The sequence below is a fragment of the Dendronephthya gigantea genome, unplaced genomic scaffold, assembly GCF_004324835.1.
Source record: "Dendronephthya gigantea isolate DGI-Jeju-01 unplaced genomic scaffold, DenGig_1.0 000151F, whole genome shotgun sequence".
Taxonomy (NCBI): Eukaryota; Metazoa; Cnidaria; class Anthozoa; order Malacalcyonacea; family Nephtheidae; genus Dendronephthya; species Dendronephthya gigantea.
Genome location: NW_021163161.1, coordinates 105060 through 249238, shown reverse-complemented (window position 1 = coordinate 249238; position 144179 = coordinate 105060). Strand labels below are relative to the sequence as shown.

The following is a 144179-nucleotide window of genomic DNA, read 5'->3' as shown; positions in this document are numbered from 1 at the left end:
AAAGCACTTTTTAATAATTCTCCTTATGATATATATTTTGATAGAAAAAAAATACCGATTGAAGAAAGATTTTTAAGAAGGCCATTATTCATTATTTTTTAAAAAAAGGACAAAAGGTTACAATAGCACATGCAAAAAATTCAGTGTTTGAAAAATCCAGTTTGCAAAGACGGACAGGGGAAATTTTTAAAATAAGTAAACTTTCTTGCTGATCCTATAAAATATGAAATTACCGACTTAAGTAAGGTAATAAAGGGGAAGATTTATAGAGAAGAATTGCAAGTTGTGTAGAAAATTGAAAATGACAAGAAATTTTTTTATTCCTAGTAATTGTCCGGGGGAAAATAATTTTGCAAATGATTTTTTGTTGTCTCTTTTATCACCAATCGATGGTGTAAATGATGTGCGAATGGAGGTTGTGAATGTATTGTATCCTGAGTCTATAACTAATATCATGATGAATTTTATTTTACTTTTTCTTTTTGCTACAAACATCTTTCACCATTTGAAATTAAATATTTTAAAACTCTTGCTGACTATACTGTCTATTTTGTTTCATATTTGATATTAGGACACACTTTTCGACAAACATGACAAACAAACAGACGACAAATCAAACAATGGAAGTAGTGGGGAGTTAACAAACAAGTAAAAAACAGACAAAGAATAACAGTAGACAAAAACGTTAACTAACGAATGAAATACCTCGCAAATTAGTCATGCGCTATCGTAGAGTTAGCAACATGATTTTGTTGACGAGATAGTTGATGAACAAGTTGTATGACATTTCATACATACAGGCCATTAAAGTCCTCGTATCTTCAGGATTGTAGATACTGTTCGAATGAAGTAGAAGATTTGGTGGCGTCTTTAACGGTACAAAGAAGCATGTTCCATGTACGTTGGAAGCTTTGATATAATAGCTGTTTATCACACTAACCGTTCGTCGAGTTTGACACTTATAGTTAAATTCAGTGTGGTAGCATTGATCGCATTACCATCACTTGTTTCTTGTACTGATACATTAATGGACGTGTTACAGTCGGTGTTGTTTATGATCCACTTAAAAAGATACACCATATCTAACTGCATGTTCAGATATTTAAAGTCTTTGTACGATATATTCATTCATGTGCATGGCAATAATATAAGTTTGTAATCATGGAAACTGTCTGCGAAGAACTTGTATTTTTTTTTGGTGAACTGTCTTTTTATCTCAAGAATTGGAACCCACATTTTTTCTATACTCTGATTGTAAAGAGATAAGAGTATTCTCTGCGATAATCATTCCCAATGTGTTCTTCTTGAAATAAAACCCAGATGATACTTGTCTGTACAAGCCCATGGTTTTCGAAGGATCGTTTGGGATCTGCTTTTTGAGTCTTTCTTTAAAATCGTCAGATAAGTCTCCAAGTACGATATCTATTGCTTTAACGTTGACCTTTTCATTTGAAGATTTCTGAAAAACGTCATGGTTATGTTGATCAACTGTCTTTCTCTTTAACTTTCTCATTCCTCTTTGACCTTTAGTAATATATATATATGAAACGATATAAACAGCGCAAGCGTAAGGATCTAACACATATTGAATATCCATATTCGCTTTCCATGCTCTGAGTAAGTTTGGATTGTAACAGTTAATTTGTATCTCAGCAGGTGATCGTTTCAATAATAAAGTGTTATGTTTAAGAGAAACTCTTATACCTTTTAAGTATTGCTGTTCCGATAAATTTAACTTTTCGAGAAACTCGTCAAAGGTCATGGTTTCATCAGCTTTAATAGAGTTTAATAAAGAACGTATTCGTTCTAAAGCTTTCTTTAGTATATCCAAGATATTTTCGTCTAGATCAGTTTTAGACAAAGGCTCTAAAATCATAGTTCTTGGCATTGGTGGTAATGGAAAATTAAATCTGCAAACAGTATTTCCTCTTTTCTTGCACGTTTTGGAGTGCTTATGTCTTTGTAAATTTATTAGTTCAGTTAAGCCATCTGAGTCAGTTTTACACAAAATGTAGGTGTCTACAAATTTAGTAATAACTTCATCGGAATCTTTACCATACTCGGGTGCGTTTTTTATCCAGAATAATCCATGGATATGTGGAGAACCCCTTTGCTGGAATTCAACACGATAGAAAAAGTCAGTGTAATCTTTTTTTGTCAATAAGACGACCAAGAATTTTAATCAAACGAGTCCAGCACGTTTCAGCAGCTGAAAATGAACAGAACCATGTAGGTAGGTGTCCCAAGCCGAAGAATCATTGCAAATAAATCTTTCTTACATCTTTCAAAGTATGGAGGGGAACCGCGTAAATTTCTTAAAACTCTGAATCCTTCATCTAAATTGATTAACTTATTACCCGAACTTTCAGACTTCAAATCTTCTGCCGTGTAAGTCTTCCCTTAGTTTTACATTTACGCAACGATAAACTTGCACTTCCTTGAATTTGTTTGATATGAATTTTTTTTAATTTGTAAAAAATGTTTGGTACAGACTGAGCAACTCTTCGATCCTGACTTACTAATTCCCACTTACAAATCGTACGGTAGTGAACAGGCACCAGTCTTTCACTGTTATCAGCTTGACGTTTGCCACAATAAATGGTAGGGAAAGACAGAAATTCAGCATCTTTATCTAAAAATATACCAAGTGGTCTGTTTCCTTCTCCTGGTGCAAAACTGATTATTTTATCACCATGTTGAGTAACATCAGGTTCTTGTAATAATGTATCCATAACACCTGAGGGTCGTTCAGTTACTTCACACCACTCATCGTCAGTGTCATTATCAACGGGATTGTTACTTGTTCCTGTGTCTCACGCTGGTCCAACTTAGCTAAGTTTCTCCCACTCGTGCGGGCTCATGTTGTCAGCGGACAACTTACGCAAAATTGAGAGCAGAGCGTAAAACGAAAAGCTTTTAATTTTTTATGCGAAGACCGCTGGAAAACTGAGCCCTCTTTACCGGGAGAAAATTTGCCGAATATGACCAACGTGTCTGCTGTTTCTTGATTTTGAGTGTTTACATCGTTTGATGGATTATCTGAAGTTTCGTTGTTATTCTTAGTAATGAATTCTGACCATTCATCGTCATTATTGCCTGGATTTGACACATAATTAATCATTACTTGTATTCCTTCGTTTTTTAATATTTCACTAGTCCGAACCAAGTATTAAGCTGCTTTTACCACTTTCGTAGGTCTAACATTCTGAGATTGGTAATGGTGTTTATAACTGAGACGATGTTTCAATTTTATTGGAATAGTTTGTGACTCATTCAATGGTCTTGGTAAAACACTAACGGTTGTGTTAACATCTGCAGGAACATTAACTACATTCCATGAGTACTTAATTGACCCTCCACTAGGCAATTCCCATACCTGCATGAAAGGTATTCTTGGAGAAATTAGTCTTTCTTCAAGAGGTGTTAAGTTTTTTAAAACCTTGGGCTTTTCTGGGAAGGTCATTTTGTTTGCTTTTGCACAACTTGGAATTTTACCAACTTTAAAGTTTGAGTGACATGTACCACATATCCATTGAGTGTTATCAATACTCCTCACACCAGTTAGACATAAATTAAGGATATTTTTTGAACAAGATTTATATAAAGAAACATTACATTCACTGACAGATGATCTATACCATAATTGATCACAACAGGTACAAATATATTCTGGTCCCACACTTATGTTCTTATAAAAAAACTCAATTGCCTTTGTAAGGTAAATTTGTTGTCTCAAATCATCAGAGTTACTAGGTATCTCTGTAGTCTCAGCTATACTGTCATTCAAATTATTTTCTACTTTCTTGTATTTATTAATCATTGAACCATTTTCACTACAATCTAACTTTCTTTTAGCATATTGTCTTTTCTGGGTATCTTTAACTCTTTCTGGATACTTTTGCTTGTACATAATATTTGACAATTTTGATGATTCTGCAACCTTTTCAGGATTTAATTTTCTATATGTTGCAGTAGTTGTTTTATTTATTTCTTTATCCTTTTCGGGATTTAATTGTCTGTATGTTGCAATGGATGTCTTGAAACTCTGTTTTACTTTTTCAGGATTTAATTGCCTGTATGTTGCAGTGGATGTCTTAAAACTCTTCTTTGCTTTTTCAGGATTTGATTGTCTGTTGATACAACAATCCCGTTGATAATGACACTGACGATGAGTGGTGTGAAGTAACTGAACGACCCTCAGGTGTTATGGATACATTATTACAAGAACCTGATGTTACTCAACATGGTGATAAAATAATCAGTTTTGCACCAGGAGAAGGAAACAGACCACTTGGTATATTTTTAAATAAAGATGCTGAATTTCTGTCTTTCCCTACCATTTATTGTGGCAAACGTCAAGCTGATAACAGTGAAAGACTGGTGCCTGTTCACTACCGTACGATTTGTAAGTGGGAATTAATAAGTCAGGATCGAAGAGTTGCTCAGTCTGTACCAAACATTTTTTACAAATTAAAAAAATTTCAGATCAAACAAATTCAAGGAAGTGCAAGTTTATCGTTGCGTAAATGTAAAACTAAGGGAAGACTTACACGGCAGAAGATTTGAAATCTGAAAGTTAGGTTAATAAGTTAATCAATTTAGATGAAGGATTCAGAGTTTTAAGAAATTTACGCGGTTCCCCTCCATACTTTGAAAGATGTAAGAAAGATTTATTTGCAATGATTCTTCGACTTGGGACACCTACCTACATGGTTCTGTTCATTTTCAGCTGCTGAAACGTGCTGGACTCATTTGATTAAAATTCTTGGTCGTCTTATTGACAAAAAAGATTACACTGACTTTTTCTATCGTGTTGAATTCCAGCAAAGGGGTTCTCCACATATCCATGGATTATTCTGGATAAAAAACGCACCCGAGTATGGTAAAGATTCCGATGAAGTTATTACTAAATTTGTAGACACCTACATTTTGTGTAAAACTGACTCAGATGGCTTAACTGAACTAATAAATTTACAAAGACATAAGCACTCCAAAACGTGCAAGAAAAGAGGAAATGCTGTTTGCAGATTTAATTTTCCATTACCACCAATGCCAAGAACTATGATTTTAGAGCCTTTGTCTAAAACTGATCTAGACGAAAATATCTTGGATATACTAAAGAAAGCTTTAGAACGAATATGTTCTTTATTAAACTCTATTAAAGCTGATGAAACCATGACCTTTGACGAGTTTCTTGAAAAGTTAAATTTATCGGAACAGCAATACTTAAAAGGTATAAGAGTTTCTCTTAAACATAACACTTTATTATTGAAACGATCACCTGCTGAGATACAAATTAACTGTTACAATCCAAACTTACTCAGAGCATGGAAAGCGAATATGGATATTCAATATGTGTTAGATCCTTACGCTTGCGCTGTTTATATCGTTTCATATATAATATATTACTAAAGGTCAAAGAGGAATGAGAAAGTTAAAGAGAAAGACAGTTGATCAACATAACCATGACGTTTTTCAGAAATCTTCAAATGAAAAGGTCAACGTTAAAGCAATAGATATCGTACTTGGAGACTTATCTGACGATTTTAAAGAAAGACTCAAAAAGCAGATCCCAAACGATCCTTCGAAAACCATGGGCTTGTACAGACAAGTATCATCTGGGTTTTATTTCAAGAAGAACACATTGGGAATGATTATCGCAGAGAATACTCGTATCTCTTTACAATCAGAGTATAGAAAAAATGTGGGTTCCAATTCTTGAGATAAAAAGACAGTTCACCAAAAAAAAAATACAAGTTCTTCGCAGACAGTTTCCATGATTACAAACTTATATTATTGCCATGCACATGAATGAATATATCGTACAAAGACTTTAAATATCTGAACATGCAGTTAGATATGGTGTATCTTTTTAAGTGGATCATAAACAACACCGACTGTAACACGTCCATTAATGTATCAGTACAAGAAACAAGTGATGGTAATGCGATCAATGCTACCACACTGAATTTACTATAAGTGTCAAACTCGACGAACGGTTAGTGTGATAAACAGCTATTATATCAAAGCTTCCAACGTACATGGAACATGCTTCTTTGTACCGTTAAAGACGCCACCAAATCTTCTACTTCATTCGAACAGTATCTACAATCCTGAAGATACGAGGACTTTAATGGCCTGTATGTATGAAATGTCATACAACTTGTTCATCAACTATCTCGTCAACAAAATCATGTTGCTAACTCTACGATAGCGCATGACTAATTTGCGAGGTATTTCATTCGTTAGTTAACGTTTTTGTCTACTGTTATTCTTTGTCTGTTTTTTACTTGTTTGTTAACTCCCCACTACTTCCATTGTTTGATTTGTCGTCTGTTTGTTTGTCATGTTTGTCGAAAAGTGTGTCCTAATATCAAATATGAAACAAAATAGACAGTATAGTCAGCAAGAGTTTTAAAATATTTAATTTCAAATGGTGAAAGATGTTTGTAGCAAAAAGAAAAAGTAAAATAAAATTCATCATGATATTAGTTATAGACTCAGGATACAATACATTCACAACCTCCATTCGCACATCATTTACACCATCGATTGGTGATAAAAGAGACACAACAAAATCATTTGCAAAATTATTTTCCCCCGGACAATTACTAGGAATAAAAAAATTTCTTGTCATTTTCAATTTTCTACACAACTTGCAATTCTTCTCTATAAATCTTCCCCTTTATTACCTTACTTAAGTCGGTAATTTCATATTTTATAGGATCAGCAAGAAAGTTTACTTATTTTAAAAATTTCCCCTGTCCGTCTTTGCAAACTGGATTTTTCAAACACTGAATTTTTTGCATGTGCTATTGTAACCTTTTGTCCTTTTTTTAAAAAATAATGAATAATGGAAGGAATTTTTAAAAATCTTTTTTCAATCGGTATTTTTTTTCTATCAAAATATATATCATAAGGAGAATTATTAAAAAGTGCTTTATGAGGTGCTGTTATTTGAAGTCCAAACAGTTAAACACCTAATGAAGAAAGCAAAGAAAGATAAAACAGATGTATATCTAGCGGTGCTGGATTATCGAAATACACTGATGCAGGGAACCGAAAGTTTCCCGGCACAAAGATTAATGCCACTGCAGACAAAAACTTTGCTCCCAACAACAGTGAAGTTATTGACACCAAGAGTGGTAGAAAACCATCATCAAGAAATTGTTAAGAGCCAAGAATGCCAAGCAAAGTATTATAACAGAGGAGCAAAAGATTTACCTAGTTTAAAAAGAGAAGACAAAAGTAAATTCAAGATCACCAAGAAGGTCTTAAGAAAAGTCCGTCAGTGAAAGCTACTGTAAATGCAAAAGTGGCTAGATTATACAATACCCGTCCACTTTTGTAACTGTCTCATTTTCATGATACGATGATACTAAGTGAAAATAATGATGTAATGTTAATGTGAGTGAGAAATTTTAATAAGACCTTACAAATTGATAATCCACCGTGATTATATTTCGCTAATGTAGGTACATCTCAAGAGTCTCTGATGCTCCTCAAAACAACCCTTTAAATTCATAATAACTATTATAATAGCGGAAATTGATAACTATAAAACGAAGCAAACTTCAAATAACAACATCTTGCGAACTCAAAATTTCAGTTATTTGGGCACACAACACGTAGAATTGATTCTGTTCATGTCTTCACTTTTCTAAAGTCGCGATTATTGTCATATCAAGTCACAACTACAGGTTTAATGGCTATAGCGCGATTATATTTTTCTCAATCTACCTGGGAATTTGACAAACCTACGTTTGTTTATCTCTTTGTTATGAAAACTTCCCGCAAAGCCAAAGTTTATAAATTTGAAATGTAATACGGCCGTTGTATTAACCTTCGCAAATTCATAAGTTACATAACTTCATAGACCGTAATCCGTTTAAATTTTCTAGTATTATAAATATATTTGTCAATCACTCAATGCACTTATTATAAAAACAGTAATATACTAACTACCCTATCCATAATAAAATTTGCAAATTTAAATTGTGCTTAGTAATCTACCCACCAAATTTATATTTATAAAAGCTACAAAGGCCTGCGATGTTAAAAGATATACAAATGTTAAATAATCAATATATAATGCCAGTGTATTATGCTTGTATCGTTTTCACCCTATGAAAATGTCCCGTAAATTTTCTTGCAATCCTCAAGAAACACTTCAAATAGGTCTTCGTTCTTATGTTCGTATCTCCAGAGGAACTCGGCGAGATACGAAGAAAAGGTGTATTTCCAGATGCCGAATGGAGGAAATTTTGCTTTCGTTTGACGCCAATGTCCTTCAATCTTGTTTGTATGGTCTCCTTTGTTTACAAACTTCTAAATTACTATACGCCTTCCAACAATCAGATATGATGGTTGTGCCCTTTTCAATAAATGTTTCGATAATCGGAAGCAGCGTTGCTTCACTCCTGTCTTCAACAGCCATCATAAAACTTTTCCAACTGCCCTCTTCAATCCCGCCAAACACCCATTGGCCTTCCACCCTATGACCTCTGTGATATTTTCGCTTCCCAAATTTGCTTTCATCTATTTGCACACACTTACCAGGACCGCCAATTTTTTCTTCACACTCTAAGTAATTTACCTTGCATATTTCCCTACAAAAACTGTCCCAATCTACAACCGTATTACCACTAACATCAGTCTCAAACCTCATTGTCTCCCATAGGCGTACGGGCATAGTTTTTTTAGGGGGGCTGCGCTCAATTTGCCCGAATGACATGACGTCATAGATTTTGTGACGTCATCATAAAATTATATAATCTGAGGAGACTACAATGGCAGGATTTTCTTTGAAGATTGACAGACGTAATATAAAAAGAAATATCATCCCTAGCCATTTAAATTCTAAACTAAATATATTCATTATGATTTACAACGAAAGAAAAAGTGACTAACATAATAACATTTTATTTGATATATGAAACTCCGTCATGTTTTGCACTAGACATGCAAGGAATTTAGTTTTGTAAAACTATAACCTAGACTAGAAGAAATATGATTTACGATTACGTCGCTGTCCAAAAATGTCAATTATCTTTTCCATATCGTTCTTTAAAGTACTATTTGCATAAGCTCTCTCAATATTGATAAGGGCAATGCTGTTTAAGCGTTTTTGCCCCATTGTACTTTGAAGATAGGTTTTCAGGCGGCGAAGAGCGCTAAAAGATCTCTCAGCAGAGCAGGATGTTGCAGGGATCGTGGCCAGAATCGAAAATACTTTGTAAGCAACAGGAAGAACTTCATGAACACCATTTTCAAACATTTTCCTCACAATTTCAGCGGCGTTTTTTCTTTCAGGATCAGGGTTATCAGCATCGATATTCTCATAGACGTTTTTCTCACTGCCAAGAGCTCACTGTCGATACTATAGAAGTCTGATACCAACTCAATATTCTTCATGGTCGGAGAGCTGCTGAAGACTATGTCTGCAAGTGCCACTAGCACCTCTTGATCATTACCTTCAAATCTATATTTCATCTCCGCGACAATCCTGTCAATGCTTAGGTAGTAACATGTGATACGATAGTGGTCTTCCACTGTTCGGTACTCCACTTCTGCATTCACTTCAGGCATTTCGCCGACGAGTGTCTGCAGCCGGCTTGATAGCTGTTTGAGTCTTGGTACCTTTGCATCTTTGAAATTGAAATCGGTACCCTCAATTTGTTCCTTGATTTTGTCTGCCATGATTTCAGCGCGCGACCACAAGAGATCAAAATTTTCCTGGGTACGACATCCATTTAGTGTTTTGATCACGCCATCAACACTCTTCTTTGCCGTTACGACATCCATCTGCTTCCCTTGTAGGTATCTGCTCAAACCATTGGTGTTGGACAAAACAACCTTTAATACCATCAAACCAAAAACGAATTGAAAGTCACAAATCGAGTTAAGTAGGGAATTGCTGTCATTGTACGTCTTTGGATCACGATCTTTCGAGAGTGAGAGAAGAGCCTCGATGATCTTAGGCATTTGGTTTACCACTGCCTTTACAGCTGCCTTTACAGCTGCCCAGCGACACAACCATCTAGTAGCGCTCTGCGATTTAATTGTCAGTTTCAAATCTTCGCCCTCATCTTTGACTTTGATATCCTTGATGATAGCGTGGCGTTTGGGACTTCCTTCCAAAAAATTATGCAGACTCTGGATCACGCCTAAAGCTTTCTGAAGTGGCTCAATTGTGGTCATAGTATCTTGTAGCGCTAAGTTAAGCCGATGTCCATGGCAATGAACGTAGATACTAAGAGGTGAACACTCCTTCATATGTGCGGCAAACCCTTTACGAGCGCCACTCATATTTGCAACGCCATCAAAGCATTCTGCAACTATGTCTTCCAACTTCAACTCCAGCTTGCTAATGGCTGTCTTCACTAGCTCATATAATACTTCCCCTTCCGTGGATTTAGTTGAATAGAAACCAATAAATGTCTCTTTAGTTTCGCCATTGAAAATATATCTAAGGAAAATAGATACCTGCTCTGTTCGACTGATATCTGCTGTTTCGTCTACAACTATTCCGTAACAGTCGCTACTTCTCGCTTCAGCTGCTATCCTCTCAAGCATGACGTTTGCTACTATTTCTAGTAGTTCATTTTGAACAACAGGCGATGTCCACTGAGCATGTAACTGGAACTAGCTTTGCAGTTTAGACCTCAGTCAAGGCAAATCGTTGCATCTTATGCAAAGTAACTCGAGAACGTTCCCTCGATTTATGTCAGATACCTCCCATATATCATTCCGGGTCTCTTCATGACCTCTAATCGCAACATTCTGTTGCGCAGTATACATCAAGGATTGTATGATTACTTTTAAGTATTGTCTGTTACTGGCAACCTGGTCCTTGTGTGCAGTACTCAGCTGCTGTAGGACGGAAGTTTTGTTTCTCTGCATTGCTTTGAACTGAAGCCATCTTGCCATCCATGGACTTGACATGGTTCTCGCTCTTGCCGTGTTTTGCTACCTTTGCTGACTTCTTCCAATTCCTAAACACAAATGAAGTATCTTTCCCAAATTCCACGCAGGCAAAACACACGCAGGCAAAACACAGGCATGCATCCACGGATACTTCTTGTACCATTCAGATTGAAATCTTCGCACAAATGTCTCATTGCCGAATTTTCTTGCAGGATACTCCGCTAATATAGGCTGTTTTGGGGCGTGGGGGGACGAAATCTGTTCTGTATTTTCACTGGGAATGGAAACCTTTTCAGGCTGTTCGTCTAGAATATGTGTTGGTGAACTAAGATCATCCATTGGTGTAGCTGCTAGAATACTAGACATCGTCACTGATTCTGGTGTAACATTTTGGCTATCTGTCACTGTATTCTGTTCACTATTTTCTCTGATCTGTGACAATGCATTTAATTCAAAATGAAATTCAATGAACGCCGTTATTGGTTCGGTTTGGACTTTGCTCACAAGTTCCTTCACATCTTCGTCTGGCAGATCTTCATCAAAAGACACTGTGGCTGCAAAGTCTTTACTACCACTCGATTCAGTTCCAGGTTGGGTTATGTCATGTGTACGCTTCCTTTATTATCTAGAATGCTATATTTACTATCAACTGCTATATTTATATATTAATCTCGGACGCACTTGCAATGGTGCATCTGCGGCAGCTTACTTTTCCTTATTCTATTAGTATTAGCCTATATTTACATTTAATCCATTATCCGATATCCGCTACACTAGTCTAAACTGTGTGGTATAAAATTACTTATCCGATTGTGATCAAAACCAAATCCGGTTAATTTATAGCACTTAACCTTTAATAAAGGTTAATTTGACGCACATGCTTGAACCAGTTATGTGATCTATGCTAATATACACAACAGTTTCAGTTTAGCGTTATGGGTGAATAGATTCCCCGTCTAATCACCAGACCGTTGTAACGTCTTTGCCCGAATGACAAGACTCTTTTTGCCCAAATAAATTAATTCCCCAAAAAATTGGGGGGGCTACAGCCCCCCAGCCCCACCCCCCGTACGCCTATGTTGTCTCCTGCGCAACATCTCTACACCGCCAGTATGTCAACTTCAGAATCTCTTCCAAAGTTATATTGCTGCCTTAAAACCAACTTCCCTTACGAATTGACAATTCGACCTTATGGCTTTTTCCCTCACTCTGCCTTCTACATTCCCACTTACAACCGTCCGACCTATCACTACAATCAACTAACTTCATCTCACCGTCGCACAAAGGGCACAAACAAGCGAATTTTAGCAATTAGCTTCCTTTCCATTAGCCAATCGATAATACGCCATTTGCTCACAAGGACTTCATCTTTCAGCCTGTCGTATGTCCACCTTCCATTCGAGTCTTTATTCTTGCGGTTGTAGCTTCCATCGCTTTCTCCGCATTGAGTTCCAGTACTTACATTTTGAAACAAGGACAACTGCGTTTGGACTTCTACACTCTTGCTTTTTTTCTTCGATACTTGAACAGTGACATCGCATTGTTTTGCTCGACTGTTCATTTCGCTGCTTAAAGATGCAATTTGCTTACTTGTTCTGCTCGCTTTCTACGGCCTAATGAATAACACTGTTTCCTCTTGTCATAAACCATAACTAGTTTAGCTCCTCCCAATAGTGCTTATAATCGACTCTCATATTACGTGTCTTTAAATTCCTTTTTAAAATTATATTACAAGTTCAATTTTCTATTTATCATTACCGTCGCATATCATCTTTTACCCATGCACATAGCTTGATTTTAAGGATATTACATTTTACGCATATTACATTCACAAAAATACAACGTTTCACATTATTTTTATTCATGTCATACAGGGATTACGCGCTGTCTCATTTTTCCGTTAATACTGCATATCATGATTAGTTAACTTTTTTCTATTTTGTCAAATTTTCTAAGCAACTATAAATAAAAGTTAATTGAAAAGCGAACTGATTCTTTTGTTATCAATGCACAGAATTACTCTCAATACAAAAGTTTTGTGACCTAAATAATCACCTCATGATTGCATGTCACTTCTCGCTTAACTGTCAATCAATCCCTTGTGAGTTTCTTACACCTAACTTTGCAAGCCAATGATTTCTAAACAGACTAATTATAAACTAATAAATAACACCATAAACTAAAAGCTATCTTTTATTTTGATAATAAATTCATATCATTTCTCTCAGTACAAAGTTCATTTTTCATTCATGGTATTACTCAAGTATTCATGCTATCTCAGTTTACAATGAATACAGCACCTCATGACTGCCACTTCCTCTATAACTGTCAATCAGTCTTGCGATGACAACCATTTCCATATAGCTTACGTAGGTCTTGTAATAACAGAACCGTGCATCATTAATAATATATATGACACAAATATATGCCTCGCTCTTAAAAAATCCGCATTATATATAACCTAAATACCACATGTATATATGCCTCGTTCTTAAAAAATCCGCATTATATATAACCTAAATACCACATGTATACATGCCTCGTTTCTAAAAAATACCCCATTATAAATAAATAGTTCTTTATCCCTCCTGCTGACTCATTATCATTAAGATATGGCTGTTACCCTGACGAGCATGCTCGAAAGGTGAGTTAAGTGAGTCAGCAGGAAGGGTGGGTCGGGTTGGGTGACTGTTCTCTCCATGTACTTCGCGGTGACTGATCCTAATTTATTCTCTGCATTGTCTTTTATAATACTAATGACGTCAGCGGATGGGTCATGAATATTAATTAGTTTGAATAGTTCTTTATCCCTCCTGCTGACTCATTATCATTAAGATATGGCTGTTACCCTGACTCCGCAATATTTCTGTGAATCTCAAGCCCCCCCCCTCCCTGGGCTACCTTTCCAACCACCCAACCTTATCTTTCCCATAACTTAGATTCTTTCCCCAAACTAATGTCTAAAACCAGAAGACACGAGAGTTTAATATTGCATTTAATAGATAATTATTCGTTATTGACGTGATTCATTCTATTCTTATACGATGACGATTAGGTCTTAAGTCACGCATGGAGGTCTTTACAGTATGATTGTTCGAGGGGACTCCCACTCAGTCGAACATACGTGATCCCCCAAGGAGATGTACAATCATTTTCAAAAGTAGTTGGGACACCTACTATCTTTAGCTAAAATCTACTATATAGGATGATTTCTATACACCCCCCCCCCTCCCCCCAATCAATGTTGGTTTTCAAATCCAAACACGTTTCGGAACAAAATGTCCGTCTATTTGGGACACAACATTGAAAAGAGGGCGCGGGGGATCTGGGTTTGTCTTATAAATCGGTAATTTGGCTACCTGTCCCAACTCTTTTGAAAATGATTGTCTGAATCCTACAGCCTAAAATGAATTTTGTTAATGTTAATGTATTAGGAATATTTTCAGATGGTAATGATACATTTAGGTCGGGCTTATTAAGTTCAATTTTCCGCACATTCAAAAAGCGAGTTCGAGCGAAAATTGAAAAAGTTAATAATTAACAGAGTATTGGGCCTCTCCGAGTCAATCTTTTCTGAATATCAAGTTCAACTTCGCGTTTTGACTTCTGTTATGAACGTTTATCTATCTCTGGGTTGTTTAATATTATGTAGCAAGACTTGGCTTACATTGGCTTGTACTGGCGCACCAGGAGTTTTTTCCCTTAGGTTAAGTAACTTCCGGTTATTCTAGCCACCTCATTTAGTCGAAGGCAATGGCTGAGACAACTGCTAACTCGAGTATTCCAAAGCAAAGGAGCGTTTATTTGATCATGTTTAGTCAATGCGACAGTTCACAACTGTCCAGAGTAGAATTTGGGAACCTAATTGTTAATTCATGGCATTCCTGTTCCCGGTCGAGGATAATCCAGTGGGTAGTCAGTTTGGAGGCGCATCAAAACGGTGGTAGTCACTTCCATATGGCTATAAAATTGAGCAACACGGCTAGATGGCGAGCTGTTAGAAATTTCATCGATAATAGATACGGCATAAAACTGAACTTTTCCGACAACCACGCAAATTACTATACAGCATATGAATACGTTGTCAAGGAAGATACAGAATTTGTGCTGTCTCAAGGCCATCCAGACCTCGCAAATTCAGGACCACCGCCATCTACAAATGGGTCACGGCAACGAAAGAAGGCAGGAAAGATTTGCAAGGGAAAAAAAGAAAGCGACTGGCCGTGTTTAACGTTGTACGGATAATACAAACCAAAAAAATTAAGACACGTCTGGAACTGATGGCATTGGCGGCTAAATGGCAAGAAGAGGGTAAGACAGACCTTGCAGAGTTCGTTTCGAACCGGGGGCCTAAGATAGTGAACGAGGCCATCGATACGGCTAAAGAGCTGAGCGAGGCGCAAGCAAAGCTGGAACGCGCAAATAAATCACGTCTTCAACTGCTGGAAGAGAGTGCGGCTAGTTCATGTGTCGATGGTTGCCAGGGTGCGTGGATTTCAGCTGCGAATGAAATTTTAGATACCAACGGAATCGCCAAAGAGTGTTTCGCGTCTGCTATCTATGACGCATTGAAACGTGGTCGGGGGAAATATCGCAACATATATATCTATGGGCCGGCAAATTGTGGCAAATCGTTCATTCTTCGCCCCCTGACAAAGATTTTCCGATGTTTTATGAACCCAGCGTCTGGAAGCTTCGCTTGGCTTGGAATTGAAGATGCTGAGGTGGTTTGGCTAAACGATTTTCGCTGGAAGCCTTCGCTTATACCCTGGTGTGAGTTCCTGCAAGTGTTAGAGGGTGATACTGTTCATTTTCCTGCTCCCAAAAATGTGATGAGCAAAGATATCGTGTTGGATAAAGACACGCCATTCTTTGCAACCAGCGATGCTCCGTTAGCACTTGTAAAAGGTGGTACTATCGACAGAGTCAACACGGAGATGATGGACGTAAGATGGTGTACATTTAATTTTCATAGGCAAATACCAAAACACCAACAAAAAGAGATGAAAACTTGCATTTCATGTTTTGCAAAACTTATTATTAGCAGTGTATAATTACATAATATAGTCAAACGCATTAAAGCTTCCGGGACAGACGAATTAAAATTAAATGAGAGTGGTTCACACCTTGGTTCACACACTGATTCACACACACAAAATCTTAAATAACAAAAAAATAAAACGGTTTAAAATCAAGTTGAGGCCTGGAATAGTATCTTGGAAGTGTCCAATATTGTTTTCCCTAAAGTTCAGACAATAATAAATGACCAAACTGAGAGTTAGCACGATTCACACTTTGGTTTATATAAATCAGATAAGACCTTTCAAGTATTAATAGATTTGGGTGTGAATCATTTCATTTTATAAAATTTGGTTTATTTTGGCGTTAAATTAAAAGCAAAGTATGCCAATAGAAATAGGTCTGATGCCACTGCTTGCTCAACGTAAAGACAAATGTAAATACCGCGTAAAATTCAAGCAGACAATCAATAAACGTTTGTGTGAATCAAAGTGTGAACCACCTATACGCGCGTGCATCGTTTTGAGATCTCATGTTTCACTTGCTCAATACTTCGTTCTAAATCCTTTACATTTGATAACAGCTTCAATGCGCTTAGGCATGCTTAATAATAGATTGTTAATATAACTAACTGGTGTTTCGAATATAGTTTTCTGAACTCTTGTTTTAAATTCCTGCCACGTTTCTTGCTGTATGCTCCTGGCGATGACTTGCCTCTCAAGCTCTCGTTTCACTACATGAAATAAGTTCTCGATTGGATTAAGATCTGGTGAACGTGGTGGAATAGCAAATAAAGTAGCACGTGCTTTCATTATTGCTTTTCTGGCAGCCTTGCTTCTCTGGGAAGGATCGTTATCCATAACGAACCACTTTTCTTCTGTTTCTCCAGTGAAAAGCTTTGACAAATTCGTCTCAACGAAATCTCTGAAGTATTCCCCACTCATATGCTCATACTCCTTGGCCAGAACTACGCCTCTGTTATAGGCAATAGCCACAAGGAGATGTAATCGTTTCCCTCCTGCTAAATTTTTCGAGCCCTTGCTTGTTACTCGTAGCCCTTCAGACTTTTTTCTCCATATCTTACCCTTTGGGGCAGTAGCATCATGTATTGGTTGGCGCTTAAATACAAACGAAACTCCATCCAAGTAAAACGAAATGTTAGAGTGGAATAAACTTGGTTTCATTTTCAAAATTTTTTCACATTTCTTTGCAAATTTGTACCGTTTGGCATAATCACGACGATTCAGAACTCCCTTTTTTCTAGCGTTCAAAAACTTGAATCCTGCGCCCTTAATCTCTCTGTAGAACGTTGAATAAGATGCTCCCGAAGATTCAAGTCCGCTGAAGCGAATAAGCTCTTTCAATGTGAAATTCGGATTAACATCACGCAACTTTCTTATACTACGCTCTAAATGCCTGCGATCACGAACAGATAGCTTTTTAGGTCGCCCCGTACTTGCAGATGACCTTTTCTTCTGCTTTAGCCTCGGTGTTTTCAAATATCGCGCGACAGTTGACTTAGAGATTTTAGCTTTTTTAGCAATTTCACGAATCGAATACTTATTTTCCATACTTAAGAATCGAACAAGCGCCCGCGTCTCATCAGAAATCTTTTGTACGAAGACCATTTTGGCAATTATATATAAAGGATATCGAGGAAACGGTTTATCCTATATAATATACTGACATGTATGGCTGACCCACTATTGTATAGCATGACATATTAAACCACATACGCACGTCACAGTCGACTATTTGCGTCAAATATGCACAGTTTGTACGTGCTGTTTATCAGCTCACCTTTGCATCCTACTCACTTAGAATACAAGTTGCTAGTTTAGCAGATAAATGCGCATTTATCTCTTGCAAATGCAGCAATAATGTCTCAACACAAACACTTTCCCTAATATACATTGTATGATACATTTCATTTAGTAAATTTTACTTTTATAGCACAATTATAGCTCTGATTTGCCGAGAAATAAACCGCAAATTGAGAATACATAAATATTAATGAAAACTATATACAATTTACAAAGCATAGGGTGATGATAGCTCTTTTAGGTTGGTTTAATCATGAGTAAATACCTTAATTTAATCAATATAGTTAACTAAGCTTTCAGACAATCATTTTCAAAAGTAGTTGGGACACCTACTATCTTTAGCTAAAATCTACTATATAGGATGATTTCTATACACCCCCCCCCCTCCCCCAATCAATGTTGGTTTTCAAATCCAAACACGTTTCGGAACAAAATGTCCGTCTATTTGGGACACAACATTGAAAAGAGGGCGCGGGGGATCTGGGTTTGTCTTATAAATCGGTAATTTGGCTACCTGTCCCAACTCTTTTGAAAATGATTGTAGGAAGGACGCCGTCGTATCAGAGAATCGAGGCTTCAGAAAGCTTGTGTGCATGCGGAGAGGTCGTTTCGTCGGCGATATACGTCTCCCCAGTCGAGATGCAGATTGGCAAGTATATCACTGGCCCCGCCCGTTGTCATGACTTGTTGAAATTTCAGGTAGTGGTTGGCGGTGGTGGACGTCGTCCAACCCACGTGTTGCATGATGTCGGGTAAGTCTACGCCCGCCAAAGCGAGAGAGATTGCGCAACCGGATCGGAGGCCATGGGGAGTCATGTGGTGTGTCTTGGCCGGATCCGTCAGCCGTGAACTGTAATAACTCAGTCTTTGCTGAGCAGCAGCAGCCGTAAAGGGAGCTGCTAACACTTCTCCCGACCGGTTGGTGGAGCAGAATAATGGTCCTTGTCGTATCGGAACACATAGACTGTCGCAAAGACGGATATAAGTCTCCAAGGCGGCGACTGGGCAAACCCGGGGATCCACATGTCTTTTTAACGCGAAAACATTAGATGTCCCATTCCGGAGTGATTTGGTCAGCGTGTGGTTAAATAAGAAACCGTCTTTTTGCGGAATATATAAGATGTCTCTTGTCTGTACATGGCGCAAATCGGCCGCCCGGTCGCCACAAAAAAACTGCACTTTGAAAAAGGCCTGATCGCGAAATGCAATGTACAGTTGAATAGGCGACAAATTATCTTCTTTGATGTGTTGCAGAATCGTTTGTGAAATGGCGAGTAAATCTTGAATAAATAGTGGCTCGGCTTGAGTTGGCACAATATGAGCCTGTAGTTGTTCCTCTCTAATGGCTGTAATGTAGGCATGGACTTGGACAGAGGCTGCGGGATTACCATAACCGGGCAATCGTGTATCATGGTGGGTTCGTCCCCAACATTTGAACAAAGCCTTGAGCTTGCCCACGATGGAGTTGACCGTGCCGAAAGCCAAACGCCGTGGGCAACCGCTGAGACAGGGTTGCTTGGGGTTTGATTGTGGACACCGAGCGGTATGTAATATTGTTTTTCCAAAAGAATCTTTCCAGATGAGATAGTTTATCACATCTTCGGGAGTTGTGGTGGTAAGATCGCGACTTGTGTGTGTTTGTGCCAGAAAGCCAAGGAATTCCTGTTCTAACGCGGCTTTTTGTTTCTCGTAAGGTTTAGATCTGGTTCGTGTGTTTAAGTCGTGTTTTCGCCTCGCAATGGCTTCTACATCGACTGGGGCCTTAAGGTTGAATGTAGGTCCTTGCCGACGTATTCCGCGCTGATACCCACAATGTTGGCAGAAACGGAAGTCCTTGTCATTAGGATACGAGCAGAGTGGACAGGCAACTGAGGCTACAAACATCCGAGTTACTAGAGGGAGAGGCTAAAAAAGGGACGGAAAACCGTGCGTGAATTAATTTCTTTGCGCTTCTACGCGGAAAGCCCAAAGTTCGAATGCAAGGGGTTTCGGTTTGAAGCCCTGCTTACTAGGGAATAAAACTGCGTCCTCCTGGAACTTACGAGCTATTTGAATTTTGCTCGAGGATACTGCTTGGATAATTGGCCACCAGAAAGGCGTGGGAGAGAATTTGGGTACGACCATGGTTATCACGGCCTTTGCCGCCATAACAAATCGAAGTAAGGGAGCGATCATGGAGAACGGGGGAAAGGCGTAAGCGTTGATAACCGAGCCATCGCACTTTGATAAATCTTGGTTAAAAATATTGACACCTGCGAAGTTTGGGCTCGGATGTGGAGTAAAATGTTTGAGTGGGAGACCTGCTTTGTCACATTGAACGTTAGAATCAAGAGCCATCAAGTCCAGATTGTGTCCCGACGCACCGCCATAGGCAGTTTCGACGATGTGCCAGGCGGATGGAGAGAGTTTTGAATCCGAAGGTGAGAGCTTTCGCGAGAACCAATCTGCGGGGTTTGCTGAGGATGGTACATACGACATGGAAAGGGCGAGATTCTTCTGGGTGACCAATTGGAACAAACGCTTGGGCAATTCTCGTAATGCGACACACTTGGGACCCTTTCCTTCCCAGGTCTGAAGGGTAGTCATGCTGTCGACGTAAACATCAAGGCGTTGGTCACGCAGGTGCGAAGGGAGTGTCTCAATTGCCTTAATAACAGCGGAGAATTCCTTCACGTGGATATGCGCCGTAATGAGGTCGTCGCCCCAGTAATCCCCTATCTCCAGGTCTTCCCCTGGTAGATGAAGGGTTGCCGCCCAGCGGAAACTCGAGGCATCTGTGGAGAGGGCCAGACTGACATGACTCTCGTGTCGCCAAGGAATGTGGTCTACCCATGTATCCAAAAAACGCCAGAACTCCATCTCTGCCCTTAGACATGGATAAAGTTCTATCTTGCCCCCTCGTGCCGCCTGGCCAATGGCTGAGGCCATTTCTCTTATATAAAATTTTGCACCGGGGAAAGCTAATGAAAATGACATACATTTTCCCATAAGCTTCTGTAGGGACTTAATTGGTACGTGAGTCTTCTGATTTAGGATGGTTTCCCGAAGCTGAGAAAATTTTTTCACCTTATCTGTTGGTACCGAAAACGATTGCGTGCGAGAGTCGATTCTCATACCCAAGAAAATAATGGAAGGAGTCGGGTCCAGGATGCACTTATCCAGCCCAACGAAATAACCCACACTGACGAGGAGCCGACATACTACATAAAGCGCTGCCTTGGCCGCAGCATAACTGAATGCGGTTGTGCGAGCTTCGATGAGGCGGGACCAGTGACCTTCTGAAGCAAAGACTTCGCCCGATAGGCGGTCATCAATATAAAGTAGTCCAGTGATGCCGAGGTCTCTATAAAAGCTTGTCACTGTCATTCCTACCGTCTGATAGACGTAGGGAGAATTCTTCCAGCCAAACGGCAGGACAGTGGAAACGAACCACCATCCCTGCCACTGGATCCCAAAATAGGTCTGTGAATTGGGAGAGAGACGCACATGGTCATAGCCTGATTTGTCATCAAGCTTTGTTAAGTGGGAGTTGGTGTAAACCATGGTTGGAACGCTGGACAGAGTGTCGAGTGTGAATGGAGTATCTCTCATCCAAAGATTTAAAAAGCGTGCATCCACACATAGACGTGGTTTGTTTGGTTCAATTAAGATTGGTAGGACTAACCATGGCGGCTTTTCATCAGAGACGGGGCCCCAGACCCGCAGGGCTCCCGTTTTCACACGCTGTAGGATGGTTTTGGTAATAAAAGTGGAAAACCCCGTACAAGAAGGGTGGTTCTTAAAAATCCGGTGAGGTGGCGCAGCGGAATCAAACTGCTTGTGGAGGAATGAACCTTTGAATGGTTGCATGAATGAGTGGATATCCACACCATCTGATAACCACTGTAAAATGCTTGGCTTGGCAGAATCATTCGGTAGGATAGTATCCCACATTGCGATATGTTGATGTAGCTCCCCCGCCTTAAAAGCTCTAGGATCACGAAAGCTCAGGGTATCAAGATGACCTTGTTCGCCGGAGATGACTCTGGTGATATCTGCCATAACCTGGTGCGGATTGCTGTCTGGCTCTGAGCTCGGATGCCCGTTGACCGATACCCATGATATAGGGCGTTTTTTACCCTTACATTCCTCCTCGAGTTGGTTAAAATGTGGGTTGTAATGTCCAACATCGACGGAGGGCTAATGTTCAAGTCGAAACGAATCAAAATTACTGAGGATGAAAATATAGAAGTCCGAGCTCAGAGACAATGACACCGACGCCCGCAATGCGGAGCTCAAGAACCTGGCACAGCCAAAATGCTTGTGGAGTCATTTCTCTTCCTTCAGACGTTAAACACACAAACAAGTTAAGAGGCTTTTTTTTTTTTTTTTTTTGAATTTTATTTTAGATTTCATTTACGTGTATTCATGTTACTGAGTTGGTACATAGTATTTTTTAATTTTCATTCTATATGGTAGGTAGTTGCACACAATGTATTTCATGGTGAAATGTCAAGTAGTTCGTGGGTTTTATAGAATCACAGCTTTTTTTGGGAACAGGCTCGAGCAAAATGCCCAAACTGGCCACATAGCCAGCACTTTATCATAGACCGGGGTCTGCCACTGCTCGCCCCCCGACTGCGACCACGCCATGGCCACGATGTCCCGCGAGGTCTGGAAGATGGTGCAATGGCTTTTGCGATTTCGGCTTCCTCCTTGCTTGCGATTAATTTTATTAGGATGTCGCGGAAAACAATTCGATCATTCTGCAACGGGCGGCATTGTCTGAGGATAGTGTTGAAGCGTTTTAAGCGTTGGTCATTCTTCTCGCGACATTTGTCGACAAGATCTTCTAAGGCAGCCAACGCCGCGAAGGCATCAAAGAGGGCTTCCGGTTTAGTTGCAATCATTTGGAGGGTCGAAATAGCCGATTCCACTGAGCCCAGATCCGTTTTTTGCTGTAAAGCCTTTAACTCCTGCTGAAGTTTTGCAATCTATAATAAAAGCAACATTGGCCCGTTACAGAACGCTTGTAATTCCCAGAGACTCAGGAGCACAAATATGTATTGTCTTCATAGAGTGTGACAATTCCTGTATGGAATATTCTTTACATGCAAAACGGTTCCTCGCAATATTTTGCTTTAACCATAATACTTCTATCGCCATAATACCTTTAATCTACAGGTTTTAATAAGTTGGGATGTCTTGTCACGGCTTAAAATGACAGTCTCGCCCTACATCAAAGGGCACGTACTAATAAATAGCTTCCTTAACAAGTTCGAAAGATAGCCCTTCACGACTAAATATCACAGAATGTCCCTGCGCGGACCTGGTTCACCCGTCCTTGTCCTGACTAGGTGGTACATAAGCGATTTGTCCCTGCGCGGACAAGATCAAGCCCTTCACGGCTCTTAACTTATCTTTGAATGTCCCTACTCGGACAAAAGCCACTCGTCCTTCTCGACTAGGGGTTTCCTTTGCAGAATTTTGCTTTGGCTACTACCTGAGCGTGATAGTAGCGTTCACGTCAAGAAAATTCCCCTGCTCAGAATATGCCTCATTGAACGTTCTTCAAAGTTCGCTTGAAGAGGCCCGCCTAGTCACTTAATCTGTCGCCTGCTCGATAGTACAACTGTTGACTGTTGTACGTCACTGTCACTAACAGGGAGCCTCACGATCATTCGAAGACAAATTCAATAGATAAACTAGATCCCGACCAAACAGTAGGTAGATGCGTTTCACTGGGCCCGCCAACGCAATCTGCCCGAATCTCGAGCTTATCATCCGAACTTGGAGTTGAAGCTTGGTCGGTGGCGGATTGTTCTATATTACTCGACGTGGATGGACCAGCTTGTTCCGTGGTAGTTTGTTGTTGATCCGCTTGTTGTTGGTTCTCAGCTGGCGCTGGTGGTGTGGTAGGCTCTAAAGCAGCGATAGCGGCGACCACCTCTTCTCGGGAAGGAGGAGCCGGCCGGCGGGACATCGTGGAATTTCTAACTGAGACTGTTCTCTCCATGTACTTCGCGGTGACTGATCCTAATTTATTCTCTGCATTGTCTTTTATAATACTAATGACGTCAGCGGATGGGTCATGAATATTAATTAGTTTGAATACAACATGTATATGCTTCGTTCTAAAAAAACACAATTAACACATTATATATAGCCTAAATATCACATATATCTGCTTAGTTATAAAGAAATATTACAGATGAAACCACATATATATTCCTTGTTCTTAAAAAACTGCATTTTACAAATCATGGCATGCAGACACTTGAGGTAAAAGTTGAGCTGAATGTCACTCGGGGCTGGTGGCTGAGCTGTTTCCACAAGTGTGCAGTGTCATATTCTGTGTTTTCTGGCACGTGTGCTTTCAGCGTCGGATATTCAACATGTTAAAGATTTTTGTGCACCAGTGAACATTTCCTCCTCACAGTGGTGCCACTGATGCCATGCAATTAATTAACTGTGGGTTCGAAAATTTCAGGCGCATTCGCATCAACTGTTAAGGCTCTAAACCAAAATAGTGGGCACCCTAACACAATCCGCGACGCAAAATGTTTATTAGGCTTGGGGTTTAGCCTAATAATAACTTTAATAAAGTCAGCTTAATAAAAGGTATTTTGTCGTAAATATTAACTAATTTTTGGACTTGAACATCGGGGACACTATTCGCGGCAAAGTAATTATAAAGGAGACGCTATATCTGTTGTCTGATACATGTAACATGTGCTATATATACAATGACACTTGACATTTTTTTCTCCTTCTAAAAAACTGCGCTTATTGATACGATTACATTAATATTTCGGATCATAAATTTAGCTCACATATCAATGCTATATGACTTGTACTCTTCGTTTTAAAAAAAACTCCGCAGAATATGCATATAGCGATTGTCACCGTTGAAATTGGTAAAATTTAAAAAGGCTTTTTGGCGCAATTCTCCAATCTAGCTTCAAACTTGGTCAAAAAACATTCATAAATAATAAACAAAATATATGTCTTGGACAACATTTTTTTTCACTGTTCAGCGCCGTTTCCTGACATGGATTTCCTGACACTAAAAATTTATAGCTGCGAGAAATGCTAATCACATCATGCACACAGATACATGCACATCGGATACTCACACCTCCGTTTGGATTACACAATTCACAAACTGTCAAACTTGCGTCTGTTTAACGATGCCACGCTCTCGTTTCATATTTCCACACACCGCTCTGAACTGGTCACATCTACAACCGTGCTCTTACAAAATAAATAGTTATGGCAGGCAATCCTTTTAGTGCGGTACGGCATGTCATTAAATCAACTCCCGTAGGATTTACGTGCTAAAACTGATTTTTTGGCGTTTATGTGTTGAGTTTGCATCTTACTATAGGAAAATGATAGGGTTCAAATTTTCCGGCTGTTTGTCCATCCACAGGGGTGTGAGTCTTTTCTGTATGATTTCTGCGCTTGCTCTCCGCTATAATATGAACCAATACTTACAATCTTAAATTTATTTTAGTGTTTTTGATGTTATACCAAAAAATAAAGTAAAGTAAAGTAAAGCACATTTTGATCCATGCGATATGATGTGCAGTGTTTAAGGAATATAAAAAACATAACGAAAATATGGCCCTTTTATTTAACATGAAATCTGAAAAACTGCTTACATTATCTCATGTATATGAATAAAATCTTTCCAACTGTTGATACTAAACTTACATGACGATTTATTCAACGTCGTCATCCTCTTGTCCATCATCGTCATCCTCTTGTCCATCATCGTCATCCTCGTGTCCATCGTCCTTTATTACATTTGTACAATTACCGACATAACATTTACAGAGAGGAGTGCAAGGAAGACCATTCTTGAAACAACTGCATCTTCCTTTGCATTCTGTTTTACACAAACATTTAGTTAATTCAATCACAGCTTTAGGTGCGGGAGGTGTCAGGCACCTCACGGGAACGTAAACTCCACCGTCTAAACTCCACCCATTTTCCTCAATAGGTGGAAGAGATGGACAATTGACAGGGTATGATTTATCACGCATACATATGTAGTTTGCACGTACAATGTGGGGTAATAATGCAACCGAGTTGGTGGTAACATTTCTCCCTCTAAATTTTTGGAACGAAACAGTGCCCACCGTAGCGCTGGTAAAGTTTTGAATGGTCTTCTTCAAAATCTTGCCCTTTGATCTTAGTGCCATACACCACGACTAATTTGCATGCACTGTTGTTGGAAAAGTGTTCTAGCAAGCCCTGAGCAAACATCGATGTCAGGCTACTCTTGGTCTTTGATGAAGACAAAATCTCCTTGAGAGGCATGGTGAGCTTCATCTCTGGATGGATCTGGAATTCTATGGACGTTGCTGCTCTCTTCTGACGGGTCTTGTTTTTCAGCGATTGATCTAGATAACAGTCAAAGACCACTCGACATTCATCATAGCAAACAACCATCCCCTTGATACGCTTGATGAACGCTTCTTGTAGGTTAGAAAGATTCTTCATGGTCGGTGTTTTCTTCATACTCTGAACCACAGCCATGGCGTCAACAATTAGAACTCGCAGTAAGCGGCCTGTTACTGGTGCTATATCGAGAGGAGTGGCAGATTCAAGTGGCGAGTCAGCTTTGACTTCTTCAAAAGCATGCATCAGACTCGCTTTGTTAGTGGGAATATATAAAGACCCATCCACAGCGCACAGCGAGCGTGGAACCACTGACATCTCATATTTTCCAATAGTTTCCTCCAGTTTGGGAACAAGCTCCGGGCGGTTTCGTTGGATAATAAGAAATCTGCTGAGTAATTCACGTTCCTCGCGTAATTTGAACACCTTGTCACCGACGCGGACCTTAGCTTTTGCCATCCAGTTGGAGAAATTCTTTAGTTTGAATTTCTTCATTTTGTCCCAAACGGAGAGTTTTGATGTTGGCAGCAATCTTTCACGGACAAACTCTTCAAAGCGTTTCTGACCTTTCTCACCAAAGTGCAGAATATCGTCTTTTGCATCCTCTGGCACAAGAACTGATGAAACCAAGCTCTTCAAAGGAGATCTTTCTTTAAACGGGTTTCCAGCACAATGCAATTCGATGGAGTGACAGAGCTTTAGAGCGTTTTCTCTGGACCGTATAGAAACAGATCCCGAAAGCTGATAGTGTTCATTGCGCTGAGAAGAACTGGATTCTTTAGGAAAACTGTTGAGGTACTGCTTAACGATCCGAGCAAGATGAGGTGTGGTGGTAACTAGTCGGTCCAGACCAGACTTAATCCTACCATTCTGCCATGACGTTTTAGTCCTTTGATCTTTTGTTCAAGGGTCTGGTCGGCAGGTGAAGGGAATCTCTGATTTTGCAACAACAAACTCTCCTGCCTTTAACGCTTGCCATGTCACTGGATCGTTCTGCTCCAGAGCGTTCATCTGTGCAAGGTGGACAGGCATAAGGCGTGCATAGTTTAGGAGATCATGGGCGAAGAAGTACTTGATGTTGTTTTCTAACGCAGCTAAGTAACCTTCCCAATCACCTGAGCGGCAAGCATTGATAATGTGTAAGAGACTGTCCACCTGCTCAAGGTACTGCATGAGAAACTGGGCAAGATCTCCGTTGTCTTCTTTAGCTTCATGTGGTTTTATATTTGCAGAGTACCATGACTGGATGTGGTCGTAGACCTCTATCATTTCTGGACTGCGTTAGTGGAGAGCCTTCTTTAACGCACGACATTGGACACGAATATTTTCGGGTAGCTGTGCCGAAAAAATTGTTTCAAACCTCATCATCATGATCGCCAAGCTAGTTGTAATGTAGTACTCAACACCTCGTTTGTAAGCCTTGCCACTGTATATCCTGAGAAGAGCTGCAGATGTGTATATACCACATTCAATAGCACAGGTGTCGATGCCACTACCGTCGATGGTTTTACCAAGGGCATGCAGTGCAGCGAACACAATGTGAAGAACGCCTGCTCGAAGGATCCAGTTAGTGTTACCCACTGTCTGTTGAATCTGGAGGGCACGGTTATAAAGGTCTAGGTCAAGTGTTATTAGAGTTTTTCTCTCAGGACCAACCACATGAGCAGATATTCCCTGTGTCAACATCAACACAGTGTGCAGAGTTGTATAATCTGTGGGAGAGGTCTTGAAAAGTGGAGAAATCACTTCTGAATTGGTCAAGATGCATTTTTGGGAGACATGGGATAGCAGAAGTGATTTAGTAGCAGCCCAAGTTGGCATAACGTCTTCCTTTGCTAACTTCTTTCTCTTACGGATTGGATCATTCACAGACAGAATAGAATCACTTAAATTTCTTGCCATTTCACTATCGACTTCACGTTCTTGATCTTCAATCTCCCGTCCATCTTCAATCTCCCGTCCATCTTCAATCTCCCGTCCCTCTTCAATCTCCCATCCATCTTCAATCTCCACATGTCGATTGTCCGTGATTTCATCGTCATCAGTACCAAAATAGTTCGCAAGCGCCCAAGTATGGTAGAAGTCATTCGAAATTATATCCTTTCGCTTACCAAACAAGCTGGCCTCAAATCGACAAGGCTTAGGTTTGATTATTTGCTCTTGCAGATAATTGATGTGAAAGGATTGTGTCGGCGAAGGAAGCTTGTCTGGGATAACAAGCAGTGGGTTGACAGGTTCTCCATCTTCCGCCTGCTGATTGATTACGATCACCGTGCCATGGAATGTATTCTGGCCAGTTGGCGTGTCTTCTAAAAGGTCAATGTTATCTACCGCGAACCAGATGTTAACTCCTTTCTTGACAAAATCAGGCAGGCAAAATCCACCAGTCTCCTTCATCCGGTGCAGAACACTTTGCTCAATGCGCTTTTCGAGGTCAAGTACCTTCTTTTAGTTACTCCCAATGTACACCTCTGATAGGTTGTTGATAAGGCTCTTATCGCGCACTCTAGAATGAATTACAAGAAGCAGACCAATCGAGAGGGGCGTCTGAGTAGTCTGCAGAAAACCAGTGTTTTCCTTCAGCTGATGTTTCACTTGGCGATCACTTCGAGAATTCTGGATAAGAAACTGGCAAGGCCACATCAACAGTTTTATCCACTTCTTCATTGCGAATTCCTGAAGCTTTGAGAACATGGCGACCAAATAGGAGATGGCTGAGAAAAAACTGAAGGAGTGGAGGGTTTTGGAAATCTTTAAAACTTCCGTTGAACGACCAGTTTCTGTGTTGCATCATCTCTTTACGTAGAATATCTGCGGTGTTCTTCAAACGACCAATCGTTTCATTGTTATTCAATAGCGAGGACCGAAGTTCTATTCCTTTGCTAACTGCTTTTGGAAGAACGATTCTATCAGGCTCATTTTTGCGCAGAGATTTAACAAACTGTACACTTGGTAGGCGTTCAGCAAGTAGCTTTTTCAGATACTTACAGTAGTTTGCCGTCTCAGAAATCTGTACACGATACCTGTTCAAAATCGATATGTACGTACTATTAACCTCGGCCATACTTAGAATTGCATCATCATCGATGAGAGAGTTTTGGACGGATAAAAGCAATTGCTCTTCGCAAGCAGAATGTATGAGCTGGTTAACAGAACACATTTCTATTGGTTTAAAAGTGCGCTGAGCATTCCGTAAACATTTTCTGTGATAGTATTTTTCTAGTGCAGAGGCATCGCCAGCATCCTCTAGCTCTGACACGCAAATTCTGACTTGGTCATCCTGTGTTTTTGACTTAATCTCTAACAAGTTTTCACCCATTTTGTCTGAAGAGACGTGGTGGAGAGCTTCTGTACTGTCATTAGGACAAAAGCTACAGGCCGAGAACAGACACACCTCTGCCTTGAGGACGGTTTTTGTTCGTTTTGGCCGAAAACATGTAGCGGCATTGGAAGGGCGCCCAGGACCTTGTACGGAATATGATATGGATTCACTGGACAAGACTCTCTTATTTCTGAGTCTTTCAATAACACTCTTATTAACAATTGGCTTCCGACATTCACTATGGTAACATGCAGCTTTACGATCCAAGTCATTCAATCTAGCTAAACGATCAATAAGTGGTTTGACATCAGTTTGACCCAGGGACAGTCGCTCGTTACAACAATTATAAAGATCTTCAATCATGTTAGGATTATTTACGAGTCTTTTGCTTGAGGTAGCTTCTTCATTACAAATTATGCACACACTGTCCATATTAGACATGGTTGCTCAGTACCTTGTCACTGTTCGTCACATCTTAGACTTAGAAATGAAATAGCACAAAATTATACACACAATACAAACTTGTTGCTTTTTAATTGAAAATGGTATGATTAACTTACATTATTACATTATTTTTGGAAAGAACACCATTTACAAAGTTTTTGGCCACCAAGTTTTCTTCGAAGTTTGTGTGAAGAAATAATAATGGGTTCTGAAAGTAGCATAGGAACAGGGAACTCATAAATAATAGTACATAGTGTTAAAGTTTTATACTACGTTTTATAATATATTTCATTATTTATGCAGATTTATTCATCAATGATTTAACAACTACACTGTTAGTTCCTGGTGAAATACTTTAATAATTAACTCAGGGATCATTAAAATATATTCTTGCATATATTAAACGTTTGTTTATGATTCGTGAAGTTAAAAATAAAAGTAAAATGCACTCACCGTTTCTCTCAGATGGTGGCAGCCATCTTGGAAATTACCAACTAAAACGGATCCCTCAGGATCATTTTACGAAAAATAGATTGACACACAGCAGGGAGGTAAGTACCAAGAAAATTTGAACCCCATCATTTTCCTATAGTTAGTCCTCAAATCAATTCGAAAAAGTTAAAAAATAAGTTTTAGCACACAAATGCTACGGGATTACATGCCGTACCGCACTATTTGACTAAAGTTTCAAGGACACATGAAAGGACTTGGACAACTCTTCAGAGACACATTTCGGGTATTGCCTACGACTATACCAATCTCTTCAGTCTCGACATAGAGCGTTTTATAAAGAATAAAGCCATTTCGCTTGGAAGCTCAATTGGTTACTTTAAGCCAACTCTTTTAACAACAACCGCATTTATCCTTGCGAAGAACGAAGCCACAGTTAAAATCGGGAACCACAAACAAATACCAAATATTTTTACCATGTTTGTCGGCTATCCGGGGACTGGAAAATCAGCAGCAGTGGACCACGGGGTGAGAACACCTACCTTGGCAGTCACGAAACCAGATGACGATCTACTTATAGGTAGAGCGACTTCTTCTGCCCTGGTTAAGCAGATAGCAGATAGCGTACGTTGTGTCATCAGAAATATATGACGTGCTCAATAAACTGTTAAAGTCAGATGATGAAACTGCCAGTGGCAACGTCCAATTGCTATGTAAACTATTTTCTGGAGAACAAGCCACTTGCCACTACAGCACGGAAAAGATGCGTGAAATACCTGCGAAAACTCCCTTCTCAATTCTAGGCTGCACGCAAATACAAAACACAGCAAAACTTATCGCACAAATGGACCAAGGCCATGGACTAATTGACCGCTTTCTCATATCCATTCCTTTGGTTCTACATCCTACACCACAACAGCAGGCTGATGCTAACGATTATATTGAGACAGAGCCGATCGATAGCTTCCTTGAGATATTCAACACAATAAATGACATTCATGAACAGCACACCTACAACTATACCTTTGAAAACGACGCGCAACGACAGTTTCAGGACATGAACACATCATTCGCCGCTGAAGTCAACGCGGCTATCCTTGAAGGACAAATGCCTCCTAAGTCAAAAAAGTCTGACCACGTACCACGAATCGCCATTGCTATACACATGTTCACCATGCCACAGAAATAGTACTTCATGGCCAAGACGTGCAAGATTTTCCAACTGAGATCAGCAAGGAAACACTTGACCGCGCAATTGCTTTGGTAAATCATTTGGAACAACAAAAGGACGCCATCTCCCAGGTAAATCGTATCGTAAACACCTTAAATAATACTAATGTTTTATTGCTAAAACGTAATTGTAAAAGGCTAGCTGTATGAAACCTTGACAAATCATCTCAATTAATCTTTTAGTTTATTCAATCCATAACAAATGACGTTTGCGACAAGGTGAGGCATCAACCCACGCAATTTGATATAAAGACGGCAATACTGTCCTTTCCCGGTCCTGTCTTAACATACAGGGCTTTCAAACAATCCGCGTCGCCTTCTCCTATATGAACACGTTTCACGTTTGTTATGCAAGATTTTATGCAGTGGCGAATCTAGGGATACTCAGAATAAATTACTTCAGCTTAAAATCGAATTACATTGCTAGATTTTTATTCAAAAATATTCTTTTGAAACCCATAACCAATAGCGTTGACATTAAGGTGTGTTTTTTAATTCAACTGTGTAATTTATTCAGACTGCTTCGAGATCCGCCACATATTTCATCACTTGTAAATAGTTTGTTATAGAGTAATTTATACGTTATGGTCTTTTTAAAATCTCTCACTCACATTGACATTACGTCATTATTTTCGCTTCGTATTATCGTATCATTGAAAAAATATACCTTGCCCAGTCCTATTAAAATTTCTCACTCACATTGACATTACGTCATTATTTTCACTTTGTATCATCGTATCATTGAAAAAATATACCTTGCCCAGTTCTATTAAAATTTCTCACTCACATTGACATTACGTCATTATTTTCACTTCGTATCATTGTATCATTGAAAAAATATACCTTGCCCAGTCTTATTAAAATTTCACACTCACATTGACATTACGTCATTATTTTCACTTCGTATCATCGTATCATTAAAAAATATACCTTGCCCAGTCTTATTAAAATTGCTCCCTCACATTAAATTCATTGTTAATTCATTTTTAGTTGATATAGTTACTTAACTTAGTTCATTTCTTGCTAATGCATTTTCGTTATGTGCAATGCGTTAGTGTTTAAGCATTATGCGTTATGACATCTAACATGACGTATTATTCTGACTTCGTATCATCGTATCATGATAACAGGTAACGCTCGCCCAGTGGCCGGGTATTCTATAATCGCTCCGCAAAAGTTAGTGTAAGATCATACGAAGTAGAAACACAAGATGGAAGAGTGCCGCAAGATGGAAGATGGCTAGGAAAACAATAGAGGAAGACAAAGAAGACGACAGAGAGATGCCCCAAGATAGAGAACCGAAAGAACAGCAGTCCAAAAAAAATAGTAGACTGTCAGGCAGGAGAAAAGGTAGAAATATGGACATGTTCAGGACAGTTAATAAAAAAACCGGCGTATTTAAAAGATTATGTTTTGCTAATATTTTGAGTTGTGAACTGAATAGTAACTTAGTAACTTAAAATTTTTCATGAATTCCTTCTAATTAGATGTTATTGTAAATTAGGTTAGTTTTAATTAGGTTTAACTAAGTAGAGAAATATTGTTGTAAACTTAAATAGCTGAAAAAAATATATATATAACTTTTTATTTTTTTAAAAAAGAAGAAGCTAGCATAATTCCACTTTTGAAAAAGCACGATTCAATTAACAAGAGGCATGAATGAAGAAGATATTGTAGTAAATCCTGGTTATTAGCACTTGGTGGATGGTAAACATTTCCAACAACAATGGAACTATATCCCCTAGGGAGTTGCGTGGGCCGTAACTTTATCCAAAGAACCTCATAATTTTGATCTTGTAGATCTTCTAAAATGGTGAAATTAATGTTATTTTTAATATAAGTACAAATACAACTGTGGTCTATACCAACTCTGCAGATTATAGCCTTGAATCGTGATAATAATATCATGAATGTGGTTCCCTGAATCGATTGGTTCCTGTTCTCTGAATTGATTGGTTCCATAAAACATTCCCAATGTGTGGTGATTTTGTGAAAAAGGGTGGTATTCAATCCCATGTGTATTCCCTGTTAGTGAAATTATAATGGGAGCGTGCCGAATTGTTGTTTTATTTTGGGCCCATCTCTGTAAATATGATATCTAATACGGCTGGCTGGTGCCCCGGGAACTGTTATGTTAGGAATTACAGATGTAAGAGATTTAAACGGTCTTACTTACCCTTCAATTTGAAGAAAAGCGAGCGTCCAGATGCTTACAGAAGTTTGCTTTGTGTTAATGTACAAGAAATGAAAAATGAGTGTGCTGTGTGACATTGAGGTTGTGAATCGTGAAAGCGAGGCCGAATTTGTTTCGGGGGGGGGGGTGTGGTGTTGGGGGGGGTGCTATTTTTTTAAAAAATACAGTTGTATGTGGTTGTGGGGTTGGGTTTTGTTTAAGGTTGGGGTTAGGGTTCCCTTACGGTCCAGGTTAGGGTCTCGTTTGAAAAATGGGTTGTGTGGTTTGTGTTTCCATGTTGTGGGAAGCATGGGAAAGGGATGGTGGAAGCACTGGCAAGGGATGGGGAAAGAGTTTGGTGGATCCGGGGGGTGTATTTTAAATCTCAGTGATTTAAAATATATAATTACGAGTTCCCTTTGGAGGACGTTCGGAGTGATATTTCAACTCATGTGTGTGTCTGCCTCAAGGCGGACTGTGGACCTGTCAACCTGGACAGTCCCAAATAAGTTTATTTGCGAGACCCAGTACAAGCAGTGAAACATCAATTGAAGTGTCCTGAGGAGCCTGTTATGAACAAAAATGCACCAGAGGCAGAGACAGAAGCTGAAGATGAAATGAAAATGGGAAGAGACAAAAACGTGGAAGTACAAGAAACCTGGGTTAAAGCTGCCAAAGACTTTACTACCCAGGACAGGTTGAGTAGCAAAAAGAATCAACAGTATTTTGTTAGAGAGTGGTTTCAAAAGCATGATTGGCTTGCGTTCAACAGGGAAAGGCGAAAGGCGTTTTGTTTAACATGCACTGAAAACAGTGACACACAGAAAGGGTCAGGGACATTCAATTTCAAATGTGGGGAAGGGTTTGATAACTGGAAAAAAGGTGCCGAAAAATTTTCCGAGCATGAAGGTAGCCTTTTTCACAAAGATTCCTGCGCTAAAATGGTTGCAAAAAAGAGACATACCAGTGGCATCGCAGAAACTGTTCGCTTGTTTGATATTAACACACAAAAGCTGCGAAGACAAGGGCTTATTTCCCATCTTCAAACAATGAAGACATTGGTTGCGTCAAGGCGTTGCTATAAGAGGTAACACAGATTTAGATTCTAACATATACTAGTTTAACCTAGACAAAGCGATTCATGACAAGGGTTTGGAACTGTTTCTAAACGAGAAACATTATACAACAGCGCATGATATTCTAGTTGAACAACAGCAACTGTTAGTTTTTGAACGCCTGACGAAACTTGTTGGAAAATGTGAGAGAAAAAGACTTCTCGATTCTTGCCGACGAATCATCTGACGTCTCCAAGAAAGAACAACTCTCATTCTCACTGAGAATGTGTGATGATGAATACAAAATTTCTGAAGATTTTGTTGGCATTTTTTAATGCAGTGAGGATCTATCAGCTGATGCCTTTTTAAGTACATGGAAGATATCCTTCTCAGGTCCAGCTTGGAAGGCGCCAAGATGGCAGCGATGGGTTTCGATGGAGCAGCGGCAATGAAATCTTTAGCAAGAAAGCTTAAAGCTTCAGTTGCAAAAAACGCCATATATGTTCATTTTTTCGCCCATTGCAATAAGCTATTTGTTAAGGATGCAATCACGCTATGTCCCTTGTTATCAACATCGTTGGATCTGTGCCAAAGTCTGTACGCAATCGTTGGTGCTTACCCTAGCGCATTCTTTTATTTGAAAAAATTCAAGAAGAGTTTAAACAAGAAAATATTGGAGAGGAATACAAAGTCGTTCGACTCCAGAGCCTATCCGCAACACAATGGACGACAAGAGTGAAGGCAGCTGATGTTATTTTGGAGAAGACCAGTGAGTTGCGCGCAACCCTTGAAGAGATGAAAACCAACCCTAATCTCTCTGCTGACACGAAAACAAGGATCAAGGGAATTTTAAAGAAACAGCTGTCTTCGCTCCGGCTCCCTTCAATTTGAATGTCACACGTAAGCTACTTGTTCTGTTGGAAAAATTCTCGAAAGAGCTGCAGGCAGTTGAAATATCTGCTGATTATGCTTTGTTTTCCCTACAATGTATTGTGGAAAGGTGTTTTCCCTGCGATGTATTCTACAAAGAGAAATGCGGAGTAGGGACGAATTTGAGCGCATCCTTGAAGAAGCAAGGAACATACCTGGAGTTGAGAAAAATGCAGATGCTCGTAGACAAAAGAAAATCCCATGATGGATGGAAAGTGGAGAAGCTTTGCTGACAGAAAAACTTCACTCAACAGGCACTGTAGATAGCGAAGGCACAGATGATATGTGCCGATCTTACTACGAAGCAATTTGCCATTGCTGAAGGTATCAAAACGAGGTTCGACCAAGAAGACCTTTCCCTTGTAAAAAGTATAGAGCAAATCCTGTTAAGATCTGCGTGTGAAAGAGAACATCCGTTAGATAGCCTAACAAGCGAATTGATCGACAAAGACACATTGAGGATGCAACTTGGTGATATGCCAACACTTGTTGGTCTATATAACGCAGAGAGGAAAAAGAAAATCACATCTATCTCTCACATCTCAACCATCACCAATATATTCAACAAAATGCCTGCTGCAAAGATACGGTGCTCCGAAGTACACAAGATGATTAAGCTGTACTACACCATCCCTCTCACCTCAGCATCGTGTTAATGCACATTCAGTGCTATGCGCTGACTTAAAACATGACTGCGAGCAAATACCAGAGGTAATCATTTGAACTGCATTATGTTTGCAAACATTCAGAGAAGTGATATGGACAAATCAGTTGCCCAAGGATTTGCGGAAAGGAATAATAAAAGAAGAGTGTACTTTGGAAAATTCATTTAAATGGATGTTAAAATATGCAGGCATATGTCGATGTCGCCTTGCCAGTTTCTTAATCAAATGAGTTTTGTTTATAGCTCATCATTTATAAGATTTTCTCCAAAGTTTTATTGAAACATAAAGATTAAATGTGTTTTAATTGACCTTTAGTAACTGCTGATGCATGATTAGCAATTAAGTGCAAGTATAAAGTATTCTACAACTTCATGTACAATAAGTTTAGCACTGTGTTAAAGCACACAAAAGTGCATTGTTTGACGTGTTTGTAGTTTGTACATTTGTTATTTGTTATAGGAAAATAAATGATAATGATGAGAAAATATTCCCTTGAAGTCCCTTGATCAATTAATGTATTCAAAAAAAATGATCTTTCGAATTTTGATTGCCCTTTACGCTGACGTTGCCCTAACATAACGCTTGTCCGGCGTCCCTGTCTCACAGTCTACGGATAAACACGAACAACATATGCGGGATTAGAAAAACGTATGGAAATGATAGAGTTCGTCAAAGACGTAGCCATTGTGAAAGACTGCCTTGGGCAACATTCTGTCCAAATCACTACAAAAGGATCGCACCACGCTCCTTAAAGCATCTGACTACTTGCAATGGACGATAAACACACTGGAAAAGATAAGATTCTTTGGAAACAAAATATGAATTTAGGACAATTCACGATTCCTCAGTCAAATTTAAAGGCGTGGAATGAAAGTCACCCCATTGTCAAACAGGATAAAAATCATTCAATCGAAAGCAATTTCTGCCGGGTTTGATTGATAACCTTTAAAAAAGGATGATCGATTCATCTGAGAAGATATTGTTAAACCAAATCCCTCTGGGGGGGGACAGGTTCCATGGCTCAAAGGTGAGCAAGATGTCATGTCACTTTGAGAGAGATTTAACATCGATTCCACCGGCATTATTACATCCTATCAAGAATTTTTCAGTGATCCTCAAAACGTTCCCTCGCTTGTTGGAGATAGTGTCCTGAAAGGGTTCATTCAAATTATACCAGTCAGTAGCGCAGTGGCAGAGAGGGGCTTTTCACAAATGAACTTAGTATGTACAAAGTTGCATTCTAGCATATCTGTTTCTCATTTGTCCTCCTTGATGTTTATAAGCATCAATGGTCCACCATAAAATCCATAAACAAGCTTTTTAACATTGTAACATGCCCATGGCATGGAATAAATGTATGTACATATCTAATATTTCTATGGTACACTGAGATTTGAAGCTAAATGTTTCATATGAAAGTTGTTTGTAAATAAATTTGCACTTGATAAAAATGGTATTATGTAAATAAATTGTAAATAGTTTTGTGAATATTATGTTGAATCTTGAATTCTGTGAAATATGAACATGACACCACAATATATTTGTATATAATTATGAACTAGTTTGAAAAAGTGTGCAATCTCTATGACACAGGCGAAAACACCAAAATTGTTTATGGCTAACGCAAAGGATTGAACTTTTATAAGGTTATTACAATGTTGTTGATAAATCTTGTTTTTATTAACCAAGAACAGTTCTCAGTGTTTTCATTAACCTGGAGTTAAAACTATTTAGTGCAAGAGGTGCACTACTCACACTCTAACATTCCAACATCACAGCAAAGATGTTTAGGTGTAACCAGTGTGAAATATATTTTGTCTGTGTCCAATAAAGACAGCAAAACATGCCTTTTTGTCTGTGTCCAATAAAGACAACAAACCATGCCTAAGGCATTCACCTTGAGTTTTAGACAGCTTCTTGCATTCCAGACTTGTTCTTTGCTATATCCTGATTGTTGTAGTACAGCAGAGCAGTTGCAGTTTGTCCATCCCTCTTAGCTCTACCAGTTTCCTGGAAGTATGTTTGGATGGTATATGGTGGGGTGATGTGAACAATACATTGTATACCGTATTTACTCGTTTGAGCGCTGCAGCGTCTTTGAAGTTTTAAAACTTCAAATACGGCGCTTAATCGAGGGGGCAGCGCTGTTTAAAAAATATTTGTGAATTGTAACAAGAACTTTAAACAAAAAGAATTGAAAGTTAGATGTAGCCAAATGTCCCCATTTTGATAGAGAGCATTTGGATATTTTACAGAAAACAAGCCTCCTCACACAAATCACTGGAATCTCTGCCTTCACGACTGACCTGTGCCTTACAAAAATTCTAAACACTGATTTAACAATAGCGTCTTCAACAATTTTGATGGTGCGTCGATTAAGCGCCGAATTTGAAAATAATTAGAATGTCTTAGTATAAAGAAATCAAACTTATCAAGATCAAACAAATTCTTTATACTCTCAATAGGTTATAAATCAATCACTAAAAGGAAAGGAGAGTAATCCCTCCAATAAGGCTAGTGTCCAGCTTCCAGATGTCTCGAATCAAACTAATAAGAAGTTTCCAATTGAGGGTACCTCCAACGAAATTTTGAAGCACAGCACACCGTTAGTTTTTGGGGAAAAGACCGTACCACTAGGGACATTTGATGGAAAAAAGGATAATTAGGTTCTTTCAGACATTCAAGGCCGTGGTTGATAAACAGCCCTATGATACAATTGTAAAACTTGCTATCTTGGAAAAACATTTAACTGCCCTGCAAAAGACTGTATTAGAGTGTTTCCGTTTACTGAGCAATCGTATCCCTTAGTTTTAAAGGCTTTAGAAAATATATTTGGTGATGAAGAAGTTCAAACAAGCTCTTACCTTGGAGCTATGAGAATTTACTGAAAATAAAGGCAGCAGACATACCTGGCCTTCGGAAATTCTACGATGATTTGAATACTAACATTCAAATATTAGAAAATATGGGATCAGATTTTTCCATTGATTTAAATGATCCAAGAGGAATGAAATTGCTAATATCATACACAAATCATACACAAATTTGAATAGCTTAAAGAAGAAGGTTGTAGCTCTTCCTGTAAAGAAGATTGAAGTCCTAAATGATTATGGTCGAAGGGTTACAATAAATTGTTTGGAAGACAGCAGGAGTCAAGTGACATTGATAACTCACCGTCTGGTTGAAAGCCTTGATTTGACAATAAGAAGAAACAATCGTTTCACCCTTTCCGGTGTGGGAGATCAGAATATAAAACTCAACTCTGAAGTTTCATTCTTTATATAAGCCAGAGATAACGAACTGCCCATTCCAATGAACGCGTACATTATTCCAAAAATTAGCAATTATTCATCTCCTCTTGATATCAAAGATATCAAAGCAAAGTTTCCATACAAGATATCAATGCGACAGTAGACGCTGAAACTATTGATTTGTAGTCGGTCAAGATTACCCCATGCTCCTAAGGCAATTGGAAGCTCGTTATGGAAAACCTGATGAACCCTACGCCATACGAACTGTGTTAGGTTGGAGTATCTGTGGACCCCTTGAGGAAAGAATCGATTAAAATCCATCCACTCATCTCATTTCAACCTCTTCGCAACTAATATCTTCAATCAATGATTTTAATCTCAAACGGTTCTGGGAGTTGGAACGAATCCCAGTAAAAAAACCATCCTTATATACTAGTAACGAACAAAAGATCTTGGAAGAAACGGAACGGTCAACTTGTCAGGTGAACCAGCGATATCCAGTCAAACTCCCATGGAAAGATAACACCAAGCGTATTCCTGATTCCTACAAGATGGCGTTACAGATGTTAGAATCAATCGAGCAAAGACTGGCAAACCAACCGTTTCTTAAAGACAAATGCAGTAAAGTTATTGAAGATTATATTACCGATGGTTATTTGGAAAAGTTACCTGAAAGACCTACTGACATGGGTTGGTACCTTCCACATCACCCAGTTATTTCCGAAGAAAAGAATACCAAATTTCGAATTGTATTTGATTCTTCAGCCACAAGCGAAGGGATTTAACTTAATGACTTAGTCGAGAAGGGACTGTGTTTATTGAATGATCTGACAGGAATATTATTACGCTTTCGACGCTTCAAGATTGGCATCGCAGGGGATATTTCAAAAATGTTTTTAAGAGTCTTACTATCCCTGGATGACTGCAACTATCATAGATTTCTTTGGCGAAAAGATAGAGATAAATTACCCGATACCTACCAGTTCAATTGTATCATCTTTGGAAATCCAGCTTCACCATTTCTAGCAAGCTATGTAATCAAGAGAATCATTAAAGACCATGGAGCAGAGAAGTTAGAGGCTAGTGAAGCTCTAGATAAGGACCTATATATGGACGACCTAATCCACAGTTCTAAGACTACTGTTGAAGCAAAAGAAATTGTCGACGATACATGCAAAATGTTGGACAAGGGAGGAATGAAGATGCGTTATTGGATATCTAATCGACCGTCTGTTCTAGAAGGTGTTCAGGACTGTATGAAGAAAGATCTTCTCTTATTAGACCAGATAACTGAAAAGGTCCTTGGAATGATGTGGGATCCACACAATTATGAGATCAGATTCCGTCCTGTTATAGAAGATATTGTATGGACTAAACGAGGAGTTTTAAGAAGATTGGCACGAATATTTGATCCCATGGGATTGTTAGCTGCCTTTTTAATTTGTGGCAAAATCCTGATGCAGGAATTATGAGACTTGGGAAAGATTGGGATGACCCACTTAAACCTTGTGTGAAAGAATCTTGGTTGACTTGGTTTAATCAATTTGTCAATTTGAACTTCACTTATTTGCTGATGCATCGCAAAAGGCCATGGCAGCCATTGCATATCTCAGATGTAAGTTAAATAATGAAGTAAGTGTCACTGTTGATGAGCAAGACGCAAGTTGCCCCATAAAGAAAATAACAGTTCCTCGATTGCAATTACAAGATTGTCTGATGGCAGTACAATTAGCAGAATTTATTGTAGCAGAAATGGAATTCAAAGCAGTCAAAATAATTTTTTGGTCAGATAGTACTGTAGCCTTAGCTTGGATAAAGTTGGAAAGCTGACTACTAAAGGAGTTCGTGGCCAATCGAGTTACGACCATCCAAGAAAAAACTGAGGGATGCCAGTGGAATCATGTATCTGGTCAAGATAACCCAGCCGACCTGGCTTCAAGAGGAGTTGATTTACGAGAACTTGTGAAACCAGAGAACATATGGTTTTCTGGACCAAGCTTTCTCAGCTCAAGTGAATACGTTGAAAGTGCGTCATTACCAGAAGCGAAACTTGTTGAAGCTGAGAAGAAGAAAGTCACATGTCAATATTATACTCAGAATTCTATAAAGGAAGACTTCTTGAAAGTTGAAGATTTCTCAACATTTCGTAAATTGAGAAAAAGAGTGGCTTTCCTTCGACGCCCCTTCCGCAATTGGCGACTGACAAAAACGAAATGCTACACAAGACCTATGACCAGAAGTACAATGAAGAGCAAAGATACTCAACCTCCCATAGAACCCTTAAGCGCTGAAGAGCTACGATATATTTCGCGAAGGAAATTGCTGTCCTTGAAAAACAACAATCTGATTTAATAAAACCAAACAGGATGTTGATACCTAAATCGTCCCCATTATATATCCTTTCCCCTTTTTTGATGCAGAGGGTCTGATATGATTAGGTGGACGCTTGGAAAGATCACCTCTATCATATGATTGTCGACATCCAATTATTTTGGGAAAAGGATTGCATTTAGTAACTCTTCTGATCAGGCAGTCACATGAAGAAGTGAAACATTTTGGAGTAAACATGGCACTTTTTAATCTAAGGCAACGTTATTGGCCGATAAGAGGAACAGAACAAGTGAAGAAGGTTTTATCAAGTTGTGTATTATGTAAGAAATGGCGTGGAAACCCCGGTGTGCAATATATGGCTGACCTTCCCACATCGAGAGTTGACTTCCCTAACCCACCATTTACTTTGACGGGCATTGATTACTTTGGTCCTATAATTACCAAAGCTGGTTTCAGAGGAGGTCGACAAGAGAAGAGATATGGAGTCATTTTTACATGTCTCACAACACTGCGGTGCATTTAGAAATCGCCCGATCTTAATCAACAGATGATTTCTTGAAACTCTCTTCCAGATTCGTTGCTAGAAGGTCGAAACCAAAAAAGATGTTTTCAGATCAAGGTACTAATTTTGTCGGAGCGGAACTAGAAATGCGCCAATTAGTTAAAGAACTATGTAACAACATTGATTTAAAAGCGAATTACAACAACAAGGTTTAATTTGGAACTTTAACCCTCCTTTTGCTCCTCATATGGGAGGAGCTTGGGAAGTGATGGTAAAACCAGCTAAACGTGCTATAACCCCCGCAACGAATGGGGCCCAACTTACTGATGATGAACTTTTCACTGTTACAGCTGAATGTGAAGCAATGTTAAATAACAGACTGTTGACTTATGTGGGAAGTGATCCTGGTGATATAGAACCTCTAACCCCTGCGCATTTCTTAGCCGAAACACAGATGAGACCATTGTTACCGAGCGAGATCCAGGTGGAAGAGGTATCACCAAAACGGCATTGATTGTTTTTACAGTCAATCATGTCTAAGATTTGGAAAAGATGGCAGAATGAATATCTGCCTTGCCTTCAACGACGACCAAAATGGAATCAAACAGCACAAAGTTTATACGATTGAATTAATTTGTATGTAAATATTAAAATATAGTGTGAATGTGTGGGTGTTGCGAGCAGATAAAACTCGCTGACTTGCAAGCAAAGTTTAGTCTTTGAGATATAATACCTTTGTACATGAAATGAAGTTATAAAATAGAAAAGTCAAAACAATATTGTTCCAGCTGATGGTGATATAGTTGGCCAGGTGTATTATGTGCATGGCTAGGTGTATTATATAATGAGACACTGGTATGTTGATAGCATGTATTAGTGTGTAAATAAACTGCTTGTTGTTGCTAGGGTTGAATAGTATTTTGATTTTCAACATGTCTAACAACTGTTAGTAAGCTGTTTCGTTTGTTGTTAAGTTCTTTTATCTTTGTGTCTAGGTTGCATATTAAGGATGACTGTTCGTTGATTTTATTCTTTAACCTTTAAGTACCAGATGCTCTAATTTCGGTTGATAATTCAGTGACTACTCTAAGTTCACACAGTTCACTTATAAATATCTCAAACGATTTCTCTATTCTAGATTCTAATTCACTAACATACTTTAATAGATAATTATTAAAGGTGTTATCTGTGTTGATTCCTCATATATTTTGTGAACAATCACCAGTTTCTTCTTGGTTTTGGTCTGAGGTTTGCATTGCTAAGTTTGTCGAACAACTTTAAGTGATTGGTGGGTGAGGTCCATTAAGAGTGCTCCATTTGTTCTTCTTCAGCTGTTCTACCAACACATAGTCACCAAGCAGCAACAACTGTTCTCTTGTCTTTTTTTCCTTTTCTATTTTGTTTCATCTTCTGTTTGTAGATTGCATCTTTCTGGTTGATCTTGTCATCCTTGTCAATCTTACTGTCTTTGGTTGTAAGAATCGGAAATCGGGTCACCATTGTGGTATTAACAACAGTTCAATATGCTAACCGGCGGCCTGTCATAATACATTCCGACACTGATCTATATATTACATATCCTTTTCTTTATAACATGTGGTAACCATGGTGTGTGTAGTTAACGAAATGCAGCTGAAAGCGAATGTTTATAAATAAATCAGTGACTATGGTTATAAATTCAATTTTTGTGGAACTTTTACTGCTCATGTAGTCCATTACATGTTAGATTTTTGTGGAACTTTTACTGCTCATGTAGTCCATTACAGGTTAGATCATGCATACCAAGATGGCGTGTGGTCGTTGTTATCAGAGCTTATCAAATGTTCGTTTTAAATTGGCTATTTTAGTCATTACTGTTTTGTTTTGCTCCAATGTTGCTTCGGAATATCTTGAGCAAAGTTATGTGTCGACTTTGGTAGCTTCTGGCGTAAGATATGGCAATTTTTGCCGTTTGAGGCCGACACGCTTCAGGAAGTATTGTGTGAGATATTATTCAAATACCAATGCAAGTTTTCAAGTTCAGCGTCTCATTCGCAGCGGAGATACTGCAGTACGTTTAAACCCTGGTCCTAACATGCTTAGATGCTTCCTACAAAATGCTAGAAGTTTGAAAGCTGCTGTAAAAGATGAACGTTCAACCGAAAGCAAAATTGGTTTATTTAAGGATGTTGTATATGGGCAGGATTTAGATGTAATTTGCATTACTGAGACATGGCTAAACAATACGGTTTATGATCACGAATTGTTGCCTTCAGGCTATAAAATCTTTCGGAATGATAGGAAAGGTCGAGTTGGTGGTGGGGTATTGACTGCAATTAAATTAAATTTTCTGTTGAGAGAAATTGAACACTCATTCGATTCGTTGGAATGCGTTGTAGTGGAGATGGATATAAGCAATCATCAATCTGTTTTGTTTATAAATTGTTACCGCCCACCAACTGACAAGGATTTTGTTAACAATCTTAAATCCCTGCTGAGTGTTATTCAAATTAACAAGTACTGGGGAATTTTTATGGTTGGTGATTTTAATTACCCAGAAATTAACTGGATTAACGGCTCTGGCTTTACAAGCTCAGTCGCCAGCGAAGAACAGTATTTGCTGATTATATAATGGAGTTATATTTATTTCAATTGGTTGATAAACCAACGAGGCAAGACAATGTGCTTGATTTAGTTTTGACTAATTTACCCTCCTTTGTAACTTTCATTGATACTGGCTTGGCTTTTGTTGAAACTGGTTTACCTTCTGACCATTATCCTGTGGTCTTTGAAGTTAATGTTGCATTAAAATTAAAAGATTCCCCTAAAAGACTATGTTACGATCTAAAAAATGCAGATTTTACATCCTTAAATAATGTGCTGTCTTTGTTACCACTCAGCGCTGGGGTTGAATCAATAAACTCTCAAGCTGAGCTTGATGATGCATGGAAATTATGGTGTTCTTTAGTCTCTACAGCCGTTGACTCACACATTCCGACTTTTTTATCACAAGGTAAAAATCGACCTCCTTGGATAAATAAAGATCTTGCTAATGAGATTTAGAAGAAAAAAACTCTGTGGAAACGTGTAAGAACTTCTACTAGTAAAACCCTTAAAGAGAAGTTTAGGAAAATGAGACAGTCGATAAAAAATTGGATTCGTCGTGAAAGAAGGGCTTATTTAATTGATATTGCAAATCAAGTTTCCACAAACCCTAAACGTTTCTGGTCTTTTTATTCATTTAAGAATAAAAAGAAACCTATTCCAGATAGAATAAACTATAAGGGTGTGTCGTTGACAGATGATACTATTCGAGCTGAAGCATTTAATGACTATTTTACATCCATTTTTAAAGATCATTCAAATTGTTTACCTCCGTTCACTGATTCTGCAATCTCTGGTGATCCTAGTAAATTAGAACTAATTCAAAACACTAATTCAAAACACATTGAGTCCCTCACTGACGATCTTTATAAATACTTCATTAAGAACAGGTCTTGTTATATCAGATTGGAAGCGAGCAAATATTCCTCCAGTTCACAAGAAAGGCCCTCGTGCGGAAGTCATAAACTTTAGACCTATGTCACTTCTACCTATTGTTTCCAAAATTCAAGAGAAGTGCGTTGTTCGTGATTTCTTTCCCTATGTGATAAAAAGGATCCACCCTACGCAGTATGGCTTTCAACCGGGGTCATCATGTGCCAGTCAGCTACTTGAAGTTTTTCACAAGATAGCAAAATCATTAGAAAAGGGGTTTGAAGTAGACATCATATATTTAGATTTCTCGAAAGCTTTTGACTCTGTTTGTCATGCTAAGCTTCTCAGGAAGTTACAAAATATAGGTATTGATGGACCTCTGTTACATTGGTTTAGGAACTACCTTATTGGACAGCAACAATGTGTAGTGGTGAATGGTTCCTATTCTTCGTGGGCTGAGGTTAAGTCAGGAGTCCCGCAGGGATCGGTCCTGGGGCCCATGTTGTTTCTCTTTTATGTGAACGATCTACCTAATACGGTTGAAAACTCAGATATTGCCATGTTTGCAGACGATTCAAAGTGTTTTAAATGTATTACATCTGTTCAAGATTGTTTTGATCTTCAATCTGATTTGAACAAAATATGTCACTGGTCACGCGAAAATGAATTGGATTTTCAATCGAAAAAATGTGAATTTTTGAAAGTTACAAGGAGACGCCAAGGATTTGATCGTTGTTATTACATTAACTGGAACGAAAAGTTAAAGTGTGTATCAAGTCAAGTTGACCTTGGGGTGTCGGTATTTCATGACCTCTCTTGGAATACTCATATTGATTACATCATAGCCAGGGCAAACCGAATGCTTTAAAAAGGAAATTTTATTTTGTAAGGTTACGATCAGTATTTGATGGAGATAACATCAGGTCGTACAAAATTATTTGTCCAAAATGTCGTAGTGTTAACACTATGAAATTATGTACTTGTTGACTGACTTTAATTTTAGCTTAATAATTGTAGGAGTAAGGCAGTTAACCTTGTAAGGGACTTCATGTCCTATTGTTATTCTGCCTAGTATAACTGTTATGTTGTAATAACGTCTATACTAAATTTAATAAATTCAAATTCAAATTCAAATTCATTACTTCCACTGCAAGTAATGTATGGTTGATTCTTTGGGGTTTGTGGTTCCAAAATCTTTCCTGTGACCATGATATAGGTGCTGCACGTACTAGCTCTTCTATGTGATCTTCACCAGGCTGCTGTAGATCCATTTAGCTCTCCCTGTTGGCTATGTTGGTGGTTGTGCGCAGATGTTGATGGTTACGTCGTTTGTGGTACAATGGATTATGCCATACTCCTTGCACCATTTTCCGAATTTGTCTGATGTATATTGTGTCCCACATAAGGAAAATTAGATGATTCTGCATATTCAGCCTGAGATTATAACTGGTTAATCTCTCTAGAGGACTTTCTTCAGAGTGTGGTCGTTCTCTTCGACTGTTTTTTCAGCCACCATGATTTCGTAGACAATTGCATGAGCACCAGGTATTCCTTCCCCCGCAATGCGATACATAACTCTTGTTTGACATGATAAATTAGCTCGTAATAAACATCTTGCATCTGCATGGACCCTCTTCTCCATTCTTGGAGGCTGTTGTATAATTTTCGATTTACTGTATCTCTCCTCTTCGTAACTGTTATAATATATTTCATACAAACCAAAATCTAAACATCTTTTCTATTTTACATCTCGACTAAAACGAACGAACAGACAACGTTTTTCCACGTGGCATAAATTAACTTACGCCACAGCTAACCCAAAATAATAATAACGCAACCATCATAAATACATCTCACACTCCCCCTGTTGGGCATGTATCCTATATGCCCAACACCTTACTGTTCGAGAAGTTCCAAACGTACTATGTTCTTACTTATATAACACTGTGCATGCATTACTCTATAATTACGCTAACTCTTGTTCAAATCCTCAATCCACTGTCTTGTTAAAAGTTCACCTGCGATAGCTGCCTTTCTTCTTGGTCTTGCAGTCTCCGTTGGCTCCTGATCACCGTCCTCTTGCCCCGATTGTATTACGTCCTTTTCAAGTTTGCAGTTTATTTCCATAGGATACAGCAGTTGTAATGGGCGCCTTAATGTAGTCACCCTGCCTTTCTTGCGCTTGTCACTCCGCGGATGGTTCTCGTCGTGAACTAATACTATGTCTCCAACCTTCACAGGAGATCTCTCTACTGCCTTCTTAGGACTCTTACCCGCATGCGCATTTCTCAGTTCTAGCAAATATTCGTTTCTCCATCTTCGCCAGAAGTGTTCAATAACGTCATTGAGATAACGTACTCTTTTGTTGAGATCATCCGTCGATAAGTCGACTTGAAACTCTTCATCCTCCAGATTTTCTCGGTGCCAATCAGGTAAACTTAGGATTCGTCTTCCAATCATAAGGTGGGCTGGGGTTAAGGGTTCGTCAACATCTTCCGAGGACACATATGATAACGGTCGACTGTTCAGGATCGATTCTGCCTCCGTGACAGCCGTAACTAATTCGTCATAAGATAATCTTGCCCGTCCGATGGTCCTCTTCAAACATCGCTTCAATGACCCCACAAGCCGCTCGAAGAAACCTCCCCACCACGGGGCCTTCTCCAGATTAAACGACCAATGCATTCGTTGTTGCAAGAAATATTTCTTAACTTGAGGATCACGCATGAGTGACATTGACTCCTTGGAGGCGGCCTTGAAGGTTTTTGCGTTGTCCGAAACGACAAGCAAAGGGGTTGAACGTCGTGACGTAAATCTTCTAAAACTCCTGAGGAAGGCTTGCGATGTCATGTTGGGAACAACTTCTAGATGTACCGCTCTAGAGACACAGCAGGTAATCAGACAGATCCATGCCTTCTCGTCTAAATCGTTCATAGATTTCACATATAGGGGACCGACGTAGTCCAAACCGACGTACGTAAATGGTGGTGCTTCCTTTACTCTAAACTCGGGCAATGGTGGAGGGTTAAGTGTCCTGTATGCTCTACCATCTTGCTTCTTGCAAGTAACGCAATTGAAAAGGAGTTTTCGTACAAAGCTCCTTCCACGCACTAACCAGAATTTCGAACGAAGTTCTGTTAACGTCGCCTTTACTCCCCCGTGCATTACTCGAGCAAGACAATCCCGTATGATTAACGTGGTAAGGTAGTGAGCTGTATCTAACAGGATTGGATACTTTGCTGAATATGGGAAGTTAGAGTTAGATAATCTTCCCTTACATCGGACGACTCCGCTTTCATCCGTGAACAGGCCGAGATCTCGATTCCACTCCTTGAATTTCTCGTTCACTTTCAGTTTGACCTGTAGTTCCTTGATCCATAGAACTTGAGCCAATTCGATGTCGACTCGCGTGACTTCTGAGTTTGTTGAAAGATCTTCCTGTCTAACTTTCGATTTAAGCAGCTTGATGAACTTCAAGACGACAGCTGTAACTCGTAGCAAACGACCCAGGGTGCTGTAATCTCTACAGCTAATAACATTGCTTATGGAATCCTCTGATCCATGCACTAACATCGTTGAACGAGTGTCCTTCGACTCCTTGTCCAATGCTCTCTGGTCCTTGACCTTCATCTCTGCTCGACACTCTTCAGGTACAACATCGCTATCACAGTTCTCCCTTGCAGGGTTGTCTATGGTAGACAACCACTTTGGGCCAGACCACCACAGTTAGACGATGCTAGTTGTGTAGGCAGGATGCCACGTGATGGAATGTCTGCGGGATTTTCTACACCGGGACAGTGACTCCAGTGTTCTGCAGGAAACAGCCCTCTGATCTCTTCAACTCGACTCTGTACGTATTGTTTCCATTCTTTCTCCTGCTGCGTAATCCAATACAATGCGACCTTAGAATCCGTCCAACACTGAACCTTTGAAATTTCAATCACAGACTCCAGGGCCCTCTGAGTAACATTCATTAATCTGGCAAGCACGAGCGCTGAGAGTAACTCCAACCTTGGAATCGTTTGTTTTGTTAAGGGTGCCACTCTTGCCTTCAATATCACCAACCGGACATGGGATGCTTTTGGTGTGATGATTCTGAGGTATATTACGGCAGCGTACGCTTTGATAGATGCATCGCAGAACCCATGAAGCTTGTAGGATAAGACTTGCTCCTGCACATCGGGCACATAGTATCTTGGAATGACAACAGGTTGGACTTCTCTCAGGTTTTCAACTAATTTCTGCCAGTTGCATTTTAGGGTTCCCTGAAGTGGATGATCCCAGTCGCCCTTTGCCATACAGGGCCCTGGAGTCTGTGCTCCTGCACATCGGACACATAGTATCTTGGAATGACAACAGGTTGGACTTCTCTCAGGTTTTCAACTAATTTCTGCCAGTTGCATTTTAGGGTTCCCTGAAGTGGATGATCCCAGTCGCCCTTTGCCATACAGAGTTCTTGAAACAACAGCTTGAAATTTATTGTTAATGGGGATATAAAACCCATAGGATCGTAAATCTTGGAAGAAACACTGATCACATTTCTCTTCGTAGGTTGAACGTTGTTCGCCAACTCTGCAACGTCCTTGAGATCAATAATAAGATTGTCCTCGTAAGAATCCCATAAGGTTCCTAGAATTTTCTGTTCATCATCACTGATTGGAAGGCGAGGACCCAATGTACTTCCGACATAAGATGACTGCTCCTCCTGAACCAAGTGCTTGGGCTTATTGGTATCAGCTCTAGTCATGATACTTCCACTCGATGCATCATTCTTTGTCAACAGTTGGTTGGCTTGACATATCAGCTCTTGGAGTTCCTTAGAATTCGTGGTTATCTTTCGCAAATTGAAGTTGGCCTTTGCCAATCGGTTTCTTGAATCTTCATAGAGTTTGAATGTGCTGTCCACACTTTCACCACCGGAAATAAGGTCATCCACATAAATCGAATTCAGGAACGTTTCCACAAAACTCGGATCATCTTCTCGGTACTGTTCAATGTGGTGTTTTATTGTGGCATTTAGTAGGAAAGGACTCGATGACACACCAAACACCACTCTGGTAAATCGAAATGGGATAATCTTAGGGTTTGGGCTATGTACATCATCGACCCACAGGAATCTCAATGCATCCCTATCAGACTCTGCTACATGGATCATGAGGAAAGCCTTCTCTATATCTCCAGTTAAGGCCACCTTGTATGTCCGAAAACGCATCATTATGTCAACGATGTTCTGAGTCAGCGAGGGACCACTATACAGGCAGTCGTTAAGTGAAGGTCCTCTTGACTTCGCCGAGGCGTCATACACTACTCTCAATTTGGTTGTTGTTTTGTCTTGACGGATGACAGCATGATGAGGTAAATAGTGCATACACTTGATTTCTTCGTTTGGTTCTGGTGCGGACTCCACGATTCCCTTGTTAAGCTGATCTCTTATCACATTGTCATACTCCTTAAGGACTTCAGGCTCGTTACGCAATCGCTTCAGCAACCCTAATAGACGTTTCTTGCTAAGATCATAGTTATTAGGCAGTTCAGCATGATCGGGTTTCCATGGCAACTTTACCTCATAATGATTCTCCGCATACTGAATACTTTCTAGAAATTCTTCGTACACACACTGTGGTTGAATACCAACAGTTTCTAAGTCCCAAAATCTCTTCAGCTCTTGCACAAGGACATCATTCTTACATTCAACTTCTTCAGAGGCGCATTTTAGGGTATGGATTGTAGCAAGATTGCTGGTGTGGGTTGATTTCCGTGATTCATTTCCAACAGGCCCAGAAAGAACCCAACCAAGCCTTGTTTGAATGGCAGTTGGACCGCTACTTCCCTGTCGGGTTTTTCCTGTCACAATCTTCCAGTAATGATCGGAACCGATCAAGATATCCACTTTCGCATTGTGGTGACCTGACGAGTAATCAGCTAGGTAGAGGTTGGCCAGATGCGGGTAGGTCTTGCTAGCATTCAACACGAACTGGTTCTTTAATGGCTGACAAATTAACGGCACAGTGAACGCTGATACTTCAATGTTCGCTCCATGGGCAGTTTCTATACCAAGGTTAACCACATCAATAACTTGAGCATTAGTCGCGTTGGAGCCAAACGTTTTTATATTTATCGAACTTTGACCCCTTGACTGTAGACTGAGAGATCCTGTCAGTTCATTGCTGATATATGAACACTGACTCCCACCATCCAAAATTAGTCTAGCCTTGATCTTGGGACCCTCAGGATTATCTGGATTATATATATTCGCCCTAGCAGTCTGAAGAAGAACACAGTTTGATGACGTTGTGTGACACACAGTTGCATCCGGATCGGTTGTCGGACTAGGGTTTCTCTGTGGGTTTTCCCTTTGCCTGGTTTGACTGTTTTGCTCATGTTCCTCTGGGGGGTCTTTAGGAGGTGGAGGTGGCTTCTTGCCCTTGCATATGCTGATATGATGTCGCCCCTTACACACGTAGCAACGCGTTGTTGACTTACAATTTGGGCTGATATGATCCTTTCGTAGGCACACAAAACATCTCCCCGTCTTCCTTAAGATATCTTGACGAGCAGCCGGAGTAGTCACAGTTGTACAGTCCTTTGATGGGTGGGGTCCTCTGCAGTAAGTGCAACTTGGGTTATTACCAGTGCTGTTATTAACCAATGCTGAGGCTGAACCATGGTGTTTCTTGAAATCCTTGTTGGTTGGAGGTGCTTTAATTCTCTCTCTGGCTTCTAGTTCTTGCTGGAAGGTTTTCAGTAGTTTGTCCAAATTCCATTCGTTTTCCTTAACCACTCTGCTAACAACCAGCTGCAAGTTTGTCGGTAGCTTTGACATTAACATTGAAGAAAGAAGGTTCCCATACGATTCAGGTTCTACTCCCATCGATTTCAAGCTTCTGATATGCGATTGCACTGTGTCATGAAGTTGGCGCAAACCCTTCAGGTTATTTTCAGATGTAACTGATGGGAGATTTAACAAAATATCCATATGTCGATTTATAATTTGCTGTTTATTCCCAAACCTTGCTTTCAAAATAACAATTGCTTCTTCATAATTTGCATTACTTAGAGATAACCCTGCAATAGACTCAGCTGCAGCTCCATCCATGAAGGACTTAAGATAATTGAACTTATCAATTGGTGCTAAGGAGGGATTATTGTGGATAGAGGCTTGAAATGTATCCCAGAATGGGTTCCACTGGCTGGGATCACCAGAAAACCTTCTTAGGATTAACTTTGGCAACTTTACTTGCGCTACATGATTGATTGGTTGGGCTGCTGTATGCCCCCCGGGTGATGCTGGTGGTACATGTATGGTAAGAGGTTCTACTGGTTGGGGTGGATTCACAATTGATGTAGAAGACTGACCCATATTAGGGATTTCATTTTCACTGGATGTACCAGGCTGACTTGAATTTTGATTCTGTGATAGTAACATGCTTGCATTACTGTCACCACCTTGAGGTGATGCTGGGGTTTCACTGGCCATTGGTGGGGTGTTACTTGTTACATTTTCAGTCACATCAGATAATGCAGATGAACCAAACATGCTAGAGGTATTATTGAGTGCTCTTTCTACATTTTCTAAAGCCAATTGCAGTCCTTCTCTAGAAATATCACAGTGTTCAATTTCTTCCTCAATATTCTCTTCATCAACTAGTTCAAGAATTTCCTGATCAAGGACCTTTAATGTTTCAAGTTTTTCTTTCATGCTAGTTTTAAGTTGATTCAGTTTAGGCACAATTTCTTCTATATTGTTTGAGTCAAACAAACTGAGTGTTTCACTCACCGTCCTTTAAAGTCGTGTAGCCGAAGCTCGATGAGCCCCTCTTAGCCTCTTCTTCCTCGATAGATCAGCGCTCATACTTTATAGTTCTCGTTGAGATTTGTTTAAATTCCAGACTCAACTCAATTATTTTGATTTCCACTGGCTCAGAATCCAGTATTCTCCGTTATAAATCTTTAGACTTGCTGACATCCGGCTCGAAGGACCATGTTGTATAATTTTTGATTTACTGTATCTCTCCTCTTCGTAACTGTTATAATATATTTCATACAAACCAAAATCTAAACATCTTTTCTATTTTACATCTCGACTACAACGAACGAACAGACAACGTTTTTCCACGTGGCATAAATTAACTTACGCCACAGCTAACCCAAAATAATAATAACGCAACCATCATAAATATATCTCACAGAGGCATTTCTGCTTTCACTTTGTTTAAAGGTAACAATGGTTTGTGAGCTCAGTGATCTGACAAGAACTGGTGCTTTCCAAGTGGTATGGACGTAGACATCTTGTTTGAGAAAACGATAACTTTTGATATGTGAATATGTCTTGGGAAAGTTAAACAAACAAAATCCTCTTGGGCAAATTATTGAGAACATTGATATAATTTTCTAAGAACAAATCAAAAGGGGTCTATGACACAAAGTATTCCCCAAAAGGTCACCCTTACAAGTACTAACTTCGCCCAACTTGTTTTAACTTTGTTGATCAGACGAGAACCAGTGCTTTCAAAGTGGTATGGACATAGATGTATTGTTTGAGAAAACAAGAACTTTTGATTTATGAATATTTTTGGGGAAAATTTAAACAAACAAAATCCTCTGATGCAAATTATGGGAACATTGGAATTAAACAAACAAAATCTTCTAGGGCAAAGTATTCCCAAGTGCTCACCTGGCCAAGTACTACTAACTTGCCCTTATGCAAATTATGAGAACATTGGAATAATTTTCTGGGAATAAATCAAAAGGGGTCTGCAACACAAAGTAATCCCAAGTGGTCACCCATGCAAGAGGTCACCCATGCAAGTACTAACTTCACCCAACTTGTTTTAACTTTGTTGATCCAACAAGAAGCAGTGCTTTCAAAGTGGTATGGACATAGACATCTTCTTTGAGAAAACAAGAACTTTTGATGTATGAATATTTTGCAGGAAATTTAAACAAACAAAATCCTCTTTGGCAAATTAATGAGAACATTGGAATAATTTTCTGGGGAGTAAATCAAATGGGGTCTACAACACAAAGTATTCCCAAGAGGTCACCCATCCAAGTACTAACTTCACCTGACTTCTTTTAGCTTTGGTGATCAGATGAGAACCGGTGATTTCCGAGTGAAATGGACGTAGACTTCTTGTTACAGAAAAGAATAATTTTTTGATCTATCAATATTTTTGGGGAAATTTAAAAAAACAAAATCCTCTTTAGCAAATTTATAGAAGAATTGGAATATTTTTTTAGGAATAAATTGAAAGGGGCCTACGACACGAAGTATTCCCAAGAGGTCACCCATCTAAGTACTAACTTCGCCTGATTTTGTTTTAACTTTGGTGATTGGACGAAAACCGGTGATTTCCGAGTGAAATGGATGCAGACTTCTTGTTAGAGAAAAAAGAATTTCTTGATCTATGGAATATTTTGGGGGAAATTTAAACAACAAAATCCTCTTATGCAAATTAATGAGAACATTGGAATAATTTTCCCTAGAACAATTTTTCCCCAGAATAATTTTCCCTGCAAACAACAAAGTATTCCCAAGTGGTCACCGATCCAAGTAGTAACTTTGCCCGACTTGTGGTGACCCATGCAAGTACTAACTTCGCCCGACTTGTTTTAACTTCGATGATCAGATGAGAACCGGTGCTTTCAAAGTGGTATGAACATAGACATCTTGTTTGAAAAAACAAGAGCTTTTGATCTAAGTATATTTTTTGGGAAAGTTAAACAAACATAATCCTCTTAGGCAAATTAATGAGATCGTTGGAATATTTTTCTGGGGAGTAAATCAAAAGGGGTCTACGACACGAAGTATTCCCAAGAGGTCACCAATCCAAGTACTAACTTCACCTGACTTGTTTTAACTTCGGTGATCAGACGAAAACCGGTGATTTCCAAGTGGAATGGATGTAGAGTTCTTGTTAGACAAAAGAAGAATTTTTTTATCTATCAATATTTTTGATAAAGTGAAACAAACAAAAATCCTCTTGGGCAAAGTACTCCCAAGCGCTCACGTGGCTAAGTACTAACTTTGCCCAACTTGTTTTAACTTCGGTGATCAGACAAAAACCAGTGATTTCCAAGTGGAATTGATGTAGACTACTTGTTAGAGAAAAGAATAATTTTTTTATCTATGAATATTTTTGAGGAAAGTAAAACAAACCATTGGAATAATTTTCTCGGAATAAATCAAAAGGGGTCACCCATCCAAGAATTAACTTCACCTGACTTGTTTTAACTTCGGTGATCAGACAAAAACCGGTGAATTAAAAGTGGAATGGATGTAGAGTTCTTGTTAGAGAAAAGAATAATTTTTTTATCCATCAATATTTTGGAGGAAAGTTAAACAAAAAAAATTTTCTTGGGGAAATTAATGAGAACATTGGAATAATTTCTTGGGAGTAAATCAAAAGATGTCTACGACACGAAGTATTCCCAAGAGGTCACTGTAATGTATGGGATTTAGTACCATTTGGTGTATGTGATATAGTTAGCTTTAGGTTAAATACCAGGCTCCTACGGCTAGGTGTGGCTGTTAACGAAGCCAAAATGGCGAGTATTAATATTATAAAATTACACGTTTAATCGAGAAGAATCCGTGTCATTTACTGACCATCACGGCATATAACATTGGCGACGAGGAAAAACAATATTTGTAGAAGACTTTTAAACAATTAATAAAAGAAATACATGGAGGAAAACAACAATAATAGTATTAAAACGTTTGACTGTTTTCGAGACCCCGAAACACTTGGGTTAAGATGGAAACGGTGGTTATCTGGTTTCGAATTATATGCAGATGGTAAAGGTTTAATTATTACAAGAGATAATGCGACAGTTGAACAGAGAAGACATGCCTTATTGTTGCATCTAGCAGGACCAGATGTCCAGGACATATTTTCAACCCTACTTGAAACAGGTGATGTTGAAGATTACGATAAAGCTATTATCCCTTTGAATAAGTATTTTATTCCAAAAGTCGATACAACATATGCAAGGCATTGTTTTAGAAGTTATAGAAAATAAACTCAGGCACCAGGGGAATTTGCAACTAGGTGAAGACGAGCTGCAAAAGACTGTGATTATGGAGAGGAAACGGACAATCAAATCCGTGATGAAATCCTTTGCAAATGTATAAGTTCATATATTAAAAGAAAACTTTTAGAGGTGGGTCAAGGACTAACCCTACAACGAGCACTAGAAATTGCTGAGAATTGTGAGAAAGTTAATTCACAGTTGGCAGCCATGTCGGCAGTGAAACAGGACGGTGGTGAAGTTGTGAATTATGTAACAGGGAAAAAAGATGGTTGGCAAACATAATAGAAAACAGAGAATGGGTGAAGATAAAACTTGTTACAGATGTGGCAAAACTGTCATTTCGGAAAAGATTTTAGCTGTCCAGCAAGAGGAAAAGTCTGTCGAAAGTGTGGGTTAAAAGACCATTTCGAAGTAAAATGTAAGACAAAGCCCAAGGAAGAGAAAAGGCATAACATCAATCGACACTCGCAGCGTTGATAGGCAAACTTGGGAATGGCTGAAAAAAACGAACGTCGTGTGTACGTCAACTCGTTCAGAAAAGAAACTTTATACCTATGCTTCACAGGAACCATTGGAGATAATTGGGACATTTAATTGCAAAGTTTCTGTTGGTCATCGTACCTCTGATGCAGATTTGTGTCATTTCTGGGAAAGGAGAGTCACTCCTTGTAAAGATACAGCCATGAAACTTGGAGTTCTAAAGATGGGCATGGATATTGCTTCAGTGAGGTCAAAAACCACAGAATGTCGAAGAAATGATTCAGATAAAATATCCAGAAGTTTTTAAAGCCGTTGGCAAGTTGAAAGGTTGGACAGTACAACTTCATATTAATTCAGAAGTAAAGCCAGTAGCCCAACCAGTTCGAAGGATTCATTTTGCGATCCGTTCAGTTTGCGACCCAAAGTTGAAGAAAAGATTAATGAACTTATAAATCTAGATATTATTGAATCAGTGGAAGGTCCAACATCATGGGTCAATCCAGTGGTAATAGTTCGAAACCAAATGGGGAGATAAGACTTTGCGTTGATATGCGCAGAGCGAACGAGGCTATTATGCGTGAAAGGCATCCCATTCCCACAGTTGGTGAGATTACACAAGGCATGAATGGAAGCAGTGTCTTAAGTAAGCTTTATTTAAAGTGGGGGTACCATCAGTTAGAACTAACTCCTGAATCGAGAGATATCACCGCGTTTGTCCCCCATTGTGGATTATACAGATATAAAATACTATTGTTTGGAGTCAATTCTGCATCGGAGCAATATCAGCATAAAATTCAGAGAGTACTTGCAGGATTAGAGGGGCAAGTAAATATATCTGATGACATTATTGTATACGAACAGAACCAAAAGGAACATGACACTCGATTAGAGAATGTTGTCAAGAGATTGAAAGATTTTGGGTTAACACTGAATGTTGAGAAGTGCCAATTTAGCATGGATCGTCTGACATTTGTTGGAATGGTCTTGTCTGGAAAGGGTATTAGCTGCACAGAAGAAAAGGTGAAAGCAGTAGTCGAAGCTAGAGAACCAGAATCAGCATCAGAAGTGCGAAGCTTTCTGGGGCTGGTTAATTATTGTGGTCGGTTTATCCCTGATTTGGCAACCATATCAGAACCCTTAAGATGTCTGACAAAGAAGGGAGTACCATTTAGTTTTGGGCCGAAGCAAAAGAAATCATTTCAAGAGTTAAAGAATCTGTTATCAAGTTCCACAACACTTGGTTATTTTGACAAAGATGCACCAACTCAAGTAGTTGCTGATGAAAGTCCAGTTGGATTAGGGGCGGTGTTGACACAGACCCAGAAAGATGGTCCACAAGTTGTAAGCTACGCGAGTCGCAGCCTTACTGAGACCGAAAAGAGATATTCGCAGACCAAGAAAGAGGCTTTGGCTCTGGTATGGGCCTGTGAGAAGTTCCACCAGTATGTATATGGGATTCAATTTAAATTGATCACAGATCACAAGCCGTTAGAGGTCATCTATGGGCCAAAATCGAAGCCTTGTGGACGTATAGAGCGGTGGGTGCTGCGAATGCAACCATATCAATTTAAAGTAAAATATACCCCGGGATCAAAGAAAGTTATGTGCGGTTCGTAGCAGTGATGGTGACACCTAGCGCAATGACAACTCGAAAAGTTGAAGAAGCCTCTGCGGATGACGAAGAACTTGCGACGGTCAGAAAGTCTATAAATGATAGTTCATGGGACAAAATTGCCTACAAACAATACATTCCGTGTTGTGATGAGTTATGTGTAATTGGTCAACTGATACTCAGGGGAACGAGAGTGGTTATCCCGAAGAAATTGAGACCTAAGGTGCTGAGTTTGGCTCACGAGGGGCATCTCAGTATTGTGGGAACCAAACAAAAGCTTCGAAGTAAAGTTTGGTGGCCAGGTGGAAAAGGATGCAGAGAAGTATTGTAAGGCGTGCCATGGGTGCCAATTGGCTAGTCTACCTGATTTTGTAGAACCCATTAGAACAACTACTCTTCCTAGTGGCCCATGGAGAGATTTAGCTGTTGACCTGTTAGGACCTTTGCTGACTAGAGCATCAATATTGGTTATTATCGATTATTACAGTCGTTATTACAAGGTTGTTATCATGAGATCAACTGTTACTGATAAGATAATCGAGAGTCTTGAAGAAATCTTTTGTAGATATGGTCTTCCAGAAAGTATTACATCAGATAACGGACCTCAGTTTATCTCTTCTGAGTTCAAAGCTTATATGGATTATCAAGGAATTCGACACCAAAGAGTTACTGCGAAGTGGCCCCAAGCAAACGGCGAGGTGGAACGACAAAATCGGTCACTGTTGAAGAGAATCCAGATCGCACAGGCAGAGAAGAAAGATTGGAGGAAAGAAATAAATGTATATCTGTCCTCTTATCGTAGTTTACCCTCATCCCACTACGGGAGTGAGCCCTGCAAAATTGTTGTTTGGGCGGAAAATACAAATGCGTTTGCCAGAACTTCCGGGTGTGTACGTTGATCTGGAAGTAAGAGATCGAGATCATGAGCAGAAGAATAAAAGTGAGTATGCTGATGACAAACGAAGGGCTTGTTACTCCGATATTTGTCCAGGTGATAAAGTCTTGGTTCAGCAAGAGAGGAAGAATAAATTCTCAACCCAATTCAATCCTGTTCCTTTTATGGTGGTGAGGAAACATGGGAATAGTTTGGTAGTCCAATCGAAAGATGGAGTACAATATTCACGCAATACCTCACATTGTAAAAAGTTTCTAGAAGATTTTGAAGGAGAGTGTCAGTCAGAAATTGATACGGAACAAGTGGAGTCACCTACCAGTATAGGAAATAAAGATATTCAACGAACGACCATTGAGACAGAGGTGCAAGATTTCGTGTCAACACAGCATGAAACAGCAGGTGAAGACAGAAGAATTCCAGAAGAAGGAGGGACAATCGGAGTAGGACAGGTGAGTATTGCTAAGAAAAACGTTCCATTAAGACGATCAGAAAGGATTAAAAAGAAACCTAGTTATTTAAACGATTATGAACATTGAAATTACTTCTAGTTAGTAGGATATTGTAATTTCTAGTTATGTTGTATGGTAAATAAGTACATTTGAAATGATGAACTTTTAGGACAATCTTAAACTTTGGAAAAAAAAAGAGAACAAAACTTTAAAATGAACTCAAAAAGGGATAGAAACTTTATAGATTGGTTTTTTTATTTAGAAACTTTTTCTGGAAAAGGAGGGATGTAATGTATGGGATTTAGTACCATTTGGTGTATGTGATATAGTTAGCTTTAGGTTAAATACCAGGCTCCTACAGCTTGGTGTGGCTGTTAACGAAGCCAAAATGGCGAGTATTAATATTATAAAATTACATGTTTAATCCAGAAGAATCTGTGTCATTTACTGACCATGACAGCATATAACAGTCACCCATCCAAGTACTAACTTCGCCTGACTTGTTTCAACCTCGGTGATCAGATGAAAACCGGTGATTTCCAAGTGGAATGGATGTAGACTTTTTGTTTGAGAAAAGAAGATTTTCTTGATCTATGAATATTTTTGAGGAAAGTTAGACAAACAAAATTCTCTTGGGGAGATTAATGATAACATTGGAATAATTTTCTGGGAGTAAATCAAAATGGGTCTACAACACGAAGTATTCCCAAGAGGTCACCCATCCAAGTACTAACTTCGCCTGAAAACCAGTGATTTCCAAGTGGAATGGATGTAGAGTTCTTGTTAGAGAAAAGAAGAATTTTTTTATCTATCAATATTTTTGATAAAGTGAAACAAACAAAAATCCTCTTGGGCAAAGTACTCCCAAGCGCTCACGTGGCTAAGTACTAACTTTGCCCAACTTGTTTTTTTTAACTTCGGTGATCAGACAAAAACCGATGATTTCCAAGTGGAACGGATGTAGACTTCTTGTTAGAGAAAAGAATAATTTTTTTATCTATGAATATTTTTGAGGAACGTAAAACAAACCATTGGAATAATTTTCTGGGAGTAAATCAAAAGGGGTCTACGACACGAAGTATTCCTAAGAGGTCACTCATCCAAGTACTAACTTCGCCTGACTTGTTTTAACTTCAGTGATCAGACAAAAACCGGTGATCAGACAAAAACCGGTGATTTCCAAGTGGAATTGATGTAGACTTCTTGTTAGAGAAAAGAATATTTTTTTTTATCTATGAATATTTTTGAGGAAAGTAAAACAAACCATTGGAATAATTTTTTGTGAGTAAATCAAAAGGTGTCTATGACACGAAGTATTCCCAAGAGGTCACCCATGCAGGTACTAACTTCGCCTGACTTGTTTTATTTAACCTTGGTGATCAGACGAAAACCGGTGATTTCCAAGTGGAATGGATGTAGAGTTCTTGTTAGAGAAAATAATTTTTTATCTATCAATATTTTTGATAAAGTTAAACAAACAAAAATCCTCTTGGGCCAAGTACTAACTTTGCCCAACTTGTTTTAACTTCGGTGATCAGACAAAAACCGGTGATTTCCAAGTGGAATGGATGTAGACTTTTTGTTTAAGAAAAGAAGAATTTTTTTATCTATGAATATTTTTGAGGAAGTAAAACAAACCATTATAATAATTTTCTGGGAGTAAATCAAAAGTGGTCTACGACACGAAGTATTCTTAAGAGGTCACCCATCCAAGTACTAACTTCGCCTGATTTGTTTTAAATTCGGTGATCGGACGAAAACCGGTGATTTCCAATTGGAATGGATGTAGAGTTCTTGTTAGAGAAAATAGTAATTTTTTTATCTATCAATATTTTTGAGGAAAGTTAAACAAACAAAATTCTTTTGGGAAAATTAATGAGAACATTGGAATAATTTTCTGGGAGTAAATCAAAAGGGCTCTACGACATGAAGTATTCCCAAGAGGTCCTGCTGATTTCCAAGTGGAATGGATGTAGAGTTCTTGTTAGAGAAAAGAAGAATTTTTAGATATCAATATTTTTGAGGAAAGTTAAACAAACAAAATTATCTTGGGGAAATTAATCAGAACATTGGAATAATTTTCTGGGAATAAATCAAAAGGGGTCTACGACACAAAGTATTCCCAAGAGGTCACCCATCCAAGTACTAACTTTGCCTGACTTGTTTCAACTTCGGTGATCAGACGAAAACCAGTGATTTCCAAGTGGAATAGATAGATGTAGAGTTTTTGTTAGAGAAAGGAAGAATTTTTTTATCTATGAATATTTTTGAGGAAAGTAAAACAAACCATTGGAATAATTTTCTGGAAGTAAATCAAAAGGGGTCTACAACACAAAGTATTTCCAAGACGTCACCCATCCAAGCACTAACTTCGCCTGACTTGTTTTAACTTTGGTGATCAGACGAAAACCGGTGATTTTCAAGTATAATGGAGGTAGACTTTTTGTTTAAGAAAATAAGAATTTTTTATGTATGGATATTTTTGAGGAAAGTAAAACAAACCATTGGAATAATTTTCTGGCAGTAAATCAAAAGGGGCTATGACATGAAGTATTCCCAAGAGGTCACCCATCCTAGTACTAACTTTGCCTGACTTGTTTTAACTTCGGTGATCATTTGAAAACCAGTGATTTCCAAGTGGAATGGATGTAGAGTTCTTGTTAGAGAAAAGAATTTTTTATCTATGAATATTTTTGGGGAAAGTTAAACAAACAAAATCCTCTAGGGCAAAGTATTCCCAAGTGCTCACCTGGCCAAGTACTAACTTCGTCCAACTTGTTTTAACTTCGGTGATCAGACGAAAACGGGTGATTTCCAAGAGGAATGGACGTAGACTTTTTGTTACACAGGAAATTTTTTGAAAAACCATGATTGTATGTCACAAAATCCATGATGTGTTTTACAAAACACATAATGGATTTTTTATACTTGATAATAGGTTTTTAAAAACACATAATGGATTTGAAAATTACCTATGATTGACTGAGAAAACCCATCATGGGTTTATTAATACCCTTTATTGGATTTTCAAATTACATAATGGATATACAAAATTATTATTGGATTTATAGAATCCATCATTGGGTTTATACAACCCATTGTTGGAATTACATAATCCATTGTTGGAATTATTAAATCCATCATTGGGTTCATATAATCCATTGTTGGAATTACGGAATCCATTGTTGGAATCACGGAATCCATTTTTGGATTCATATGATCCATCGTTGGGTTTATATGATCCTTTGTTGGAATTATGGATTCTATTGTTGGATTTATACAATCGATCATTATTGGGTTTATATGATCCATTGTTGGAATTACATATTCCATTGTTGGAATTATTGAATCCATCATTGGGTTTATAGAATCCATTGTTGGAATTACGGAATCCATTGTTGGATTTATATAATCCATCATTGGGTTTATATAATCCATTGTTGGAATCACATAATTTATTGTTGAATTTATATAATCCATCATTTGGTTTATATAATCCATTGTTGGAATTTCGAAACCCATTGTTTGATTTATAGAATCCATTGTTGGAATTACAGAATCCGATTGTAAGATTTGCATAATCCATCATTGAGCATACAGAATCCATTGTTGGCTCTACACAACCCCTCACTAGGTTTACAGAATATATTATTAGGTTTATTGAATCATTACTTGGTTTGCATGGTTTTCTTCCTGTGTTTTCTTAACTTTTGCAATGAATATACCCCAAAAAACAATAAAATCCATCACTTGGCAGAGTAAGTCAAAATAAATTATTATAACTTGCAATCATATTGGTAGATTTATGTAAAAATATTCTTTAGTAATGAATAACCAATAGCATTGTTTTAAAATATTAAATTTGAAATTAGGTCGTGTAATTTATTCTGACTTGATCCGCCACTGTCACTTGGTTTACTTTATTTACCATTCTACTTACAAAATTAACCAATGGGTTGACTAATGACATAACTGAGTTTTTGAATGTTTTGGCTTTGGGTCCTGCAAGAATGAACATTGCATATGAATCCTAATGTTCGACTTCGAATTACGAACTGACATCAGTCCATTCCTTGGGAGCAAGATGAGCAATAGAGTCCCAGTTGACATTGTCAAGTGCAACCCGTGAGGAAACTTATGGTACAAACTTTTCATCCCCTTTCTCTCTATAGTACCATACTTTTCACCGTCCTTTCTTTGGCGTTTACTTTGAGGACTTTGCCACCCAAACCTTGTCGTTCCCCTCTAATAACAACGTCATTCACCAAGGGGTAAAATGGTACAGTAATATCTGTCCAATTTATCGGTAGGTTTGGTCTTTCAAAATCTACAACAGCAAAGGTTTCCATATCATCCACTGGAAGTGGGTATAACATCACCTTTCGAGAAACAGATGCGAAGTAATAACCGCAATCTCATTTGATAGTACGACAATTTTATTATCACCATTTTTACGTTCACCTAACATGTCTTCATCATCTAGTTTTTGGTACAATTTTATCTTTACTAATGTGCAGCAACTTCCCTTCAGCAAGATAGGTAGAAACGCTTCGATTCATGCAACTTCTTCCACATTATTACATGTCATGTAGATGACATCATCATCTACCCTATATAGGACACCATCGGCACTTTGAAGTGGCTTGAAGAGACTGCAGAAATGAAATGCAATACTTATTTATTCAGTACAAACAATGTGGCCAGAGGTTTGCATAAAAGTAAGAATTAGTCTTTGATCTTCCTTTGATAAAAGTACTTCTTTAGAATTCAGTCCGCTGACAAGGATTCCTTTTATTACAGCTGCTTCCGGGATTCAGCGAATTTCCAACTCTTAATCAGTCTTTTGGCTTCAGTTATGGTTTTGGCAGCCATCTAAAACAGAAAATGTTAGGACTACAATAATAGAATTAGTTCCGAAACAAGTAAACATTCGAAACCGCAGAGTAGGCACGGTTAACCAAGCGATGTTGACGATTGAACTCACAGAAACACTAAACTGCTACCTTGTTTAGATCAATCTTTGCAGCATGGGGTAAAGATGTTTCCTCTGGACTCAAAGAATTTAAATATTTTGTTTTATAACTCTTGTCTCTGTTTCTTCTTGGCAAATGAGCATTCAATATTTTTACGGTTGTTGGGAATACAATACAATTACAATTTTATTGATTCTCACTGTTTACAGTCAAAATATATAATTATTATAAACTATATATATATAAAAAAAAGGAAAAGAAAGAAATCAGAATTTGTTATTCTCAGTAAAAACAAACTTTTCGTACTTGCGAATTTGTGAAGGGCAACCAGAGGAGCCAAAGCTTTCGAGCTGGTTGCCGGAATGGTAGTATAATATAAATTGTCTGGTTTTACACTATAGTAATAATCTTGCATCTAGGTAAAAACTACTGGGCGCAAGATTTTTCTTTTTGTATATAACTATGTATATTACCTATTAAATCATATACTATTTATACAAAGCGGGTTTGGGCCTAAACCCGCTTTGACTATGAAAAAAATAAATTATAGGAAGATTAAATCGGTGAATTTGGATTCCCTACGAAAGGATCTAGCTGGATCTACGTTATGTAGTGATTCACATAATAACCAGCATCTTGATCTTAATGACCTTGTTAAGAATTATAATAATACACTTTCTGAAGTCATAAACCGTCATGCCCCATTGAAGACCAAGAACATTGTAGTCAGACCTACTGTGCCTTGGTACAATGATAATATCAATGCTGCTAAACGATTGAGAAGAAAAGCAGAGAGAAAATGGAGGAGAACAAAATCGGATATTGATCACATTGACTTTAAGAAGAAGAAAAACTATGTTACTTATATTATGAACCAGGCCAGACAGGAGTTCTATAGGAACTTCATTGAAGAGAATAGCAATGATCAAGGTCGATTGTTTAAGGCGGCAAAGAAACTTTTAGGTAAGAGGAATGATGTGTCTTTCCCTCAATACCGTGACAAGGTAGCCTTGGTCAATGATATTGGCGGATATTTTGTGAATAAAATCGAAGCTATTTGCTCGGATATTGAGGTTTTTGATGCCCAGCTGAATACAGGTGTTCGTGACGCTGTTCCTAAAGATTTTGAAGTAGATGAACCTCAAATATTCAGTGATTTCCAACTTCTTACTGAAGATGACGTAAACTCGCTTGTCCAAAAGTCAGCTAAAAAGTTGTGTTTATTAGATCTCATGCCAACATCACTGGTAGTCAAGTGCCTTGACGAGCTTTTGCCTGTAATCACGTGTTTGGTTAACCTATCATTGTCATCTGGTAGGTTTGCGGATGATTGGAAGGAGGCTCTCGTGAATCCTCTTTTGAAGAAGGATAATTTAAATTCGGAGTTTTGCAACCTCCGCCCGATTAGTAATTTGCAGTTTATATCCAAATTGACAGAACGTGCTGTCTTTGACCAAATGCACAATCACATGATGCGGTTCGATCTTTATCCAATACTACAGTCAGCATATCGCCAAGGACACAGCACCGAAACAGCTTTAATAAGGCTACATAATGATATTCTTTTAAACATGGACAAGAAACATGTAACCTTAGTGGTGTTTCTTGACTTAAGTGCGGCGTTCGACACTGTAAACCATGAGATCCTAATCTCGCGTTTAAGATCAAGCTTTGGTATAAGAGGCAATGTCCTAAATTGGTTTATATCATACTTAATCAATAGATCTCAACGAATTTCCCTTGACGGGTGTGTTTCGAACAGCTTCCCTCTTCCTCAAGGCGTCCCACAAGGCTCGTGTTTAGGACCCCTGTTATTTACAATCTATTCCAGCAAACTGTTTCAGGTCATACGAAATCATCTTCCAGATGCCCATGCATATGCTGATGATTCGGAACTCTATCTTTCGTTCAAGCCTGATTGTCAAGTGAGTCAGGACGAAGCATTAAATGCGATGGAACGGTGTGTGAATGATATAAGAACATGGATGATTATGGATAAACTTAAAATGAATGAAAGGAAAACGGAGTTCTTAGTTGTTGGAACTAAGCAACAACTTTGTAAAGTTAACATTGACCATCTAACTGTCGGTGGATTAAAAATCAATTCCACAAGCGCGGCCAAGACTTTGGGCACATGGCTTGATTCCAATCTTAACCTTCAAGAACATATTAATAAGACTTGCAGAGCTTCATTCTTTCATCTAAATAACATAAGGCGCATCAGAAAATATTTATCTAAAGAATCAACGCAAACATTAGTTCAAGCATTTGTTATCGGACGTCTGGACTACTGCAATAGCCTCCTTTATGGCATACCCTCAGTACATCTGGACAAATTACAACGTGCACAGAACTCTGCCGCGAGAATAATTTGCAAAACATCAAGATTTGACCACATAACTCCTGTGTTATACACCCTGCATTGGCTGCCTATCAGATACCGCGTTAACTATAAAATAGTTATTCTTACTTTTAAAGCAATCCACGGCCTTGCGCCTGAATACATTTGTAGTTTAATTAGCATTAGGGAACAATTAAGATACAGTCTTCGATCTAATAGTGGACTTTTACTTAATCAACCTAGTTCTAAATTTAAGAAGACATTAGGGGATAGATCTTTCACATCCGCTGCTCCAACACTCTGGAATAAACTACCGTTACATATCCGTAACATTAACAATTTTGTAGGTTTTAAGAAAATTCTGAAGACTTACTTTTTTAAGATTGCTTTTAACGTTTAATTAATTTCAACTAATATTTTATACATGTAAATAAGTTAGTAAATAGTATATAATTCTGTAAATAGGTTAGTTTATTAATTCCTGTAAAGCGCATTTGATCATATTTATATGTTAATTTGCGCTATATAAGTTTTAATTATTATTATTATTATTACTATAGTATTTATGCATGTTTACATAAGAATTAACTCAATATTGCAATTAGCAGTTGATCGTGTTATTGGTTACTAAGTAAGTAATGTTTATATTGCTTTTTAAATACATTAGACGGCAATAATTTGAAAGAAGGAAGGATAGATTCTGATAATTTAGAAGTATAAAATTTAAATGTAAATTTGCCATAGTTTGTTCTAACCCTAGGTCTATAATAATTATCTGGAGATGCATATCTTGTATAAAGTGCATCCACATAAGATACAGGTTTGAAGAAATCCATAAATAAATCTGGTGTATCCTTATCCTTGTTTCATATCTGACTTAACAAGTACGATTGTACTATAGTAGACCAGGAACTGCGTAACCGAGTTTAATTTCTGAACTGCATTGTATTTATAACAATGGAGAGGACAATGTATTTCTAATCGTTTCTGTTTACTTATATATATGCTGAATATTAATGATATGTATATATTATTTGCTGCAAATATATCAAGAATTGCTTGTAACTTGCCTCAAACATCAAAAGTCGATGCGGAATATTGCTTAGAATAATTGTGCCAAGTTTCATTCCGATCAAACAAGTAATGCTAGAGCCTTAGGGTTTTTTTAAAGAGCGTCGCCCCCTAACAACAACAACAACAACAAGATTAGCAGCGGTTAGGGACCAGTTCCTGGTCCAAGAATGTTGCGATTTTTAATTTAATTAAATTTTCTAACTTCAGAATCCTAAGTAGCTTGTAATATGGATTAAGATCTCTCATAAATTTGCCAAAAAATACATCTGATACATTAATCAATTTTTAATGACAATTGGTTTTGTACGTAGTCCCCCCAACTTCTCAAGCCATAGATCAAGTATGGATAAATAAGAGTATAGTACAGCATTTTTAGCATTAACAATTCAGGATATCGTCGCAAATGATACAATATTCCTATATTTTTCGATATTTTATTTCTGACATAAGAAAGCTAGGTATTCCATTGAAGATGTAGATCAATGTACACTCCCAAATACTTTTACTGCTTTTTTTATTGATATTTGGGATATCAATTTGAGTATTTTTCCTAGGAATTGAAGTTATTATCATGTAGTTTGCTTTTTTAAAACTTATTTAGAGTTTATTTGATAAACAGTACGTATAAACTTTTTTTAATTCCTCATTAACAGTATTTTGCAGATCATTTGGTGTTTTAGAAGAGTAAAATATGTTAGTATCATCAGCAAATATTCTAAATTGGGTAGATAATTTACATAAATAAGAAAGAGCAGTGGACCAAACGTTGACCCTTGCGGGCACTCCACATTTCATTTTTAACAACTTTAATTTAATGTTTCCTATGTGAACAGATTGAGCTCGATCACTAAGATAGCTTTGAAACCATTCCAGTGGGATACCTCTTATTCCCTATTTTGCAAGCTTTCTCAATAGAATTTTATGATTTACTGTATCAAAGGCCTTTGAGAAGTCTGGAAAAATACCACAAGTATAAAGTTTATTATTGATGGATGATTTTAAATAATCAGTAGTTTCTAGAATAGATAGATAGAAAGCTTTATTTTAACACGCTGACCCCGTCAACCGAAGCTGATTTCCACGAGGGGCATGTGAACACTTCACAGCAGTAATCAAAATATGGGCGAACAATGGCATTATACACAGAAAGAAGGGTTTGCTTATCAACAAATTCTTTTAGTCGTCTAAGAGCTGATATTCCTGAAGTTATTTTCTTGCAAATATTCTCAGTTTTATTACTCCAAGATAAATGCTGGTCAATTTTGGATTAAAAAACTTGTTTAGTTGATTTGTTTTCAATTTGCACATTTGGTTGTAAATTTGTAACACTTTCAGTCATTTGTTTTGAACCAATTAACATGAACTCAGTCTTAGCTACATTTAGACTAAGTTTATTGGCAATTAGCTATTTCCTAAGTTTTTCCAAATCAGAATTTACTGCATCTTCAAGATCAGTAATAGAGTCTCCAGAAACTGTCAGGTTAGTGTTGTCAGCAAACAACCGAGGTTTTGTTTTATCTAAGCAATGAGGCAAATCATTAATGTATAACAGAAAAAATAGGGGCCCTAAAATAGAGCCTTGAGGTACACCACATTTGATCAATTTCTCAGATGAAACATACCCTTGTATTTGGCATTTTTGGCTTCTATTTGAGAGATATGATTTGAGAAAAGATATAGCTTGCTCTTTAATTCCATAAAGTTCTAGTTTTTTCAATAAAATTTGATGATCAACAGTATCAAATGCTTTTTTCAAGTCAATTAAGACTACTAGATTAAACATTTTACGGTCTAAATTCATATACCAGTCATTTGTACAGTCCAGTAATGCTGTAGCTGTAGAGTGGAATTTACGAAAACCAAATTGACAATCATTCAGTAGATCAAATTTGGTTAAATAATTGTATAGTTGATCATACAGAATTCGTTCCATAATTTTGCTAATGGCAGGCAAAACAGAGATTAGTCTGTAATTTCCTGGCACGTTTTGTTGCCCATTTTTATATAGAGGTATTACTCTGGCCATTTTCCATTCATCGGGGAAGAAGGCCTGGGTAATAGCCTGATTAAAAATGTATGTCAGTGAATCTGAAATAGCAGGTGCAGCTATTTTAATAATTTTACAAGAAATATTATCAATGCCTGTTGCTTTATTGCTAGAAAGACCATGCAAGAGATGGTAGACATCTCTGACAGTGACTGGCTGGAATGCACTGAATTCTGATTTTACCTTTTCAACATATATGTTTGAAAGTTGGAATTTGAAGTATCAATTTGGCTTGCTAGATCAGGGCCAATATTTGAAAAACAATCATTAAAGCCCTGAGCAATGTCTTTGGTATTTGTCAAGCTATTTTCGTGTAATTTTAACTCATTTACTACTGTTGGTGTGCTTTGTCTACCTAGTATATTGTTTATAGTTTTCCAAGCTTCTTTAGGAGAGCATTTTTGACCAGCGATTTTAGTGGAGTAATAATCTTTTTTTAGCATTTCTTAGCTGAATATTAACATTTTTTTTTTGTTGTTTGATAATTTAACCAGTCTATCTCTAGGTTTGTAGAAATGGCCTTTCTTTTGAATCTGTCTCTTGCAATTATAAGTTGCTTTATAGCACTTGTAATCCAAGGAACTTTTTTCATTCTAATCTTTTTATGCTGAAGAGGTGCATGATTATCCAAGACTTCTAAGAATAATTTCTTCCAAATTCCCCACATAGCGTTAGGATCTTTTGCGAAAAAATATACATTTTCCCAGGGTTGGCGTTTCAGATCCTCAAGAAATTTTTGGTGATTAAATTTTTTCATATTTCTTATCTCCACTTTGTTTTCTTGTCTTTTAACGACAGAAATTTCCTTATCCCCGAGCCGGCGGCGCAAAGCGCCGTGCGAGGGTACTAATTCCGCTGGGAGATTTATTACACCCGGGTATTGTGACAGAACATAGCGGAATCCAAAGTTGCTCAAATTCTATGTTGTGGACCGTGGACCGTGGACGTTCAATGGTCATGGTACTTGTGCGCATGCGCGAAATGTAAGCGAGTAAAGTACTGGTAATTAGTAACTTGCTGATTGGCTAAGATGAACAGTTTGGATTAAAACTAAAACGTCAGAGATTTAACTGTCTTTAAAAAACGTTTTTTAAAAAGACATTTCGTATCAAATCAACTCTGCTGAATACAGCATTTTTAAAAGAAAAAAACAAACACTCTTAACAAACGAGAAAATTTTCATTTGGAAGATGGCGAATAGGGTAAGTGAGAAGCTAAAAGATGGGAAAAAAGATGCAGGTAATGATGATGAAAGGCTGGCAAGAAGAAAGATAAACAACCGAGCCCTGTTGGATGCAGAAACGCCAGAGGAAAAGCAGTGTCGGTTAGAAAAGCAAAGGGCTGCTTACAAGAGAAGTATTGAGGTAAGTACAAGCGATGAAAGAGGAAAACAGAAAGAAAAAAGACGTCAAAAATCTCATCAGAAAACCCGGAAACAAAAGGAATGTCGTTTAGCGAAACGCAGGGCCGCTTATAAACGCAGGACCGAAGCAAATACTAGCGAAGAAATTGAGACGAAAAGAGGAAAGAACGGCAACATTTACAACAACAAACGCCAGAGCAAAGAGAAAGTAGTTTGGCAAAACGACGAGATGCCTATAAACGGAGTAGTGAAGCAAGTACAAGCGAGGAAATTGAGATGCAAAGAGGGAAAGAACGGCAACTTTTACAACAACAAACGCCAGAGCAAAGAGAAAGTCGTTTGGCAAAGCGTAGGGCAGCTTATAAACGGAGAAAGGAAGCAAGTACAAGTGAAGCAAGTGAGATGCAAAGGGAAGAAAAAAGAGCAAACGCAAGAGAGAGAAGGCAACGTGAAAGTGTCCAAAAACGAGCAAAAAGACTCGAGAATATGAGGAAACATGCGAAAAAATCATACGAGACAAGGTCGAAACCTCAGGAGGTACAGTCAGAAAACAATCGGGTAAGAATGTGTGACGAAGAAAGTACAAATGCTGTAAGTAGCTGTAGTTCAGACCAATATTTGCATGAAGGTGGTTGGCAAAATGTTGACAACCCCTTGCATGAGCAGGAGTTTTTCGAATAAAATGCACAGTTTTCATTTAGATCAAGAGCATTTAGAGCATCGGCAGTGTACAATTTGTAAAGAGGCCTGGCCAACAAGGCAAAACTTGGCAGCAGATCCCTTCGTTTGTTACCGGTGCAAAAGAGACAAGAAGTCCCAAAGAATTTCAGTGCTGGCAATGACATGGACCCAGGTATTGTTCCTGAGCAATTGAGAGGTTTGACACAGGTAGAGGAAATGCTGATTTCAAGGGTTTGCCCCATCATGCAAGTCTACGGAAAACATGGTGGGCAAAGGGGCTACAAAGGTCATGTACTAAACTTACCACAAGATATTCAAAGTTTCTTGAATAGGTTGCCTGCACAAGTAGTTGACTTGCCTGTTATGATTGTGCGTAGACAGGGCGCTGATGAAACACATAAAGATTTTACAGTTCGTCGACACAGGTGCTGAAGCTATTGTGGTTGAAAACAAACAATCCATTTTTCAAAGACATTGAGATTGACAGGGATTATCCAAAGCCTACCAGAGAATGGTATCCCTAAAGAGCTAAGGTATGTTATTGATGACAATGAACTTTCAGTTCATGTTGAAAATGAGGGCCCCCCACAAGAATCTGTAATGAGTGCTAATGCGACAGTTGAAGAATTAGTTTTAGGAAATGGCAGTACATCATTTATTCCTGTGCGTCAAAGACAAAGAAAGGATGGTGCAGCTATCCCAGATGCAGTAAATGAGGTTGACCCTTTGGACTGGCCATCTACAGAAGGTAATGCTGTTAATGAATTTAAAACAGATGGTTTGGCAAGCATGGCATTTCCAACACTATTTCCCTATAAAAGTGACCCAACAAACAGAGTCAGGCAACATGAGGTAAGTTTGGCAGAGGCATTCAAACACCTAATGAAGTTTGCAGAGAGGCTACCAAATGGTAAGTTTGAATGGAGGTTTGCCTCACATCCCGGTTCCCATACTGGGCACTGAATATGAAGCAGAGACATCAGTTGTTGTCACAAGCTAACATTTACTTGCGGCAACATCCAGCGGATGCTAACATGACTATGGAGGAGCTGAAGACAATGGTAAACTCGATGAGTGCAAATCAAATGGTAAATCGTTTGCAAAGATATGTTTCAAAAATTCAAGGAACAAATCAGTATTGGTATCAGCGACTGCAAGAACTATTAGCCCTGATTGAACAAAAAGGTTGCCCTACCTTTTTCTTTACTTTTAGTGCAGCTGATAGCCATTGGCCAGACTTGCAAAGACTGTTGCAAAGTAATGAAGGTGCATCAAGAACAGAAAGAGCACAAGCAGTGATAGACAATCCACACCTGACTGATTGGTTCTTCATGCAAAGGCTACAGGAGTTTATCAAACATTGGCTTCAAGGAGTCTTGGATGCTGAATGGTTTTGGTATAGGTTTGAATATCAGGCCAGAGGAAGTATACATGCTCATGGATGTGCTAAATTAAAGAATGATCCAGATATTCAGTTATTACGTAAACGTGCATGTAAAGCAGTGCTTGAGAAAGAGAAAGAAAATGAAATGTCCCCTGACGATTTTGAATTCTCTTGCCAGGATATTGTCAGAGATGGTCAAGATGCGGAGAGAAAGCTAATTAGGTGAGTTTAAATCATCAAGTATTAATGGTATGTTTAAATTACACTCACCATGCATATAGATTGCAAAGATTGTGTCCAATGTGTGCTGTGAAACACTTATAAGACTTTTTTCCAGACTTTTAGCCTACTGTATACAGTTAGCATCAGTGGTTAGCATACTATACAAATGCTGCAATGTTGCAAATGTCTAAAAATACAACTTCCACATACATTCACAAAACAAAACAAAATTCCGTTTATTTTCTTTAGGAATTGGTAATTCCTATTGTTAAGGAATTAGGAGTGTAAACAGCAAATATGAAAAAATATACAAATTAGGTATTATAACCAATTTGTTACTTTTTATCCCTTTTAAAGTTATGTTGACTGGCTTGTGACCACAGTTAATGATGATCTGCCTGATGAGAACTGGACAGTACCAGATCCGCACCCTTCTGCTGTGAAAGCCACATCAGTTGATAATCATGATGTTGATTATCACAGGTTAGTAAATTCAGTAGAGAGGCACACCAGATGCAGTCCAGCGTATTGCCTGAAAAAGAAGAGGGTTGACCTGCCTGCAGAGTGCAGATTTGGGTTCCCAAAACCATTACAAGAGGAGACTGCACTGATTTATGAGGTTCGAGGTAAGAAAAATAAATCTGTACACTCAGATTTGCAAACCAAGAGAAATGATGAGAGGCTGAATTCACACAACAGGGTCATGCTTGAGAATTGGCGGGCCAATGTGGATTTGCAGGTAATTGTGGAAAAGGCATGTGCAAGATATATGGCCAAGTATGCAGCAAAAGGGGAACCACGATCAAAATCTGCTTCTGACATACTGAAGTTGTCTGTATCTTCATTACAGAATGATGACCAAGTGTCTTCTGCAATCAAGAAAGCAATGATCCAAGTTGCTGGTGATCGAGACATGGCTGCTCAGGAGACTGCCCATATGTTACTCAGTTTGCCTTTGGTAGGCTGTACGTATAGTTTTGTTACTGTTTCTTTAGAAAACAGTAAAAAGTGATCCTTGATGCAGAAAATCCACAAGAGGAAGTACTTCAGAATTCTGTTCTTCAAGATTATGGAGAGCGACAAAAGTGGAGAGTAGGTATAGGGGGTTATCTCAGTTGAATTTGATGCAGTATGCATCTCAGTTCACAAGAGTCAGAGGTGAGTTGACAAAACGAGTGAATCCTTATATTGTCAGGACATTTCCAAAGGTTACAGCCAATCCTGGCAGCCCTACCTTTGGAAAATACTGCAAGTATCAACTCATTAAGTTTAAACCATGGGAAGATAAGTCATCAAATGCATGGGACAATATGGAGGAAACTGATGATATGTTTATTAACACATATGCTTCATTTCTTCAGACAGATTTTGCTAGAGACAATGTATTTGGGTATTCTATTGAAACAGAGATGGTCCATGCTGCACAGACAGATGAAACATATGGAACTGATGAAAAGTGATGAAAGCGATGACGAACAGGATCAACCTAATGAGGAAGAGCAAATTGAGGATTGGATGTTGTTATGTAGACTCAACCAACATTATGAGGATGCAGGAAATCAAATGGCAAATAACGAAGCAGTGGATTGGTTCGAAGCAGCAAGAGGCGTGCCTGGGGATTTGTTGAGAGAATCTCCTGGATGGATTTCTAAACAGAGAAGGGATGCAGAGGAGCAAGGTATGCAGTATCACACAGGTGACCAACAAGTGGTGGTTGACCCAGGGACCTTGAATGACAAACAGCGCTGGCATTTGACATTATCACTGCATCCATGGCTAATGATGAATGTGAACCGCTACATATGATTGTAAGTGGTACTGCTGGCACAGGTAAGACATATTTAATTAGTGCCCTAAAGCAAGTATTGCAAGACCAATGTATTGTGACAGCAACCACTGGAATTGCTGCATTCAGTATTGGTGGTCAAACTTTGCATTCCGCAGCTCAACTTCCGATTCGGGAATACAGAGAATTACAGGGTGATTCCTTACAGAGATTGCAACTCAGATTGGAAGGTAAGAGGTTTCTCATTATTGATGAAATGTCAATGATTGGACATAAGATGCTTTCATGGCTTGACAACAGACTACGTGCAGGTACAGGAAAGAGGATGTCCCATTTGGTGGCATGTCGATTATCCTAATGGGGGATTTTGGCCAATTACCTCCTGTAGGCGATAGGCCAATGTACATTGCAGGTAATGGATCCGTAATCAGTGACCATGGTCACAGTATGTATTTGACATTTGATCATGTAGTCATTTTAGAGCAGGTCATGCGACAGATTGGTGAAGACCCAGAAGTAGTTGCATTCAGGGCGCTATTGATGAGAATGAGAGATGGACAAGTTACCGAGATGGACTGGAGACTATTAATACAGCACTCCAGCCTAACGTTTCAATGGATCAATTTAGTGATGCTATTCGGCTGTACTTTGATAAAAAAAGTGTCGCTGAATATAATTATGAAAAGTTGCTAGAGATTGGACAACCATTGGTCAAAATTCAAGCAAGGCATTCTGGTCGGGGTGCAAGTGCGGCAACTCTGATGAAGCAGGTGGTTTGGAAGCTTCTCTTTTTGTCAACCAAAGCAGAAGTGATGCTGACATGTAACCTTTGGGCAGAAGTTGGTCTTTGCAATGGCTCTTTTGGAACTATTGAGCAATTTTGGTTTGCAGAGAATATGGGTCCACCAAATCTACCGATTGCAGTACTGGTTCATTTTCCGGCATATTCTGGCCCTGCATTTCTACAAGAATGTTCAAAGTGTATACCTGTGCCTCCAAGACTGTTTGAGTGGATGGCGGATGGAAAGTATTTGTCAAGACAACAATTGCCCTTGCGGCTGAGGTATGCAATGACGATACACAAGTCCCAAGGACAGACACTAACCAAGGCTGTTGTTGATTTAGGTAAAGGGGAGAGAGTTGCTGGCTGCACATTTGTGGCAACATCCAGGGTAAGATCAATTCATGATATTGTGTTTGAACCTATGACATTTGATCGTCTGAAAGTAATTGGTAAGAATAAAAGTTTGAAGAAGCGACAAGAAGCAGAACGACGACTTCGTGTGCTTGCAGAAAAGACTGAGCAGAGGCATAAGCATTGAAAATCTGGTGGATGGATTGTGCTGTAAGTTTGTGTTGCTGCATATATATTGTTCAATGATACTGGGCACCAATGTGCTTTCGAGGAAAGACTTGCCTGTTACTAGACACAATTTTGGAAATGAATTTGCTGAAAAATTGTTACAGACATTTCCTCTATTGTGTTTTTGAGGAGGGCAATTTATCATGTAAAACATGTGTCATTGCCTGTTACTAGACATAATCTCACGTATTATGTTTTTGAGGGTGGCTGTTGACATGTAGAGATATTTACATTATTAAAGTTTGTTCGTTTTACTAAAAAAATTTAGAACATCAATCAGGTAAGATACAATATAAACAATCAACCATTTCACTGTTCAAAACTCTTTACTTTATAATTCGTGCGTGTAGGCGTTTACGACGTATAGCATAAATTTCAAAAAGCGCGCGAAAATATCGTCCTGTTCTGTGCCACTGTTTGGACTGCAGTAAGTCATATTCATAATAAAAAACTTTATAAAATATTGAACATTTCAAAGTTCGCCCAATAAATTATATTACACTTCTCTCTTGTTGACATTTTAATTTACAAATTTGAGGAGAAACATTTTTGGAAGAAACTGCAAAAACTTTTTTTAAAGCATTTATAAATTTGTCGATTTTTGCAACGCTGATGGCTGATGCGCTTTACCTTTAAGAAATAATGAAAATATTATATTTTTTCTTATATTTTAGATTAAAAGAAGTTTTGAAAAAAATCTAAAACATGTAAGTTTGTTTATATTACAATAGATAAATTTTTTTCAAAACTAATATTTGTATATTATGATTTTTGAGTTTGCCTCGAGTACACTATATGGTGCTGTTGTTTTTACATACTTTTTTGCTCAATATACTTTTTATGTTGATGGCATATTTATATATACTCTAAAGATCTAAAGGAGACGAAGAAGTAAGATGCAAAATTATTTCAACAAAGCACTTTTTTCATGATGTTGGTAGTGCAATTATTGTATTAATATGTACATCTACTTTACCAACTACTTTAGTGGAGAATAATGAGGATGAACTCATACTTGGTATGTATATAGGCACGTATTTATATATATTTCACTCTGAATGTACAAATTAGCAACTGATTAAAATGTCGTTGATCATTTCCAATGTTCAAAAATCTAATTTAACAATTATTTGTTGGATTTTAGACATTGATATTGATAATGATGATGGTAAATATGATTAAAAAACTATTTGAAATATTATTTTTGTCACAGTTAGTTAATTTGTATGTCTTTTCACATAGCACTAAAAGGATAACACATGGAAATTTTCTTTCACTATAGAAATACTTGCGGCAGTCCCTGACCTGGCCCAGGGGCCAGATGAGCAACCCAGTAAGTTTCATGATTGATGTGACTTATTGATGCATACTTTCCCCTGCACAACTGAAATACTTTCATTTAATCTAGTGAATCCTCCACCTCAAGAAAGGCCTGGTATGTGCTTATTGAATATGCACAAAAATGATATGTTCTTTGAAATTTTGTATATACTGCCTATATTGTTTACCATTTATAAATGTATAGTGAAGCAATTGCATGATGATATATATTGAAATGAACTAACTTATATTTTCAATTCTCAAGCCTTGCAAGTTAATGCAAATTTTGATGGTATATATCAGCTACTTTGTTCAATATTATTTAGTTTATGTATTAATTAGTGATGATGATGCATGGTCAAGTTTTTTGTCAACAATTTAAAACTCTAAAATTAAAAAGGTTGCCTCCTATCATTACATGGATTTATGCAATATGTCAACCAAATTTGTTTTATTTTTTTTATTTTAGATGATGACCCACGCCCTGGGCGGTTTCGGAGGGCAGGCAGAGGTACTGTATGATTCATTATATCCACAACAATTGTTTCCAGTTTTTGTCATTGGATGTTACTCAAAAAATATCGCATTATGAGGATGCTCAATATGACATTTTGTCTTTTTAGTGTTACATGGACAAGTTAGAGGTTAGTAAAGTTCAATTGACAATGGTCATGCACCTCAAGAAAGGCCTGGTATGCTGATTGAATATGCACAAAAATGATATGTTTTTTGAAATTTTGTATATACTGCCTATATTGTTTAACATTTTATGATTAGAAAGGTATAGTAGAGCAATTGCATCTTGATATATATTGAAATGAACTAACTTATGTTTTCAACTCTCCAGCCTTGCAAGTTAATGCAAACCTTGACAGTATATATGTATCAGCTACTTTGTTCTATATTACTAATTTTATGTATTAAGTGATAATGATGCATGTTCAAGTTTTTTGTCATCAATTTAAAACTCTAAAATTAAAAAGGTTGCCTCCTATCATTACATGGATTTATGCAATATGTCAACCAAGTTTGTTTTATTTATTTATTTTAGATAATGACCCACGCCCTGGGCGATTTCGGGGGGCAGGCAGAGGTACTGTATGATTCATTATATCCACAACAATTGTCCAGTTTTTGTCATTGGAGCTACTCAACAAATATTGCATTGTCAGGATGCTCAATATGACATTTTGTCTTTTTAGTGTTGCATGGACAAATGAGAGGTTAGTAAAGTTTAATTGATAATGGTCATGCAGTTAACTCAAGATTTTTGGTAGCCTGCAAACCAATTATTTCTTGATATCATTTCTTGATATTAGGGCGGTGTTACAAATGTGGCCTTCGTGGCCACCGAGCGGCGACATGCGACGCACGTATGTATACAGTACCTTATGATTTGTCACGTAATGTATAGTCAGTTGTTACCTCACTGGTTCACAAACAATATAATCATGGCTTCAGGGCTATTGTTAGATAGTAGATGGTAGTATAGACGCTGCCCATCGCAATATATGACAATAATGTTTTAGGCTATTTCTTTCTCCAACTGGTGACCCGAGTAATTATTCTGCAGTTCTATCACCAATTCACCGTTAACTCAAAGCTTTGTAATAACATTTTTTATTTATAGGGGCTGTTTGTTGGTTATGTGGCCGAAGAGGACACACGAAAGTCATGTGTCCCCAGCGACAGGGGGCACAAAAAAACTGGGGCAATAAAACCCACCATGCAGTTTACAAACTGCACGTTTGAGAAGTTCAATGCTTGATTTGCTTGAACTTCTCAAACGTGCAGATTAGGCTACGTTGACATACAGTCTAATTAAAATCTCCATGTTGAACATCTTGCCCGGTATACAAATGTTAAATAAGATTTAAAAAAACAATGAGCTATCAGAACATTAAAGACGAGACAATATTGTTTTCAACTAGCTGCTCATAAATCACTGTATGTCAACGTAGCCTCGTGTTGTTCTCACGTTATATTAGTCCCGTTTACACTACACTCAATTTATTAATGGCACGGCACGGCTAAAATGGGTGCCTATTTCATCTGTGCTCGGCCTTTGCTTCGTAGCCTGAACACTAATAGGGAGCTTTAGCAGTGACTACGAGTACGAGTACGAGATTTGTCATTCTCGCGCGTTGTTTGCTTACGCCATCAGCCAAAACTCATAGTCGTTGGGCTTTTAAGTACGAAATTTATCAAAAAACTCGTACTCAAAAGCCCAACGACTACGAGTTTTGGCTGATGGCGTAAGCAAACAACGCGCCAGAATGACGAATCTCGTACTCGTAGTCGTACTCGTAGTCATTGCTAAAGCTCCCTATTAAAATTGGGCACGGGTACCAATTTTAGCCGTGCCGTGCCGTGCCGTGCCGATAAATTGACTGTAATGTAAACGGGGCTATTGTTATAGATTAAATTTTTAAATTGTTTTAAATTAATATGTAAATTGTTATTTTTATTATTATTCTGTAAATTTTGTATTATTGTGAATTTGTAAAATAGTTTGTATTTATATATTTTTTTAATTAAATTTATTTTTCACCGATTTTTGGAAATTATGTTATCGCATTAAGAACCGGCGAGGGGTTACTGCATGCATGTATTTCTAGTTGCAAATAATAAACTATGGTCACTTAATCCAGTATGGATAACACCAGAATCAGAAATTTTCTCTGGTGTATTGGTAACTACATGATCGATGAGACTGGAGGTTGTCATAGTTACTCGGGTAGCTTCATCAATTAATTGTGATAACTGATACAACTCGTACAATGACTTGATTTTCTTGGTATGAATATTTTAATCTTGGTCGTTTTTAAGCATATCACAGTTTAGATCATTCAAAAGATACACTTCCTTATTTTCATCATCAATAGCTTTGATTAATTTTTCAAAATAATCAAAGAATTCAGATGATGCATTGGGTGGTCTATAGACTGTTGTGACCAGAAATGGTTTGCTGTGTGGCTTAATAATTTCTACACTGCGTCCAAAAATTATATGCAAATATATTTTTCTAAAATATCTAGGGCAGTATTGAGAAGAAATTTACAGAATTTTGTGTGCAAAGTGGCAACACTGACATCTGCGCACATCTGAAATGTCGTGCAGTTCTGCGCACTAGTAAACAAATGATAGCATTTTAACATTCAGGGAATGTCCAATATTTTTATGCAACATGGGCAGAAAAGTCACTTTGACTGACAGTGAAAAAGCAGCAATAATTCAGGGCCTTCATGCGAAACAAACAACCCTCCAAATAGCGAAAAAACTTAGTCGTGACCATCGAACGATAAAAAAATTTGTTGCAAACCCAGAATCTTTTAATGGAAGGTCAGACAAAGGTAAATCTCGGAGGAGCTCAGCTGTAAGTCCCCGAATGGTCAAGCGTTTAAAAAGAGAGATTCGCCGCAACCCTCTCCAAACTAGCAAGGAAATTTTTGAGGCAGTTGGTTTACCACATACACCCAAAAGTACAAGATGTCTCTCTGAAGCGCATAAGCAAATGTGGAAAACCTGTGACTAGACATCCTTTGAAGGGCATCCATCGTCAAAAGAGACTAAAGTGGGCAGAAAATAACATGAAAGTGAATTTTGAGAACGTATTATTCACCGATGAATGCAGGGCAACCCTCGATGGTCCGGATGGTTGGGGTAGAGGATGGTATGATGCACAGTCAACTGCTCCTCAAAGATTACGACGTCAGCAAGGTGGTGGTGGAATTATGTTCTGGGCAGGTATCATCCATAATGAAATAGTTGGTCTTTAAAGTTAAAGAAGGGGTGAAAATCACTGCAGACACGTATACTGCTTTTTTAAAAGAGTTTCTTCTGCCTTGGTATAAAAAGAAAAGTTTGTCATTCAGGAGGAGAATGATATTCATGCAAGATAATGCACCGTCACATGCAGCACGTCTAACATTGGATTTCATGAAGAAATCTTTGGTAAAAAACGCTACAATCATGGAATGGCCTCCATACTCCCCTGATCTTAATCCGATCAAGAATATGTGGAGCATTATCAAGCACAAGGTTTACGCGGCTGGAAAGCAGTTCAATTCAAAACAAGAACTTTGGAATGCCGTCCAAGCCACAGCAAAGGATATCTCAGCTGATGAGGTTTTAAAACTTACTTCTTCAATGGATCGAAGGCTAATTGCTGTTGTGGCTAATCATGGTGCTTATATTAAGTATTAGCTGTGAAATCGCCATCTCTTATGAAGAGAATGAGCGAAATTGTTGCGTATTTACCAAAAACGTTAATAAAACATTGTTTTCTCACATTTTCAGCCTTTTTGTTCTTGGCTCAACAATTTAAAATTTTCAAGGGTGGAATATAGTTACATATAAATAATGGACATTTGATGATACCTCAATTTGTAAAAAAGGGGATTTTTCTTTCGGTAATATTCAAAAAAGGAAAACATTTCACTAGACAGAAAGAACTAATGTTTCAATATTGTATACCAAAGTTGATTTCCGTAGGCCTAAACTTGCTAATGTTATTTTGAAAAAATATATTTGCATATAATTTTTGGACGCAGTGTACACAGACAGCCTCTAACTTGGAAGGAAATATATCTTGCCTGATAATGTAGTTGATGGAGCTACGCAAGTAGATACAAACTCCACCCCCATTTCTTGATCTATCTTTCCTAACAATATTGTAATCATTGAGGTGAATCATACCATTAGTTATACTTGAGTAAAGACGAGTCTCATTGAAAGCAATAAGATCAATGAATTTGTTTGACATTGAATACCTTTTTTCATCAATTTTTTTTGGCAGACTAACAATATTGAGAAAAGCCATTTTAAAACCTCTTTCATTGGGAATGGAATTAAGGCTAGTGAAAAAATCGCTACTCGCATTGTGTACGGAACTACTAGTATCTAATTCTTCATCATTTGATTCACATGTTGCAAATACAGTGTCCGTTCTCTGTTCCGGTGTCCATGAGCTTGGTGAAAAAGCTGCCTACTATTACTTGCTGGATTTTGTATATTTAATTTACCAGCCCTTCTTATTCTAACAGATGATTTCAAAAATTGTGCAGTAAGCACTCCCTAGTGCCCTGTCGTCACCTTGTTTGTTTAGGTGCAAATTGGAGTGATTTAGTAAAGACCCGTCAATTTGGTCATTATTTAAGAATGTAATATTATGTTTTGTGCATAAATTTTCAACTAAGATATTAAAACGAGATATCTTGCTAGCTGGGACTCGGTTATCATACCTTTTTATCACACTTGAGATGGCAATATTTTTGGCGTGATCTTTAACATCTTCGACAAGCTCATCCATTTTACCAACTACTTCTTCTGGCCCTTCTGAGACAAGGTTATTTGTGCCTACGTGTAGGATAACTGCATCATATTGATCTTCTTCTGAACAGTATTCCTTGACCTTGCAGCTAACTTGTTCCACTTTTGCACCGCTGTAAGAATGGACAACTGACTGGCAACCTGCTGCCCGCTCGATTTTCGGCCGATCAATATGTTCATATATATAGCTTGTTCAGTAGAATGACCCTTCCTAAAGCCAAACTGAAATTTAAATAAGATATTTTGTTTATTAATGATAGATAATTATTGATCATAAATTAAACATTCAAAAACTTTACTAAAAGGAGATAGAATCAAAATAGGTCTATAATTATTAGAATCAGTCATTATTCCACTTTTATAAATTGGAATCACTTTTGTGATTTTTTAAACGTCTGGTACCTTACCTGTTAATATAGATTCATTATACAATAATGTAAATGGTACTGAGAGTGGTCCAGAAGCTATCTTTATTAACTTGTTAGGAATATCAAGAGAAGCTTTATTTGGGTTCAACTGTGAGAAGAGCAAAGATACATTTGTCTCACTCACAGGTGACAACAAAACTAGTCAAAGGTGATTTGTTAATATATGATATCGGATCAACATTTGTATTTTCAATAAGATCTGCCGTTAATATATGATATTGGATCAACATTTGTATTTTCAATAAGATCTGCCAAATATGAACCTACATTAATAAAATGATGATTAAGCTGATTAGCTATATGTTGTTGGTTTTCGTATGTTGTACCATTTCTAATTATTCTTGTTGGTATCATTTGCTTTTTTGTTTTCCTGTTTATTAGCGAACCTATCAGATTATTGTTTGTTTAGAATTATTTTGAAATTTTTTAAATTGATTTATAAATAATCATTTTTTGCTTTTGTTTTTAACCTATTAAGCATATTTGTATAATTTTTATATTGATGCATACGCAAGGGATGTCTACTTAAAAAGTGTGTACGATACATTTTTTGCTTTGTTTTAATAGATTTTCAGAGAGCACTGCTTATCCCATGGTTTGGACAGTTGTTTAACTTTTGATTTAGATTCTAATTTAATTGGAGCATGTTTATCAATAATACATTTAATACTGTTTATTACTATTTCTGCTTTACTATTTAAATTAGGTTCTGACATAACGCTATTCCATTCAAGTGAATTTATATCATTTATATATGCTTCAGTATTAAATGACACATATTCTTGGTAATAAACATTTTGTTTATTTCGAAGAATCTGAACATCTGCTATACAAAAGATTGGCAAATGGTCTGAAATATCAGTAGTTATAATTTTACTTGTTATACCAATATTAGGTGCATTTCTATATATATATATATATATGATCAATCAGTGTTGCTGTATGGTGAGTAACTCTAGTTGGTTTTGTTATTAGTGGGAGAAAGTTATTGCTATAAATCATATTTAGATATTCTTCTGTTTGGGTGTGCTCAGAGTAATTAAAGAAATTAACATTCATATCTCCTAGGATATAAGTTTTATATGCAGCCAACCCATTCATTATACTTTCAAGTTCAGCAGTGAATTCAGTTAGATTGGCAGTAGAACGCTCATAAATACATCCAATCAATATGTCTGGTTTATTTGAATCAGTATCAAGTTTAACCCAACATGATTCGACTGCAGACATATTAAATTTCAGTTCCATTCTCAGTGAGACTTTTATTCTTTTGTTAACATAAATACCTACACCTCCTGCACTAGTAGGGGAGTCAACATTGAAGAAAATATAGTTTGCTATGTCAATATTATCTACGTTTGAATTTAATCTTGTTTCAGTGACTAACAGCTCATTTAAAAGGGGAAGATTTTTTTTAGGTTTCTCATATGACAATGCAACAAACTTAAACTTTGATTACTGGCTTGATCAAGTAGCACATTAAGCTGGGTAGGACTACAATACTTGGAAACAGGAGTATTAAGCATTAAATCAGAATCCATATCATCAAATCTATCAGGATTAGGAAAGTATATCATTAAGATCTCTAGTACGATCTAATATCAGGTCAAAATTTTCGAACATTGGAAATATAAACATAAATTAACAATGTCAACACGCGTATAAGACTCAGGAAAGACAGCAAACTTATCTGTTAGTAGCTTTTTCAAACTCCTCAAACTGTTCGAATGTTGTAAAGGTATTTAGTCGCGAATCATTGCCTTCACATGGATGAATTTTGCCGTTAGTGGTCCATAAGAACTTAAATTTGTGGTCTTTCTTAAATTGGTTAATCTTACCAAATACCCTTTTTCAATAGGCTGTGAGTGATTCATTGATGTGTATCGTTGAATTCTTCGTTGAGTGACTTTTAACCGTTGGTAAACAGCTAGAATATTTACTTTTTAGGTTGGATCGCCTTTTGTATACTTCCTTCTCTCTTAGTACGACGGGTAAACTTGACTATTATACCATCTTTCGATCTTCTTGTTTCAGGCAATCGATGTGTGATAGAAATATTTTTTATCATCCAAGCCAACCCCAATAGTTGATGCCAGCTCCATTACCAGGTCTTTTATATTATACTGTTGTATATCATCAATAGCGACCTCTTGCTGATAGTTTAAAGCTTCTTTTTTTATTTGTTGCTCTTGATCTACTAGATTTTTCTTGGTTGACTGAAGTGATTGTAGAATTTCATCATATTTAGCGGACATAAATTACTGTGATTCTTCTAGCTTTTTAAAACGCATATTCAGATCAAATATCTTGTCTAGAATTTGCTTATTTTCGCTTTTAATTTTCTTGTGAATGCTTGGAAGCAATTCTTCATTCCATAATTGCATAAAACTGGTCTTTGTAAGACCTTTAGCCATATTAGTTATACTTTGCAAACCACGCCAAACTTATAATTAAAGAATTTATCAGAGCTCAGCCATAATGTCGTTGGCCGCCATGTTGGCTGTGAGTGGATGACTAATGTACTTCTTAATTGCTCTTTCAAAAGTGAAGCACCAATAGTTGTCTGGAAGTGAAAACCTGTAAACATCCTCTTCTACGTGGATCAAATTGTGCGCTGTTACAACACAGGCATGCAAACCAACATTCTCCCCAATTAGTATATTGAATTGTTTTGCTAACTTTCCAAACAGAAGGACATCATCATGATTCCATTCATCACGTTTGTTAAATACCATTTCAACCATTCTCATCATTAGTTTAAGATATGAATGTCTCGTTTATCCATAAGCCCACGCATGACAACCTCCATAGCAGGGTAAGCGAACTTTTAAAATTCTTCCACTTTCCATGCATTTACATGTGTGTCACTGTTTTTTTGGTAAACTTCCATCTTTCAGTTCTATTGAAGATACAAAATGTTGTGTTATGGTAGCTAATACAAAGATAAATGCTTGACATCATTATTCATAAAGATTGAAAACGGGGGAGATATTCATGCAGTTCTAATTAGAAAACATAACCTGCAGTCCAAGGCATACGTGAAAGTTTGCTTTCTGAGATGTTCTTGTCAACTTACTCCTTCGTCAATGACTCTTTTAATATGTTTTTTACGACATTAAGAGGCAGATTATGCATCATATTGAATACTGTGTCTCGGATGACGTCAAATTTGTAGAGCTTGTGAAGTCTGTGTAAGACGCAGATCCCTGTGTATCCTGTATGTTTGCTAAGGTTAACTCGTACAGAACACCGCTCTTCTTGTCTATGGAGCACATCACTTCCATTTCGTTATTAAGATTCTGTCTTTCCCAGGGAAACCTGGCATGAAACCTGTTTTCTCCATAGTAGTGCTTCCGTAGTAGTGCTTCCGCCATTTAAAAGTTGTTCATATATAGTAAGAGATGGAAATACAAGTATAAATTAGAAAGGCCCAGGTTATATGTCGCATTTTAGTCACGTTGAATGCAATTCGAACAGTAGATGAAATGATAATGAATCTTAACGAGGTGTATCAATTTATTGTTTGACTTGCATTCGACGCGACCAAAATACAACGAATAACCTAGGCCTAAGTAAGAACACCAAGAATACAAGTTTATGTTTAAAAAACCAACAAAATGTAGTTAAAAACAGATCATCACCAGCCATGTGTTTCTGTTAATCAGTGCAAATTGATAAAAACATATCAGGTTACCTGGTAGTTTATCCCTTCTGCATGGCTGTATATGCCACAATTAATAAATTTTCCAACTTTGCACTGTGCTGGATAATCACCAGTCCAAAGAAGTATTAGGCAACGAATATAGTTTTCCCATTTGGTAAACCAGGAGATGAGCCAATGTAGTCAACTTCTAACCTTTAAAGTGCCTATCTCATGATTGGGGTTTTTACGTACTTACCATATTTCGACAATTTTAAGACGATTTGCTTAATATTGTCTTAAGCAAAAATTTAATCTTCAAAGTTGGCTTTTTTAATACTTGATCGGGAGAAAAGAGCCTGGTAATTACTTTCCAGAAGTGACGTGCACCCAGGGAGAAGGAATTTGAAAACAAAACCTCGCATATCATGTAAATGCACATGTTCATGTAAAGTATTGTATAAGAATACCGAAAACGTTGTTGCATTTTTCGCTAAAACATGCCAAATAGATGCGTTGTGTATGGCTGTTCCAATGAACCCAGCCTCGAAAAGGGTATTGTTGTGCTACATTCTATACCATTCGCGAATGATGAGCGACAGGAAGCTTGGAAAAGACGCAAGAAGTGGATCGATTTCGTTCAACGAAAGAGATTACCAGAGAGGTGCTGAAATCACCTAACGCTCGCCTGCACTGTTTGTCTAGAATAAGGCTAAACTCTGTATGAAAGGTATCTGTATGAAGCACAAATTACCGATCTTTTTATTACAAATTACAAGGCTAAAATCCGCGTTGGAAGGTAATATTAAGCACAAACTTCAGATATTAGTTGTGACCTCAGAATTACTGGCCAAAACTGGCCTCGGAATTACATTAGTTTTATTTGTGACCAATATTTCTTCCGTTTCTCGCAATCCGCGCACGTGATATCAACAGGTAAGTTAACGGACCAGGCAAAAGTCCCTGCTTTAAGTCGGGCGCACACACAACGATTTTACGGTAGTTGGTCCATTCAGGTTTAGACATATAGGCAGCCCTTGCCCAGACATGTTTTCCTTCTCGCGCGCCGCGCGTGTACGCGAGTCTACTTGGTCTAATATTATGACCAAGTATAGATCGCCAGTCGCCACATTTTGATGAAAACATCCATCTAGACAAAACAATCTAGACAGGAATCGGCCGACTAAAATCGTCGTGTGTGCGCCTAGCTTTATGAAATAAACAAGATTGGATTTTTATATCTACACAAAAAAGGATTATGCATCAAACAACGAAAAGGTATGTACATAAATCTTATAGGTGCTTTAATAATATATTTGCATGTGTATCTACATAAATAATATGCAAATATATGTCACATGCGTTGCCATTTGCCTTTGCATTCCGAGCCTATCGGCTTTCTACTTATAAATACTTATGTGCTAAAGCTTGTAATTGCGAATTATCTGACAATATTCTTTAAACTTTAACGTTGGACTATGTTTTATATATTTTCACTCCCTGAATGATTTCTATATTAAGCGATTGAATTTTGATACGGCATGTCACAACACAATCTGATAATTTATAATTGTACATGTACAATACAAACAAATGGTAGCATACAGGTTAAAATATTTGAAAGTTTCTCATTTGGCTTAGGGTTGTACAAATAGTTTCGTTAAATATGATTCAGCTACAACTTTGAACTAAAAAAAAACAGGGCAACACAATAGCCCTGAAAATCGTAATGAGCGTGATAACTCTGGATAACTCTAACATTGACCTTTCATGATACTAATAAGCTTAACATTTGCCTTATCATTTGATAATTTTGAGCAAAGCTCTCTTTATTATTGTATAAATGTGTACCAAATGGCACTGAATAGTCACAATGCATATCTATGACATATTTATGATGATTCCTCTGATGTAAAGCCATAATATTTAAAAAATATAGCATCTTAACATTGACCTTATCATTATGCTAATTAGCTTAACATTCACCTTATCATTTGATAATTTTGAACAAAATTCCCATTTTTTTGTGTAAATGTGTACTAAATGTCACCATATAGTCACAAGACATATCGATGAGCTATATTTATGATGAATCTTCTGATGCAAAGCCAAAATATTTAAAAAATATAACATCTTAACATTGACCTTATCATTATGCTAATTAGCTTAACATTCACCTTATCATTTGATAATTTTGAGCAAAACTCTCTTTATTATTGTATAAATGTGTACCAAATGGCAATAATTAGTCACAATGCATATTGATGACTTATATTGATAATGATTCCTCTGATGTAAAGCCAAAGTATAGAAAAAATATAGCATTTTAACATTGACCTTATCATTATATTTTGTTGTATAATGTTCACTCCCCCCTGGTAAATGGTTCTTTTGCAACAAATAGACTCCTTAAGTAGATAAGTTGAAAATAATGGGAAAATAAAAGTGGCATCTTAACATTCTACTTATCATGTAGTGTGGACGGGGACGAGGACGGGGACGGGGACGGGGACGGGGACGTGGACGCCAAGACTATAGCAATAGCTCTCTTGCACTAAAGTGCAGGCGAGCTAAAAATGGACACCTGGGTGTACATCTTCAATTTGTTTGTGTCATTTCACACATGTCCAATACTGTCAAATAGACACGACCCGTACGACTCGTAAAATTGAACGAATTGAATGAATGTCTTTTCGACCCGTACCGGCGTACGATTTGTCAAATCGTACGAGTCGTTACGACCCGTACAAGTGGAAAATGCGTCATTGATCCCATCAAATTCGGTTGGTCCGTAGCTACTATTGTAGTGGGGAAATGCGTCATGCTGTGTTGCCCGATAGAGGAGTCTAACTCTATTCGTCGACCCGTACGATTTGTCAAGTTGGATGAGTCGATTCGACCCGTACAAGTGGAGAAATTAATCGTGAGTCGATTCGATCCGTATAAGTGGGTAAATGAATCGTGCTGGGCTGGACGCACAACTCAACAAATATAAATACATATTCAATTGCCTCGTTCTTTAAAAACCACACAGACACATGCAGAATTCCACAAGCGAAATATTTCAATTACCAACGCACACTCAGCGAATTAAATACATATTGAATTGCCTCGTTCTTTAAAACCCATATTATTCAACATAGGGAAATATGTCTTTCAGTTAGCAATGCACAACTCAACAATATAATACATATTGAATTACCTCGTTCTTTTAAACCCATCGGCAATATATCACAGTTAGTTATAAAGCCACTACAGGCCACTAGCGATATTTTTCGCGCGAAGTGACATTCTATTTATGTCAGAGCTCCCAACTTTCATGTATTATAGGAAATTAGTGTTATTACTGATGGTCGATCTCAAAAAATCGGTCTCTTTCATGACACGTGATTAACTTTCATTCTATTTATCTGCGAAACGTGTTGCTAACAATTAACCTTCGTTATTCATAAGTCATAACTCGCCTATTCACTTTGCCCGCTTGGTTATGCACTTATCGCTAGCAAATCAATATCTGTTACTCGTGCCGGAGACCCGCACTGATCATATCATAACATTGACATAATTACCGCTTCCGCAAGGCACAAAGCAGTGCATTCCGCATGCCAACCAACAAATATAAACTATACCCGGCCGCCGTTTATACAGAAAGAAGTTATTAAAACCATTTATGGCGACACAACAATTCGTTTTGCAATGTTCAAAAGCGCAAATTTCTCAAAGACGTCTTAATTTGTTTGAACGCGTTAACGGCGATTTGTTTTACCCCATTTCCTTATGGCCTCACCATATGAAAATGATCTTCTGGAGAAAACCGATTGGTGACCAACATACTTTTCAATTAACTCTTTTCTTGGTTGAAAATGGGTGTCCACCTTGGTTGGCAACAGATTGGATACTAACCTCAACTTTTTGGGACAAAACAAAGACAATCGCAAGATTTCATCAAATAAAATGGATTGTTGAAAATCACGTGAAACACAACAAAAATTGGTTCTACTTCGACCTACATTTTAATAAATCCGTCTACCTGGATGGAACAGACAGGCCCTTGCCTTAATATATATAGGAGATTATATACAATTTAACATATATACTTATGTAATTAACAATTTAATAGCGCGTGAACGCTCTTCCGGCATTAAAGACAGTTCCTGCATGATCAAAACCGAAACTAACTAACAACATTCCCGTCCCACAAAAGCCACTGTATATTTCAGAGAACTTCATGGCGTCAATCTGTTATTGTGAAGAAAAAGACCTGGGTCAGTTGTACAAAAGCTGGATAGCGCTATCCACCGAATAGTGATTTTTTCAATCGCTTCAAAATTGCCAGTTGTTTGCAATAACTTTGATTAAATCTTATAATAGTATTTTCAAAACAGAGGATCCTCTTTAATAATTTTTGCTCCCAAAGCTGAAATTTGATTGCTATTCGAGGCTTTCGAGCATTTTTAGAACGGTTGAAAAACCACTATCCAGTGGATAGCGCTATCCGCCATTCACACAAGCAACCCCAGACAACACTTGCAACATGCCACATATTGACAGAATATTTAACAGTCAAACGTTGTTTCGCGTAAACCGTTAGTTATAATCCTTATCCTTATACATCTTGTAATAATATGATTATAATAAAACAGTTTCAATACTATTATCCGCTCTTTTTACACTACCAAATGAAATTCACTGTGCGCGATAGTCGTAGAACAAAGTGGTAGCATTAGAATTTTCAAAAACTCTTTAAAAATATTTTTCTACAGCCACAAAACCTTTAAAGGGCTCGTTTTATACGTCAAAATATTCTTTATCTCTAATTGCTAACTGGGGTCAGCACATGAAAAGACGGAGTTATATGAAACGGGCCATACAATTACTTCATGATTGGTTCCGGTCATATACTGATGACAATACTCATTCTCATTATACTCAAGGCACACAAAAAACACCTCAATATGATATGGCAGCGCATACAAAATATAGGTCAGAACAGTTTTCTAAACTCGTCGCAAATTGTTTTAAATATTTACGAAATTCTTATGGGTCGAAATTTCCAATTATACCCATATTTTTCAGCCCACAACACTCACTTTGTCACTCGTGACTCGATCTACGAGAAACGCATTTAAGTCCAGTTACGCGCACTTCACTTGTAATCATATGCTTTCGTTCCTCTAAAGCCCTGATTCCACGGGCGAAATTTTTAAGCGAAATGCGAAATATTTCGCCTGCTTCTTTTGAATTATGAGCAATGAAGCAGAAGTGATTTTTTTAAGTGGTAGAAATTCAAAAGAAACAAGCGAAATATTTCGCATTTCGCCGAGAAAATGCGCCCGTGGAATCAGGGCCTAAGAAAAAATCTTAAGGCATATAATTAGCAGAAATCGTTCCGCCACGTAATACTGCAATTTTTTACTCTTATATGCCAACACATATAAACCTAGCAAGATACCGCGGTGCTTTTGTCGGAAATCTGACCACCACACACTAATAAATAACACTAGCTACATCCTACAAATCAACGTTGACACGTGTATTATATAACAACTCACATGCACATAAAAGCGGAATAGCAAATACCTTCGATTCATTCCCAGTCGGAAGTTGATCTTAAAGTGCAGTGGCTCGCAAATAAAAATAACTGAAATGGCTAATCGCGTTCAAATGATGGACACTTCTTTGAAGACATGTTATCAACATGATATGGACTGGTCTCTTGGAGGAGTTGCAACAAAACCGTTCAAAAACAACAGACTTTTCCCTTCGCTCACGAACCGCGCATTTTCGACTTCGATACTCTCACTACTCTGATTACCCATTTCACAATCATTAGCACGTTTTCTGGTCCCGGATAAAACAAACTTTCGAACAACACTGGAGAACTGGGAAACTTGCAAAAAGGTTTCCCCAATAACCTCAAATACAAAAAGAAACTTGGCCAACGCTGAAAAATCTTCTAAATAGCCGGCCATCTTGTAAACACAATTACTGACATGGCCATAAACTCGTTCCCAGTAAAACTTGCGAATCGTACGGGTCGTCGAATAGAGTTAGCCCCTCTATCTCTAAACACATCAGGGTGCATTTCTCCACTTGTACGGGTCGAAACGACTCGTACGATTTGACAAATCGTACGGGTCGACGAATAGAGTTAGCCCCTCTATCTCTAAACACACCATGATGCATTTCTCCACTTGTACGGGTCGAAACGACTCGTACAATTTGACAAATCGTACGGGTCGACGAATAGAGTTAGTCCCTCTATCTCTAAACACACCATGATGCATTTCTCCACTTGTACGGGTCGAAACGACTCGTACAATTTGACAAATCGTACGGGTCATTGAATAGAGTCAGCCCCTCTATCCCTAAACACATCATGATGCATTTCTCCACTTGTACGGGTCGAAACGACTCGTACGATTTGACAAATCGTACGGGTCGATGAATAGAGTTAGCCCCTCTAGCTATCTCTAAACACATCATGATGCATTTCTCCACTTGTACGAGTCGACGAATAGAGTTACATGATGCATTTCTCCACTTGTACGAGTCGATAAGACATTCATTCAACTCAACCAATTCTACGGGTCGTACGGGTCATGTCTATTTGACAGTATTGGACAACCCTCTGTCATTTTAAAGAAGAGGACTTTCAAAGGAAATTTTTTGCCCTTCCTTCTGAAGACAAAACCGTGAAATATATGCCTCGATTGAAAAGAGATGAAATAGGAATCAGCGTATGTCCATCTGTTTACTTGTCCTCGTTGACAAAGCCTGAAGAGACGGAAAGAGATATTCGGCGTAAGGTGAGCTATTTTGTCTAAAATTCCTTTCTGTTTTAATAAACTACTTTTTGGATTATAAGTTATTTTATTTATTTATAGAAGTTTCGTGCCAAGCATGGTGAATCGTCAACTCAGAGTTGTAGCAAAACAAGTCAAGTGGCAGCCCTAGAAAACGACGATGTTATGGGCATGGAAGATGTCATGGACATGGAGGTATGTACTTACCTAAACACAAGTGCTTTAACACATATTCATGTCAAATAAAAAGTTGGTATAATATCTCTAGCAGTATAGAATTTTGATATTTTGCATGTCAACTTCTAATTTGCATATATTTCGTTCTGCCACTAATTATTGAACAAGTTTTATATATTTATCTTTTCATTCTTCTGATACAGGAACAAGCTGATGTTTTAGGAGCTGCCCCCATTACTATGAAAGAAGCTTGGACTCAAACTAAGCCACTACCAACGTGTACTAACTGTACGAAATTAGAAAATGATAAGCGTCTTCTTCGCAATGAATTAATTACAATAAAAGAAACTTTACGTTTATCCAAGGCTTCCAAGCAAGGTACTGTAATAATGTAATATAAAAATTGACATTCCTAGTTAAAAAGTATTTTTTTACTGTATAAGTTTTAGTCAGTTTTATGGGTCCAAGTAGATAGGGAAATTATTATATAGGTGATCATTGTCACTCTAAGAGTGGGTAAAGTTTTAATGTACTGCACACATAAAAAAATAAAATGTGTTTGTTGTAGATACATCAGATACTACTGGTTGTGAGACTGAAAACCAAACATGTGATACTCCCAGCACTTGTATCATTCCTGAAGTTAGCAGCATTCCTGATTATAACAGCATTCCTAATTATAATAGCATTCCTGATTATAGCAGCATTCCTGATTACAGCAGCATCCCTGACTATAGCAGTGTTAATGAGCATGAGATAGCGGGTGAAGAATCTGAAGGAGAATATTCATCCCAAGAACACGGGTATAACCAACTATATGTGCCTACTGTGTAAAAGTTGTTTGCTATCATAATACAGTATAATATTATAATATTTATTTTCATTTTTTCAGAGCTGATGACTACAATATGCGAACAGAACCTAAATTCATTGTATCTTTATCTCAATTAATGCTCCTATTTCAATTCTGCCCATTATGCAGAAGCCCCAATCCACTTGTTGATGTACAGCATTATGGTACAATGGCTAAAGTGGTAACAACATGTCATAATCAGGGCTGTGGATCAAATGTGTGGGACAGTCAACCAAATATGGTTGGTACAAATATTGCTGCTGGAAACTTCTTTCTGTCATTTGCAATCCTTGTTGCACTGTATATGGCCGACTGGCCTTCTTACCTTCCTTTGGAAGTTTACAAACCTGGAAGACCTCTCAGATCGTCTAATGATCTAAAACTAGTAAACCCGCTTGTTAATGGAACATTTCAGCATACTGCATCGAAAATATTCAATAGCCTTCCAGCTAAAATTAGGACTTGTAACATCGCTAGTGAATTTTATTCTTTGTGCAAGAATCATTTTATGACACTGGCCAAGTCCGACATTGATGAATAACTCTACAGGGTGTATAAAAAAAAGTAGACAATTTTGAAATGTTTAGAAAACTATAAATTTATCAAAATATCTCATAGATTTGTGCTAGTATGGGTACTTTGGCATCCTCAGGTCATTCTCACACTAAAAACAAACAGAAAAATTAACCTCGAAAAATGGAAGAGCGGTTTGTGGAAGCATCATTTTGAATGGCTTGTGCAAACATGAATGAGAGGTTTAAAATCCAATTTGAATTCAAGGGCTGAACCTTTGGGTATTTGTTTACAAAGAATCGAAATTTCAGAAATTTTGATGAAAATTAAGTCAGCCGCGCTACTGCGTAAACGTGGGCTTTTTTCCGTGTAACTCGCAGCTTGAGTAACTTTTTTCATGCACGAATGATTTCATTTGCGTGATTTCATTCGCGTGATTTCATTTAAGAATTTGCGTGGAAAGGAACGGCAGACATGTTGAGGACTGAAGATAACTTTGGTAAATTCTGTTTTTGTATGCTTTAATGTTTTGGTGTAACAAATGATTATTTATGCGAACTTCTAAATGAAATTAATTTTTTACAACACCATTGTTAGCTTAATCACCCGAGCAATCACTCATGCATGAAATCATTCGTGCATGAAAAAAGTTACTCAAGCTGCGAGTTAAACGGAAAAAAGCCCAGGTTTACGCAGTTGCGCGGCTGACTTAATTTTCATCAAAATTTCTGAAATTTCGATTCTTTGTAAACAAATACCCAAACGTTCAGCCCTTGAATTCAAATTAGATTTTAAACCTTTCATTCATGTTTGCACAAGCCATTCAAAATGATGCTTCCACAAACCGCTCTTCCATTTTTCGAGGTTAATTTTTCTGTTTGTTTTTGACCTGAAGATGCCAAAGTACCCATACTAGCACAAATCTATGAGATATTTTGATAAATTTATAGTTTTCTAAACATTTCAAAATTGTCTACTTTTTTTTATACACCCTGTATTTCACTCTATTCATATTAATGCATGAACCGATATTGTACATATTTATACATATATATACATATATATATATTAGATCTTTCTCCTTTTTTGTAATTTAGCATAGAAGAGCCATTCGTGGAATGCTAATAAGCCATTATTATTATTATTATTATTATTGTTGCTGGTGGGTCGCCTTCAAAGACTTTGCAAATTTTTGAGCATATGGGGTTGTCTTGCACTGCATTGTCCACTTATTTCCGTCATCAAAGTGTAAGTAAATCTTTTATTTCCAATACTTATTTGGCTGTTTATTATAATTTTGCTCATTAATTGGATTAACTAATTAGTTGGTTCCAAATTCTAGCAATTAAATTTAATCTATCAAATAACTGAAGTCTAAAATATTTTAACATTTCTCACATACATGTATTTTAAGGAAATACTTTTTCCTTTGATATATATGCACTGGGAAAAGTACCAAAAGCAGTTAGTGGCTGAAATAAAGAAGGAAAATGAAAAAGGCATTGTAGTAGCAGGGGATGGTCGACACGATAGTATGGGCCATAGTGCCAAATATTGTGCATATACTATTCTTTGTAATACAACATCTAAGGTTATCCACTTTAGCCTAGTTCAGGTACGAATTGAAAGTACAAAACTTTTTCTACCTTATAGATTTCGATAAAGCTTTTTCTACTTTTTAATTAAAAGGTTCTTTTCTTTAATTGCAGAGGAATGAAACAGGAAGCAGCCAGGCCATGGAGTATCTGGGTTTTCAAAAGTGTATGGAATTTCTCTTTTCAGAGAAGTTGAATACGACAAAATTCATCTCTGATAGGCATACATCAATAAAGAAACACATGAAAGAAAAACTTCCCAAAGTCATCCACTACTTTGATCTTTGGCATCTTACAAAAAGTGTAAGATTGAATTAACAGATGGCATGTTTTAATTTTCATATACTTTAAACCATAGAAGATTTAGTATAATGGTTATTATCACTCTGTATAACATTTGCCTTTGTTTAAGAAATCCAAAAGGTCTTGCAGAAAATTGCAAAGAAGAAAGGGAATGAATGTCTCTTTGAATGGATTAAGCCCTGTGCAAATCATTTGTATTGGTGTGCGACCACAACACTAAATGGTGATGGACAAGTTATTTGGGCCAAATTTGAATTGTTTTTAAGCCATATAATTGACAAACATGAAGACCTTCCCAACCAAAGATTCAACAGGTGTGCTCATAAAGAAATCATTACAGACAGAAAATGGCTACTTGAAGGTGAAGTAAATTAATATAATGTAATGTACTGAACAGTTGGAAACCGTGGGATTGATAACAATGAATACATTTTGATGAATGAGATTCTCAGCAAGGTTAAATAGTGAGGTACCATACATTCAGGTTAATATACAACTGTATTTTTTATAGATTCTACTGTTTATGATGAGGTATGTAAAGCTCTGACAAAAAAGAACATCAAGAATGGAATATTACAGGCATCTCCACACTCACAAACAAGTAGTTTGGGAGGATTTCATTCCGTTTTAAATCATTTCGCCCCTAAAATGGTTGTGTTCAAATTTCCGGGGATGTATTGCAGGTTTGTTATTTATACTGTATTTTTTACAGTATGCACATTGTTATACATATACATATATATGTATATATTGAGGGTTTCAAAAACGTTTTTGGGTGTGCCAAATGACTCTGAGGGGTGCATCCCTCTGAAAATCTATGCCTGAATATTCCACAAAGCTTAAGAGGCTGTCCGCGTAAGAACCGACCAGTGCAATTTTCATGGAAAATCGATTCACTTGATTTTTTGTGCATGAAACTATCATCCTATGTGATGAACTAAAATAATGTTTACTTGGGCAGAAACCCTGTTTTACAGATTTTTGGAGACGACTTTCATTGGTATCAAAATCTATCCAGATTGCACTTTGAAGAACCCAAATTTACGTGTTTTGTGGGGTTTGCTAACAAATCCCACATTCACTCAAGCAACTCCATACTTAGGTAAACGAAATACACATGTTTGCAATTTAATTTAACATCAGAATTGTTTCATTCCATAAAAAGGTAGCAACGCTAAAGATATATTTTTATTACCCACTATATAGCTTTTTCCGTGATAGCGCAATTGCATCTTAAAGAAAAAATTTTTTCTCCGATGTGGGACCTTTCCCGGAAAGTTCTTCTTTGCAGATTAAAAGTACTAATCTTAAACTACAAGAAACTGAAATAAAATTTGTGGGCACTCAGTTTTCAGCTTCAGTGATATGGTCAACTTTTGGAAAATCTCGTCATGTCGCCTACAAGACTCTCACGCGACGTATTTTTGTTTAGCCGTTTTTTTATTTAAAATGGAACATAAAACTCCACCTTTGGCGTAAAACAGCCTTATTTATAGTTAATGGCCGTATATAGTTCAAACTTGGGATATATTTTACGAAAACCTTTTAGAATGGACTCATTTACATTGTTGTTTTCTGATATGCTAATTAGTTGGCGAAGCAGCCTCTGACAGACAACAATTAGCTTGCGACCATACTTTATTATACTATATGACAGCCTTAACTTTAGTAATTCCATTAAAATCCTAAAGTTAAATTAAAATATGCCTGTAAATAACATATGACTGGGAATAGCGAGAAAAAACTGTGATTTGTGAAAGATATTTATAAAGTGTGATATTAAGCATATAAATAGATAGATATTTTTAGTGCCTTACAAATATGACCGTCGAAGGTGTGGTGAATTTTTATTTTAAGTACTATTGCGACTATGTAACAACAAAATCGGTAGTCTCAGGCAAAATCCGAGTGGATTGCATGCCAGAATTGAGCGATATTGTTACAATTTTGTTTGTTTTTAAGTTGATATAACCCTAACTAGTAAAGTGACCTTTGTATTAAATGCGTTTAACTAAATTGAATTGTTTCTATTTTATCGCCGATGTTTAGCCTAGTCGCGATGCCTTTCATTTCTTTGTTGTTCCGCTTTCATCCGTTTTCTTATAATTCTTTGCAAATGAAATATCTCTGTTTTCAACTACAGAATTCCAGGCGTTTAAAATGTTGGATACGTGCTGTTCGTGGTGAAAATTGCCAATGTAAAAGCACCATGCAAAAAGTGCTGGGTATTCCGTAATTCTTCCCTATTTTCTCCAGTAATGCATTTGTGAAATCAGAAATGTCAGGAGTATATATAAAATTATTGTGGTTACGCGTTCAGTCAGTGTTACTCGCTTCCCGAGAAGCACGAACATTCCTCCACAAACGATGAGAGTCGTTGTATCAAGTCCTTTTTCCGGTCTTTGTAACTTAAAGAAACATCAAAATGGCGCAAAATTGCTTTTAACATGTCAACACTGAACTTGTTAAGTTTCTGTTCATTTGTGTAGTCACACAGGTTGTAAGAATCGTAGCAAACGGGATGTTGTAAGCCAAGTTCGTCTTCAATGTCTTTCAGCAGAATCTGTCTCTCTGCCTCCTGTTCTTCTGCATAGGCATCGTCGAGGCTAATGTTTTCATTACCTCGCTTCCTTCGAGCTGCAGCAAGTCGTGAAAAAAATCCACGAAGTTTAGCTACCGCAGAAACTTCGGCTAGACTTTTTTCCTCGACTTTGTCAACGGTAGAGAATTTCATTGCCCAGTCTCTTCTAAGTTTATCATACACTGTCTCCTGTTTCTCGCACATTCTGTCGTGATTCCCAACATCTAAATGGGCTTCAAGGTCTGAAAATGTCTTGAAAATCTTCTGGCAACCAGGTTCCGAGCAGGGAAAGAGAAGATTCGTTTCGTTATTGGTGTCTCTCTTTCGGTCTTCTTTTGTGTCTTCCTCAGTAACTTTATATATGCGTGTGTCACGGAATGGGAAGAATTTGTTGTGTACAATCATGGCGGTAGCGTCTAGGTGCTTTACAAACAGGCTTTCGTAAGGAATCAACTTTCCGGGACCTATGCCATAAGCTTTCCAAACGCGCACGCCTTTATCTTCATATTCAAAATTGTGGAACATACTGAACCCATCTATCTTGATAACTTCTAGTGTGTCTTTGCCTTCATCAATAGAGCACACAGATGCAGTTGTACCTTTCAATGGTCTTTCAAAGAGGGCTGTTCGCATATCATCCGCGGTGACTATATCATTCCCTTCATCGCAGTACAGACGGATTGAAGATTTCATGGGGCAAAGGATTCTGTCACAAATATCTTTGCCATATTGTGGCTCAGAATGGTCGAATCGTAAGATATTGACACCAACTCTCTGACTGATATCTCTTAAAGCGGCAATGAGTGAGTTGTTCTGATAGCGTCCTGCTTCGTCTGAACGTAGATAGATGAACTCTACTTCTGGGTTCTCGGCCTTTACCAACTTTAACATGTTTTCAATGATCGAACACACAGCAAACCAATCTTGCTTGAGTCAAAAATGTGGGCATATGACTTGAGCTCGAGACTTTCAGACCCGGGATTCATAGTGATGACAGTAGAGATATGCCAGCTTAAACCCCGTTTCCCGAACCAATCAGACTGCTTTTCTCTATACATTAGTTGTAAGAACTTCATAGCCCAGTCCATTACTATCATTGCAGAATCGGGTCTAATGTTTTTCAGAACATCTTGTTTCGCTTTATCCTGCTGTTTGGAACGTAGAATATGGGCCTTCCATTGAGAAATATCTGATTTGGCTTTGTAATCATCAAATAGAAGATCATCTCGTTGATTTTAGCTGTAGGGTGTCCAAGACATTCCTTGAATTTCGGTTTCTATTTCTTGTAAAACCTTCTTCAAAGCCTCGCATTCATCACAATGTTCAGTGTGTTGGTGAGAACAACTCTTCTTTGGTCGAAATTCCGGACATTTTATGTCGCTGAGGGCAAACTTCCTACAGTGATTGGCGCAAATTGACTCGTCTGGTTTGCAATTAACACGATAGTCAGTCTTCAAATAACGTTTCGCATTTCTCAACTTTTGTTTTACGTCGCTACACCAGATTTTGTCATCTCCTGCTTTTTCGAGTTTGTCAACAATTCCTTCTGTCGTCTGGAAACCTGTTGCTCCGTCAGCAGCTGTATTGTCAAGACCTCGAAGAGACTTGCGCTGTGAGGCATTCCTGACTTCCAATATCTTGAAAAGTGTTGAACGACTTAATGACTCACATTGCTCTTCTTTACAGAATTCTAAATACTGGTTGATCATTGTAGATCGCGTCACAGTCCGAATAACGTTTGGCATCTCAATCTTCTCTCCGCTGTCAAGTTTAAGGACTTTCTTTCCATACGCGACATCTTGGTAAAAGTAAGGACGATTCACAAACTCTATGAAATGGTCTACTTTTGTCATGTCAAGCCGTATGCGATGTTTCTTCTCTTTGACTTGCTCTGTACCAGGACCGTACATCTTAGCATGTGATCTTGCTTGTTTAATCTGCCAGTCTGACAATTTTCCGTAGGGAAGATGGATTTCCTTAAGTGTACTTGCTGAGTATCTACAGGCATAAATGCTAAGGATTTGTGTCCTTAATGTCTTCGATTTTGCATTTTTATATGCCGCCATGAGTAACTTGAGTTCCTCGGAAGGTTGGCGCTCAATTGCTAGTGATCTTAAAAGTTCACCATTCTTCGGGGCAATTGATTTACAAACAAGCAAGCAGTCTTCCCGAGCTTTTTCTATAAACTGCATCAGCACAGCTTTTGTTGCCTTCTCCCAAGCAATCCCCATCTGCGAGTCTAGAGGTCTGTGGGTTTCTCCAGGTATGTGGGAAGCAATATCTTTCATAGCAGAGTTATAAGCGCTCAATGCATCATTAGGCCTTTCCAACTTTATAGAGTCAGAAATTACGTCTTCGAGACCAGGGGTCCAGCAAGGTTCCGAACGTCTTATCTCCGGAGTTTGTGACACTCTGAATGGAGTAGATGACAAAATTTGACTGATAGCTGTTACAGCTTCATGTTTGGCAGTTCTTCAAAATAAAAGGAGAAAAAGTGTGTGAATTTGATTGCGCACATAATTATAGCATTAGTATACTACCGGGATATCAAAACAAACCTTTGATTCTCAGGTTTTTGAATTGATGACAATTGAACTCCTTCCTTCTCCCCAGCATGAAGCCATTCTTTATGGGCAGATATTCGTTCACTGTGCTTCTTGCGGCATGTTGTACACAAATGGCTGAGGATAAAAATAAAACCATAAAATAAGAAATTTTGAGCGTCAATGTCAATAGGGGTCGATGTATAGAATTTGCTGAGGAAGCGCAATATCCAACTGATCTGAAATGATGACGTCATATGACGTCACGCCAAAATGAGTTATCATGAATCTACAATTGACTGAAAAATAAAAACCTTTCCGTATTAAAATAATAGAATTAACCAAAAGTTTCAAGTACAGAAGTTATAACGAATGAATTAAATGATTACTCAGTGTTTTCGAGGTTCTGGCTTCTGATCAGTTGATTTTTTTCTCAGATCAGTTGGACATACTGCAATTTGCAGTTTTCATGTTGATGTCGTCATGGAAAGTCCGACCTCTTTTGAAAACAATTTCAAGAACTGTACATTTGAAGATATTTTGCATAATACAAAGCTATTATAATTGCTTGACGAAATGTTAAACAATTCGGTAAAAATAAAAAATAGTTTTATTTTTTTATTTCAGAAATAATGACCATAGTAACGTTTTATTTCAGTTTCTTGTAGTTTATGCATGAGTCAATTCCAACGGTAACCATTCCCCCCCCCCCCCCCCCCCGGGAATACCCCCGGACATTGTAATTTTTTGAAAAATATGCAGCAAATTCCCTACCGCAGGGCATGGTGTCAAGCGCAAAAACCCCTCCCCCGAGCAAGGATGAAGTGGGAAATGCCTCACCCCCGGGGCAATTTGCTGGAAATGTTTACCTCGATTTTTGAAGTAAAAAAAAACCAAGAAAAAAACACTGCTTGCAACACAACAAGAGTCAAGTTGACAAAAACTTTTCTTAAATTTCAATTTTCAATATCAAAATTTATAATACAAAATTGTTAACCAAATTCAACTATAGACCAAACTGCATCTGCAGATTTATGTTTTCTTCTTCTTTTTTCTGGTTTCCTTGGCTTTTTGAGCACCCTTTTTTCTATTTATGGCGTCTTGTGATAGATGATCAAGCCAAAGATGCACTTCATCAGGTGACAATAAACATTTTCTCGCTATATCTTCAATTTCCGTCTCTGCGGGAAGTTGCCCATTTAATCCTTTGTGGAAGTCAGATATTATTTCACTAGGTGGTCGCGCTCGTATTGCCTCTCCATGGGCATGTAGTTGTACAAGCTGAGATATGTCTGTAACATAATGACCGAAACAAGAACCTTCGCAAGTTTCACAATTTCCCCTCCATGGTCTGAACATATCCGCAACTGGATATGGGAAGAAACTGCATGATGGACCGTTCGGAAACCAGTGGGTAGGGATAGGCAGGTCTCTTATTCCTAACCAGCAAAAACATGAATAAAAGAATTTTAACATATCGGGTAATTTATCGGAATGTTGGTCTTGAAATTGAGCCAGCTAAATACAGTACAAAATTGCTAATTTGAGTTGCTGCGCTAAAATTAACTTTTACGTGATCAATGGACTTCTTCTCTTGTTGACAAAGTGCTATATATATAATGGAAACAAATTATACTAGTATAAACTTCAATTGCCTGCTATCCCCCGGTCAATACGCCATGCAAGTCTAGGGTTTGATACAGACCTTGCACTTAATCTGCAACTAGCTAGTACTTACCGTTTTCTTTACATAGACTGCATACGTAGTTTTCAATAGTATTTGCTTCTTTCTCTGTAATCCCCATACATTCCCCGTGAAACCACTGCCCACACTGATCACAGCAGACCATGAATCTTTAAAACAGAATGATGCCACTTTCATGAATAAATCGCAAATTGCAAAATGCAAACTACACGTACATGGTTATGGACAGAAATATATTGTGGACTTACTTTTTATCATTCCCATGATCACCACAGAAACATAAGGCAGATGTGAAAGGTTTTGTACTCTGGTTGGCATTTTCTAACGAGGCTGTCAGAAAAAATGATGTAAGATCTTCAGTTCTAAAAGTCAACGAGTAAACGCATGTGCACACAATACCTTGCTGACACAAAGGATGAGGACATTCACTTCTGCCGCAGCATCTTAACATAAACACATATTTGTTTGGCAAACTCTCATTGATATGATTATTCCGTACTTCCCAGATTTCTGAAAAGTAAGCATACATAGTGGGGTCTTCTTGCTTCAGTTTTTGCTTTTCTTCTTTGGAACCTTTCAAAAATGTTAGCAGCTGTTTTCTTCTTGTCAAAAAGATATGGCTTTCTGCCCCTCTAACTAAATTAATCACGGTCTTCATGCAGGCGACACCATCAACACAGCTTATATACTGTTCCAGCGCGGACGACATATTCTCCTTGTATTTCTCTTGGTCAAATTCGCCATTTTTGGAATATTGCGAGCCCTTTAAAGTACTGAGTATAAACAAATTAGAATGACCACGGCTCAGGCATCCATTTTGCAGCTCGACCCTGTTTAAATAGCTGTCACCACTGCATCTTGTGGTGACAAGTGTAACTTTGCTTTTTCTACTAACGTGACGCTCAGTCCAAATGAATTGAACCTCCGCGTGCGAAGGTCCTTCGTCGGTTGCACCATCTACTCGGATGCATTCTATATCTTTGGGTTCCGAATTTGAATTAAAAAAAACTGGCTTTAAGACTGACATTTTTTCCAGTACTGACATATCAGCACCATGCTGTGCTGGAGATTTTTCGTGCAGCCCAGTTGCCTTAACGACTCCGACACAAGTCTCTTTAGTTGTTGTTGTTTTTGAAAAGTTGTAGTTCGTTACTTGAAGCTGTGCTGGGTATTTATTCACGAAATCAGTTCTTGTGGTTATTGATGGTTTAACAGATAATGCTGGAAAGTTTTTGTGCGTGAAAGTAGTATCCAGTCGGAAGCCGGCTTGGTCGTCCCGGTTTACAAGTAATATATGATTTCCATCTGTTTGAAGTTGGTCCAACGCCTTGTACATGGAACGACTCCACTTGTAATCTGGATTAAATTTAATTGTGAAACCTTTTCTAGCCCTTGCATACCTCACATTAGCAACGCCTTTGTAACGCTTATATGATAAATGTCGTTTGTGCCTTGGTGTACATAATTGAACAACAGTTCCATATCCAAAATTCCTCCCGTAAGGTTCTTGCAGCTTATTTTTAATTTTACCAAACCTCATTCGTTTTGCAGTCTTGATATCTCCGGAGAAAGTGTAAACACCTGTCCGACGCCACTGATCTGCTCCAACGTCACTTTCTTGAACTATCTGCTCGATTACTTCCCCAATATCTGGATATGTGTTGGTGATACTCTTCGTTGATTTTGAGATTTTTCTGCGAAGAAATCTTTCGTGTGCCTCCTTTAACATTTTTTTCCGTCCTTTATCTTTGATTTGTCTGAGCTTAGTTTGTATTTTCTCCTTTTCGAAGTTTGTTACTTCTTTCTCGTCTGAGTCTGTATCATCCGAACTCAAGTCAGTTGACGAAAATGCAACGGTTTCATAATTTTGTTCCTTTTCTTTTAGTGTTTCAAGATAGGCAAGTCTTGATTGATCAATAAGCAAAACTTCTTCCTCACTAAATCCAAGTTGTCGTAGTTGCGAGGAAAATTTTATGAGAAACGAGTCCATTGAAAAGTCTTTACATGAAAATTTTGATTGTAGTAAGATGAGAAAAGAAAACCAATTAAAAGAAACTTCCCTTAGTAGCGACACAGCTGTCTTAAGATCATTTTCATTGGTTACATCTTCTGTAAGACGTAGAGCGTTCGCGTTCATTAAATCTTCACTCATGAAATCCTTCTCAATAAAGTTGTTACCACTGTCCTCACCGTCACTCTCTTCAACATCTGTTTCATCGGACGATTGCGAACTACTTGATAAAAATTCATGAACATTTGCCCCACATGAAAGTAAGAACTGTCTTTGCTCAGACTTTATGGATTCAGCATGTCTCGTCCTAATTTGTTTCATTACTTCGGTAGTTTGTTCAATTTCACTAGCTCGTTTTTTCAGTTTACTTATACCATACATTTTATTTGCTTGACGTCGGGATAGATTTTGCGTACTGCACAACGTGTGTTTTAATATTTTCCTATCCGTTTCACTCTGTGTTACAGAAAGTAATGCATTATACTCCTCAAACGTAACGTAAGATCTTTCTTTTGCAACTGCATTCGATTGTATATCGTTCTTTATTGATATGTATTCTTCGTCACTTCTTTTAATTTTCTCAACAACATAGATTGTCCCACATACATTCAGTAGGCATACAGGCATTTGCAGAATTCTTCGCTGAGCCTTATCAGATTTATAAGGAACGTTTGGTAAACACTTATTCCACAATTGTGAGAGCGAAACGACGTTTTTCTGAAGCACTAATTTTGCTGCATCACAGAAAAAGCTATATAGTGGGTAATGAAAATATATTTTTAGCGTTGCTCCCTTTTTATGGAATGAAACAATTCTGATGTCAAATTAAATTGCAAACATGTGTATTTCGTTTACCTAAGTATGGAGTTGCTTGAGCGAATGTGGGATTTGTTAGAAATTCGACAAAACCCGTAAATTTGTTAGAGATTCGACAAAACCCGATTTGTTAGAGATTCGACAAAACCCGTAAATTCGGGTTCCTCAAAGTGCAATCTGGATGGATTTCGATACCAATGAAAGTCGTCTCCAAAAATCTGTAAAATAGGGTTTCTGCCCAAGTAAACATTATTTTATTTCATCACATAGGATGATAGTTTCATGCACAAAAAATCAAGTGAATCGATTTTCCATGAAAATTTCACTGGTCGGTTCTTACGCGGACAGCCTCTTAAAGATTGTTATTCATTTCTGTAGACATGCCCTGGCAGCGATAGCGATACATTTCAACTATAATTTACACAGAGATTTGAAGAATAAACCTGATGGATCAGAACAGCTTAAAGTTGTCTACCCCAAATTTAAGAATGGGGAAGCCACTGTTCGAAGTGTTACAGAAAAACTAAACTTTGGTAAGCCAAGTTTGTTTTTATTTATATACATAAATTATATTATCCTATATACTGTGTAGTAGTTGACAATGTGCCCAGATTCTCCTGCTACTTTATTCAGCCTATAATACCATATGATTTTGCTCATAAGTACCTAGCTTTTATGCACCAGCGCTCTCCTCTTGATGAGTAAAATCATATGGTATTCGAAAGAGTAAAAAGTGGGTGCACTTTGTGCATTGCCACTTGAATGGTTTACAATTATTTTTCTAAATTCGGACATATTTTTCTAAAGATTATGTAGATGATATTTTCGAGAGATTTGTACAGTCCACTGAAGATGAACTTGAAAGTGCGTCTCAAGCTCTGGCAGAGATAACTCCATCACCTATGGACACCATGCTGGAAAAACAGCCCAAAGATGAAGCCATAGCAAAAAGAAATCAAAGAAAGCAAATGGTAATTGAAGATGTCCCAGCAACTGCAACAGGTGAATCACTATTTTTATCTAATTGCACTAAAAAATGCATTGTAACCCTAGTATATTAAGCTACATTGTACAATTACAGTACAGAAATGCACTATGGGAAGCATTACATGGGATCATAGATCATCATGATCATCTAATTATACTGAATGCTAGGACTAATCTGTACATGTAAATTGTAGCTCACTGTTTATTTCTTGAAGTTAGTGAAGCTGAAGACCGTGTGGTAGTGACAACAAGACAAAAGCTCAATGTAAATCCTGTGGACACCTAATGAAGGGACATAAATTTGTTGTAGGATGCACAAAGAACCAAGATAGCAATGTGGAATAGTAGCAGTGTGCTATCTTGATTATTTCACAATGTTCAGCTGATCAATTAATGATCTGTTTATCAACTGATGTTAATTTATTGTGAATAAATAACTACTGAAAAATGTAATTGTATAAGCAATAAAACATCTTGCTCATGCAGCCTCTTGTACATGTATTCTATTGAACAAAATCAAATTCTACTCGGTCTCCAGTTGTTCATCATCATAACCTGTGTAAGTAGAATCTTTTTCATCAACAAATTTCTTTCTAATTGCATGATATGCACATGCTGGTAATGGATATCTCCTTTGTCCCAGGTAGCCATAAATCAGGTATATGAATTCCCTATATGAAACTGCCCGAAGATATCTATAATTGAAAATTGAATAGCACTTCATAAGTACCAATCCTACCTACATTCAAGAAATGCATGGAAACTTCATAATCAGTGGAGTGTGCACAGCTGGTCATCAAAGTCATTATAAAACAATGTTTACCACAGTGTAGGTAAAGTGCTGTTCTAACAACTGAACAAATGTCTTAATGTCAGTGAGACAAGGATCGAATATAATTTTTTGGGGGTGGGGGCAAAACCAACAATGACTCCAATAAATAAGTGTTACATTTTTATCACTTCACTTCACATCTTGTTAAATCATTTCACCCCAGCTTGCGTCATTTCAAAATACGTCGGATGATTTCACGTTTAGTCGACTGATTTCACGTTTAGTCGACTGATTTCACACTTAGTCGACTGATTTCACGCTTAGTCGACTGATTTCACGTTTAGTCGACTGATTTCACGTTTAGTCGAATGATTTCCAGTTTAGTCAACTGATTTCATGTTTAATCAACTGATTTCACGTTTAGTCAAAGGATTTCACGTTTAGTCAAATGATTTCACGATTAGCCAAATGATTTCACGTTTAGTTGAATGATTTCACATTTAGTCGAATGATTTCACATTTAGTCGAATGATTTCACATTTAGTCGAATGATTCCATGTTTAGTCGAAATTTAGCTGAATGATTTCTCATTTAGTCAAGTGATTTCACATTTAGTCAAATGATTTCTGGTTTTGTTGTGTAATTCAATAACACGGCAAATGGTTTGAAAACAGTATTAATCATCCAACAACTGAACAAATCGTTTGTACATGACTTGTTAAATCATTTCAAAACATATGAAATCATCATATGACGTCATCATATTACAACATGATGTTCAATTATTTCTGAACACGATGAGTCATTTGTGTTCCTAATGAATTATGACTGTTTATGTCCATTCATTTCACACATGCAGCATTTTTGGTGGTAACGGCCGCCCATACTGTTGGCTTTGATAAGGTTGCTATTTGGCAACACATTATAGATATCATGAATGAAAGGCGAAGAAGTGTGCGAAGAGGGTGCGACTGTACCTCGGTGAGATAAAAATTAATTGTGTTGTATATTTAGTCTGAATTATACTTATTAATTTTAATCATATATAGTGCTCGTTTTAAAGAATAGGAAGTCCTGGTTTTCATAAATATACAATACAGTCAGTAGTTTAGGCATGTGTGTCAAATGTAAAGTTTGTGTCACAGCATGGCTTACTATGGCCTGTGAAAAGACAGTTTTTTAGATGCTTTATATTTATAGTGAACAAATATAATTTACAGGTAGACAAGAGCAGGCACGGATCTAGGGGTGGGCAACATAGTCAAGTGACTATGGTAAAATATCCAGATAATAATTACCAAATTCCCAGTTCCCAATTCACAAAGTATTCATTCATAAGTGGAAACATGACAGTTAATTATTCATATTTTCATATCACAGTCCAGTTATTTTTAGATATATAGCTCATTGGTATTTACGCAAGCCATGAAGCAAGCCAATGAGAGGCAGCTATTTTGCCTATGCCTGGCGGCCGATACAGCCTTTTAATTGGCTTATAGCTTTTTTGCCTAACCAAGACGAATTTGCCTAACTTGACGTAATCTGGAAGCCTTATGATTGGGTAATTTTTTAAAATTCTATTCTTTCATTGGCTTGCATTTTTTGCCTATCTTTGGCGAGTTGAACCAATCACTGTGCTTCGTAAGCATGCCTGTGTTAGTCATGTTAGGCAAAGACTAGGCAAAGAGTGGAAACATGCCTTTTCAATCGCTCTGAGCATCGACGGATTAAATTTCGAAGTTAGCTTCTGCTTTTTCGCGTTCGCTTTGTTATTGTGTTATTTTACAATGTCTTCATCGCCTTGTAGTGATTTGTACGAGCCATTCGAACGATTTAGAGTGTCTAAATGATGCGATATTTATGCGACGTTCGATCTTTGTATTTATGAAGGCGACACGCTCAAGGCTAAGCTCAAATGTTTGTGTGGAGTTATATGTGCCGAAGCATGCTCGTAATGGCAAGAAAAAGGCTTGTGCTGCAATAAGTTAACTATATTTTGTTTATTCCATGCTACGCTTCTATATAACTGTGTTTTTAGATCTCAAATCGGCAAAATGATTGTCGAACAACAACAAGCATGGTTAGTCTTTATGTATTCAAATATAAATTTACATATGTCTGCACTGGCCGGGTCAAATGTTGCTATATATGAATATATAACTTAAATATGATATGAAAGACACAAACTTAGCATGTTCACTTTTAGTTACTTATTATTTTTCCGTATTCCTGATGTATATCACATGTATAAATACGTTCATATGAAAATTATGAGTGAATATACATCCTGGGGCGAAGCAGTTCAGCTGGTAGTCTGAAGACTATAATTTAAAAAATCGAACATCTTAACATGCTAGTAAATGAGTCATGCGTGACGTCATAAATGATGTCATAAAATTTGACTAAGGTATGAAAAATCCTAAATCCGCACCTGGACAAGAGGACATTGAAAAGAAAAAGTAAAACTTTAGCTAAAGGGTGCAGAGAGGTTAGTTTGATTAAAATGAAAACTAATAGCATGAAAAAAACAACTCTCATTAGATTGTAACAAAAAATTTGTTATCTTAGATATCATCCTTGGATGAATCAACCACTTTAGAGGGTAACAACTGCACACTAAGTCCCGATTCTGAAACACAAAATCCTGAAGATATGGAAACACAAAATCCAGAGGATTGGGAATTAACACAAAATCCAAAAGAGTTGAAAACACAAGGTGACCAATTACCCACCATGCAATCCTTTTTTGATAAAATTGGCAACTCTAAAGGTGAAGTAATCATAAAGAATATAAGTATATAGAGAAGAGTAAATATATACTAATTTTTTTTTTTCAGGCCACCTTCTAGAAGGAAAATTAGTTTTCTCCTGAAGATTGAGTAGCTACATATTGATATTATTTCATAAATACATAAATTGTTTCAAAGACAGTCTAATGATAGAAGACAATGGTTACCAGCAGTTGATATCAAGCTGTACTACAGTCTATAACACATTAATTGATTATGTGTATTCCAATAATGCTCTTAATGATGAGGTTGTAACAAGAAGTATTAATCATAATGGGTAATGCGGGCTCAGATAGTAGAAATGTATAAAAGAGTTGTAATTTTATAAAATATTATTATTTAATCTACTGAACTGAGTGACTAAAATGATATGTGTAACATGGTGTCAGGTGTGGGATTAGCCTGAGAGAAACATGTCGAAAGCAGAAACATGTCGAAAGCAGAAACAAGTGAAATAAGTTGACCAATTTCACAGTTAAAACCACCTACTGAATTTGATTTAGATGTTTCAAATGTGGCACACTCGTGGAAACGATGGAGAAATGAGGTGGAATTGTACATGGAATTGGCCATGGTGGGAAAGAAGGAAGAAACAAAAGTTAAGCTCTTTTTATACATAGTAGGAAGTCAAGGTCGAGAAATATACAAGACATTGTCGTTTGATCAGGAACCCGAAGAGCAGAGCTTTAAATGTGTTATAGAAATGTTCTCAAACTATTGTGACCCAAGGAAAAATGAGACAGTAGAGCGATATAAGTTTTTTATGAGGGTTTAGGAAGCAGGAGAAACCTTGGATAAGTTTATAACAGATGTAAAAATTCTAGCTGTAATGTGTAATTTCGAACAGCTTAAAGAATCGTTGATCCGAGACTGAATAATTTGTGGCATGACTGACTCGAAGTTACAACAAGATTTGTTGAAAATTCCTGATTTGAGCCTGGATAAATGTATAGAGGTAGGCGATGAATTTATGTATAGACAGTTGACCGCAGGCGTAGGCGGACAAAGCAAACGAAAATGCAAATATTGTGGAGGTGTGCAGGAGTGGAATAAAACACTGTGCCCTGCGTTTGGGAAAGAGTGTAGAAAGTGTCATGAGTTAAATCATTTTGCGTCTGTTTGTAAAACTAAAAAAGAAAATATTGTCAAAGACGTAGACACTTCTAGTGATAGTAGTGACTATGATGAAATTAAAATGGTCAAGAGTGCTAACAAGCGGGATTTAGAACAGTCGCCTAGAATGGAACAATTCTCATAGCGATTGTATGCCTCAATAACTGTTGGTAAACAGCCGGTCAATTTTCAATTAGACAGTGGGGCAACATGTAATGTTATGCCATTATCTATGCTAGAGCGGTGTTTAGGAAAAGTACAATTGGACAATACGAGCAGAGTTCTGAAGATGTATAATAGAACGACTGTAAAGCCGTTGGGACAATGTGTTTTGCAGTTGAGAAATGAGAAAACCGGTAAGAACTATGAAACTGAGTTTGCTATCGTGAAGCAAGATTGCACACCATTGTTAGGCAGTGAAGCAATTCAACAAATGAATTTGATAACAGTTAGATATGAGAATATATTATTATTGTCAGTTAAAACAAGGAAATTAGCACTTACTAAGGATACTCTTATACAACAATATCCAGATGTGTTTCAGGGGACTGGAAAATTTGATGAACAGTATCATTTAACAATTGATCCTGATGCAACACCCGTGGTCAGTGCCTATAGCGCTAAAAAATGATTTGAAAGTCGAATTGGATAGGTTGGAGTCTGAAGGTATTCTTAAGGTGATGACAGAACCAACACCTTGGGTTTTGAGCATGGTCATTGTTAGAAAACCGACTGGCAAATTGCGTACATGTACTGACCCGAAAGATCTGACGACATCTTGGTGATTAGAAATGGTATGACGTATGAAGAAGCACAGTGAGATCATGACGAGAAAGTTCATGCATTGATGCGTCGGTGTCGTGAGAAGAATATGAAGCTGAATGCAGATAAAGTCAAGTTGGGGTGTAATGAAGTTGCATTACCTGTTGACAGATAAAGGGCTAAAGCCTGATCCAGACAAGGTGAAGGCAATATTGGAGATGCCTAAAGATGTATCTTGGCGGTGGGCAGAGGAACAACAGCTAGCGTTTGATACAATGAAACGATTAGTTGGTGAAATAACGAGTCTCAAGTATTACCAACCTAGTGAAGAGCTTACTCTGCAATGTGATGCATCTGAAAAAGGTCTGGGAGCAGTTATTTCGTAGAATGGCCAACCACTTGCGTTTACAAGTCGAGCTTTAACTGCTGAAGTCAACAACGCTCAAATAGAGAGAAGGAGCTTTTGGCTGTGCTTTTTAGGTTGGAGAAGTTTCGCCAGTATACATACGGCCATCCGGTGCAAGTTCAATCTGATCACAAGCCGTTGGAGAGTATCATGAAGAAGCCTTTGTATCTAGCACCAAAAAGACTACAGAGAATATTGTTAAGACTGCAAGGATATGATATTAATTTGGTATATCGAAGTGGTAAGAATATGGAGCTATCTGACACACTGAGTCGAGCATATCTTCAGGAAGAAGGTAGAACACCAGTCGAGATGGAAGTGGAGTCAATCAGCGTGATGCACAGTTTACCTGTCGACTCGGCCAGACTGGATGATATTCGGGCGAGTGTAGAGAACAATAAAAGTATGCAAGAACTAAAAAAAGTTGTATTAAATGGTTGGCCAGATAAGAGAAGTGACGTATTGTGTGATGCTGGGCAATATTTTCGTGTACGTGACGAATTGACCGTCCATGATGGACTGATTTTTCGAGGAGAGAGAGTGTTGGTTCCACGAGGTCTGAGGAAGCAGATGATTCAACGTATTCATTCGACTCATATCAGAGCAGAAGGGTGTTTACGTCGTGGAAGAGAATCTGTCTATTGGCCAGGAATGACACAAGATATTAAAAAACACACTGCACAGTGCGCTGTTTGTTGATCGTTTGATAACAAGCAATCCAAAGAAACACTGATTCCTCACGAAGTACCCAGTAGACCATAGGCAAAAGTCGGAGTAGACCTTTTTACATTTAAAGTGCCTATATCACTTGTGGGACCTTTGCGGATTTGAAAAGAGCACACAAAATTAGTTAATAAGTTCTTCAACCTTTTTTGATTTAGTTCAATACTTTTGGAGATTTTTAAGCCTAAACATGACAATTTTGGCCTTTTCTGAAAAAAGTCCGTCGTGTATATTTGTGTTTGGGGGCCTGGGACTCAGGAACCTAATTTGCAAGCACGCCGTCTTTCCATATTAAAAACATATATTTTCGCTTGTGATATATGTCGCGTTCTTTCAAATAATGCCTGAACGGTGCGTTGTCTACGGCTGTGATAACACGTCCGATTCGACGAAAGGTATATCTTTATACCGTATTCCTTTTTTGGACGATGAACGTCAAGTAGCGAAGAGCAGGCGAAAGCAATGGCTGGCCTTTATTCAGCGCAAGAGAGACCAATGGAAGCCAAGTGCAGGTTCAGTTGTTTGCTCTGATCACTTCACGGAAGACTGTTTCGAATACGGTTCGGACACTGTAGCGAAATACAAGACCCCAAAGCTAAAGCGAGATGAAATTGGCATAAGTGCGGTGCCTACTTTGCAGACAAAAGCGCACAATTTGGAGAGTGAACGCAGTACGCGCATTCAACGGAGAAGGAAGGTATGCATGAGTTTTAGAATCGTGCTTATTGATACACATCTTCATTTTATATTTAAACTTGGGGCATACTGTATATCATACATAATTATATGATGGTTTTCATTCTTTATACTGTAGTTAATACGCGGAGAAGAAAAATCTTTGTCTGCGGTTGAGACTGAGAGTCCGCCTTCTACGTCAACAGGCGTAAGAATTTTTGCATTTACATGTGACTGTTTGAACATCTTGAAACCGTAAAACAATTGAATGATTGGCGCACATATAAATAAAATGTCTACATTTAATAGATATCATTTGTGCAGCCTTTGATTACGAGTGAGCCTGAGATTTCAGCGACAACAAGCGTGAGTATTTTGAACTTTAAAACGATGTATCATGTTTCTTATCAAACCTTTGGCAGTTTTAGTCACAATGTATTAACCTTGGACACAATGGAAAGAAGATGCCAATTTATGCTAATAGATAAATTGCATTTTTGTTTGTTATAGTTTGGTGAACATTCGGAAAGCATTCAGTGTAGCAATTGTCAAGAACTGTTGAAGCAGAATAGAAAGCTGAAGATGAATTGGCTTACAGCCAAGCATAAGCTGAAAATTTTCAGAGAGCAAATGAAAGGCAAATTAGGTGCTTTACTTTTGGTTTTATACAATGTATTATAAAAAGCTGTGTCTCAGGTATATATTTACTGCATTAAAAATAGTAACAATTTCTTTGCTCATTGATAGACACAGAAAATGTTTCTGAAAATCTCCTGAGCAGCAATCCAGCAATCCAACAGATCAGAAGTGATGATGAAACTGCCAGTTCAGATGTTGAATTGCCAATGTCAGATGACGTGTTTCAAGAGGAAGTAGAAATGGAAATAGAAACAGAGACTGAAACAGAGACAGAGGATGAGGCAATTCCACAACATCGAAAGTGAGTATGCAACAAACTTGTAAGAAGGTCTAGGTACAAGTAATAGTAGTTAGAGACATGAAGCTGCAGTCAGCATAATCAGCTGTATCAATCAAAACAATTCATCCTATTTTTTAATCTTTCAGGGTTTATTTTAATGATTCCAATTTGCGGCAAGAGCCAAAGTTCATCGTCTTCTTTACTCAGTTGCTTGCACTCTTCAACTTTTGTCATACATGCAAGCATGACAATCCATTGGTTGAAGTCCAAGAGAATGGTACAATGGCAGAGACAACATCAACCTGTGCAAACCCAAAGTGTGGCAAGACAAACAAGTGGTTTAGTCAACCTAATATGCCTGGCACAAAGATCGCAGCTTGGAATTTCCTGCTGTCATTTAGTATCCTTGTTGGTGGGACATCAGCCACAAAGGTCTTGCGGGTTTTCAGGCATATGGGATTGAAATGCATCTCACTGTCAACCTTCTTCAAACACCAACGTGTGAGTGTCACTGGTCATAAAATGTTATTCAACAGAACATGATTGTAATTGAGATGCAAATGGAATATATAAATTATTTTTTTATATATAGATGATGCTTTTATATTTTCAGGAAAAGTTATTCCCTGGAATCTATAACCACTGGAAAAAGTATCAACAGGGGTTGATTGAAAAAGTGAAGAACCATGGTGACCTGGTGGTAGCTGGCAATGGAAGGCACGATAGCATGGGCCACAGTGCAAAGTACTGTGCTTATACAGTATTTTGCTGTACAGTCCCATTCATTATTCACTTTGCACTTGTGCAGGTACTGTAATATTTGCTGTGAAAATTGTAGATTACTGTAGCTGATATACTTTGGAGTAAATATTGCCATAAGTAACTTTAGTTCTAATTATAATTTATTTATTAACAATTTTATTTTTTTCAACCTCTAGAGAAATGAAGTGGGCAGCAGTGCTGCAATGGAGTACCATGGATTTGTAAGGAGCATTGAATATCTTCTGGGGTGTGGTTTGATTATGAAGACTTTTGTATCCGATCGACACACAGCAATTGCAAAGCACATGAGGGAAAAGCTGGCCAACCTCAATCATTACTTTGACATTTGGCACTTGAAAAAAGTATGTAAACATACAATAATATCATTACTATACAGGTCTGAAATCAACCAGTGAGAAATTCATATTCTTGCATTTCATTGCTAGCTTGTCATGTTGAGGTCAATTATGACAATATCTACTTTCCTAAAAATATTATGAAGGTTTTCATATTCATTTTCATTTTTTTTTAATTGTCAATTGGTAGACAGTACTGTCAAGTTTAGTGCATATTGAAATGAGCATATTTAATATGAAAATGTTACTTTACACTTTCATGCATAAATTAAATGTGTTTGTGTTCTACAACAGTCGATAAATTTAGTGTATTCTTTTTCTACTGTAGAGGTAACGAAAGTCCTGACAAAACTTGCCAAACTAACTGGCTGTGAGCTGATCAGCGAGTGGATCAGACCATGCACAAATCATTTATTCTGGAGTGCCAGAACAACACAGAATAGAAATGGAGATGTTATATGGGCCAAATTTTCATCATTCTTCAGCCATGTTGTGAATAAACACAAAAATTTGAAAAACCCATTGTTCAACAAGTGTGCTCATGAGGATGAGATTCAACCGCGCAAGTGGTTAGATGAAGGTTTGTACTATCTGTAATTCAAATACTTTTCCTTCTGTTTTTTGCTAAATGAAAATTGAGGCCAAAATTTAATTATGCAAATGAGTACTGGTGATGGTGGTGAGCAATTTAGGTGCAGTTTAATATGGTGACTGTCTACTATATATTTACATACCTGGAGTAACTACTACTGCAGTATTACTATGTACAAAAGTTTCAATTCTACAATGAGAAAGAATGTCTTTATGTCTCCTTTTTTTCAGATTCAGTTGCTTATGAGAAAATGGTTGGTGCTCTAACCAATACTAGGTTGATGAATGGCATTAAAAAGGCATCTCCTGTTAGTCAGACAAGCTGCCTTGAGGGCTTCCACTCAGTCCTGAATCAGTTTTCGCCCAAAATGATTGGTTATAGCTATCCAGGGATGTTCTGCAGGTATATGAATAATGGTGTAGTAATTTTTTACAGTTTGAACGTAGTTCCAGGTACAGTGTATTTGCAAGTTTTCAAAATCTCATATTTTTTTAATATTTTAGGCATGCACTTGCGGTTATTCATTTTAATGAAAACCTGAATAGGAAGAACGGAATGAAGGATGGGGTTGACCAAGTACATGTCATATATCCAAAGTTCAAAAATGGAGAGGCAGTTGTTCGAGATGTAAAAGTGGAGCAAACCTTTAGTATGTATATACTGTATTTCATAGAACAGTGTTGTAATGGTTATTTTGGTTCAACAATATATAAGGATGTTTCAACTTTCAACTATTTCTGTCCTGCATTTTCCAACAGAACTATTCTGAAACATGAGGGGGGGGGGAGTGACAAGTGATCTAGGAAGTCATAATGGGCAACCAGTTCAGTTCTTCTCAGTATTCTTGTAATAATCATATTCTTTTGTTTAAGATTATGTTGATGAAATATACAACACCATGGCTGATGCAATCATCAACAAGAATGAGTTAGAGAAAGCAATGGAAGACATAAAGAAAGAAACACCCTTGCCAATGAATACCATGCTTGAGAAGCAGCCACGCAATGAGGCCATTGAAAAGAAAAAAGCACGAGAAAGCATGTCGATTGTGGATGTGCCACCAACAAATCCAGGTAAGTTGTTAGTTTACAAACTTGTCTTATTAGCCATCCCAGTCTTATAAATTAACTCAGGTTGTACAGAGAAGCATTCATATGACTTTTTTTCTCTTTTGACAGTGCCTGTTGTGGCAGCCTCAAGTAAACCTGCTGGCACAAAAACAAGAAAACGGCCTAGGTGCAAAGACTGTAATCACCTAATGCAGGGGCACAAAGATGTCAAAGATTGCCCCAGAAATAAAAAATGAATAGATTGAAAAGGTGTACTGTCTACTTTTTATTATTTAAGTGTTCTACATGTAGTAGCAATATACTCTACAATGGGTTATTGTTTCCAATACCAGTTTTGATAAAAAGTAATAAAAATAACAGGAGCATGCCATAGTATCATACATTATTAATTAGCCATGAATATATTATTTGAAACATATACAACTATAGAAACTTAAAAGATTAGTTTATATATACACAGGTAAATGTAAATTAGTTCTCTTCTACCACGTCCTCATACCCTGCAAAGTTGCTATCCTTTTCTTTAAATGCTGTGCGGATTGCATGGTATGCACATGCTGGCAATGGTATCCTCTTGTCTTTTAAATAGCCATGAACAAGCAGAGTGAATTGTCGATATGCAACCACACGGAGAAACCTGAAAACATAGACAGGCATATTTTAATTTATAGTGTTTGATTAGGTGTTATGATTAGGTACAATATACATATCTAGTAGGGGTAATGTATGGCCAATTTGTGATTTTACTGTAAACACAAGGTCAAGACTACAAAAATTATGGACAATATAAGAATATTATTCTTATAGTAGTTCGCAAACAGTAGATCTGGAAAATTACGCTGACTGTCTGACCTATCTTTTGAATCCACTTGTCGATATTTTTGTCCACTGCGTGTTTTGAATTTGTCGGATGCCAGTTCCAGCGACCATCTGTTGAGACAAACCGCATCGAATCCAGGGTGGTTTGTGATGCATACTTGTTGGCTGTTTGCAAGAGCCAAGGCATCAACACATTTCGGAATCTCTGTGCAACATCGACATTCCTTTGCCTCTACTAAAACCTCTGTACTACAAAGGCCACAATTGCACCTATAAAGAATCATTAAGCCTTAATTTCTTAGTCTTAATAACTATTGTGGTTTGAACAGTGAAATAAAGCAGATGTTATGAACATTCTGTCTGGCAACCAAAAATATCAGGCGACAAAAATTAGAAGAATATGGTTTGATCATCTTACCAAGAATTTATGGGGTTTTGTCCATTTAGTCGAAGATTTAAGTCCCTCATTTCTCTGACTTGTTCTTCTTGCCTTCTTACATATTCCTCGACCCAAGATTCATCTGCAATGGGCTCATCAGTGTAGGCAAACGAGTCCATACTGTCACGAAATTCATCTTCGATGGCATACTGCGACTGATCACTCTCATGTCCATCTTTCGACTTCGTTTCGAAATTTTCGTCCTCAATTTCATATGCAAGAGAAGCATTAGAGTCTTCGCTAACATTATCGGATGACTGTGAGCTAGACATAGCAATTTATTTCCCAAATAATTTGTTTTCGTCTCTCGCGATGCTAAAATGCAATTGATCTTATATACCTTGACGACAGATTGGTTCCTGAGTCCCAGGCCCCCAAGTGCAACAAAGCACCACGGAAATTTTTGAAAATTGTCATGTTTAGGCTTAAAAATCTCCAAAAGTACTGAACTAAATCAAAAAAGGTTGAAGAACTTATTAACTAACTTTGTGTGCTCTTTTCAAATCCGCAAAGGTCCCACAAGTGATATAGGCACTTTAATCACCGTAATTATTTGATAATTGTCGACTATTTTTCAGGATTCTGGGAAATAGATCTGTTGGAGAATGTCAAAGCAAAAACGGTGATTCAAAAGATGAAAGCGCAGTTCGCAAGATACGGAGTTCCAGATGTGTGTATGTCTGACAATGGTCTTCAGTTTGTGTCTGAAAAACATCAGAAGTTTAGTAAGAGTTGGAAATTCCAGAGAATGACATTTTCACCCAGATATCCCCAGAGCAACGGCCGTGTAGAAAATGCCGTCCAAGCAGTGAAAGGTCTAATGAGGAAGGTGAAGAAAGATACCGTGGACATGTATTTGGCAGTATTGGATTATCGAGTATTTCGATAAGTTTGCAAGGAACGGAAAGTTCTCCGGCACAGCGACTGATGTCACCAAGAACGAAAACCTTGCTCCCGACAACACCAAAATTATTGGAACCAAAGGTTGTAGAAGCCCATCATCAAGAAATACTAAAAAGTCAAGAACGTCAAGCAAAGTACTATAATAGAGGGGCTAAGGACTTACCACCTTTAAAGAAACAGGGTAAAGTGAGAATTCAAGATAAAGGACAAGGGTTCAGTAATGGCCCATCGGTCAAAGCGACGGTGAAAAAGAAAGTTGGTATTAGATCGTACGAAGTTGAGACACAACATGTATAAGTTCTAAGAAGAAATCGAAGTCATCTCAGGAAAACTATCGAAGAAGATGAATCTAGTGTGACAACACAGTCAGAAAGTAGAACCAATGAAAAACGGACAGAATGCAGGGAATCAGAACAGACCGAGACGAGTCGGTCAGAACAAATAGCAGAGGGTCGAGGACAACAGACCGAAGAAATACGAACTCGGTCGGGATGTGTAATAAATAGACCGCAGTGTCTAAAGGATTATATATCAGTTGTTCATTAAGATTCAAATACATTGGAGAGGCACATAGATCACAGTATTTGAAGCACTAAATATTGTTTGGTTATAAAAAAAAAACACGGACAATTAGGTTAAAATTTAGGACAATTAAGTTAAAACTTAGACTTCAGTATTTGAACTAGTATAGTGAGTGGATTTGGTCAAATTACTTAGGTTGTATAATATAGGATGTAAAAAAAAGATGTAAAAAAAAATTTGTATAATATTCTATCTTTATTTTAAAGAAGAAAGGATGTAACAAGAAGTATTAATCATAATGGGTAATGCAGGCTCATATTGTAGAAAGATATAAAAGAGTTGTAATTTTATAAAATATTATTATTTATTCTACTGAACTGAGTCACTAAAATGATATGTGTAACAGAATCACATTTTGCTCTGGGGTCTTCGAAACATATTTTAGTGATCATAAAATTATCTGGATTAGCTTCAGCCACTGAGAAGATATAACGGCACCTTTCATAATATTGGTGTGGCCGGTAAACAGAACTGTGTTATTAAATTATAAACCATTATAAACCGTTGTTGCAAACATTGCAACATATGCCCACATTCATACTATATACTCAAATTAAATGTCTCAGGTAAGTACAGTTTTATTATTACCTAAATCTTAATTACTCAACTACCCTAATTCTTCACTCTTGGAAGTCATCATATATTCCCTATTTTTTTTATTTTTTTTTAGGAAATAGTCCAAAAATCATGAAATATAATGTTGCTCACCACTGAAAGTTTAGATTGCAGGCAGTACTGTACCTTTCACAAGCAGCCAGTGTCTGATTGATCGTCTAGCTATCATACTCTAGCTATCATACTCTAGCTATATTGCTCAGGTTTTAATTAACCCATTGAATAAACTGATATTATTATAAAACACCTATTGGGTACAACCTAGCTGCCGTCTAATAACGTCCAGTTGTAATCTGTTGTCAATGGTGGACAAAAACATCAAAGCCAAATAATGGTATGACATTGAAGTATTTGTTAATAATAACCTAAGTCAGAATTATTTGTCTAAATACTGTAAAATAGCAACCTCATATCTCAAACATTGTAGCAGGGTTATCTGATTTAAAATGATTATTGACTATATTCCAATATGTACAATCTGCATTGCAGTATCATAACGGGTAAACTGGTGCTAGTGCTATGATCATTGCTGCTGCAGTAAGTGGATGTATAAGCCTTTTATTGTTCAGTACAGCCTTATTTCAGCTTCAACTATATTACACCTGGAGATTTTGTGACAAATGGAAACATAATGATCATGATGTTTAACTAGATTTTGGTAATCTCGATCACAGTTGCCATCTGCAAATCTGTAAAGATATTTTCTATGCTATGGCATATGCGTTGCAGTATAATTCATGGAAAACTGTAACTACTGTACTGCATACAAGAATATCAAAATGATCATTTATCACACTCTGTTAGTATGGTATCACTCACTCAAGTTAATGGATACTGTTGAGAACAATCTCAAATTCCATAGCATTTTATATATAGTGCTGAATAATTATCTATGTTTTACACCTGGATAATGGATTATTAGCCACAATTGTCACTAATTTCAACAGTTGCATCTTGCACCACATTAATTTGTGACCAAGAGCAGCCATAAAGTGTCACCACCCCCCACTCCAGGATGTGCTCACAACTTTCTACAGCAAGATAATGTGTAGTACACCAGACTGACCTAAGCCAGGAACCAGCACCGACCAGCACAACAATCTGCTCCAACCACCACTCCATACTGCAGTATGATGACCTGAGGTAATCACAGTGCCTACAGTAACAAGATAATCTGTTGTGTTGCTACCACCACTTGCCACACTATGGAGGCACTCGTAGTGTAAAACAGTCACCACTTATACTGCAGCAGTGCATGATAACTGTGCCAGATGATACTCACCAAGTGCTACAATTGAGTACGATAGTTCATAGTTTTTGTGGGTAGCCCGTTTGAGGGGCTAGCCACTATGCTACACAAAAAACGATGAGTGATGATGCATGTCCATATGTCCATAAATGTTCATAAATGTCCCAAGACTCTCATTCACAGTTCAACACAAATGTACATAAATGTCCCAAGACTCTCACTCACAGTTCAACATAGCACACATGGTCGCGAAGCGAAATCGTAATCGTTAAAATGACCTCAAATTGTAAGGATATTTTAATTTTCAATATTAAAATTATAGCATCTTTTGTTTTAACCATTGCATAGAAAAGCAGTAAAATCTAGATGAGTCCATCTGGGTGGAAGCTAGCAGGTGTTCATTTCACATTTGAAATTACAAGCAATTTTTTTGTCTCTTTAGAAAACAAAGAGTTGTCTGGATATATTCATTGCGTTTCTCCCACGAAAGGAAAATCTGGAACAAAAAAGTATTTTGATTTTGTTATACAAACTGAAGATGACGTTATATGGGGCATATCCTTCTCCCCGGAACAAAAAAGTGAAATTGAACACTTTTCAAAGTCAAAATCCCCAGTAAAAATCAGTCAATATAGCCAAAATGACAAATATGGTGGAAAAGATTTGGTCATTGACAAGAATATGCTGTTATCTGTCTAAAATGCTGGACTTCCCAGCTTCAAAGGATCTTGATGGCAACAGAGATATTATATCTTTAGGGCAAGTTTCCCACAACCAAACAGTCACAATTGTTGGAAAATTAACAAAATTGTTCGGTTCAAAAAAGGTTCCCTCTACAAATTTGACAAAGCAGGAGGGCTTCGTGACAGATAGCTCTGGAACAATAAAAGTAATATTTTGGGAGTCATTTGTCGACAGCGCTGTGGAGAAGACTTACACATTTGCCAACTTCATCTATAAGGATGACAAATATGGCAAATGTATAAGTAGTGCTAAAGATGGTTCATCTTTGGAGGAGACAGCTGCTTTGGAAAACATTGTTGATCCAGTTATCCATGAGGAAGATTTAGCAAGAAAAGAGATGAAACTCAAAGTCATCTGTATCAGTAGTGTTCAGTGTTACAATAGCTGTGTGTCGTCAAAAAGAAGGTGGAAGTGGCTGATAAATCTTTGAAAGGTGTGACATGCTCTGCTTGTAACCTGTTTCAGAAAGTGTCATTACTTCCCATAAACTGGATAGTCAAACTTCTTGTGGAAGATAAAGCAAGTTCAAGCAGGTTCACGATCACTGCATTCAGATTGTGAGGCAACTGGTGCCAAATGTGTTCCATAGCACAGAGCAGCTAGGTGACAGTGTCACTGTCATCACTGTTGACACAATAAAACTAGCTCTTCTTGACATTGAGGAGTTAGCAACTTTGTGTGACACAAGAAAGAATATTGTTTTAGAGTTACTCTCTGCTTAAAAAAACTAAATTAAAACAATTCTTAAAGAAACAGAAGAGTCTTACTCAGCAATGACATGTTACATACATTGAATTTAAATACATTGAAATTATATACATTGAATTTTATTATGAACTTTAAAAAGTGGAAGCACTGTCCACTGAGCTGTAATGAGTCTGTACATGCCTTATACAGGGTGTATCAAAAAAAATGTCCCAAATGTGAAATTTCCGTTTTTCAGGATATTTTGCAGAATTTGGCAAATTTTTGTGTTCCTAGAGATAGTTCAGACTTATCTGGTATACCTAGGCCAAGTTTGGTTTTTCATTAACAAAATTATGTTACCGGGGGGTGGTTCCTTTCCACTGATATTGAGAGGGGTTGTGCGCGAAAATGTGAAGCTGAAATTGAGATATTATTTAGCTGTCTAAAAGTAGGAAAGCTTTTTAATAAACTGTCAAAGTTTCAGAAAAAATAATGCATACTGGGAGCAACGCGCGACCCCTAAACGTGACAAATATTTCATTGCGCGCAGTGGATTAAATGCATGGTTGATTTTAGCGTGACCGATCTCATGTAAGGCTGGGCAAATGAATAAATTAAAGTGAGAAACTGAACACAAAAACAAAGCGATTTATTCGTGATGTTAATCCTCAGCATGTCCAGCATTTCATTCTAAGCAGACTGCGGCTTGTCTGAGCATACTAAACACTGAACAGCGAACCATTTGTCAGCCCATTCGCCTAGATTTGCCGGTGGTGGCGTAGGCAATTTGCAAGAAAGAATTTCGAACGAAATGGATAATAGGAGGCAGGACAGACAAATGTGGTTTGCCGTTCAGTGTTTACCATGCTCAGACGAGCCGCAGTTTGCTTAGAAAGAAATGGTGGAAATGTTGAGGATTAACATTAAGAATAAAAATATTGTTATTAAATTGCTTCGTCTTCTTGTTCAGTTTCTCGCTTTAATTTATTCATTTGCCCAGCCTTGCATGAGATCGGTCACGCTAAAATCAACCATGCATTTTAATCCACTGCGCGCAATGAAATATTTGTCACTTTAGGGGTCGCGCGTTGCTCCCAGTTTGCATTATTTTTCCTGAAACTTTGATAGTTTATTAAAAAGCTTTCCTACTTTTAGACAGCTAAATAATATCTCAATTTCAGCTTCACATTTTTGCGTGCAAGCCCTCTCAATATCAGTGGAAAGGAACCACCCCCCCCCCCGGTAACATAATTTTGTTAATGAAAAACCAAACTTGGCCTAGGTATACCAGATAAGTCTTAACTATCTCTAGGAACACAAAAATTTCCCAAATTCTGCAAAATATCCTGAAAAACGGAAATTTTACATTTGGGACATTTTTTTTTATACACCCTGTATAAACACGAGACAACATTTTTCGCACAGTACGTACTGTGAGGAAATGCCAACTATTGAGCAACTTTTCTTTATTTTGGCTATTTTTATTTCGTTTGTTTTCTTTATCACTAGATTTTGTACTTGAAGTCATTGTGCTTGCGCTGATCAATAGACCAGACATCAACATGAGAACCACGTACCAAAACAAAAACAAAGGGGCCATTGTGCTCGCTCTGATCTAAAGTTCAGACACTACTTACGTGAAAGGCCACATACCAAAGCTAAACCTTGCCATGGTGCAGGTCAGCAAAAATTAACCTTACCATTGTCCAAGTATATTTATACAAAGCCATTGATTGACGTTGTGCCGGGATTATTACTATTATTATAGTCAACAAAAGTACTTTCAATATATTTGATTTAGAATACCAAAAATATGAGTGTTACCATTGAAATCTTTCGTTCAAAGATTGGCTCACATCATAATTTCATACAAAGGCGAATATCTATGTTGCAAATGAGAGGTGAATTTTGGAGTGAAATGTTAATGATGTTTTATTTAAAAGTATTTTACTTACCATGTTTGAAAAACCTGGTCACTAAATCTAAGAAAAATAATTAAGTCTACATGTGGTGTGCATGTATGGTATGGTATCATGTTTATGTTCCATTACTATTGAGGCTTTCAAATTATGTTGAAGAAAACCCAGGTCCTATCAATATTAATGAAATAGTTGATGCCTTATATACAGTTCATGCAGACTTCCACCAAGGTAATCATTCTATCTTTGGATTAGAAAATGATGGAAAACAATGTGTTGCTATGTCCTCTCATATAATGAAATTAAAACAGTTAGCATTTGGGACACATCAATTATGAATCGAATTCTATATTATGGAAACAATCTATACAGCATTGTTAGTCAGTGTATAAATAAAATTTTTTTGTTATTAACCGAGGTACCTGAATTTGTTGATATTGAAAATGATGCATTTTCTTTGCAGTATAGCATTATGTATCTTTCTCATATCAGCAGTATCTTTCTCAGGTGCATTATGACTGTAAATAGTGATCCATATGTAACACTTGAACATGCTTTTACTGAAATATTTTTCACCTCACATTATAAATCCTGTTTATTAACAATTGGCACAAATGCAGTAATTTTCATTTTCCTGAAGTCTTTAAAGTTTTTGATTCTAATTCACGAGATTTGCATGGGATGCCATCTGCATCTGGTCATTGTATTTTAACTTCAGTTGAAGGAGTTCAAAATCTTGTTCACTACTTTTACCTTACATCATGCACACATCAAAATATTTGTATCCCATTTGAATTGAAGGGTGTTAAATGTAATAAAAGGCCAGATTTGTCAAATACAGACTTTTTGCCTGCTGATTTGCCAAAACAGAATGATAAATGTAAAGTGTCTTTCCTAAAAGAAAAAGAATGAGAGAAGTTTTTCTCTATGAATGTGTTAATTGCTGTATATTTATAGCGATCAATTGAGTTATTAATAGATCAGGTCAAACAATGCGCCAACTTCATGTGTTTGGTCTTTGGACCGATCATTTTAATTATTCCTGCATTACTAGATCACACTTTTTTTATGTTGGCTTAGTGCATGTCCCTTTCCGTCCCGCGGGATTATCGTGTCTTACAGGACAATTTTTTTTAAGGAAAAGCTGTATGAAGTCAGTTAGTTTAAATTCAGTTTCCTATATACAAAACTAGTTAAATTTGGCATTTTTTTAAACATTAGCACTACCAATGATTTGTGTATGTTGTCAACTTTTGGTATGCCCTTTTCCGTCCCACAGGATTATCGCGTCCTATGGGACAAAGTTTTTTGAAGGAAAAAGTATACAAGTCAGTCAAAATGCCCTTTCTGGTCCTGCGGGATTAAGTTTGTCATTGCTCATATGTTTGTTGTTTTCTATAAAGATGTTAAAAAATCTCTGCGCAGCTCGTGTGAATGACAATAAACAATGCCAATAGTCATTAGTGACTACACAAAGAAACTGTTCTGTTTTTGACAAACAACGATGACTCATCGATGTTATGACAAAACAAGCTTATAAAAGATTCTAAAGTTTACTAGCGTTCATTCAGTTCTGTCAGGTACAGTTTTCAGTGTGCGCAAACGATTTCCAGATTTACAGCAATTGTGAAAACATCATTCAAAATGCTTCGACAACTCACTAAAATCCCAAAATATGCAATCGTGTATTTTCCTGAAGATGATACTGTGTCCCGAATGGCAACTAAAGATGTAGTCATGGTTGAAGGAGGTGGAGATCTGAAGAAAAGTACTGCGGCGATGCTCCAGAGGTCGATGAAGTCTAAGAACATCCCGCTAAGTTAAAGGAAATTGATGAGCTTGGTGGTGGAGATACTTACAACGCATCTGATCCTTTGACGTTTGAGACCGAGTCTACTGCTGACAGTATTAGTGAAGTACCATTTGTGAACAACAACGACCATGCCTTGTTTCGAAGTCAAGAGCCTGCTTGCTCAACACTACTCGACACTCCGGAAAAGCCACGGCCAAACTCATCCCAAAGTCTACTCTTACCAAATCCTAGTCCGACTACAGTTGACAATATTACATTGGCTAAACTTGACCAAATTCTTGCGAATCAAACGACGATTCTATCATGTCTAAACATTCGCAGTCAACACGATGACGATGTTAGTATAGTTCCGAGTGCAAGACCTTGTTCGCCATCGCCGGTACAACTCATTCCTACGTCTCCCATGGTACCAAAAAGTACGCCCATCTCGAAGCCCAGCCAAACGCAGCACCAATTGTGAACGATGCTATGCTAGCAGAGACATTAAAACTTAAACCCAGAGGCCGCGGAAGCAAGTGAAAAGTGGGGGGGCACTGACGAAAAGGGGCAATATGTATACTCGATCGCGTGTCACGCACATAGGCGATCATCAGACTATATATATATATATACCCCCTAAACCACCACAGATAGGAATCATCGAAGTGGTCATGCAGATTGCAGATGTTACACAAATTAGAACAAAAATTTAATTGGGTAAATGTAACTTCATTGAAATTTTCCAAAATATCTAACTTTTTTTTCGTTTTTGAGAACGAAGTCTTTAGCAATTAACTTTAAATCTAGTTTATCGGTTCTTGTTTTGTTATATGTTTTGTTATATACAGTGCAAATAATTGCACTGTATAGCCTATGACTAAAGCGACGCTTTACTCTGTTTTTCAACGCCTGACTAAAGCTGCCCTGATAACTAGTTGTTTTAGGCTTAGCTAAAGGTAACCGCAAGAGATCACGTCTAGTGTTGTAAGTGCGGATTTGAAATAAACCGGCGGTGGCGGTGATAATTCGAAAAATTATTTATAAACAAGAATGCACTTGAGATAATCTCGTCGTGCTCGAATATTAGGCCAGTTAAACAGAAGGCACTTGGGCACTTTATTTCTTAAAATTAAAAAGGGCACATTCATCTCAGAAAGAATGGGAAAATCATTTCAGAAAAAGGGCACTTTTACTTCTAAAAAAGGGCACATTTTCCCCTTGCACGAAAAGTGGGAGGGCATCTGCCCCCAATGCCCCCCCCGGTTCCGCGGCCTCTGCTTAAACCTAAAAGTTCAAGTGCTGGAAACCTAGCAGCAAAAATGCCTAATGTAGTATTTAAATCGGACGAGTTAATCAATAGAAATTGTTCTGGTTCAGGCGGAAAACAGAAAAAATGAGACCAAGTTAAAAATAATTTTTAACAATGTATGTAAGGCATATGGTATAAGCAAAGATCATGCAAAGATTACTGAACGAGAATGTCGAACAGCAATAGACAAGTTTTTACAACACAGGATTAGAGCTAGGGTAAACAAAGTAATAGCAATAGGATAATTTTGTAAATATGAATATACCGGATTTTCTATTAAAGTTATAAATTTGATGATATTGATATAAATGACTCTTTTATATATCCTTCTTTTCTCTTAAGTGTACCATTGTATAAGTTATATCGATACAACATAAATTTGCGCGCTTTACTGATCGATGCATGCCTACACTCATAGACTTCGATTGCTCTTCCGAACAGTTTGCTTCAAAATGAGCAAATGTCAAAGTAATTGACATTATGATAAATTGATAACAAACTTTTATAGGCTGATATATTTCGGTAAAAGTAGGAAAATTTTCATTCATGTTTACAATTCATAGCAAATCATTCGTTATTACTGTGACATACAACAAGCATGCGAAAGTTTCTTGTGTTTGGATTGCATTCCCATCCTGCGGGAAGAATATCTCGTCCTGCGGGAAGGAAATTCCGTCCGGAATCCCGTCCTGCACAGGATTGTTAACTTTCCCGTGAACGGTACTGTAACTCCTTGTTGTAGTGCCGTCCCTTTAGGGATGTGAACATAATCCATATTCTCACCATTGCATCGAAGAATTCTTCAAAAAGGTTTGCTTTAATGTTATTGCATAGATAGAAAGGAGCAAAGGAAGATAACTATCAAGAAGTTTCAGAAATGTTCCATACTGCCCAAGTGTTCCAATTCCCTACAATGATGAAATGTTTGGTTTGCTTTATTTCTTATTAGTGTCCAACCTCCAGGGCCGTAGCTAGACCGCTTAATTGGGGGGTGTATATTCATATATTCATGTTTGTATACCGTAGGAACAATAGCATACAAAAGAAATCATTCGGGCATAAGACGAATATATGAATATGCACCCCCCAATTAAGCTTCCAGCTATGGCCCTGCCAACCTCCGTAGACATTTTTGTTTTCAGAACATGTTCAAATGCACTGGCAAAGTTGGCTTTAGATTTTAGTTGTTCAAAAAAATCCACTAACTGCAAGACATCCATTCTTCGCATTGTGCAAACAGATGCACTTTCACAATATTCATGAACTGAAATTCTGTGTCTTTCAGATTCTGGCTGGAAAAAGTCCTGAGTCATCCATTCTGGCATCGGAATTTTATATATTTCTAGGGCCAAACAACTTCCATGTAACATACTGTTTGAAAGTCCATGTTACATACCTTTAAACATCTGTACTAAATAAATACAAACGTTTAAAGTATTTCTATGAAATCGGTGGTTGAGAAAATTAGGAAATTGTTCTTTGCAGTGCAAAATACAAAATTAGCGATAAAAATGTTGGTACAAAAATCTCATTTTTTGAGCACATGTTAGTTCGATTTTGTCTGTTTTGTTACAGCATATTAAGTTTAAACTCCAATTGATCGATTTAGTGCATTAATCCTAATAAATGTTTGGAAAGGGTTTTAAACAATATTTGAATTTCCAATGTTTGAATGATGGAAATGAGTCATATGGTGTTTTTGAATATTGTGTTAAATGAATACAATTTGAAATCTCTTGTGATGATTGAATCATCGGTTTTCCACTTTTTTCTCTGTCATTCACATAACCTGGTGCACCATGTGTTGTTTTGTATGCATCGATGCATTTGCTTTTTGCCTTGTTCCTATTGCAAATTTGTTTTTTCCATATGTCATGTCAGTGTTTCTTTTGTTTGTTTTTTGCCTTTTTAATTTGCGATAAATATACGTTTTGTTGATTGGTTTTTTAAAAGCGAATAACCCATTTCCAGCATTTTGCAATACTTGATTTTTTAATTCAGAGATTATTTTCCTTTGCCAAGTGAATCCAGTGTTTTTGATGTTTTTCTGTTCTTTTTGTGCATTGTTAATTTTTTAATGTTCGACTTTTACATTGTTTACTGTCGTATGTTCCTTTTTTTTCTCATTTTTTCTTTTTCTTTATTAAACTGAAAGTGTCTAACATTTGAATTGCCTTTCGTGCATTTTGGATATGAATTACACCATTTGCCCTTCATTAAACAAAAAAAGAATTGCATTAACATAATTTAAAATATTCAGAAATACAAATCGGAATCTCAATAGCGCATTTTGTGCAAGTCAATAAGTGTAAAAAGATATTCAATATTAACAATTTGTTCGGTCATGCGTTAAAGCTGAAAACCATTAGTCAAAGATGGAAATTCAATAAGAATACAAAGAACATTCAAAAATGCAAAATACATTTTCGTTTGAACACAATAAACCTTCAATTAGAGAATAAGTAATTTCATTAAGGTTGTTATGAACACAAATATATACTTGTAAAAAAGCGTTGCGCAAGCGGAAAATGATCCAATCAAATTTTTTGTTAGTTACTCATTTGCATTGGGAATCTTCGATAAAAATTGTTTCGTTCAACATCATCTTGGGCATTTTTGCGAGTTTGTTACAGGTTGAAGTACTGTCAGAATGGCACAACGTCGAAGAATATCACAACAAGACAAAGAACGGTTGGTTAGAGCATTCGAAGAACAGGATCAAGACTACCTGGCTTTGGCTGAAACTTTAGCAATAAATCGTTCAACTGCCAGGAGTATAGTTGCTCGATATCTGCGAGAAGGACGAATTGAAGAACAACCACGTGGAGGACGCCTCAATGTTCGATTTGATGCAGACATGACAAGATGTGTGCAAAGAATAGTAGATGAAGATTGCACTTTGTCACTACGGGCCATAAATGCAGAATTACGACGTCGAATGCCTGAGAAGCCACAAGTTCATGAAAGAACTATTGGTAAACATTTGGATGGAATGCTATACTTGTTAAAGCTATTGCGAATACTTCCAGCTGATCGTAACAGGCCAGATGTTATCGAGGGACGCCACGAATATGCGAACTGGTTCTTAGAGGAGGCGAATATTCATCATCCTGTATTCATTGACGAATGTGGCTTTAATATATTGACAGCCAGAAGTCAAGGACAGGCTCGAGTTGGAGAGCGTGCTTATCGCCAAGTATGCGGGCAGAAGGGATGCAATCTTACCATTTGCCTCGCGGTATCTCAAGTGTTTGGTTTGGTGCATCACACCATTCAGGTTGGTGGGATGACCAGAGATTCCTTCACCGAGTTTCTTGCAGGTACTGCTGCCCACCTTGATGAAAATGAAACTCAATATCTCATTTTTGATGGAGCACCAGCATCGCTGACCTGAGCAGCCAAGAGACAACGTACATCTACGCCAATTGCCACCATACTCACCATTCCTAAATATTGTTGAGCAAGCGATAAGTTGCCTGAAGGCCAGCATTAAAGCAGACATTTCACGCCCTGTTATGCAAGAACACTTTGCCCACAGAAATGCGGCACGAAATGCCCACCTTCCCCTTGGTGAATACAGAAAACAATTGCTTGTTCAAGCTGTTGAAAGAAATATTGGATCAATTACAATTCCCAAATGTGCAGCTTGGTTTCGGCATATGCAGACCTATATTCCACGATGCCTTGCCAGGGAGAACATTAATGGTTAAAAATATGTTTATCGCGTGTGTATACTCAAAATATTTACAGTAAAATTGTGTGCCGATAGACGTTCGTAGACTAACAATATTGAGTGTAATTTCGATCAACATAACACTACATTTAAGTGTCTGCGTTTTAATATGACTGGGGCCGGTTATATCAAGCCCGTTTAGCTTAAATGGTGGTTAAGCTCTACATACAGTCTCTATACTGTAAATAGAAAGCAAGTCTATTGATTTACTGTATTCAACAAGCAAACTATACAAAGTTTTCAACCTTAAAAGAACGACAATGTTTACTACTACATATTCAGTGCAGAATATTTAAGTTAACTGATTCACGAGAGATAAAATATTGTGTTATTTAATTTTGACTTATCCAACATTTAAGTAAACAGGCTTGATACAATCGCCCCTGCTTGTCAATAAACCCATGTTGTTGTTAAAATTACATTATTCTGTAATTGAACGTTTCTTGTGTTCAAAGAAAAACTTCTTTTGTGTTTTTGAATGTGCTTTGTTTTTGGAATGTGCTTTGTATTCTTATTGAATTTCCATCTTTGATTAATGGTTTTCAGTTTTAATGCATGACCAATCAAATTGTTACTATTGAATATCTTTTTACGCTTATTGACTTGCACAAAATGCGCTATTGAGATTCCGATTTGTATTTCTGAATATTTTAAATTATGTTAACGCCATTTTTTTTTTGTTTAATGAAGGGCAAATGGTGTATTTTCTTGTTACACCCATTTTTTTCTTAATTTTTTTAGTAAATAATTTTTATCCCGGAATAATTCCCAAGATGATTTCCTATAAATTTTATCATATTTTCAATTTTGCTTTTAACATGGCTGTTAATATTTGGAATTTTTTAATTGCATCACCTATCTATTTTTACCATTTCAGGAGGAATAAAATTTACTACATTATCTTCTCTTTCGTAAAAATCAATGATATCAATGAAGGTCATATACGAATTGCCTCATAATTGTCTTTGGCATTGAATTTTGTATACTTATCATCTTGTATATACGTCAATTGTTGGGATATCCATGTTTGCAAGATATGGGAAGTGCATGTTTTAATTTTTTAGATCCTTTATTGACATTTAAATGCAATTATGTTGTAGGACAGGCGGATCTAGGGGTTGTCAGATGAGTAGGTCACGCGACTAGGTCAAAAATTACACAAGTCCAGGTCGAAATATTTAAACTCCAGTCAGCGAAAAAAGTCATGCCATAAATTAACAGTCCAGTTAAAAGTTGTCAAAAGTGTTTTAATGCACATCTTTTTCAATCATAGGCAGCCCATTGGCGAATGGTTTTATTTGATTTAAAAATGTACACTTTGATGAAATTCAGGCATATGTAATTTATTTACATGCTATTATACTTAAATCCTGTTCCTTACAACGGGCGACTTGAGTGTCTGACAAGGTAATGTAGTTAGCTATTATATAGTATAATATATCCTAAGGTAGGCAACAACTTCAATCACAATATTTACATGGACACATGCAAACAATCTGAAAATACGTCAATTTATCCCTAAAACTAAGCTAAAATAACAAGAGAAATGAAATCTACGATAATTTTACTATACACTGATTATATTTTAATAATTAAAAGAAGTTATCAAAGCCAGAAAAATGCGAAAAGTTTTTGAAAATTTACTCACTTTTTGAATGGGCTGATGCTGGACCTGCGCTGTTGACTTTTAAAAACATTTGAAAATGACAAGTTTGTAATCTCATTGGCTGTTTTTGTTCTTGCTGTTGTGACAGTCAATCAGATTACAAACTTGTCATTTTCAAACATTCCTAAAAGTCAACAGCGCGGGTCCAGCATCATCGGCCCATTCAAAAAATGAGTAAAATATCAAAAACTTTTCGCATTTTTCTCACTTCCATAACTTATATTAAATATTAAAATATTTAATGAACGAAATTGCGGATGTTCGACCGTTTTACGATTCGTCCATGCTAACAATTGCAAGTTGTTGCATTAAAGCTGCTTTCCACTTACGCGTGTTTTTTTCCGTACGTATAGGTAAAAAAATGTACGTATTTCTAATCTCCAGTGCCGCGTAAAAAGATACAAAGCGCGGTAAAATTTAAATATGGCGTCGCAGGAGGAGTGTGAATTAACCATGCTCATTTTGCTTCGCCAAAGACGAAAAAGACAAAATAAATACAAAAAAAGGTTCTGGATGAAAGATATTCTTAAAACTCGAAAAGAACTTGGCGAATACCATCGTCTAATACAAGAAATGAGGCTGAATGATCATGAGTCTTTTTTCCAGTATTTCCGAATGACTCCAAGCCGTTTTGACCAACTGCTTGCTCTCGTTGGGCCATACTTAAGGAAAGAATCGTTGCTTCAAGAGCCTATAAGGCCTGCAGAACGCTTGGCTGTAACACTTAGATTTCTAGCAACAGGAGACTCTCAGAAAAGTATACCGTTCAGTTTTCGCCTTGGTCATGCTATGGTGACCAAAATTGTCGAAGAAACTTCTGAAGCTTTGTGGACGTCTTTGCAAGCCTTTATCAAAGCTCCCTCGAGCCCAAGCGAGTGGAAAAAAATCGCTATCGACTTTTGGCAGCTGTGGAACTTTCCAATGTGCTGTGGAGCCATTGACGGCAAGCATGTGGTCATGCAATGTCCTCCTTGTGCTGGTTCCTCTTTTTTTAATTACAAAGGTATAAAAATAATATAGTATATTGAGATAACATTACCTTTGGAACAACATACAGTATATGCTCATTGCTTTATGGGTAAATAAATTGGAAATAAGGCATGTATTTTTTTAGGAACTCACAGCATCGTACTTTTGGCAGTGTGTGATGCCAGATACCTGTTCACTCTGGTTGAAATAGGTAGTTCAGGCAGAAATAGTGATGGAGGTGTTTTTGGTGAATCTCAGTTTGGGAGGGCTATGGAAAATGGCAGTCTAAAATTACCTCCACCAGCTCCCCTTCCTAATAAACCAAGGGAAATGTGCCCATATCTATTTACTGCTGATGATGCATTTCCCCTGAAAACCTGGATGATGAAGCCACATCCTGGGAAGTTCCTTCCTGAGAAACACAAAATTTTCAATTATCGTCTATCGCGAGCGAGAAGAGTAATTGAGAATACTTTGGTATCACTGCTGCTAGATGGAGGGTTCTTAGAAGACCCATTCAAGCATCAGCTAAAAAGGTGGCAAGCATAACTAAAGCTGTTTGTGCACTTCACAATTATCTTATGTTGGAAGAATTTGGTATTCCTAGTCCATCAAAAAGGTATTGCCCTGCTGGATTTATTGATACAGAGGACAGGTATAGTATTCGAGAAAGTGTTTTGTGAGTATTACTGTTTGTTCAAAATGACAAAAGTTTTGTCATTTTGAACAAACAGTAATTTACAGTATTGATCCTATTAAAATCATTTTCATTGTGGTCTTACCACCACAAGCAGTACTTAAGTATAAAAAGCAATATCAAAACTTTAACACAATAAGAGAATTGAGTTACTATACTATTTTCAAAATCCTTCTGGTAATATAGAGGCCCTTGCAAAAGTGGCTCAGCCCCAAAAATCTCTTTAAAGTGTCTTTGAATTCCAAATTAAGCTACCTAATGTACTCTTTAACATTTTATAGATATGGGCAAAACTTGCCTGGAGGATGGCGAACCATGACACAACATGACACAGGCTTGCTACAAATTCCAAGGCAGGGAAGCAACAACTATTCAAGAGATGCCAAGTCTGTTCAGCATTTATTAACAAGTTATTTTAACTCACCAGAAGGGGAAGTACCTTGGCAATATGCCCACGTGCAAAATGATGGAAGAAGAGAAAAATAAGAACAATGTTGTATATATTTGTACAGAATAAATTAGGCTGGATCGATATACCGGATATATCCGGTATACCAATATTTGTTTAGATACCGGTATCGCGATATTGACAATTTAAGAATACCGATATACCGACATTTCGGTATTTTGATGTGTAATACCGGTATGAAACGCTATTTCAAGTCAAACTTGCTTACAATCACGTCTAGAAACCAAAGTTAAGCAGCTTTTGTTTAGCAATACGAACTACGAACTTACGAAGAGACGTAAATATATGGCGAAATTCTGGAAGAACAATTTCGGTAAAAAGGAATCTTTGCTTTTGCAAAGTGGAAGCACTAGCATAATAGCATTAAGCATTTACGAAGCAACCTTTCAAGTTTGTTTGGAAATATTTATCAGGCAGTATAAGAAGGTAACTTTTTGTTGTTTTAAATAATCTTATTTAACTGACATGGCATGTTGCCATGTTAACTTGTTTATGTTTAAAAAATGCAACGTTTTTTACCAGTGGCGTAGCCAGCCTGACGATTTTGTCCCGCTATGTAAATTTCGAGTTATCATAATTATTCATTTCTTTAGAAATTTATTGTCTTCACAGTCAATGAACACCAAAATATTAGCATAGCGGGACAAATCGTCAGGCTGACTACGCTACTGTTAATAACTATTAGCAGCTGACTGAAACACTGAATTTGTAAAATTGAATTTCCCTGGGAAAATAAATAAACACGTGTCTTTGTCTTTGAGCATGTGCCATGCCTTAATAACAATTTTCTGCTCAAAGAATTCATGGTGATCGAATAAAGAATAAAGAAAAGTATTCGCATGGGCAAGACTAAGCGCAGTCCCGTTTGGAACTACTTCACTCCCGTAGGGGACGTTGATCCAAACAGATCGACTTGCAATTTATGCAAAGAGAAGTAAGAGCTGGTGACTCTAGTACTTCCAATTTGTTCAACCATCTGCGCATTCATCACACACAGCAATATTTACTTGTGAAACCGCCAGTTTGTCGAGCCACCAAGACAAGTCAGACAAGTTCTGCCTCGAGTTTTGTTTCGACTTCTAACCCTCTGAGTGATGCTTTTCAACGTGCCACTCCTTACGATCAACATGGCCAAAAGTCCCGTACGTTAACGACAGCAGTGACGTATTGTATCGCCAAGGACGCTATGCCATTTTATACAGTTGAGAAGGAGGGTTTCCGTACCATGTTAAAAGCCTTTGACCCTCGCTATCAGCCACCCAGCAAGAGTCAGATGACTAAAGTGCACATCCCAAAGCTTTATGATGTTACGCGCAAACGTGTTCAAGACGAACTGAAGGACATTGGCTTTTTTTCGGCGACGACCGATATGTGGTCATCTCATGGCATGACTCCTTACTTAGGATATACTGTACATCACATTGACCATGAGTGGAATTTGAAAAGCCACTCCCTTGGAACACGATTTGTTTCACAGGATCATAATGCAGATATTCTGGGTGCTGCCATGACGGAGTTGTTAAAAGATTGGGATCTTGACGTAAAAAAACAAGTGTGTGTTACAACGGATAATGGATCCAACATAATCAAGGCGACAAGAGACTTAGAATGGCCGCATTTGTCATGCTTCGGACATAATTTGCACCTCGGCATCACAAAGTTTATCGATAACGATCGCCGTCTGAAGCGTTCTCTTGGGTTAGCTCATAGTATTGTAGCGCAGTTCAACTATAGCTGGAAGAAAAGGCGTGACTTGACTGCATTGCAGGTGAAGGAAAACAAGACACCAAAGGCTCTAGTATCGGTAATTACTAACTTATTTATCAATCCTATTAAAATTTAATTTAATTATTGCTAACAGTAACAGATACATTTTGACTCCCTTGCAGGACTGTAGAACAAGATGGGGATCTACCTATGCAATGTTAGAGCAGATTGGAGATAATATCGACGCAATACGCGATATTATGAAGGCTGACAGAAAGACCAAACATCTCATTCCCACCTGGCAAGATAAGGACTGTTGGGAAGCGATATCGAAGGCTCTGCGCCCTGTAGCAGCTTTGACCGACTTGTTATCTGGCCAAAATTATGTTACAGTGTCCTCGCTCAAGATTTTATACTGGAAACTTGAGAAGATGATCTTAGCACACGACGAAAATGACCCAGAATTGACAAACGACTTGCGTGCCGCGATCATGGCAGAAATATTGGAGAAAGCACAGAAAATGGCAGAAAGTTTATTGATCATCAACATGTCGTCCTTTTTGGATCCACGATATAAAGTAAATTAACTAACTAAGCAATCATAATTGACATAATTACATGATAGTTCTAAATAAAATTCTTGTCTTTCCCTTGATGGGACGCATATACGCTTTCACTGTATTTCTTAAATTATTTCTACAGGCTGACTGTCTTTCAAACCTGGAACTCGAGGAAGTGAAGAGTGAGTTAATCGATGAAATTGTGGCGAACGAGCCTACCGTTGTCCCAGAAGAGACGCTTCAAGAGACGCCATCACCAGCAAAAAAGCAACGCACAATGACTCTTGCTTCATTTCTCGGCAACATCAAACCCAACACCGTAGAACAACAAAGGAACAGCGAAAGAGAAACACCAAGACAAAAGTCAAGAAAAGAGATTGACAGCTACCTTTCAACTAGCTCGCTGGACCTGATTAGTGAATCAGGGGTTGAAACCGAACCACTTGCTTGGTGGCGAGACCATTGCCGTGACTTTCCACTTCTTGCAAAACGTGCGAGAAAGTATCTCTGTATACAAGCGTCCAGTTCCCCGTCTGAGCGACTGTTCAGCAAAGCTGGTCAAGTTATAACACCTCAACGAACTCAGCTGAACCCAGAAAAGGCGAACATGCTAGTATTCCTTGCAGAAAACCTTTAAAAACTAAATGTCGGGATGTAGTGTGAAGTTAAGAAGTTTGATTTTAATCGGAAATTGCGTTGTCGTTATTCGTTAATTACTGTATCTCGTTGATGGCAGATCGTTGAAGTTCAGATGATCGATAACGGCGCTAAGCGCCAATTATTTAATCTTGTGACATTTATAATAACAGTATGTGCCACATTTAATATTTTGTCACAACTTGATTTTGCTCGGCGTGTCGCAGTTATTTTTGGCATAAAAAAGCACGTTAAAAATACCGGTATATCCGTATATACCGCTATTCTGATGGCGATATATCGGTATTCGCGATATCGATCCAGCCTAGAATAAATTAAATTTTAAAATTAAACAGTACATAAATTTGAGTGAATACAAGTTAATGAATTTAAATGCATAATAATGTTATTTATAAATATAAATTAATGTAAATTTGAACACAACAAAAAGTATGTTTTTAACAACAATAAAATGTTAGTTTAACTTTGAAAATTCTGGATTACTCAGAATACCCATTGTCGCATTCAAACCAACTGTTAGTTGCAGTTTGTGCTTCACACAAAACCAATTGAATTTTGCTCATTGCCATACCTTTTGCTTTCTTATCCAACAGATGAAGCTGAGCAGCAACACTTTTACCAAAAGCATCTTCTGCACTTGTCATGGGCGTATTGGGTGACTGACCTTGTGCAGGCTTTTTATTACTTCCAGACATATACTCATTTTTACATCCCAGGCCTGATCTAGTTGCTTTTGTGACATTGATGCATAAGACCTTTTCTTCCTGGGTAGCTCTAAGGTTTCACATTCAAAATCACCAGAAATCATGGTTGGGGGAGAATCTGGTTTCTGTGACATTGGTTCAGTTTGCAATTCATCAAAATCACCTGTAGGTTCTGGCTGACTCTGGTCAGATGGTTTGCTTGAATTTAAATCCTGGGTTTGCTGTACAGCTGGTTGGAAATTGGAATCAGCACTTTTTGCTCGTATATTAATATAAGGTTTCAAGAATGACATTGCCTGGAGGTAAGCAAAGTGAGGAATTTCGTCAACGCCAGATCCACTTTTCTTTACATTTAATGCACGAACATACGAGTCACGAAGGTTTTTCCAAATTCTTTCTTTATAATCGCATACTATGAACAATATTTAAATTAGGCTTGATTAGCTGCTGCATAGATGAATGTTAATTAAGTGGGTTGCCTTTTTTTGATACACCCTATATATCCATGTAATGCATCAAACATTGTTATAAAAATACACAACAGAGTAGAAGCTTAATATAAATAAGCATTTATTACCTGTGTAGCTTGAATCACAGGCCTCATTAACACAAATGGCCACCGCTTGCCACGCATTTTCCTTGACTGTTTTGATTTTATAATTACTGTCCTTTGTATTCCAAAGCGCGGGAAACTTTTGAATCTCCTCAATTAGTTTCACCTCAACTTTTGAGTACTTCCCCATCTTTTTCCGGCTTAAATTTCAACTAAAATCTCTGACTTCGAAAGGTTGAAGAATGGACTAATAAGATGGATAATTGAAAACAATCTCACGTCACGTGATCTGAAAACTAATTTTCATTGGTTAATCGCTCGCGTATTCAAATTTTGTCGCGTAAAAGTTGAAGATCGATCAACTCGCGCATTTACGCTTGCGGAGAACACATACGGAAAACGTGCGTGCACGCACGTAGAAAAACGCATAAGTGGAAAGCAGCCTTTAAAGGTTTTTAGGTTAAACTTTAAAAAAACATCAAATGGTTTTAATCCCCAAGCAAGGATATCAGGGAATAAAAATCAATCATTAATGGCATTATGTTGGTTAAATTCTATTCCTAATTTAATACATTCAAAATGCATCGAAATGGTGAAACGCAAATTTGTGCGTGATGTGTTGTAGATGGGATTCGATGAGAACACAAACACTGCATATCAGTTTCACAGATATTATTTTCACAGGTGTAAAAAAATGTTTTGAGCTCTAAGCTTTTAATACAACAACTGATGAAAGTTTTTTTATTTGTGAGAAAAAACAAAACGATTCACAAAATTAATGTTATCACAGAGATATAAAGTTATTGAAAAATGGGAATGTGATTTTCTATTTGAAAATAAGTTAACTGAATAAAAAAGGTTGCACATGAGAAAAAAAAATTCATCTTTTTACCACTTGAGCCAAGAGATAGTCTTCTTGGTGGGCGAACATGTCCTGTTTATTTAAATTACGATGTAAGGTGGAAAAATTTGTGAAAAAATTAATTTACATCTCTTTACCAATATGTTGTGAAAAATAAATTTCCAATTGGTCATCCTGACATTTACTATTACAACAGCTAAGGACAATGAGAACCGATAATTCAACAGAACCCGATCAAATACTGGCCAAATTCGTATAAATTCATATTCACATTGCCTCACCGCTTACTTGTATCCTAAATGAATACTCAGACATTTGCCCGGATGGATC

General features: G+C 37.5%; 5 protein-coding genes, 1 long non-coding RNA gene and 6 pseudogenes across 6 annotated transcripts; 3 read left to right on the top strand and 9 right to left on the bottom strand.

Annotated features, from left to right (window-relative positions):
- Positions 1-27056: 27056 nt before the first annotated feature.
- On the bottom strand, positions 27057-29217 carry LOC114537148 (annotated as a pseudogene).
- A 708-nt stretch (positions 29218-29925) lies between these two features.
- Positions 29926-30518, bottom strand: LOC114537135. Its single transcript, XR_003688556.1, has 3 exons — positions 30373-30518; positions 30036-30127; positions 29926-29955 (listed from the first exon to the last, which is right to left on the bottom strand). It is a non-coding gene; the product is annotated as an uncharacterized LOC114537135 (long non-coding RNA).
- A 17415-nt stretch (positions 30519-47933) lies between these two features.
- On the bottom strand, positions 47934-49592 carry LOC114537147. The gene has a single exon (XM_028558278.1). It carries the CDS (start codon positions 49590-49592, stop codon positions 47934-47936), a length of 1659 nt encoding a protein of 552 aa, XP_028414079.1.
- A 625-nt stretch (positions 49593-50217) lies between these two features.
- LOC114537146 lies at positions 50218-53661 on the bottom strand. Its single transcript, XM_028558277.1, has one exon. It carries the CDS (start codon positions 53659-53661, stop codon positions 50218-50220), a length of 3444 nt encoding a protein of 1147 aa, XP_028414078.1.
- A 711-nt stretch (positions 53662-54372) lies between these two features.
- On the bottom strand, positions 54373-54492 carry LOC114537157 (annotated as a pseudogene).
- Positions 54493-54973: 481 nt separating this feature from the next.
- On the bottom strand, positions 54974-55092 carry LOC114537155 (annotated as a pseudogene).
- A 662-nt stretch (positions 55093-55754) lies between these two features.
- LOC114537158 lies at positions 55755-55873 on the bottom strand (annotated as a pseudogene).
- Positions 55874-62104: 6231 nt separating this feature from the next.
- Positions 62105-62223, bottom strand: LOC114537154 (annotated as a pseudogene).
- A 14066-nt stretch (positions 62224-76289) lies between these two features.
- Positions 76290-77625, top strand: LOC114537145 (ATP-dependent DNA helicase PIF1-like). The gene is made up of 4 exons (XM_028558276.1): positions 76290-76347; positions 76487-76533; positions 76604-76946; positions 77027-77625. The coding sequence occupies exons 1-4, from the start codon at positions 76290-76292 to the stop codon at positions 77623-77625; spliced, it is 1047 nt and encodes a 348-aa protein (XP_028414077.1).
- Positions 77626-86431: 8806 nt separating this feature from the next.
- LOC114537144 lies at positions 86432-87159 on the bottom strand (annotated as a pseudogene).
- A 28108-nt stretch (positions 87160-115267) lies between these two features.
- Positions 115268-120450, top strand: LOC114537143. Its single transcript, XM_028558274.1, has 10 exons — positions 115268-115520; positions 117263-117455; positions 117581-117935; positions 118048-118242; positions 118373-118558; positions 118883-119132; positions 119375-119546; positions 119648-119793; positions 120017-120217; positions 120323-120450. The coding sequence occupies exons 1-10, from the start codon at positions 115268-115270 to the stop codon at positions 120448-120450; spliced, it is 2079 nt and encodes a 692-aa protein (XP_028414075.1).
- Positions 120451-140313: 19863 nt separating this feature from the next.
- Positions 140314-141710, top strand: LOC114537142 (zinc finger BED domain-containing protein 1-like). The gene is made up of 3 exons (XM_028558273.1): positions 140314-140610; positions 140696-141091; positions 141216-141710. The coding sequence occupies exons 1-3, from the start codon at positions 140314-140316 to the stop codon at positions 141708-141710; spliced, it is 1188 nt and encodes a 395-aa protein (XP_028414074.1).
- Positions 141711-144179: the final 2469 nt, after the last annotated feature.

Coding starts and splice junctions, on each gene's coding strand:
- LOC114537142 (XM_028558273.1), top strand. CDS start 140,314: ATGACGGAGTTGTTAAAAGATTGGGATCTTGACGTAAAAAAACAAGTG. Junction 140,611..140,695: donor CACCAAAGGCTCTAGTATCG/GTAATTACTAAC, acceptor ACTCCCTTGCAG/GACTGTAGAACAAGATGGGG. Junction 141,092..141,215: donor TTTTGGATCCACGATATAAA/GTAAATTAACTA, acceptor TTATTTCTACAG/GCTGACTGTCTTTCAAACCT.
- LOC114537143 (XM_028558274.1), top strand. CDS start 115,268: ATGAAGAAGCCTTTGTATCTAGCACCAAAAAGACTACAGAGAATATTG. Junction 117,456..117,580: donor GCAATTCCACAACATCGAAA/GTGAGTATGCAA, acceptor TTAATCTTTCAG/GGTTTATTTTAATGATTCCA. Junction 118,243..118,372: donor TTCACTTTGCACTTGTGCAG/GTACTGTAATAT, acceptor TTCAACCTCTAG/AGAAATGAAGTGGGCAGCAG.
- LOC114537145 (XM_028558276.1), top strand. CDS start 76,290: ATGGCTAATGATGAATGTGAACCGCTACATATGATTGTAAGTGGTACT. Junction 76,348..76,486: donor AAGTGGTACTGCTGGCACAG/GTAAGACATATT, acceptor TCGGGAATACAG/AGAATTACAGGGTGATTCCT. Junction 76,534..76,603: donor ATTGCAACTCAGATTGGAAG/GTAAGAGGTTTC, acceptor GCTTGACAACAG/ACTACGTGCAGGTACAGGAA.
- LOC114537146 (XM_028558277.1), bottom strand. CDS start 53,661: ATGAAAGAAAAACTTGAAACATTAAAGGTCCTTGATCAGGAAATTCTT.
- LOC114537147 (XM_028558278.1), bottom strand. CDS start 49,592: ATGAAGGTCAAGGACCAGAGAGCATTGGACAAGGAGTCGAAGGACACT.